This window comes from Leptidea sinapis, chromosome 7 (assembly GCF_905404315.1).
Source record: "Leptidea sinapis chromosome 7, ilLepSina1.1, whole genome shotgun sequence".
Taxonomy (NCBI): domain Eukaryota; kingdom Metazoa; phylum Arthropoda; class Insecta; order Lepidoptera; family Pieridae; genus Leptidea; species Leptidea sinapis.
The window spans coordinates 6,272,351-6,416,529 of NC_066271.1; positions in this window are offsets into that span (position 1 = coordinate 6,272,351).

Consider the following 144,179-nt stretch of genomic DNA (forward strand, 5'->3'; position numbering starts at 1 on the left):
AAAATAAGGGACGAGACAAGCATTACGTTCAGCTGATGGTAATTGATACGCTCTGCTCATAACAATGCAGCTCAGGATTCTTGAAAACCCCAAAAATTCTGAGCGGCACTACAATTGCGCTCGTCACCTTGAGACGTAAGGTGTTAAGACTCATTTGCCCAGTAATTTCACTAGCTATTATTTAAATACTGTCTAAGAATTACAAATTCATAATTTCATCTGGAGAGATCAAACCGCGGTTTGCATTTCATTAAATTTGTTCGTGAGTAATTAATGTATAATTTTTGTTTATATTCTCTACATATAAGATGTTGCTAATGAGCGGCACAGAAATGAAAATCAACTTCACATTTTATGAAGATAGACAGCTATTTATAACTGATGCGGTTAAGAGCTAATTAGCACTTATAATGAAGTCTTACCTATTTCCTTGAAGAAGAAAACTTTTAATTGGATGATTTTATTACTTTTTTCAACAGATGTTTATAATTTGAGTTGGTAATCTAAAAATATGATATTATGAAATTTCAAGGTTAATTAATGAATTTAACTTTTTCTATGGGGGAGGATTCTCTATTCATACAGGTCACCAAAATATAATAAGTGGTCACCGAGGTCTATACTCTTTTGTTACACATGAGTTATATATAATCACACAGGGGGATGCTCCTTTACACAGGATGCCGGCTAGATTATGGGTACCACAGCGTCGCCTATTTCTGCCGTGTAGCATTATTGTGTTTTGCTCTGAAGGGCGCCGTAGCTAGTGATATTACTGGGCAAAAGAGACTTAACATCTTATGTCTCAAGATGACTAGTACAACTGTAGTACAGCTCAGAATTTTTGGGTTTTTCGAGAATTCTGAGCGATACATCATTGTAATAGGCAGGGCATTACCATACCTGAACGTCCCGCTCGCCTCGGATAAGATATTAAGTTTCATTAATTTGACTAGCTACGGCGCCCTTCGGACCGAAACACAATAATACTTTCACATTACTGCTTCACGGCAGAAATAGGTACCCATAATCTAGGCGGCATCCTGTGCAAAGGAGCCTCCCACTGGTAAAATAACCATTAATCGACGAAAATTAACATTAATAAATTATATATTAACTTTTTATATTTATTTTATATTTTATGTAGTAACTCAGACTAAACAGTCAAAAATTTTTTTTCGTATTTTAAACACCATAATAAATACTGATATTCTTACGACACTGCACAGGTGTGGTCAACATAAACTCAAAATATAATAACGTAAAACATACAAACAAATTGAACTCTAAATATATAAATTCAAAATAAAACAAATAAACTTAACGCTTACTTAAAAAGTTGGTATCACCATTAATTTACTTTGGCCATTTTTTATATTTTATATGAGGCTTTCTTGTATAAATTTATTGTAGAAAAGTGAATTTGGCTTATATTTCTATCAGTTGTAAATTGAGTCAAAACTAAAAAGAAAGAAATAAAATATTTATTTGAATCAATAACATATTTAAAAATACAAAAAAATAATAATATGCAAACCATGGCTTTGAACCAAAAGGGCATCTGCTCAGCTTCTTTTTTAATGGAAAAAAACATGATGAGAAAAAGATGAGCAGGACGTTCACCTGATGGTAATTGATACGCCCTGCCCGTAACAATGCAGTGCCACTCAGGATTCTTAAAAAATCCAATAATTCTGAGCGGCACTTAAACTGCGTTTGTGACCTTGAGACATAAGATGTAAAGTCTCATTTGCGCAGCAATTACACTAGCTACGGCGAACTATAGACCGAAAAACAGTGATGCTTATATTATGCTGTATACACTTATATTGTGAAACTAGCCACAACACTGGTATTCTGCAGACGCCTATAGGTTTGTTGCTAGGCAAGTAGCTCATAGCTTAAAAATAAAATTAAATAAATTAAAATTAAACGTATCATGTCCATCAATAAACTCATTAAATGAATTAAGGTTCCTCTCATAAAACTTTGGGGACAAAAATGTAAGCGTCTATTCCAAAGATTCACGAAACCTATACAGGCAAAGTGAATGGCACTCACGCATCTTCAAATATAGTTAAATTACTAGCTGACCCGGCAAACGTTGTTTTGCCATATAAAGTATAATTCACGCGATAGTTTTATAAGTAATAAAATATTGCCTATATTATAGCCTGTACATCATTTTGTTCTATTGCCTTCCTCGATAAATGGACTACCCAACACTGAAAGAATCATTCAAATCGGACCAGTAGTACCAGAGATTAGCGCGTTCAAACAAACAAACAATCAAACACTGCAGCTTTATAATATTATATTATAATTATAGTATAGATGACAAATACTATCTTGACCCCAGTCCCCCTGAAAACGAGATCGGAAGGGTCTCAAAACGTAATAATAAAAATGTAACTTTTACGCAAATCGAATGTAAAAACTCAGTTACAATTACATGAGTTTTAATCCTTTAAAAAGTAAATTTATTGAAATAGGCGTTACTTTGCGGAAAAATGCGAATCAAAAGATTATTTTTATAGCGAGGTGTGTTGTCCCGGATGCGTCTTTAATTTTGGTGTAAAGATTTGGGTGTTTTCCAACTCTCTTTACAAACTTACATGTATCGAGTATATAAAATGTGCACGGTAATGTATACTTAGTTTTTGAAAATGAGGTTTGCAGCTTACTTTTTTTATACTATTTGCAAGCACATTAATACATACATACATTTCTGTTCGTGTGCATCTTCGCTGTTATACGAACTGTTGCGTTGCGAAGTTTAAAATTTACTTTAATAACATTTGAATGCAAAATCACCCTTCGTTTTACTTTGAATTTCATTCTTTCGTAAATCAAAATCATGCTCTTCGATTATTTTTAATGAAATAATCATCATCTCTGCATCACAAAACTGCCGTCATTAATTTACCATCTGATAACAAATGGAAAATAGCGTATTCTCACCAAAAAGACCGGTTCTGTTCGTGTAGTTTCTCTGGCTTGTTTGCAAGAACTTATGGGCACAGAGGATCACATACTAGATGAGCAGGTGGCCCCATAAATACAAATAGTTGTTTTCAATATTATAGTAATTAAACTTGAGTACATGAACTCTCTTGGAACTATATTTAGTACTACTAATTACTATGTGGTTCGCATACGTCAATCCAATTACTTATTATTGACATTGTTCATTTTTGGAAATATTTTATTGTAAATCTATTTTTGTATAATATTTATTTCAGAGTCACAATTAATTATATTTTGCTTTTAAAATATGTCAGTTCAGCTCAAAACGTCACACAATGGGGTCACTGAAAATCAGTGTTGTGTTCATTATGTATGTATGGACACAACTATAACTGAGCGGACTCCAGTTTTGGAAGACCAATGCCACATTAACTAGTTATTGCTTTTAAGTTAAGTATTAAGATTAAGCATATATTTTGTTTTCATTAACTTTATTGCGTGAACGTATCAGTTTTTCTTCAAAAATAAGTTCATTTTCATTTCATTTCAATTAGTCAATAGAATTTCAATAGAAGTTTAATAAATATTTACACATCCACAGTACAGTTAATACAATTAAGCTTTGTTTTATGCATCAGAAGTCATTCATACAAGGGCACTCACCGTAAGAGATTATTAATAAACCCCTCGTATAAATACTTAAGCACCAAACACTCCAGTCTCTCCGTTAGCAGTATGCATTCCGAGTTTATGTTGGGACTTTTAATTATTAATAGTGTAACTTTTCAAACTACTCTGTTATACTTATTTTAGAAATTCAGAAATATTTCATACGTGCTCTGTGAACGGCTGGATCACTTGGCGTTGCGTTGAGATGTCGATTAATTGTGTGCTTACGTGCGTATTTCACCTGATTCCTACCGCTGAATTCCACCTTCGCACTACACGCTACAAATTAGGATACCATCCCCAACATTTGGATGTGTGGTAGACCTCCGAAGTGTGGATTTCAAGGACCTTTCTTTCACGCACTACAAAGCTGTAGAATGAGCTTCCTAGTGCAATGTTTCCGGGACGATACGACGTATAAGTACACCTTCGTTAAAGGCCGGCATTGCTCCTGTAATCCACTGGGGTTGCAAGAGATTGTAGGTGGCGGTGATCACTTAAAACCAAGTGACACGTACGCTCGTTTGTCCTCCTTTTCCACAAATAATTAACTCTTACCACATTAAGTGAACTTAAATTACATTTAAAAGGTGCGACGTTACCACTGTTGACGTCACAATTGTCAACTTGCTGGTGACCACGAATGCGTCGAGTGTCGACTATAGCCTAGGTGTTATTCTGATGTGTAAGCTATATTATTGCAGTTTCATTAAAATCCATTCAGTAGTTTTTGCGTGAAGAAGTAACAAACATACACACACTCACAAAATTTCGCATTTATAATAATATTAGTAGGATATGTTTATTGTAAATTAAATGCTATTTATTGCAATTATAATATAGATTAAAAGTTATAAGGACCCAAAAAAATCCCGAAGGAGTTCAATCAGTAATGAAATGGCTTATCTTATAGTTGATTACTGTAAATTAGAACTGTATCGTATCGGGGTCAATTTATATGAAATAAAGAGACTATAACGGAATAGAAAATATCGTTGGAATAAATAAGAAAATAATCGTGGAATGTCAACCCTGGGAAAGCGGTGAACGTGAAATCGTATTACCATTAGAACTGACGCCTGCTGTTTCACATAACTTTATTTACGGGTCGTCTTAGATGCTACTATTATCATAAATTACGGTTTGCGATTTAGGAGAGGAGAGAAGAAAACAAAAAACTTCAAAAAACTTGATTATTAATTAAATTTGAGAGCTGACTCGGTGGTATCTTTATATGATAATATTATTTTGAACCGGGTTGTAATAATTTTAAATTTATTGGACACCAGTTCGAGAAAATAAATCAATCAAATTAAAATATCAAAATCTCTTTATTCGTCACGGAAATGACACTTATGAAAGTCAAAAATTTTTTTTTTAAATAATCTAATGAGAAGAAGTAGCAATAAACTCATTGCCACTCTCTTAAATCATGATTTACACTTCCATCGTTTTACAAATTATTTCAATTCCAATATAATATAATATATAAAGTGACGCAACAAACATATATTTGTCATTTTGTGAACGAACATTCCAATCACGCATGCTGATATAACGAAAGTTTACCCTGTGCTGCCTCGGGGCGTAAAAAGAATAGGGTAGTCCCAGGTCCAAGGGTGTCGTAAGAGGCGACTACGGGCTTTTTGAAAGTGGGAGAGTCACGCTGCTGTCTTATGACGTCAGCACAATCGGGCCAGACTCGTCCGGGTTACTTACCACACTCGCACAGAATACCGGCGTGAAGTAGCGGCCTAGTGCCGCTATGTTTCGCATAGGTTAGTGTCGAGGACCGGAGGCCATTCCCCCCCGGCCTTCCCCCCCCCCCCCCCAACAAAATATGAGAGCGGTCCTAAAAAATAAATTACCCCAGGAGGGTACCGGCTCTTGTAGAGCCGGAGAATCCCTCCCCGAGCATTCACGCTCGGGCTGCCCCTCGTATTCTGGGGAGGGCACAGTACCGCGTATGTCACAGGACAAACAGGGCAGCAACACCACGGCACCCCGCTCCACGCTTAATGTGGACTTTTGTAACATCCGGGGAATTCACTCCAACTTAAACGCCGTCCACCACCACCTTGAGACGGCGCAGCCGGCCTTGTGTTTCCTTACGGAGACGCAGATATCTCGACCTAGCGATACGTCATATTTAACGTACCCCGGGTACAAAATTGAGCATAATTTCATGCCTCATGCCGGGGTATGTGTGTACGTTAGGGAGGATATCTGCTGTCGCCGTCTCGGCAATTTTGAGGGTAGGGGCCTGTCTACTCTCTGGCTCCGCGTAGATTTAGAGGACCGCGTCCGCATCTATGCGTGTGTCTACAGGTCCCATAGTGGTAACGCAGAAACGGATCACCTCATGGGCTGCGTTCAAGCGGCATTTGATGACGTGCTTGCTCAGATCCCCTCCGCTGAAATCGTAGTCTTGGGTGATTTCAACGGCATGCCGAATGGCTTGGATCACGTACCACAGACTACGCAGGGCGATCTGTGCATAATTTTGCATTGGCGTATGGTCTGTCCCAATTGGTTGAGTCGCCGACGCGGCTCCCGGATGTGGATAGCCACATGCCGTCCTTATTAGATCTTCTGCTGACTACACATCCCGATGGTTACCAGGTCTCTGTCGACGCCCCTCTCGGAACGTCCGACCATTGCCTGGTCAGGAATGTAGTGCCTATCCGACGCCAACGTCGCAGACCACCAGCGACCCGCCGCGTTTGGCACTACAAGTCAGCAGATTGGGATAGGATACGTTCCTTTTTTGCATCCTACCCTTGGGGCAGGGTTTGTTTCCTTTCAGATGATCCTAGTGCCTGCGCCGTTGCAGTAGCCGATGTGATACTGCAGGGCATGGATATTTTTATACCAAGCTCTGTAGTACCGATCGGTGGCAGATCACAGCCCTGGTTCGATACGTCAGTTAAAGCAGCATCTGACTGCAAAAAACAGGCGTATCGAACTTGGGTTGCGGCGCTGGGCTCAAAGGATCCGAACTGCAAAGTTCTGAAGAGGAAATATAACCGTGCCTCCAGATTTTTTAAGCGGCAAATCGCCCGTGCGAAATCGAAGCATGTCGTCAAAATTGGCGAGCAGCTTTCCAGTTACCCGACCGGAACACGCAAGTTCTGGTCGTTGTCGAAAGCTGCTCTTGGTAACTTCAACCAGCCGTCCATGCCGCCGTTGCACATGAGGAATGACACCCTGGCCCATACGGCAAAAGAGAAAGCCGATCTCCTGTGCACTCTTTTTTCCTCCAACTCGACTCTTGACGACAACGGAAAAACACCGCCGACCATCCCGCGGTGTCAGAGCTCCATGCCTGAAGTACAGTTCCGACAGAAAACTGTAAGGCGAGCTCTGTTTTCGTTGGACGTCAGGAAGTCGAGCGGGCCGGATGGCATTTCTCCAATCGTGCTTAGAACGTGTGCCCCTGAGTTGACGCCGGTGCTAACGCGTTTATTCCGGCACTCTTATTCAAAAGGCGTAGTCCCTGATTCATGGAAGTCAGCCCTTGTCCATCCGATCCCAAAAAAAGGAGACAGTTCGGATCCGGCAAACTACAGGCCTATTGCTATTACCTCCCTACTCTCCAAAATTATGGAGAGCATAATTAACCGCCAGCTCTTGGTATACCTTGAGGGTCACCAGTTGATCAACGACCGGCAGTACGGCTTTCGCCATGGTCGGTCGACTGGCGATCTTCTGGTATACCTAACACACAGATGGGCGGCGGCTATTGAAAGCAAGGGGGAAGGCCTGGCAGTTGGTCTGGATATAGCGAAGGCCTTTGATCGTGTATGGCACAAGGCGCTCCTCGCAAAACTTCCATCATTTGGGCTTCCCGAGAGCTTATGCAAGTGGACCTCCAGCTTCCTCACTGGGCGCAGCATACAAGTCGTTATCGACGGTTATTGCTCGAATCCCAAGCCCGTGAACGCTGGAGTGCCCCAAGGCTGTGTGCTATCTCCCACGCTGTTTCTTCTGCATATCAATGATATGTTGGACACCGCCAACATGCATTGCTATGCAGACGACAGCACTGGTGATGCCGTATACACGGGCCATGCAGGTCTCTCTCGGGAAAACGTCGACCAGTGCCGGGTGAAACTACTCCGGTGAGAGTCCTCTCTCGAGAAGGTCGCGGAATGGGGTAAGTTGAACCTTGTCCAATTTAACCCCCAGAAGACTCAAGTTTGCGCGTTTACCACTAAAAAAACCCCATTTGCCGTATCACCGCTCTTCGAGAACACTTCCCTTAAAGCCTCGCCTAGTATCGGAATACTGGGTCTCGAAATCTCGAGCAATTGCCAATTCCGTGGCCATCTGGAGGGCAAAGCCAAACTGGCTTCAAAGAAACTGGGCGTCATAAATAGAGCACGGCAATACTTCCAGCCGGCCCACATTCTAACGCTCTACAAAGCGCAGGTCTGGCCTCACATGGAGTATTGCTGTCATCTCTGGTCTGGCGCACCCCAGTATCAGCTCGATCCATTTGACCGCGTGCAACGCAGAGCAGCTCGAATTGTCGGGGACCCAGTACTCTGTGAACGGCTGGATCACTTGGCGTTGCGTAGAGACGTCGCTTCATTGTGTGTCTTCTACCGCATTTATCACGGGGAGTGTTCCGAAGAGCTGTTCAACCTGATTCCTGCCGCCGAATTTCACCTTCGCACGACACGCCACAAGTTACGATATCATCCCCACCATCTGGATGTGTGGCGGTCCTCCACAGTGCGGTTTTCAAGGAGCTTTCTTCCTCGTACCACGAAGCTGTGGAATGAGCTTCCTTGTGCGGTGTTTCCGGGACGATACGACATGGGTACCTTCAAGAAAAGCGCGTACACCTTCCTTAAAGGCCGGCAACGCTCTTGTGATTCCTCTGGTGTTGCAGGAGAGTGTGGGCGGCGGTGATCACTTAACACCAGGTGACCCGTACGCTCGTTTGTCCTCCTATTCCATAAAAAAAAAAAAGTTTAGCTCCTTTGCACGAAATTATTTTGTCTAGACACTTTGTACATTGGAATTGTAATCATTTATCAGCGCTATGTTACAACTTAGTCGGTGTCGACTAAGCTTAATATTATGTGCGGCCATAGGTCATGGCAATTTTAACAGGCATATTTTTAATATAGGTGCCATAGACAGCCCCCTATGCAGAGGCTGCCTCACTTACAGTTCTCTTTTTTTTGTAATGTTCACGGACTACATTGCTGTGTTGGCTTCTGGCGGTCAATGTCGAAAGCTGATCCTACATATTGTTTGTTCCAAACAACTTGAAAGTATTTAATCAATAACTAAGTTTAAGAATTAAACTTTAAAAACAACTACGCTCTCACAGAGTTAGAGTTAGTAGTTTAACGAGTTGCTTAGCAAGCACTGCATTTTCCTTATCACGACTTGTGTATGTATTGTGAACACACTGCACTCTAATATTCACAAACACCTTCTTTTTTAAATATATTAATTGTATGCCAGACAAGATCAAGCGTAGGTACAAGTTGTATGTATGACTAAAGGTGATAATCTTTTGTAGTGTCTTTTATTATTGAATTTATTGTCTAGTGATTACCAATAATATTTACTTCGATATTGTCTCGTCAGTATAATCTTACTAGCTTTTTCGTCCGCATTGAATAGTTATTTTGAACAATTTTTTTTATCTTTTAGTATACTTTTCAAATAACACACTTACAAACTGCTCTATCCGTTCTTCTATGATACAGCGCATATTCCTTGTCATTGTGGACAGTCTCTTTAATAGTATTTCCCTGTGAAGTTTAATCTCCTATTTCATCCCCTCGTAGGTCAAAGTTTCAAAAATGCTCAAACAAATAAATTATTTCTTATCAAGTAACTCTTTTGAAGGATCTGTTCGGATGATTGTAGTGTTTTTTAAGTTCGCTTGTAGTTTTATATTTAGTTACCACCGCATTGACCCAAGCTTGATAGCAGTCCTGCTTTTAGCGAGAGGCCTTTTTGCAGGAGCAGTCGTACCAAAAATTTATTCGTTACAGCCCGCTGACCGACAAACTGACAGATGGATACTTAGTTAATTTTGTTTATTTTTTTTATTTTACTTGTGTTTGCTTATAGCGTGGTTGTGTTTCAACAATCTACATGATTGTTTTATGTTTATATGATAATTTGATATAAACTGAAGCAGAAATAAGATCTTTGTTCTTCGTTGTTAGTTTCGTCGTTTGTTTCATTAAAAATTAAATGTAAGGAGTTTACATTACCAAAATAAATCTCGAGAGAGAAAAGAGTTGACATAACCCAGAGAGAAATTTGGTTTACGAAACAGCTTTGACTGTATCAATGATGCTTTCAGTCAATTCTAAATTCAATAGAAAACTCTTATATTAAGTATTTGTCTCCGCTGCGCTCGAAAAAGATCCCGCACTACCTAAGAACAATAGCTTTTATATTGCTATTAGATGCTTGTGTGCGTGGCATTTTGATACTCAATGGCATCTTTCAAATTTTGTAACATACGCTTCGTGTTATTTTATATTGAAATTAATAAAATGCAATATACTTGCTGATGCTTGCTGTGATCCCAGTGTCTTTCTAATTTCTTGTAATATTATTTTTTCAAAGATTTACTACGCAACCCGTCATTTTTTCAATTATTAGCAAAGTTGAACAGAACATGTAGGCACGTCAACGTCACACATTGTTTGAGACTGCCTCGAGTACACTCACTTGAGCATAGTATTAGTTGCCACACTTTGCGACTACGCCTGCTGTATCTAGTTGGAGCGCAGCGGAGACCAATCTTTAATCTAAGAGAAAACTCTTATGCATTTAAATATTACTTTAATAATCATAATTGTTTAAACTCCAATTACACCTTGCAAATATGCAGGTAACTGTTATTGTTATCACAAGCGATAATTTACTTTAACTCCAAATCTTCAGAGAAATGTGATACTGACGGTATATAAATGAGTTTAATGCTCATTTATATTCATTGAAACATGAACTTCTTGACAGTTTCGGTTACAATAATAGCTTTCTCAATTCAATTTAAATCCCTTTACAATGAAAGAGTATTCCATTAAATACTCATATTATTGCCAATTGTATGAATATCACTATTTATTTATAGAGAATTATTATTGAAAATAAAAATATATGACGCATAAATTACAAATTTGTAAATTTTATTAATCATGTTTTATGCATTACTTACGATTCACTTAGAGTTAAATATCGTGCTTTAACGTGCTTAGATACATAGACTTGTCATAAATACTGAAAATATTGTAACTTTTACAGTGTGTTAGTTTTAAGCATAAATATAAAACAAATAAAAATATTAAGAGCTTATTTGAAGTGGTCTACATTAGCTGTAATACAGTCCTTTAAACGTTGAGGCCAGTTATCAATAGAAGCACGCACTCTTTCTATGGGAAAATTCTTCACTGCCAATCCTACGGATTGTTTTAGGGATTTCAAAATGATCATGGCGTATAGAGCATGCAGTACTCTCTAAAACTGACCATAAATCATAATCCAGCGGTTAATCCGCTGAATCGGGACTAGACGACGGCCAGTCGTTCCAAGACTTCGTAGACCCAGCTTTATAACACGACGCCGAGTATTGCTGGAGGGAACATTCTTGTTTATTGAACATAGGGTTGTTAAGGGGCTTCACTACCTTCTCAAGAATGGTGTATAGATTCATTTGTGCCGATCTTTTGATACCTTTTTCACAAAAGTATGGCTCAGTCACTCCTTCATAGCTAATACCCCACCAAACTATCACTGAAGTCAGATAGTGCCCACGATGCACTCTATCGACTGATTGGGAAGCTTCCTTAGAACTTTGAGCATAAATACGTTCATTTGTTTGTTAAAATATTGCTCAATTATAAACATTTGACATCCATAAAAAAAATCTGTGAATTTCTTTGCGTACCGCTTCAGTAGTTATTTCGATTTAACCACCCTATTTTTTTAAATTTATCAGTAGGCTGAAAGTCCTAAGTTATCTTTTAAAATACGCGACATGGTTCTAGGAGCTATATTCATTTCCTGAGATAAAATCGTTTGCTTTCGGACAGGATTTTTTCGAATTCTTCCCCTTACTGCTTCGACCACCTTTTTCATACGAACACTATGTGCAAGGCAAGAGCTTTTTCTGTCACAAAAAGGGGAGGTCTCATTGTACTCATACTAATACTGTGAAAACTATATCTTGCCTTATGCCAATCATTATTGTCCTATTGTATCCCTGTTTGGGGTGGAGCCCGCGTAACAATTATGTTCATTCTGAAAAGAGCTCAAAGATCTATCCTGAAGATAATGCTTTATAAACCTATCCAATACTCTACCAACCTACTTTACTCAGAATGCCAAGTTTTAACTTTACGGCAACTATATATTCTTCGGAGTATATTAAAAAAACATGCTACCCTACCCCTCAACGTGATTGTTCTTGGACGACGCCGCACCCAAATATGTCCCATAAGGGACATATTTGGGTGCGGCGTCATCCCCAATTTTATTATTAAAATGTAAGACGGCCTTTGCGAAACGTCAATATGATGTTCTCTCCTCTAAGCTATACAATAAGATTCATGGGAAGACTTTTATCTACACTCTAAGCAATTTAGAGGTAAAAAGAAAACCACCGCCTATCTTAAGCAAATATCATATTCAGAAACGGAAAGTCTACTGTATCCTACTCACTAAGAATTAAACACACACACACACACATTTAAATTCTATTTATTATTAATTATTTCATTGGTCATTGTCATTTGTCGAGGAATCACTGACCCCGAAGATACAGTTTTAACTAATTTCGGGGTTGGAGGTAACCCCTTTTAATATCACTGCAAAACCGTTTTACAATATTATTATTATTACAATTTACGATAAAAATATGTTAATAATTAGTATTATACAATAAATATTGTACATTTAGTAAATTTAGTTACGTGCAATGAGTGTAAGAGAAAGATGAAATAAAGTATTATTATTATAGTATTATTAGGTTTATTTTTGTACTTACATAATAGCTATTATTAAAAAAATATCTAGATGATAAAATTGTTTATTTTTAAAACTCAATCTTAAGTAAATCATATTCCTTAATACATTTCTAATTAACTTTTATTAAGTCTGAGGGCCTTTTGCTACTAAAACAAATATCAAAGTAATTTTACTTAGTTGTTTGATCTGTGAACTTTGCGGGGCAAATTTGTAGAATGTACACTCAAAGAGACGGTCCAAGGATGATTAAAGACGGGGCAATTTTCTAATTACTCATAGATAACTAAAGTTTCAATATTTCAACGGGACTCAAATAAAGTAAAATTAATTTAATTTACTATCTTGTAGTGAAGTTATTTGAATTATTTGAGAGCATTATAAACAATATTTTACTGTATATCTATAGAGTGGCAGTAATAAAATTAACACATAGTATTAATATCGAATAATCGTTTTTTAAAACGCAAGTCTTCTACTGTCTTATTAATAAATGCAATGAAAAGTTACTCCAAGTTTAAGGTTACTTCTAATTATCTTGTAAATCTGTGGTAGGGCTGCGAAGGTTTTTGAGACCGAATCTAGTATTTTTATATAATATAGTACCATTATGCGAAACTGAAGTGGCAGTGGGCAGGGCATATTGGTCGACGGACAGATGTCCGTTGGGGCAGTAATGTCCTCGAATGGCGACCATGTTCCGGTAGACGCAGTGTTGGTAGGCCCCCTACATCATCAATAAGATGGATCGACGATCTGGTCAAGAATGCCGGAATACGTTGGATGAGAGCAGCGCAAGACCGATCGTCGTGGAAAGCTTTGAGGCAGGCCTTTGTCCAGCAGTGGACATCTTCCGGCTGATGATGATGATAATATTTTTGGATTCAGCACCCAAAAAATACAGTAGACACGGAATGAATAAAAAAAATATTTCCATTAATATTATTTACTGCTTTGAGCTTTTATTGATTGCTTTTTATTTTTTATTCAACCCTTTATTGTTATCATAACTATCTTATATTAAGTTACAGTACACCATCAATAACACCAATACTGAATCTATTAATATACTTTGTTCACCACAGAAAATATGTGCTCTGTATGCTGATAAAATTATAGTATAGTATACCTGAAATAGTAGGATCCTATATTTCATAGTTACGGTAGGCAACCCTATTCTGTAGTAACAAACGTAAGATAAAGAAAAACAGTTTTAAATTTGGAATAACTTTACTTCGCGTTTATTAATGGCACGGGTAAAGTTCTTATCGTATTGTTTTTTAATGTTTATATAATATTGAATCCATACATTATTAATCTAAATAATATATCACCAGAGGCTACTTTGCACAGGATCCTATCTAGATTATGGGTACCACTACGGCGTCTATTTCTGACGTGAAGCAGTAATATGTAAACATTATTGTGTTTCGGTGTGAAGGGCGCCGTAGCTAGTGAAATTACTGGGCAAATGAGCCTTAACATCTTATGTCTCAAGGTGACGAGCGTAATTATAGAGCTGCTAGGAATTTTTGGGTTTTTCATGAATCCTGAGCGGCAGTTCATTATAATGGGCAGGGCGTATCAATTACCATCAGCTCATCGTCCTGCTCGTCTCGTCCCTTATTATCATAAATATATATATATATATATATATATATATAGTTGAGCAACATGAAGCGTGCGCGAATTTAACTAGTTTTATTATAAATGTAAAAAAAAAATATTTTCTTCAAAAAGTGGAGTTGCTAGCTAAATAACTCACTTTAAAAGCTCCTGTAAATAACAGAAACAAATGTACGATATTAACTTAGCGAACAAGTGTCATTTATAAAAGTTGAGCTCGTCAGAAATGTAAGTTGTTAAGTAAGAAAGTAAGTTAGACGCATAGTACTCATAACATACGCACTTGAGTAATGATGGTTGTTCCTTTTAGTTTTTTTGTTGTTTAGTCGCAATATTTATGTTTAAAAAATTTTTGAATGTTTAGTCTCTAAGTATTCGGAATGTTACTAATACTTTTTCAATTTTTCAAAGATGGATCTTCAAAGTCAATGTCAAATAAACTTTATTTAATTAGGCTTAAACTAAGCACTTTTGAATCGTCACTACAAATATTTCTTTTAAATTACTGAATTTATAAGATACATAATAGCTTTAAGTGTAAATGTATACACTTTTATAATAAAGTCCCAGCCACTGTTCAGGCATTATCTATAAATAAATTTAAATGTTTTATAAAAAAAATGGCTCTGTCGTAAATCCTATTACTCAACAGATCGGACAGCCTGGGACTAGATTATGATTATTTTATAGCGAAATGACTGTACAATATTGTATATTTTTATTGAAAAGAGCGCAAAAAAAGAATGCTGGGAGAGTTTCTTGCGCCGCTTTTTCTCTCTCAGAGAGCCATTTGTTTCCAAAGCGGTAGTAGTTAGTAGTATATTAGAAATGACATCAAAAAGAATTCTAAATTTTGAGAAAATAAATGCCTTTTATGCCTTTTTAATATACGTTTGTAATATACGTAACAAATAAGTTTGGAAGTTGCTGCATTCAATATATGAGTCTTGTTTAAATAATATATTATTTGATAAAAAGTAATATAAGGTTATAAAAGTATTTATTTATAAAGTAATAAAAGTATTATAATAAATTATTTCATAAAAAGTAATAGTGAATTAACTGTACAAATAAACATTATCGTCCTATCAGTGGAAGTTCTATCACCTTTACACAGGATGCCGGCTAGATTATGGGTACCACAACGGTGCCTATTTCTGCCGTGAAGTAGTTATGTATAAATATTACTGTGTTTCGGTTTAGTGAATGTCCTGCTCGCCTCGTCCCATAGTGCCATAAAAAAAGATGCATTAACCTTTAGAACTTGAATTCATTGTAAATGTAAGGATGCTTCATGAAAATGAAAGTCATGATTACTGTTATTACAATTAGTAATTGCATCCAACAAAAACAATTTATTATTAACTCTTACAAGTTGAGCTGGCACCACAAGCAGCACCCGGTCATCCTTCGTTTTTCCTTCTGCATCTTCAATTGAATCTTCAACTTCTTTCACTTCGGCCTGCATCATTGTGATTAACTATAACTCGAAAAGATATAACAATTAACGAAGACAAACGTAAACTTACTAAATAATATAATATATTTATTATGTAAGGAAACACTTTCACTGCACAGTAATGTAAAAATAGGCAAGATGCCAATTTTTGTGATTATGAATATGTTTACATATTATCTAATAAAAATATTCTTTTTTATGGAAAAGGAGGACAAACAAACGCACAGGTCAGCTGATGTTAAGTGATCACCGCTGCCCATCTCTTGGAACACCAGATGAGTCACAGGAGCGTTGCCGGCCTATAAGGAAGGTGTACGCGCTTTTTTTGAAACTGGAAACACCGCACAAGGACGCTCATTCCACAGATCCGTTGTACGTGGTAGAATGTTCCTTGAAAATCAAATAAAACGATATTTTTTGGAGGTGTTCGAAAAAAATAAGCGGTCTGGGAGCTTTCAACGAAAACGCTGACTGAGCCTTTTGAGATATAACAAATTATGTATAGTGGAAATGTGTATCTGATATATACCTCAGAAGACTGCGCAATGGCATATATCTATCTCTTAAAGATAGCATACTATATCCATTTTAATACTTTAAAACATTGGCTACTATAAGGCTGTATTATAAAAGCTGTTTACACAAATACTATATTAATATTTATCACTTTATTACTTGATATTATAAAATTATTCAGATATACGTATTTATTTAATTTTTAACGCATACGATAGCTTTGTATCAAGGTGATCAACATTATTCCCGAATACTTACATCAGTTCTTTTCTATTGACATAACAGCGTTTGTCGGGTCATCTAGTGTTTTACTAGGTTCTTATCAGTAAACTCAATGTATGGAGGCCTCGAGATACATGTAGAAAGGATATAATATAAATCATATATTATATATCCAGTTCACATTATTGCTCGCCTGGCCGCAAGCGATAAGCCAAAGCTTCGCAAAGAAAGAAAATAAACCTAGAACCTAGAACACATTGTGATCGTTTTATTCGTAAATAATATTTTTCTCCAGAGTTTTCTTAAAAACTTTAATTCTTTAACTTATTTGAGGCTCTTAATATTCCGAAATGTATTAAACGGCCATGAAATATATTTTAAATTAATCTATATATATAAAACAAAGTCGTGTTAGTTACACCGTTTATAACTCAAGAACGGCTAGACCAATTTTTCTGTTGTTATATATTTTGGATTTCTCTTAGTCCGGAATAGGATAATCAGTAATAAAATATAAAAAAAATAACGAAAAAATATTATTATATAAAAATTTATTTTCTGATACATTTTGTATAGATTGACATTTTGATGACATCTCGAGACTAGAAAGAATTCAATGAAGTTTTTTGTTAGTTTCACGCTACATGAGTAATAAAATACAACTGACAGTGCACGTCATGTTATTCAAGTTTACTGGTTGGTGTGTTTGTTCGAGTTTCTATTAGCTTATTGTGCCGATATTATCATTAACAATGTCGCGACCAAGGCGATCAAATTATTTCCGACAAAGACGTAATGCAACTAGAATTCAAAACATTGCGAATGAAAGGACTGAAGAAGAAGGAGAAATTGCAGGTTAAAAGAACCGCGTTAGTATGGATCGACTTTGTGCTGTTTTTTGTGATCGGCGCACAAGAAGAAATTTATGAAGTACTGATTTTAAATCGAGGAGCATTTCGATACGATTGCAGTACTTATTACTGTTTGAGAGTGGGAAACTACCGAATCACGACATTTTCTAGCAAACACTCTAACATACAATGTTTGTTTCCACATGACCCCATTTGGGGCAGACATTATCTGAGAACGAGGACATTCAAGGTATTTATTTATTTATATACATACACACAATACAGTAGAAGAGTAACATACCATTCTTATTCCTGTGTATTATGTATGCAAATTCTAAAAAAGTGTTTATAAATCAGTAATACGGACTTTGCTGATATTATAGATATAAGGACAGATTCACCATCGGATAGGATCATTGCAACCTCTCGAAGATGCACAGCATAAATTTTTACAATTATACTTTATGGGCAACATGGAGGAATAACTTGATCGATGTCAAGAGATCAATGCAGCAATGATAATAGAAATTCTTCAAGATCTGCAGCAACTACTTCATGAACATTTTGCATGTCGAGTTAGCCCGCAAATCTTTCCTTTCCGATCCGTCTCGCATTCGCCCTGGCCTTTAAAATCTTAAACCCAATCCTTGAAAGTTTGTAGTCTGAATCTAGAATCCATTTCCCATGTTCAATTAATTATAAGTGGCATGTTCACGGAATGGTAGACCAGTTTTTTAAAAAAGTTTATGATTATAAAAAGTCTGTTGCGGTAAATGTCGTCTATCACAAGGTGCTTCACTGAAGAGTGCAACCCAAGCACCAAAATACACAGCCAATAAAGAATCATAAACGAACCTGATTTTTTTATTTCCTTATATTTATTATTCTATTAAAATATTGAAATTAATTAAATCCAAAATCTGCTAGTTTTTTTTACCATAAGCTAAAAATCGAATACAATGGATACTGTATATAATCACTTAAAATCAATTATGTTACTCAGACTAATTACGTCTTTCTAAATGAATGAATTAAAATAAGAAAATAAAATAAACAAATATGTAATATTTATAATAATAAATAAATATATATACAATATATAAAACAATATAAACTTAATAAACAAAACAATGAAATAGGTAGGTTTTAAATTACAAAAATAACTCGCTGACTTTATTGTCATACAAGTCTTAAAGTATGTACTTAATTTATTTTTAAGAAGGTATATCAATACTATTTTGGAATATAAATATTATGGAGACATTCTTGAGTTCTTTTTGCAATGAAGTATGTTTCCACTAACAACAAGACATTGCTAGCATAAATTGAAACAAAATAAAATCGCGATTTCTTCAAATAATGGATTTATTCGGGGTCAACTGATCCCTGTTTTATTTGACCCAAAACCTTTATCTAACGGCAAATTGGAAGTAAATGTAGTTCCTTATTAACGTCTCTATCCTGGTTATATTTTCCTTTTCTTTTTATATAGCCAGTTTGCCATATTGGTAATTCATATTCAAACCTCTATTATTTTTTTCGTTGTGTATGATTTACTGAAAAAAAAACTGTCTATAGTACAATACAAATGTATGTATGTAAACTGAATATATACTATAATTAAAATATCATTAAATTGTGTTGAAAGCATAATATGAATATATTTTTAATAGTCCTAATAATTCATAAAATGTATTAACACAATTAATATAAAACATTAATATCTCAACGAATTTGGTAAAATACTATAAATTGAAATAATAGATATATCCAAATTGTATTGTGAGTTTCCAAGAACTTTATTGGGCGTAAAAGTAAGAGACACTACGAAATGCATCGTTAATTTAATTCATCACTGCTTGAAACAATACTAAGTCTCAATACACACAATTTCATTTATCCGTCTAAGGAGTTGTTATTGTTCTAACGAGATAAAAAAATTATGCAATATCTTGGCAAGAAAAACAAAGTAATAAAAAATAGCATAGTTTTTTAAACATAACATATTTTTTGATGAAAAAATAAGCCCGCTGAGTTTGTTGCGCCCGTTCTTCTCAGGACTGAGGCATTCATTTTGGAATGGGTGGTAGTTTATTTTTACTTTCAATAAGTGATGTCACATCCTATTTTGAATAAAAATATTTAAATTTGAATTTGAATTCCAAAATGATGCCAACTAAGATTAGTCGAGTTCAACCTAGATAGACCAAAGTGTTTGCTATCACTGTTAAAACGACTCTATACGATTTCTCTTCGGTAACTAATTGCCTCTATAATGTTCGGGATCAGTAAGATGAGACAACTAATAACTATATAACGCGCAAATTTGACCTCACGTGGTAGTATTCCTCATCCGTTCCGTTTTATGTTTTGGGTCACTTGATTTTTTGGCATGCTTAGAGGTATTGAGTCTCTCAGCATCATCTTTTTTATGAAAATAAGGGACAAGACGAACAGGACGTTCAGCTAATGGTAAGTGATACGCCCTAACAATTACAATGCAGTGCCGCAAGAATTCTTGAAAAACCCCAAAAATTCTGAGCGGCACTACAATTGCGCTCGTCACTCTACATCATCAGACATAAGATGTTAAGTTTCATTTGCCCAGTAATTTCACTAGCTACGGCGCCCTTTAGACCGAAACACAATAATGTTTACACATTACTGTTTCACGGCAGAAATAGGTGCCGTTGTGGTACCCATAATCTAGCCGGCTTCCTGTGCAAAGGAGTCTCCCACTAGTCGAAACTACCTCTTGACTTCTCGTACTGCAAATATGACGTATAAGAATATCTATATTTTCTTTTTGCATCAGATGAGTCATTTAATCGTTGGCTAAAAAAAAATATGTTACTTCTAATTCAATAATCATGGGCTCCATAAAAATGGACTAAAAGCTAGCATATTAAAAGTTCAAGGATAATATTGATAGCGTAAATACTAGTCAAATTTTGTTACTTAAGTTTCGTGTGATCTAAACAGCAGCTAAATTTTTTAAATTTAAACCGGAAAGGCACTTAAAAATCTCGTAATTTCTTCCACAGCGGGTTCTGTGCTCGTTCCAAGAGAAAATTAAAACAATGTGAATTGTAGTGGTATACTTAAACAGCGTGAAAAATGCAACAGCAATTTCGAAACGTACATAAAATTATTTGATGAAAACTTGGGAGTTTGCAATATGTTAAGCACATGCGATAAAAATTAAGCTACCCTCAAATAATAAGAGTTCTTCGTGACTTATTTTTACATTACACATTTGTAGGACATGATTTTGTTTTACAAAACTGTAACAAATATGGTGTCGTAATTGCAATTTGGATCTTTTATGAGGAGTGCTACGAACAGCTGTTTAACTTGATTTCTAAGGTTAAGTCGGTAAGTAGGTTATATGCAACTTGTTTATTTTTACAACCCTTCCGTCTAATGGAGACAGCTCTACTTCTACTGCTTTTGATTTATCAAAGATGTTTTGTTACAATTGGTTTAATGACACTGTATTAATCTTTCTAATAATCCAATTCCACGGTCATCTGAAGGGCAAAACCAAATTGTTTTCAAAGAAGCTGGGTGTCATTATAAGAGAACGGCAATACTTCGAGCCGGCCCACATTCTAGCTTCTAGCACTCTTCAAAGCGCAGGTCCGGCCACATATGGAATATTGCCGTCATCTCTGGTCTAGCGCACCCCAGTATCAGCTCGATGTTTTTGACCGCGTCCAACGCATAGCAGTTTGAACTGTCGGGGACACACTGCTCTCATCAGCTGGATCAATTGGCATTGCCTAGAGACGTTGATTCATTGTGGGTATTCTACAGCATTTATCGTGGGGGGTGTTCCGTAGAGCTGTTTCACCTGATTCCTGTCGCCGAATTCACAAGCCACAAACTAGGATACCATCCCCACTATCTGCATTTATGGTGGACCTCCGCAGTGCGGTTTTCAAGGAACTTTCTTCCAAGCACTACAAAGCTGTGTAATAAGCTTACTTGTGCGGTACACTTGCTTTTTGTTATGAAGAGCGCCGAAGTTAGCGAATAAAAATAAATTTATAGTAATCTTTTTACATATGCATTTTCATTAAATTACAATAAGTTTTAATATTCAGAAATAAGAAATGCCAAAACATTGACTTCTTTTAAAGCGAGCTTCCATAGACTCAATAATTATGAAACGTTTCAATAACATAAGTAGGTTGTATTATGTCTTATCTATTGCCTAACATTGTATTGCATTCTGTACCTACCAAAATCATTCTTGTTAAGTACCTACTTTAATTGTTAAAATGTTAATTTCTCATGTACGTGACAATTGGTCTTAATAAGAAAAAAGTTATTGAAACCTATTTTACAATCTTATATGTATTACTACGTTGAGATTATCAACGAATCGCCACACTAGTTGGAGACTGTATCGTGGGATCAAATAAAGTAATGATTAACATAAAACCATTTAATTTAGCAGTCATCATTTGGCATTTCTATGGAAATTTTTGAAAATACTAAGATAACGATACTTAGGATAACTTGATTAGAAAATAACCTTTTCATATTTGTTGAAAATAAATTAAATGAGTTATAGGATAATTTGTACATAATAAATAATTAAAATGAAATAATACCTTCTCTGTTAAAAATAAAACAATTTATACAGGTTGTACTCAAGTAAACGAATAAAGAAAATAGTTTTAATAATTTATTTATATTTATTTCGGTAACAAGTTAACAAATTTTGATGCGGTTTTCACAGATATGTTGCAGAAAGCTCTCCGTAGCATTTAATTGTGTTTAAAAATAAATCAGTTCAAAAACAAATAGTTGAGTTAATTGAAATAATACGCTTTAAATTGCACGGGTGAATTTACGATCTCTTGCTCGTCAATAATATCTGTATAGAATATATAAAAATATCTTCCTCCATTTACCTCTTACAGTAACGAAAAATTTAGCTGACATATCCAATGAAGTTCTATACTGTATATGGACAAATCACGTCGTATACGTCGAAACAAATAACATCATTAGGTTTGATTGCCATTTCTATACATTGCCGCATTTCTTCCAGTTGTTTTAAATATTCTTGGTCAATAAGCAGCAACGTAAAACATATATTTAGTTCAGGTTACGATTGTTGAATTTAGAACCCAATTCAGACAGTGACAGTTGACGCACGCTTATGGAGAAAAGTGTGCTTACATTATATTTAAGCACACTTATGCCGTTCCACTATCAGACTTCGAATGGTATGTCCAGCCTAGCGACACTCTATGATAAAATTGATTCACTCAGTTGTATAAAACGTGCAGTCATTGATACATTGACAGATGACGGATATAATCTCGTAAAAAATGGAGATTGACGAAATCCACTACATTTTAAGCAACTGCTTGCTTTCAAACTTAGCCGGATTATACATCGTCGCCAATCGCCATACTGTAATTCCTACTATTTCAAACTTATACCAAATCACTGCACGTTTCATACTAAACTAAAATTTCAATTTTTACTTAGGCAGTCCCGGCCTTTTATTACGTAGTATTTACATCCTCTTTTCAATCGACCTTACCAAGTGCAATATTTTTTTTTGTTTTTTTAGTCGAAAGCCACACAATCTTTAACACGTACAAGAAATACCAAATTATAGCTTTGAATTTATGTATGAAAAACTGTATGTAGTGTCGCTACATATATCTTATAAAAAATTAATGTTGGAACCAAGTAAATATTTATGGAAACAAATTTAATGTTATGGTAATGTAGGTTATGGTGTGCTGGCTCCTGTTTGCGGAATTCATTTATTAATAAAAACAATAAATAAATACAATTTTCTTGAATTTTAAATAATGCTAATAATAACGTACTTTGTTACTAATCCAAAAGTAAAATTCTTACACTTCCTTGTTAAATTGTAATAGTGTGGACAAAAACTTAACCAATTAATGCCTATTGAGAGTGTTGACGTGAACTGAGCTTACGTGTCATATGAATCAATACAAATACCAAACACCTGTCAAAACTGTCATCTATAAGTATGAACATAACGAAAATATTAAATGTCAGTATTTCTATAATGATAACGACAGTGACAGCTCTTGAACGCGATCAAATATGTTGGACGTCCAAAATTCGGCGATCAGTATTCAAACGCGTTTAGTTTATAACTGAGATTTAGGAGAAGCTTAGTCTTCCCAATTTTCTTATACGGTGCAGAACGTGGACGGACGCAAAATTGACGCACTAGAAATGTGATGCTGGCGGCGACTGCTGCGAATTCCTTGGACTGCGTTTCGGACCAATGTTTCGATATTGGAAGAACTCAACGTGAAGGAGAGATTATCGTCGACTGTGCGTGTACGAATCCTCAAGTACTTTGGGCACGTTACACGAAACTCCAAGGAACGACTCGTCGTCCAAGGACGAGTGGAAGGCAAGTGGTCACGAGGTCGGTCACCTACGCGTTGGACAGACCTGATAAAGGCTGCGACACAAACCACCATAGTCCAATATTCCCGTAACTCTGAATACGGTGGCAAGTGGAGGCGCATTGCGATTGCACTGCATTATCCACCATTGATAAGTCTTGTGTGTATCTACAGTCTCATCATGCAACCACGACCACTCTGTCTATAGCGAACGACTAACGAGAATGTTATAACTGCGTTTAATTTAGATGCTTGTGAGCGTAGCATCTTGAGACTCAATGTCATCTTTTAAATTTTGCTACATACGCTTCGTGCTTACATTGCTATTAATAAAACACAAAATACTCTCTGATGATATGTGATTCCAGTGTCTTTCTTATTTCTTGTAGTATTATTTTTACAAAGTTTTACTTCACAACCCGGCATTTTTGTTTCAATTATTAGCAAAGTTTAACAGAACATGTAGTACATAAACGTCACATATTGTTCGAGACTGGTTCAAATACGCCCGCTTGGGCGTAGTATCTAGTTATCGCACCTTGCGGTTTGCACCAAAGGTTCTACTTTTATAATACTCAAATATTTTACATTTAATTTTAGATAGATATAATATATTATGAAAAAATACGACTGTCCAGAAAACTAAACTCTAATTTCGTAATATCTGCAAAAGACCTGAACAATAATATGGACAATAAAAAGGATTTCATCAATCGACAGAAGAAATAAATCGACTTGTCAGCCACAGAGTTCTTGCTTGTTCTTGAACGTGAAAAAGATATAAAAACCCCTATTTTTTCTACGACCATTGAAATTTCATTTAATTCTCATTCATATTGAAATTGAATGCTACACATTCATAAGTTAAACTTTTCTATAATGTTATGTTTTTTTTTATTAAATTAAGGGATGAAACGAGCAGGACGTTCAGTTGATGGTAATTGCCAGGCCACTCAGGATTCTTGAAAAACACAAAAATACAATTGCGCTCGTCATCTTGAGTATGTTAAGTCTCATTTGCGCAGTAATTTCACTAGCTACGGCGTCCTTAAGGCTGAAACACAGTAATGCTTACACTTTTACTGCTTCACAGCAGAAATAGGCGCCGTTGTGGTACCCACATACTAGCCGATACATCCATAAACTAGCCGGCATCCTGTGCAAAATGATGGGATTCCCACTGGTGAATGTGTACATTCTTTATAAAAAAAAAAACTGTTTAGAGTATTAAGGCATATTGAATAATTAAATTTTTTCAACAATTATTGAAATAATTATTGAAATAATTATTGAAACATATTATAATACAATATAATAATAATTATAAAGGGAACATTTTTGTTTTTCTATAATTTTTTGATAAAACTTACCGTTTCCAAGGAAAATTACAATAAAAAATAAACTTTCGCGCTTTTTTCAGAAAATTTCCTTGAAATTAGCACTGTGGATAAAGGCCAATTGAAGGTGGTGCCATGGTGGATTGGACTGCAATAAAAGTTCTGCAGAATACCCCTTGTGAAAATGCGGTAGAAGACACAAAAGTAAACGAAATAAATTTTCAGAATAAGCTAGTCATAAATTACTATAAGTAAATCAAATCACAAAGAAAGTAAGCAGTACGATACTAGCAGGAACTCTACGAATAAAATTATTGTTTTATGGAATTGATTCCGGAAAACAATAAAATGTAAACTTATATTGTAACTTGTGTATATACCCGGTCTCTTGACGTGTTTTGTTTTGTTTTGGGTCTTTAATAAAAAAAAAATGTAAAATTTTATTGAAAATATTCTTCTAATGAATATAAGGAGTTTTTAGTAAGGTATATTTTCAATTTAGATGAGAAATTACTATTTGACGATACCTCTCTTATGTTCTTTGGGATTTTTATTATAGATATTTATGCACATACAAAAACAATTTTTCTGAAACAATGTAGTTCTATTTAATTCTAATACTATTGTAATACTAAATCCGCTAATTTTTGTTTTGAATACACACAATGCTCTGTTATATGTATAATTTAACAATCGTTAATAAATTACATGTTTTAAGTACGGGTCAGCAGCTTTCAAGGGGCCCTTTGTCCGCTGCAGCCTTCAAACCATTTTATGTTATAATGCAACTATCTGGATTTTTACTTTAAGCCGGTGAATGGACGGGAGACAGGAGACGGGCAGAGGCCCTTCTCCAGCGAGAAGATTTCTTTTATTGAGGATGCTGAAACCTGTTCCTCAAAAACTCATGATTTTAGTTAAAATATAATATTTTATTAATAAAAATAATCTTTATTTGCGAAAACTGCCACCAATTTTTTTACAAATACAATAGACATGAACAATTAACATTATATGAATAAAATAAAAAATAACAATACAAATGATAAAAAAACAATGAAAAAAGAGATATTAATGCTATAAAAACATGGAAGGATTACTTTAAAAACTTAGAATTATTATAACAAACGAGGCAGCAGTGCGATTCGCAAAAAGAAAAGTTATCAGCAAACGTTAGGATCGTGGCAGTAAGGTGTGAAAAAATTATTATAATATTTTAATATTTATCGTATCCAATATTAAACAAAATGTAATTTTTTAAATTCATTTATCCTCTTTTTCGAAATAAAAGTCTTTTTATTATTTCATTATTATTATTTAAAACAAAAACTAAGCATCAGTAGATATAAAGCACAGTGTTAAAGAAGTTAAAAGAACTACTTTGCAGCGAAAAGAATGCGCCGACAGTCGCGATTTATTCCACTTGCTAGTTGTAAGAGACACGATTTTCAAGCTTGAAGCTGTAATGTGATAATATTTCTCTCTTATCTTCACAGTATATTATCTCGCGGTACATCCTGCTGAACTGAATCTTCTATTGTGTTGATGGCAGGGGGAAGCTTAGACTACTAAGAAGACCATGTAGAGAATATATTTGTTATTAAAATGAATTGTTGTTGCTGCAAGTGTTAAAATGTGTTGAGTGTAACTTGCAATTAATATACCTTTATTTTAAGTTTTTTTTTAAAGAAACGGTGATTGAAGAGGTAAACCAGCAGTGCGTTGTTTTCATCGAATCTTGATCTATTATTAAAAATGCTGTGAGCCTTCTTGATTGTAAATTCGACACGTGTTTCGCCTCTAAACGAGGCATCTGTCTAATCTTCTGTCTCGAATATCTCGTGCCAGAATTTGGCGAGTCAACATCTCCTGAGGATGCCTCGTGTAGAGGCGAAACACGAGTCGATTTGATTGAAAACGAATCTTGGCAGAATTTACACTCAATAAGGCTCACAACATTTGAATAATTATGGATTTACGCAAAATAACGCCAAATTCAATAAAAAAATCTTGATCTCTCCAAGAAGGTTGTGTTCACAATCACACGAACCAAGCCATCGTTTCATTTACACTAAAACTAGGAGGGTAACTCGACAGTGACAGCTGTAAACACATCGAAAACATAGCGGTGAACTGTTAACCTCTATTTTTAGCAACCCCCGCACACTTTCACAATGTTGCATACATATCGCGAGTGTAAGACTTAGCTTGTCATGCACACTAAAATAATAACCTAGCCTCTTGTTATGCGTTGCCTAACAACAGCAAGAGGCCTATACGTATAAATTATCTACGCTCGTTACTAAGAACATAACAAAACAATATTATCTAAATGTTGCAAAATAAAGTCAATATGAAAAACCGTTGTAAACAGACATCACACAATAGAATGAATAATGATGTAACGACAGACAGGTAAAAAGTTAGTGACTCCCGACTGATTGGTGGAACACGACGCCATAACTCATAAGACTGTGATGACGTTTGGACGGGTGGCGTTGACAAATGACATCCTTTATTGAATAATTATTACGAACTGACAGAAATTATGTCAATATTCTGGAAAATCGTGTCGTGTACTCTGGAGTTATTAATGTTAACAAGTAAAGTTGATAGAAATATTGACACACTTTTACACAAATTATCCTGCCCCAAACTAGGCAATATACTTTCTGAAACATACATAAATACATATTAACATCCATGACACAAAAAAAAAACATCCATATCCATCATATAAATGATTACACCTACCGGGATTCGAACCCGGGACCCCTAGCATAGTAGTCAGGGTATATGACCCATATAACCATTCGGCTATATTATGGGTCGTCAATATTAAATTCTCTTGTTTCATTTACTTTATATTTTTATTTATTTGTGCATACCATTTTTTTAAAGTGAAACTTTTATTACATCGTCTCAAACTTTTTCGTCTGTGTGTTGCATGTCGCGTGACGGTCGGGGTGTATAGACTCATTTAGTTGGAGACATAGTCTACTTTTATTATTTCCAGTATCATTCCAATTTTCCAAGTATAAAATTAAGATTGATAAAGCGATTTTTATACCCTTAATGGAATATTTTCCAAAAATTTTTAGTCAAATGTTTATAATGTGAAAAAAGTTTCACTTATACCGTGGTTTCATAAAACCACAAAATCCTTTTTTTTAGAAATACCCATGTATTTGTATCTATTTTTTCAGGTCCTGGTATCCTGTTTTTAACGACTTCAAAAAAGGAGGAGGTTCTCAATTCGTCGGGTTTTGTTTTATGTTTGTTACCTCAAAACTTTCGACTGGGTGAACCGATTTTAATAATACTTTTTTAATTTGGAATCGTAACTAGAATAAGATTAATTAATTACATTGTATAAAAATACAATGACACACTAAAATGAAAATTAAAAAAACAGAACTATTTCAATTATTTTACATTTAAAAGTTTATCTCTCAGAAAAATCAATTTCCATCCATATTTTCAACGACTGTCTTACGATTTTTTTGATTAGGTCACGTGTACAGACGAAAGCTTACCATTTTGTACTCACAAATAAAATTTAAAAATATAATTTTATGAACGATGTGGGACTCGAACCCACGACCTCTGGCGTTCCATGCCATTGCTCTGCCAACAGAGCTAACCGTTCGAGTGACGTATCATCATAAAATCTTGTATGCTTTTTTCAACTCTCAGGTTGTGGCTTCATGTACAGGATCTACTTTTCAGTTGATAACCTTTTAAAATTTTATTTGTGTATTAATCATAGAAGTGAGTGTTATCACTTTAAAAACATAACAAATTTTATACCCATCCCAAGAAAAGTGCTCAAAGCCGATAAAGAAGTTTTTTGTTAATGAAATTCAAAAATTCAAACCTAGAACTCAATTAATATAGTACCTACAATTCGAACAGCTCTGCAATCATGAAAGCAAATCGCTTTGCACATAATATATCACACCGAAGTTAACTCACTATTTGTTCATCTTCTTTCCATTCAATCTTCAAACATATTGTCTTTGTTGTTCTTTGACATATACGAAGATTTTATTTAATGTACATTTGTTGGAGTAAACAAGAAAAAATTACACTAGTGCGAATATTATTAAAATATTTTTATTCAAAATAGTTTAAAATATCGCTTATTGCAAGTCAAAAACTACCACCCATTCGAGAAAGTATGCCTCAGACCTGAGAATAAGGGGCGCAAAAAACTCAGCGGGTTTCTTTTTTTTAGTAAAAATATGGATACAATTGTTATAATTTTATAAATCAAGTTTATGTTTAATATTTGTATTTAATTTATAATACTGTATTCGATGATTGTAATTGATTCATATGATTTAATTTATATTTGTAAGTTATTCGATTGGAAATGCCGTTCTGTTGGTAGTCTGTAGAGAACGAAAGGTACATAGTCGATTCTTTTTAGAAAGTGGGGGCATTCTGATCGAGCGTCTGGGCGGAGACAGTCTTTGAATATTAAGTTGTGCAATTGTTAGTAATTGTTTTAGAAGAAGCAAGAGTGATTAAAATATTTTATCTACACCCATGCTTCAAATTCTCCTTTTAAGATCCTCTGAAACAGTTAGCTTACTGCCAACCTTAAAACACCCAATATTCTGATAAACATTACATCATCCAATTGGATGATGTAATGAATTTCATAATGACACTCCTTTGTTTTTTTTTCGATCCCTTCATGCGCAAAGAGTTTCAACAGACAGCCACATTGTTATTGCTTGATGCGTGTCTATACTACGAGAACGTCGCGCGCCGTAAAAAAAAAAATGGTTATACGAATTCCCGCAATTTTTTCTTCGATATTTTTATTGTTTTGTATACAAAAAAATTGTGATTCAAGTTTAGATAGCACACCGCCAGATATTTTGCAAAATAAATAATTGTGATTCATATTATGGATGTAGATTAAGTCTTGTAAACCCACATTTGTGTTTCAATGCCCCTTATTACACAACAGTTGCATAAATAATTGTCACGAAGCAAGCAGTTTTATTATCATCACACAATGTCAATTCGTAATTTTTTTTATGTCTGCCGAGTACAGAGGAATGTGGAGTGCAATGGTGGTAGCTGAGGACATCAGACAGTGACTACTCGTAGTACCATATTTAATCCATTAACTGAAAAATACAAGAAATGGAAGATCCAAAACATGCCAACCTCAAACCGTTATATTATTTGATAACTATAAACAATAATTATTGGTTGACCTGGAGAACTCACCAACACTTAGACACGGGCAATAACTTAGTACATCTTTAACTCAGAATGCGTTGAATGTTAGGTCTAGGTATATTGCCTGCATAATTTCTAAGAGCGGATAAAAATGGATGTGATGGGTGAGGTCGAATTACTTGTACGTGTACGTCAATATTCTACGACAGAAACGGCGCACTAAAAGGGGATAAGGGTTAGTGTACCGAGCTTGTATGAAATGATGACGAATGGATTAAGACACTTGTAACAGTACACGCATTAACAAAAGGCTTTTTGAGGCATTGCTAACGTAAGAAAATGCATTTTCATATTAATAATTAAACCCTCATGTAATAAATTTAAGATTTTGTTGTGTTCGCGTTATTGTAGCTGTTTCTCAAACACGGATAAAACTACATTTTCAAAACCGAAACCTAGATAGATCGATTTCTCGCCCCTGAAACTTCATTCAGATTATATATAGATATACAAGAATTTCTCGTTTAAAGATATAAGACATATTTCAAGATGATTTATTTAATGTAACAGAAAATTTAAATAAAATGTATATACTCGTATTATCATGACAATATAATTCAATGCTCACAATAACATTCAATTTCATTGAACATTGAATCGTCTTACTCTATCACGACGTTACTGATATTTATGGACGTCTGCAGATGCCTTTCCAAATTGAAATAGGTACATTTACATTCTACAATAAATGCGAAACTTTCATATAAAGCTCAACGTTATTGTATTGGAATTCTTCCTAGGTAACGAAAATGTGCATATCGTATATTATGATAGAAGTGAGCTAAGTTGCTCATTATACAAGAGGCTGTGGGTGCAGCCCTAACCGTAGGCGAGGGCGTAAATCAGCTGACTGTCTAGTGGTCAAGTTGCTCATTATACAAGAGGCTGTGATAAAACTATAATTACCAATACTTGGGTATAGATTTAATTATAAGGTGCAGGTTATGATAAGATTCCATTAATTTTTCTGAAAAACACTTTAAAACAGAAACTGTCAGACACTTACAAAAAAACATATAAGCTTGTGTCTCTTAGCTTTGAGAGACTTACATTTAAATAACGAATTAATGAATGTCCATACAGATTTCAACAATATGTTATTTTTAAAGTGATATTCCTTTCTTTTGGAATTAATAATACAAAATTAATTCGTAACCAAAAGTTATGAACCATGCGGGACTTGAACCCACAACCTCTCGGGTTCCGTACGTGCGCCAACCGATCTTACCAACTGAGCCAACCGATCAAGTGACGCATGGATTGTAAATCTTTGTATGTCTTGTTCCACTCTCAGGTTGTGGCTCCATCTACAAGATCTACTTTCATACTCGGACGGAACCCGAGAGGTCACGGGTCCGAGTTCCGCATCATTCAAAATTTTGGTTACAAATTTAATTTGCATAAAGATTTAGGCACAAATGTGTGTATCCTTGAATGTTAAATATCATATAAATATACTCCATTATAATAATGTGATCTCAAAAACAATTCGTTGTGTAGAATAGCAACAGCTTACATTTAAGCAAAGCTTAAACATAATTGGAATAGCATAAATCATCACCTTGCAATATAGATATTGGACAATGGGTACAAGCATTTCATATTTGCTTTTGTTTTCTTTCACTGCCATAGAATATAAATTATTTTCAGTCACGGCAATTCTTAGTCTATTGTTTGAAACAATACATTTTATTTTTGTGAAATTAAAAACTGGGAACAAAAGAATTCAAATTCATATCAAAGCTGCGAGGAATATACCGATGGCCCATTCTAGAAGGTTAGACATAGCTTCGCAATGGACATGCAAAAACCCTATGCATCGTTTAAATTGAAATATTCTTGCTTTTGAAATTATTGTATTGCTTTTTTAATTAATTTCTATAAGTATTATCAAACGAAGAGAACATTTAAATTGATTTATCAACAGTATATTAAAGATTTTTCACATCACTTACCTGTAGGAGGATCCTTTGCACAGGATGCCGGCTAGATTATGGGTACCACAACGGTGCCTATATCTGCCGTGAAGCAGTAATGTTTAAGTATTATTGTGTTTTAGTCTGAAGTGCGTAAAATGAAATAACTGGATAAATGAGACCTAACATTTTATGTCCCAGGGTGATGAGCGCAATATATATTGTAGTGCTGCTCAGAATTTTTGGGTTTTTCAGAATTCTGACCAGCCCTGCAATCCAATGGGAAGGGCGTATCAATTACCATCAGCTGCACGTCCTGCTCGTCTCGTCTTTACTGTCATAAGAAACAATCATTATCTGATTATGTCTCATCATCTTACTCAAATTTAAAAATATTTTATTGATGTGAAAAAGTCACTCGATATTCATCATTCGAATTCACCTAAAAATGGTGCATGAACATACGCTCACTGTAAACGTTTGTGACATAAAATAAAAACAATCAATTTATATGTATATGACAAGTGTAAGTAAATGAATGACGCGATTAAAATTAACTGGTTTCTCCTTATTGTAAGCGCTAACATTGTACCACAAATACCACTTTGTCAGTAACATAACCAACACTCCTTTGGCCTGCATGAACTTGGCATATGAATTAGTTTAAAGTGTTCTAGTTTATTTACAACGTATCAAAATATTATATTGTAATAAGTGTATCTTAAACAAAACAATCGTTGCTGAATTGTTTGTCGTAGTATTTAACTAAATGTTGCCACAGCTTAAATGCATTCATTTTTGTTCTCTTGTTATAATAATATAATAATTATAATTTATTTCAGGCAAAACCAAGCCATATAAATTACAATTCATATAAAGAAAAATTTTTAAATGAATACTAATAATAAGTTCCAAAAAAGTTAAATTAAATGAATTACAAGTATTTATATGAAATTTGAGACTTACGGTACACAGACGTGGTCGCTAACTATGGGCCTTATGAGAAACCTAATGGTCGCTCAGAGAGCAATGTAGAGGGCTATGCTTGGAGTTTCCCTGCGAGATCGAATCAGAAATGAGGAGATCCGTAGGAGAACCAAAGTTACCGACAGAGTCCAAATGATTGCAAAACTGAAGTGGCATCGACTTAGTTCGACGGACAGATGGCCGTTGGGGGAGGTAAAGTCCTCGAATGGCGACCACGTAACGGAAGACGCAGTGCACGTACGCTGGTCTATATCACCGCAATACATTGCATGAGGGCAGCGGAGGACCGATCGTCGTGGATATCTTCGTGGGAGGCCTTTGTTCAGCAGTGGACGTCTTCCGGCTGATGATGATGATGATGTTATGAAATTTATTTAATCGATTACTCTTCTAAATCTTAATTTCAGCCGAATGTTTGTATATCGTAGTCGACAAATAAACCAGTTCTTCCTCTATTGAAGACTATGAAAGATTGGAGTGACACATTTTAATTCCCAACTCTAATAGGAACCATAGACATTATTAAAAAGTGTGGATCTTTCAAGACTTTACAGATATAATATCCTCATTTCAAATGAAAACTTTTTTCACGATTCTTGCATAACAAAATAACATAGTATTTACTCATAGTTCAAACTTACAAACAACCAAAAAAACTTAAGTGTTTGAAAATTTTCCATTTAATAATTGGTTTTTAATACGTCAATATTAATTTAATTCCTCAAATATTTTTCAAAATCATATTATCATGAAGGAACTAAACATGTTAAAAGTTATTAATTTCTAGAACTGAAAAGGCTAAGGCAAGAGTTCCAATTTGAAAATTCATTCTTGTAAATGAAAGTTTCAGAGACAACTTGAAATTTGACTTCTCAATCTGTAATTGCTTTGGGAGTTTACAAATGAAAAGACCCTGAGGCTGCTGAGATGAAATTACTGAGTTCAACGTGAATTATCAAAAACGTTCTTAGTAAAATATTTAATTGTATTTTTCAATTTTGAAAGAGTTTAAGTATACTTTGGTTAAAATATACTGGATAATAATTTGTTTACCCAAATAAAATCAGGAATGCTGAGCGATAGCAAAATAGCGGAAAAGTGTGGAATAAAACTTTTTTAATAACAGCAAGAAGAGAATAATTGAAATCGCCAACGGGAATATTCCAACTATTTTCATACAATTAATTTTGTTTGCCGATGTTTTATTGAATAATTTCAGTTCCCAGCGTACGTGCTACATAATGGTGCTATGAAGTTGATTCAAATATAATTATATCATTGTGGTTTATTTCATGACAATAAGGGACGAGATGAATAGTACGTTAAGCTGATAGTAATCGATACGCCCTGCCCATTACAATGCGGTGCCGGTCAGGATTCTTGTAAAACCCAAAAATTCTGAGTGACACTATAATTGCGCTCGTCTCCTTGAGACATAAGATGTTAAGGCTCATTTGGCCAGTAACTTCACTATCTACGGTGCCCGTCAGACCGAAACACAGTAATGTTTACACATTACTGTTTCACGGCAGAATTAGGCGCCGTTGTGGTACCCTAATCTAGCCGGAATCCTGTGCAAAGGAACCTCCCACTATTCTTAGGTAAACAGCAAATAAAGCAAAAAAAACACTACATTCATACTTAAAAAACAAACAGAAGGTGATCACGAAAATCGTGTCTCCATTCAAAATAATAACCAAAACTTTTACTGCTCATTCCAAATTAATCAAAGTGAAAATTGTGTCTATTTGTAATACTAAACTAGTTGTCACCGTCTAATCGACTTCAAAAGAAGTAGAAACTTAATATTAGTCTGTTTGGGTTATTATTTTTGTGTTACTACCTCACAACTTGGATCAATTTGGACTATTCTCATCTGAAAGGGATGATAAACAAAACGTTTTTTGAGTTATGGCATCTACAAATTAGGCACCTGTATGGAAATATAAATATATTTATTTACCATAGGGAGTGACAACAATATAACTTGATGCAACAACACTTGGTTAACGTCATGAAGCGAGATCAGTTCGTAAAGGGACTATGACATGTGGAGAAGAACTGATAAGAAACTCCCAGTGTGTCTTTTATATCATATTAAAACTTAGATGATTTAATATAATATTATACAATTTTAGGTGTCCTGCGCAGAACCAGACAAGAACCATGCATCATTATTATCCTCTACATACCTCACAACTTGGCCTGTACTTTCTCCGGGGCGTAAAAAGAATAGGGGAGTCCCAGGCCCATGGGTGTCGTAAGAGGCGACTAAGGGCTTTTTAGAAGTGGGAGAGTCACGCTGCCGTCTTATGACGTCAGCACAATCGGGCCAGACTCGTCCGGGTTAATTACCACACTCGCACAGAATACCGGCGTGAAGTAGCGGCCTAGTGCCGCTATGTTTCGCATAGGTTAGTGTCGAGGACCGGAGGCCATCCCTTCCCCCCCCCACACAAATTATGAGAGCGGTCCGTAAAAAGATATTACCCCAGGAGAGTACCAGCTCTACCAGAGCCGGAGAATCCCTCCCCGAGCACTCTCGCTCGGGCCGCCCTTCGTATTCTGAGGTGGGCACAGAACCGCGCATGACCGAGGTCAAACGAGGCAGTAACACCACGGCACCCCGCTCCACGCTCAACGTGGACTTTTGCAATATCAGGGGAATTCACTCCAATTTAATCGCCGTCCACCACCACCTTGAGACGGCGCAGCCGGCCTTGTGTTTCCTTACGGAGACGCAGATATCTCGACCTAGCGATACGTCATATTTAACGTACCCCGGGTACAAAATTGAGCACAACTTTTTGCCTCATGCCGGGGTATGTGTGTACGTTAGGGAGGATATCTGCTGTCGCCGTCTCGGCAACTTTGAGGGTAGGGACCTGTCTACTCTCTGGCTCCGCGTAGATTTAGACGACCGCGTCCGTATCTATGCGTGTGTCTACAGGTCCCATAGTGGTAACGCAGAAACCGATCATCTCATGGGCTGCGTTCAAGCTGCAATTGACGTCGTGCTTGCACAGATCCCCTCCGCTGAAATCGTGGTCTTGGGTGATTTCAACGGGCACAATGCCGAATGGCTTGGATCACGTACCACAGACTACGCAGGGCGATCTGTGCATAATTTTGCATTGGCGTATGGTCTGTCCCAATTGGTTGAGTCGCCAACGCGGCTCCCGGATGTGGATAGCCACATGCCGTCCTTATTAGATCTTCTGCTGACTACACATCCCGATGGTTACCAGGTCTTTGTCGACGCCCCTCTTGGAACGTCCGACCATTGCCTGGTCGCAGACCACCAGCGACCTGCCGCGTTTGGCACTACAAGTCAGCAGATTGGGATAGGATGCGTTCCTTTTTTGCATCCTACCCTTGGGGCAAGGTTTGTTTCTCTTCGGATGATCCTAGTGCCTGCGCCATTGCAGTAGGCGATGTGATACTGCAGGGCATGGATATTTTTATACCAAGCTCTGTAGTACCGATCGGTGGCAGATCACAGCCCTGGTTCGATGCGTCAGTTAAAGCAGCATCTGACTGCAAAAAACAGGCGTATCGAACTTGGGTTGCGGCGCTGGGCACAAAGGATCCGAACTGCAAAGTTCTTAAGAGGAAATATAACCGTGCCTCCAGATTTTTTAAGCGGCAAATCGCCCGTGCGAAGTCTAAGCACGTCGTCAAAATCGGCGAGCAGCTTTCCAGTTACCCGACCGGAACACGCAAGTTCTGGTCGTTGTCGAAAGCTGCTCTTGGTAACTTCAACCAGCCGTCCATGCCACCGTTGCACATGAGGAATGACACCCTGGCCCATACGGCAAAAGAGAAAGCCGAGCTCCTGTGCGCTCTTTTCGCCTCCAACTCGACTCTTGACGACAACGGAAAAACACCGCCGACCATCCCGCGGTGTCAGAGCTCTATGCCTGAAGTACAGTTCAGACAGAAAACTGTTAGGCGAGCTCTGTTTTCGTTGGACGTCGGGAAGTCGAGCGGGCCGGATGGCATTTCTCCAATCGTGCTTAGAACGTGTGCCCCTGAGTTGACGCCGGTGCTAACGCGTTTATTCCGGCACTCTTATTCCAAAGGCGTAGTCCCTGACTCATGGAAGTCAGCCCTTGTCCATCCGATCCAAAAAAAAGGAGACAGTTCGGATCCGGCGAACTACAGGCCTATTGCTATCACCTCCCTGCTCTCCAAAATCATGGAGAGCATAATTAGCCACCAGCTTTTAGTATACCTAGAGGGTCACCAGTTGATCAACGACCGACAGTACGGGTTTCGCCATGGACGGTCGGCAGGTGATCTTCTGGTATACCTAACAGATAGATGGGCGGCGGCTATTGAAAGCAAGGGGGAAGGCCTGGCAGTTAGCCTGGATATAGCCAAGGCCTTTGATCGTGTATGGCACAAGGCGCTCCTCTCAAAACTTCCATCATTTGGGCTTCCCGAGAGCTTGTGCAAGTGGACCTCCAGCTTCCTCACTGGGCGTAGCATACAGGTCGTTGTCGACGGATATTGCTCGAACCCGAAGCCCTTGAATGCTGGAGTGCCCCAAGGCTGTGTGCTATCTCCTACGTTGTTTCTTCTGCATATCAATGATATGTTGGACACCTCCAACATGCATTGCTATGCAGATGACAGCACTGGTGATGCCGTATACACGGGCCATGCAGGTCTCTCTCGGGAAATCGTCGACCAGTGCCGGGAGAAACTTGTGTCTTCTATCGAGTCCTCTCTCGAGAAGGTCGCGGAATGGGGTAAATTGAACCTTGTCCAATTTAACCCCCAGAAGACTCAAGTTTGCGCGTTTACCACTAAAAAAACCCCATTTGTCGTATCACCGCTCTTCGAGAACACTTCTCTTAAAGCCGCGCCTAGTATCGGAATACTGGGTCTCGAAATCTCGAGCGATTGCCAATTCCGTGGCCATCTGGAGGGCAAAGCCAAATTGGCTTCGAAGAAGCTGGGCGTCATCAATAGAGCACGGCAATACTTCAAGCCGGCCCACATTCTAGCGCTCTACAAAGCGCAGGTCCGGCCACACATGGAGTATTGCTGTCATCTCTGGTCTGGTGCACCCCAGTATCTGCTCGATCCATTTGACCGCGTGCAACGTAGAGCAGCTCGAATTGTCGGGGACTCAGTGCTCTGTGAACGGCTGGATCACTTGGCGTTGCGTAGAGACGTCGCTTCATTGTGTGTCTTCTACCGCATTTATCACGGGGAGTGTTCCGAAGAGCTGTTTAACCTGATTCCTGCCGCCGAATTTCACCATCGCACGACACGCCACAAGTTAGGATATCATCCCCACCATCTGGATGTGTGGCGGTCCTCCACAGTGCGGTTTTCAAGAAGCTTTCTCCCTCGTACTACAAAGCTGTGGAATGAGCTTCCTTGTGCGGTGTTTCGGGGACGATACGACATGGGTACCTTCAAAAAAAGCGCGTACACCTTCCTTAAAGGCCGGCAACGCTCTTGTGATTCCTCTGGTGTTGCAAGAGAATGTGGGCGGCGGTGATCACTTAACACCAGGTGACCCGTACGCTCGTTTGTCCTCCTATTCCATAAAAAAAAAAAAAAAAAAAAACATAATCTACTATACTATAGTACACCTACTTTGTTAAATAGAAAAGTATAAGTTGGTTAAGGAACTGACTGGAGTCGAAGATGTCTACAAATGGCCACTGGAAATTTTCAATGATGTGTGTGGCAGTGTGGCAACAAGATAGTTCAATCACCAAAACCAATTAAAAATCGTCATGAAGCCGATTGGAAGGTACCAGAATTCCTCGATAGAACACGTATTATAGGAGCGTTCGGTCTTCTTGAAATTGCCATGAAACACACTAAACACGTGTCTGTTTGTTCCACCTCGAGTGCCAGGAAAAACTTTGGCGAAACTTTTGCAGGGAGATAGCTTTTTGGCCTGAGGGATTCATTACTCAATAGGTAGTAGTTTTTAATTTTCGATAAGTGATTTTATATACACTATTTTGAATATCAATATTTGAATTCGAAAACATAACTTTCGCGGGTATAAATAAATATTTTAATAAAAAATTTCGTTACCACAAATAAATTGAGTAAATTTCTTTTTCTTACCGTAGTACCGTTTCGTACCGTAGTCTTCATCGAAATGTCGGTTTATAATAAGATAGAGGGTAGTTTAATATATATTCTTTATTTGAAGAAGAAATCGTGAGTTGCCAATACCGATTCAGGTTTCCGATCACGTCTCCGTACTATTGGCGAGGATATTGGAGCTACCTGTGCTCGTACTCTATGAGGCTTAAAACACGCCTCTATGTTCGATAAACCGACTGTGAAATATTCGTGAGGCTTGCTTGCACATTTCATTATGAATGATACATGCTTTAATGCTTCCTTCAGTTTTATAGTCGGCATACATTCGTGACGAAATGTGCTTCGTTCGTGTATTACAAAACTGAAACAATACTCTGTCCATTACAATGCTGCTCAGCTTTCTTGAAAAACCCAAAAATTATAATCAGCACTACAATTGCGCTCGCCACCTTGACAATTAAGTTGTTCAGTCTCTATGCTTCAACTCTGCTACAGATATTTTTATATCTAGTCTTGCCATAAATACTCAAACAAAAAAAAATCTGTTGAAAATAACATTTATTACATAAACAGTCTGTTAGTTTAATACATAAATATAAAACAATTAAAAATATAAAAAGCTTATTCGAAGTAGTCTTCATTGACCGCAATACAGTCCTTTAAACGTTAAGGTCAGTTATCAATAGAAGCACGCACTCTTTCCATGGGAAATTTCTTCAGTCCCAATCGTACTAATTGTTTTAGGGACTCCAAATTATCGTGGCGTTTAGAGCAAGCCGTACTGTCTTAAACTGACTATAAATCATAATCTATGATTAAGATCGAGATTAGACGACGGCCAGTCTTCAGCTCTGATTAAGTACGAAACGTTCGTTTCAAACCAAGACTGCGAAATCCGAGCTTTATGGACCGGCGCTGAGTCTTGCTGCTTTCCATTCTTGGTTATTGAACATGGTGTTGTTAAGGGTTTTCACTACCTTCTCAAGAATGGAATGATACGCTTGTGCTGTGGCGCCGCAGTGCCGATGTTTTGATACCTTTTTCACAAAGTATGGCTCAGTCACTTCTTCATAACTAATACACCACGGATAGTGCCCACGTTGCACTCTGTCGACTAAATGAGAAGTTTCCTTAGGGCTTTGAGCATAAATACAGGTCATTTTGTTTGTTAAAATGTTGCTTAGTGGTAAAAAATTCTCATCCGTTAACAAAATTTTTCTGTGACCTTCCTTTGCGTACCGCTTCAGTAGTTGTTTCGATTTTACCGCCCTATTCTTTTTTAAATTTGTTAAGATGTTTAGAAATGACCAGTACGTTTCATATAGGCTGCAAATCCTAAGCCGGCTTTCAAAATACTCGATGTGGTTCTAAGTGCTATCTTCATCTCCCTAAAAAAATATTTATTGCTTTGACAACCTTTTTCGTACGAACACTCGACGTGGACGGCCAGTTCTTTTTTTGTCAGGAACAGGGGAGGTCTCATTGTACCTATTAATAGCCCGGTACACAATCATATTACTAATACCAAGCGTATGGAGCATTTTAAAAATTTCATTTGGCTCCATACCTACTTTGTGTAAGGCAATTGTTAATATAAATTGTGTTCAACTTACGTTCACTGCAAATATCTATGAACTCAACAATAATCCGCGGAATTTCCCATTACTTACGAAGTAAACTGAGCATAATAGAATTTATATCACATATTTAATATCTCAGACGTGATAATAATATTATACTGTTTTTAATATTGAATATTGGGAATTTCAGATTTCATTCTATTTAACTATGAAAATATGCAGTTGAGTTTGATACATTAAAAACGTAAACGACCTTCCAAGTTTAAAAAAAAATTGTATATTACATGGGACATTTTACGGGATATGTAATGACAAAGTCATTACTCATAGTTATCCTAATTATGATTGCGATGATTTTCTGCGTGGTAAGACAGCGCGGCCAATAAAACCAAGCTCAAGATAATAATATTTGCGGAGAGATACTTAAAATTTTATAAATAAAATACATTCAATCACAGTAACCTTTATAAGTAAAAAAATAATAGAGATATGTAACTGTTATTAATTTATACATCGTATAGTATAGATGATCAACCGAATACCACTACAAGAAGGCAAGAAAGTTAGATGAATCTGGTAACTCTTGAATCAGGTTAAATTGTAAAACTATGAATAAATAATTACAATTTTCTAAATTTACTTTACCAGTGGGAACTTTACCTTTGCACAGGATGCCGACTAGATTATGGGTACCACCACCGCGCCTATTTCTGCCGTAAAGCAGTAAAGGACGAAGCTAGTGAAATTACTGGGCAAATGAGACTTAACATCTTATGTCACTAGGTGACGTGCGCAATTGTAGTGCCCGTCAGAATTTTTGGACTTTTCAAGAGTCCCGAGCGGCACTGCATTACAATGGGCATGGCGTATCGATTCCATCAACAGAACGTCCTACTCGTCTCGTCCCTTATTTTCATTAAGAAAAAAATCATATTTACTTTATTCTTACAACCAAAATTATAATTAATGTGAATCAGGAGTAGATATTTGAAATACAAAAGCGCTGACCCCAACAATGAAGTCATTCTTCACGACTTTATTAAAGTAATTGACATGATAACTGAATGATGTAATACTCGTTTTTTAAATACACAGACTCCTTCAGTAAATTACTTTTACTGCGCAAGCCGAAGCAAATTTCACGAGATTAAATAAAATTGAACATCCCAGGACAAAATGTTTAGGTTTCCTGTTTTGATTACTTAAGTTTTAGTCAGATTGTTTAATAATCATGTTGAGTGGATTGCTAATCTTATTTATCGTCCACTTGATTGGCAGAGCTTCGTGACTGTGGTGACACTCCTCCTAATGTTCTTACTTTCTTATATTTACTTAATGGCTATTTGATATTGTTAGTATTGATTTCTCACCGAGAAGAGTATGAATGATAATCTTATGTAAAGTGAGGGAAAAAAAATGTGGTATTCATACATTGCTAGAAATCATTTTAATGTTAATAATAAACTTTAATTATAATATTATACTTAATTTTTTTTCAGGTTTAATCTTTTTTTAAAACAGTAAGGGACTTGACGAGCAGTTCGGCTGATGGTAATTTATACGCCCTGCTCATTACAATGCCATGTCCGCTCAGGATTCTTGAAAAACCAAAAATTCTGAGCGGCATTACAATTGCGCTCGTCACCTTGAGACATAAGAAGTTAAGTCTCATTTGCCCAGTAATTTCACTAGCTATGGCGCCCTTCAGACCGAAACACAGTAATGCTTAAACATTACTGCTTCACGGCAGAAGGAGGCGCCGTTGTGGTACCCATAATCTAGCCGGAATCCTGTGCAAAGGAGCCTCCCACTATTCTTAGGTAAACATTAAATATAGCAAAATTAAAACATTTCATTTTCAAACGTATCATTCACACTTCCAAAAACAAACAGAAGGTGGTCACGAAAATCGTGTCTCCATTCAAAATAATAACAAACTGGTAAAAATCTCTCATTATGATAAAAAAAATGTTATTGAAAATTACAAAATTGTATAAGTACCACTCGCTAAAGTGTTAAGTTAATGCTTTAATGTATATTTTTGATATAATCAGTCACCACAGCGAAATGAGAAATAAGCAAAGGAGATGTAATTAAAATGGAAATTAGAGATGTCTCATTGCTTGTGACTCAAAGTTAATACAATTTATGTTGAGAATGATAATGGCTCATATTTTGATCAAATATATGAATTTAAACTCTAATTTGCAAACTAGGAATAATATTAAAAGTATTTATTATCCGAGTTTATTATGTAGAACTAACTAATTAAGTAAGTTAAGTTATTAATTTTTATCTACACCCATGATTTAAATCCTGTATTAGAGATTCTAAAAGAGTTAGCTTATTGCCAAAATTAAGACACCCAATGTCCTAGTAACCATTACATCATCCAAACGAGTATTTTAATGAAATTCAGTACAACATTATATCATGCGTTTTCATAATAACACTCCTTTGGATGATATTATGGTTACTAGGACTGGATTTTTTAATGTTAGCAGTAAGCTTACTGCTTCAGAATCTTTTATAGAGGATTCATATTATAGGTTTAGATAAAGTCTTGTATGCAACTGTTGATAATTAAGTATCAAAACACTCATGAGATACTATTATCACATTCGTGGTTTAATACCCCTTACACAACAGTTGCTTAAATAACTATTAAAATACATCTCGTTAAGTTTATTATCAAATCAATACAGTTATCATTAATCTTTGCAAATAATTAATTTTAATAGATTATTTAAGTTTTATTTTATAAATTTTTACATAAAGAGTGTTATTAATTATTAAATATATTTAAAAAATAAAAATTATAATAAAGAAAAAATATATAGGTATGTTAAAACTAAGGCATAATTATTGCCCTACCACTTGTAACTGTCTAATAGGTTCTATTTGTAAACAAAGAATGGCTTTATATTGAGCTTTTGGTGGTTCATTGATTTTGAAGTATGAAGCATAAATTCACTATTACGACTTTCACATTTAAAAATTTTTCGGTCATTAAATAAAATATTTTTTTTAATTTGTCCAGAAGTGACGGCTGATGGTGATGATGATGATGAAATAAAATAGTTGAGAATAAGAAATTGAAGGTAAGATTATTAATTAGCACATGTCAATATAATGTTGTTATTGAATTATAAAGAATTTTACAAGAATTAGAAAAAATTCTGAAAACTTTATAAATAATTATCTCTTAATTATACATTACTATTACAAAAATAATAAGTAATTAAAGTTAATTAAGCAAATTCACGAGGAGATTTTCAAATATTACTGACCAACCCGAAATAGTTTCATGTAACTATTCAAATTTAATGGTTCAAAAAGATTATTTAAAGATTTATAGAAAAAAATGTGAGTAATCGACTTGAGGGTAGTCGCGCCTAAGAACTTTTACTTCATGAATGGTTACTATAGTTCTGAACATTTGGCAGTATTTCCTAAAAGAAAATTAAACAGTTGTCATTGGCTCTAACCCAACTGTCTATACCTTCGATGTCCTCTTCAATAATTCCAACAACATTTTATATGACTTAAGGTACGAGTACGCGCTACGGTTCTTAAATAATGGAGAACGCAGAACTCTTGCCAAGTTGTCGACTCAGTAATGTCAGTTAAGCAATTTTGAAACTAATACGTTTTCAAATGACTATCTATGAAATAATTCAAACAATTAAGTCAAATTTACGTCAATATGATAAACCGTAAGAGCGCTTTCGCACTACGTCCGATCCGAATCCAATCTGTACCCGTGAAAATACGGTCCGGTGTAGTAGTAGAACTCGTAGATCGGATTCGGATAGGACTTAGTGCGAAAGCGCTCTGATGATTTATTTATTCATTTAAATGATATTATTTAAGTTACCTTTATGAAATAGATGTGTTTTACAGCATAAGAATGGAACACAGGACAATGTGGCGTGTGCGATAAAAATCTATGTATCATCTATCACGGGGAGTGTTTCGAAGGGCCGTTTGACCTACTTCCTCCCGACAATTTCCACCTTCATACGACACTCCACAAATAAGAATATCATCCCCACCACCTGGATATGTGGCGATCCTCCACTATGCGGTTTTAAGGAACTTCCTTCCACGTACAATCCAGCTATGGAATGAGCTCCCTTGTTCGGTGTTTCAGAAAATCTTCCAGCATTATTTTTTTGCGCTCCTTTCAATAAAATATACAATGAAATGAAATTAAATATTTATTAATTGCACATCACAAAATAAATAAATATAACAAAAATTGAGAATACATCACAAGCAATAGGCGGCCTTATCGCTTAAGAGCGATTTCTTCCAGACAACCTGTATTGAAATAGTTTTACAATATCTTACTATCATTGTCATAATCATGGGTATATAATCTTTACTATAGTAAGGAAATTTAAGTTCAATATTGAGAAATCTCTCAGATATCGGAACAGCCAACGCTGTTATGAAACTGTTATGTGAATTTACTCACCATTGTTTACAGTTTTTAATTTCACCGGTGGAGTGTATTGTTCAGTAGAACAAAAGTTTGTGGTGTCATTGTTGTTCGTAAAAGTTCATTTAAACGCTACTCTCCCAAGTCCTAGCAACTGTAGATAATATTAAATTTATACTCGGGATGGTCTTCTAAATACTTCCATACATTTATTACTAATTTAAATCCCGCAAACCGAAAATTTTCATGTAAGGACTATAATTTTTTTAGATTTAACTTGAAACATAAAAATTTTTAATTGAAGACGTAAAATAATGTCATCAATACCCACTGTGGGATTTATAGGTACGATATTTCACGCAATAGCTGGGGCAGAGGGCATCCACAGTGCATCTCCATAGCGATCGGTCCTGAGCATCTCTCTTATTTTCTCCCTCCTCACTCCTCGTCTTTCCAATTTCTTTCGCTTCGTCAATGACAATTCGCCAGGTTTGCTTTGGACGGCCACGTTCGCGTTCTCCTTGAGGGTTCGAGTCTAGGGCTTGCCTCGGTATATAGTTGGGATCCCTCCATGTGTGGCCTATCCAGCTCCATTTGCGGCGTTTTATCTGTTGGTCCATTGGAATTTCATGACAGCGTTGCCAAAGATGATCGTTCGAAATTTTGTTGGGCCATTGAATACCTGAGCATATTTCGAAGGCATCGGTTAACGACAACCTGAAGTTGATGAATGATGGGCTTGGTGACTTACACGTCTCACACCCATACATCAATACGGTCTTCACGTTGCACCGGAATATTTTGAGGTTAACTGTAGTAAATTATATTCATAGAAAAAAATTAAGCTTTATGAATCCCCAATGAATAGCCGCCCATCAACGCGTGACCTAACATAACTGTTAAGAAGCTTCTTTTGTTATGAATATAAAGTCTGCCATATGTACTGCTTCAATAATGAATTTTTTTTCATGTTTACTACTTTTACTTATATTTTTAGATATTTCTGGGCCTGTATATCAAAGATGAGCACCAAGCCTTAGATTTTGGTTTTTTTTTTGTTGCACCATGCCTAAAATTATTTGTAGAAAGATGAAGCTGTAAGTGATATAAAAAAATTGACAAAAACAAATTATTTTCTTTTTTATTTTTAGTGAATCTGAAGTACACTTAATAATAATTTGTCTAAATATATGTAGATCTACTAAATGCAATTCACCAATGAACGTAAGCGCATTAAATTGCAATGCGCTTACGCTTTTGATTACAGACACTTCCACAAAATTCTGTCACAGATCGCACCCTTACTGTATGTACTTCAGAAGTTCCATTGATCATCATATTCGATTATGAAAGTTACTTGACCATAACGACGTTACGGTAGGTGACTCAAATATCTGGATAACGTCAAAATATTCAGCCGAGTACCGATAATGTGCTCCTAAGAATTGAAGAGTAACGTTACTTTGTCATGGATGCCATAATTAGAACCTTATCAAACTCTCACCAAACTACTTTTGAAGTATATTCTTTCCAATAAAAAAGGAATTATCGAAATCAGTTTGCGCAATATTGAGTCATTCGTTTATTCGTCGCATACATACTTTAATATAAATTTAATACTTGTATAGTTTTCTCATGATACCAATGTCAGTTCTGGACCCAAATCCAATGGGATTACAAGGAAAGCACCAGCTTTCAAGTATCAAGAATCATTAATAACATAGCTTTCAAATAAATAAATAATCGGTTCACCCAGTCGAAAGTTCTGAGGTAACTAACATAAAAATAACATACCGACGAATTGAGGACCTCCTCCATTTTGAAGTCGGTTAATAATGGCAATGTTTTTCTTGCTACTTCTTCTAGTTACAGCTCAGACTTTTCCAAAGTGGCGGTAAATATAAAAAGAAAAGAAAACTTTTGACATTCATAAGTATCATTTCCTTGATCTACATGATAAAGTGATTTTGATTTGATTTGATTTTGATTTAAACTGTAATTAACAGCTTTGACAGCTGTTGAACTACCAACAGCACGATATATCGCTATAGTATCTGATAGATGAAGATAGGTACATCAGCTGTCGATAGTGATGTGTATTTGACATTTTAGAATGATACAAGTACTTAAAATTTTAATTGAAATAGAAATATAAATCAAGAAGTTTTTAATTTGTATTAATAATTTATTAATAGTAAGACTAGTTATTACTGTAGAAACTTGAATTTAAATAGACGGTCTGGCTCTAATGGATTCGTTCTTAGAAACTGCATTAAACTGATTGCTGCTGGTGTAATTTTAGTTTTCAGTAAACCCTTCACACCAGCCACGACCTGCTTCATTCAATAATTTAAGCTCCGTAGTTCAAAGCACATTTCTCAAGACGTAATAAAATCAACAACTCAGGACACATTGCTTATACTTTAGTATTTTCACATCAATTCTGAATATAAAGTTATGTTGTTGATTTTTAATTAAGAGAAGTATTAATACCAAACTTATTTATTACGTGATGTTCAGAGCTTCGGCATGCTTTGATACATCTCTTTATATTATTTCTTGCTAGTATTTAAATAATATATGATATTTAAGTTATTCTTTGTGTTGATTTTTTGGTTACTAATTGATATTAATAATATTATAATAATGTAACTCTGTGCTAAAACAATAATAATCGCGAAGATTATCATAATGATATTGAAATTTAAAGCTTATGCTGAAATAAACAGAATAGATTTAATTTATTTGTCATGGATAAATTTGAAAACTACTATACCAAAATTAAAAATACTCAAAATTACAATATCAATGAGTGACATGGACAGTATATTATTGGATTTAAATTGGAGATCCCTACAAAATTTGAAAGGCAAACTATCATAATATAAGATAAATACATGTTTACAGTATCTTTTTTATAAGAAATAAGGGACGAGACGAGCACGACGGTCAGCTGATGGTAATTGATATATCCTGCCCATTACAATGCAGTGCTACTCAGTATTCTCAAAAATCCTAAAAACTTAAGCGGCACTACAACTGCGCTTCTCACCTTGAGACATAAGATGTTGTATCATTTGCCCAGTATTTTCACTAGCCACGGCGCCCTTCAGACCGAAACACAATAATGCTTACACATTACTGTTTCTCAGCAGAAATAGGCGCCGTCTACTCTATACGCTATCTACTCATAACAGACAACATATTAAAGAGTAATTAAGGATTTTAGAAAATTTATAAGGTTTCACACAAACAATTTAAAACATAATTAAATAAAGAAAAAAATCCAATTCAATAGTGCCATTCCCTTGTTCATTAAATCTTCGCAAACGTGGTCGCATTTGACCTCGAATATTTTAATAACCTAATTAGAATAACAAATTTTATTAGCAATTCTGAAATTTAACATTAAATTTCTATGGATGTCCCAAACAAGATAGTCAAACCTTTCATGCATTGAGATTATCACAAAAAATAAAATTAGAAATCGGGGAAACACCAACGACCCCACTCGATATATGAATATTCAAGATGAAAAACGCCTTAAACTCGGTGCCATACCAGAAGAATATGCGGTTGTGGTGCACCTTGGTAACCCACAGTCTAGTTAGAAGATGCCCAGGAGATCAGCTTTCTCTTTCGTATCATGGGCCAGCGAGTCATCGTTCCTGTGCAGTGGTGGAATAGCAGGGAGGCAGAAATTTCCTTGGACAGCTTTGGCGAGATAAATTACACGTAATAATATATTCAAAATCTTCAAATCAATTAACCTAAAAATACAAAGGAGCTATAGGGTCGTTCGAGTTATATTGTTGAAAACATAATTGACATTATAGTACCTGAATTCGCAAAAGTATATAACGAATGCATAGATGAGGGTGTGTTCACTGACTTCATGAAATACGGTATAGTTATAACATTGCTTAAATGGGGCAGTTCTTTTGACCCTGCTAATTTCAGGTCCATTTCAGTGCTGCCCGTTTTTTGTAAAATTTTTGAATAAACTTTTGCTTCAGCAGCTACAAATGTATTTTGCATTGTAAATTATTGAATAATAATCAATTTGGTTTCACTAGGGGCTTATCAAAAATTACTGCAGGTACTAAACTCATTGAACACGTCTTTGAAGACTAGAATTCTTTGGAGTCTCCAAAGCATTTGACTGCGTCAAACCATAAAACTTTGCTCCTAAAACTAAAGCATTACGGAGTAAAAAATAGAGTCCAAAATCTGTTAAAATCATATTTAAGCAAAAGAGTTCAGAATGTCGATGTAAATGGCAAACGGTTTTCTCGTAAACCTGTAGGAATAGGTGTTCCGCAGGGTTCTGTTCTCTTTCCTTTCTTGTTTCTTATATATGCTAACGATTTACCGTTTGTGGTAGATGATAGCCATGAGATTGCTTTTTTTGGTGATTATACTTCATTTCTTTTTAAAGTGAAGTGACGTGATTGATGATGAGGTAAACAATGCACTCTCAAAAATAGTGCGTTAGTTAGAGACGAATTCAAATATTTTTATTCAAAATAGAATGTAAAATCACTTATTGAAAGCCAAAAAAAACTACCACCCATTCCAAAGTGAATGCCTCAGGCCTGAGAAGAATGGGCGCAACAAACTCAGCAGGCTTTTTTTTTTTCATCATAAATATGTTTTACAATTAAAGTAACATTTACAAAGTAACATTGTACAATTAAACTTATTATTTAATAGCCTGAGGGCGGTCGCTCCATTCCCAATCTGTGGTATCATTAAGAAAGTCATTTATATAATAGTAACCATTACCACACAAACGTTTTTGAACAATTCTTTTGAATAACGTAACACCTTTGTTTTGAACATTTTCTGGGATCTTGTTGTAAAAGCATATACATCGCCCCACAGAAGACTTACTAACTCGACTAAGCCGAGTAGTAGGCATCATCAGCTTATGTCTGTTCCTGGTGTTAACATTATGGTTATGACAGTTTCTGGCAAATTCACTTATGTGCCTATGAACATACATTACATTATCAAGAATATATTGAGAAGCAACAGTCAAGATGTTAATTTGAATTTTGCTCTCAATGATTCTCTAGGACCTAGGTTATAAATAGCGCGAATAGCCCTCTTCTGCAGCACAAATATTGTAATAATATCAGCAGCGTTGCCCCATAGCAATATACCATAGGACATAATACTATGGAAATAACTAAAGTATACTAGTCGCGCCGTATCTATGTCAGTTAATTGTCAAATTTTTTTAACCGCGTATGCTGCAGAACTAAGTCTGTTCGCCAATCCTTCAATATGGGGGCCCCATTGTAATTTGGAATCTAGAGTTATGCCAAGAAATATAGCAGATTCCACCGGTTCTATCACCTCTCCGTTTAACAAAACATTTGCATTTACATTTTTGACATTTGGTACGGTAAAATAAATGAATTTAGTTTTCTTGCTATTTAACAATAGGTTATTAGCGCTAAACCAGTACACGATGTCAGATAAAATATCGTTGACTTCGTATACATAGCTTGGTTTCTTTTCACTTTGAAAATCAGTGAAGTGTCGTCCGCAAACAATACTTCCTTATGTTTTTTCTCTATAAGATTAGAAAGATCATTTATATGCACAAAAAAATATAATAATAATCTGCATAAAAAAAGTAAAAACCAAAATGTTTACGTTTCATTACACCAAATACAGCGGATGTACAAACCAACGTACTTATAAATGACCAGATATTGGAACTTGTGGACACTACGGTTTTATTGGGTATCACGTTAGATAAAAAGCTTCAGTGGGCGCCAAATATTGCCCAACTAGCAGACAGACTCAGCTTTGCGGCATACAACGTTAGAAAGATTACGAATGTTACTACCTCTAGATTGGCGTACTTCAGTTATTCTCACAGCATCATGACGTACGGCTGTTCGTGCTATATATCAGCTTGGTTGGCTAGGCTCTCAAAGAAAAATTTAAAGAAATAAATATTATGACTGTTCATTGTCAGTACATTTATGAAAATTACATTTATATGTTCACAAAAATGGTAACCTTTTTGCTCTTAATAGTGGTTTTCATTATTTTAACATTAGAAATAAGGGATTGCTTGTAAATAATTCTAGTAGGCTTCATAAGATACATAATAGCTTTAAGGGTAAATGTAAAATATACTTTCATAATAAACTCCCAGCCCCTGTTTAGGCATTATCTATAAATAAATTTAAGTATTTTATAAAAAAATGGCTCTGGCGTAAATCCTCGGTACTACTCGACAGCTGAATATCTAAGTGATATGGCAGTCCTGGGACTAAATAAAGAATATTGTATAGCAATAGCAATGACAGTACAATATTGTATATTTTATTAAAAGGAGCGCAAAAAAGAATGCTGTGAGAGAGAGATTCTCTCGCTTCTTCTTCTCTCTCAGAGCGCCATTTGTTTCCGAAGTGGTCATAGTGTCTGGTATTTGAGAAATGACATCAAAAGGAAATTCTAAAGGAATCAATTTTCAGAAAATGAATGCCTTTTCATGCCTTTTAAAAATAATTTTCGCCAAACGTAGGCTATTACGATTTTATTTTTGAAGGGAAGCTTTTATATGGACGTTCGGCTTAGCGTCAGATTTAAGACCGTTACACGATATAATATGCACATATACAGAGTGGCAGCTGCCGCGCTCTCCCCAAAACGAAAACTATATTTTATTTTAAAACCGATGATTTTAGAATTCCAAGAGTATATAATACCCTAGTGCTATTTCTATTTCTTACGTAGGTTTGAAAGTAACTAATTATTATTAAGTAAAAATTTATTTTAACATTCCTACGAGATATATGATATACGAATGGTGGTTCGTTGCTGCGACGGAATTCCTTTGCGATATTATTAGTAAAATATCCGGACGACCGAGCCTTGCTCGCATTCTAAAGAATGTACAAAACTTGAACAAAATAAAATTAATACGACATCTTGATTCGAACCGGGGTCTTCTGCTTTCCGGATCACCCAATGTCCCATCTGAGCTATTATAGTCTTGTAAATAGTGGCAAAATTTACCTTTTGCATTCTAATGTTGTTGTAGCTGTTTCTCATTAAAATACGGATAAATCTACATTTTTTTAAAATTGAAACCAAGCTAGATCGATTTATCGCCCCCGAAATTCCCTTTATACAAAATTTTATGAAAATCGTTGGAGCCGTTCCTGAGATTCAGTTTATATATATTAATCTGAATCTGAAGAATGGCTTGTTTATAGATAGAAGATATGAATTATCCATCGGATACGTCCATGGTGGTTTCACCATGGTGTCACGACTCAGAAATCTATCAGCTCTATTACTCTCTTTTGCGAATGCTACAGTTTTTCAGAATGGTAAATTTATATTCTCGGATACAGAAAATACCACAAAACTTGGTTATTTATCATCTCTGCACCTAAGGGCCATGCAATAAAGTAGATTGTCATACTAAGGCTGAATCCTGAATCAGAAATTGAATAAAAAATGGGAGAATGGAATCGTCAAGCACCTATTTGCTCCCAAAGCGGTAATATTGCGAAAGTCGGAGAAATTGTCACCTCGCTAGCAACTTTATTTGTAATAGTTGTCTGCTCAAGAAATAAAACCCTAAAATTATTTTCTTTTGCCTCTTAGTTGGTTTTCGTGAAATGTTACAACTAAGGTTGTGTTTCAATATAGTTAAAAGTGCACTAATATTAAAGTAAAACTTTGTGACGTATAATATTCTGACAATATTCTTATATTATCTATTACCAAGCAGTACTAGGTATAGGTAATACCTATCATTTAAGAAGACAATATGACTTTAAATCTGAAAAATCACCGACAATATTATAATTTCAATACAACTTTTACTTAAATTTTGATAAATCAGGCATCAGAATCAGAAAACATTAACGGCCTTACAAATAAAATTGGCATAAAGTTACAACTCAGCATAAACCAAGAATACGTAAAATGTTTGCAAATAGACATTTTGCTTTCGAATGGTTTAGTCAGACGTATAACGTTTTCCGTATTTATTTGCAAGGCAGCTTGTCATTCGGTAAAATTCCGAATTATCATTGTATTAACAGTGTTGTCAACGATATTGTAAACATTTTGCATTTTCTTTGTTTATCATCAGTTATAACTTTATACCAGGTATATTTGTAAGGCCTTTCATGGTTAAGAAGCAGAATTACCTACGTCCCAATTGGTTTCAAAAAACTGCTATTGTAAAGCCGTTGACATACCATGACATGCCACAGCATGAGAATTGTGCGGGCACGCTAACGCCTTTTCATATAGAAATAATATCTAAGGCGGCAGGTGCAGCGGTAGAAACTGTCGAAAATCCATTGCGGAGGAAATATGCATGAGTCGCTGATGGATATATATTTATTCCCTTAGGAGTGGAGATGATTAGGGTTTAGGCCTAGGGTTCCATCGGCACAAAAACTCACAGCAGAGTTATTCATGCGCCGATTTGACAGTTGACCCTAGGTTCGGTACGTACCTCTGTCCGAGTTTAAGTTTGGCCATTAAGAGTGTTAACGTTGCCAGTTCATGAGCACCTTACCTGTCGTCTGCGATCGTTATAGTATTTACTATTTGTCATTATTTAAATACTTTGATCATTATTTAACCCGGCTAGCCAAATAATTTATTTTTTTGAATTGAGAACCTGCTCCTTTTTTGAAGTCGGTTAATAAAAGCATACAACATGTATCAACTTGTAATAAAATCTCTTTGGCTAAACTATTTGTATCTACCTGGTTTTATTTTTATAATTTCAAATGCAAGTATTTTAAGTCAGCTACTATTTACAAAGTTCCTGTTAACGTTAAGATATTCAAATGAGAAGCAATGAGAGGCGTATGCTACTGTCCGCCTCTGCGGAACTGCATTCATAGTCACCTTTACCCCGCATCCTCACCACACTCAACGCTGACCTGAACGCAAACCTGAACGTGTGTGACTTTTTTGCGGATGAACGGACGGGGATAGTGTCAGAATGCCTTTTTTTATGACAATAAGGGACGAGACGAGCAGGACGTTCAGCTGATGGTAATTGATGCGCCTGCCCATAACAATGCAGTGCCGCTTAGGATTCTTGAAATACCAAAAAATTTGAGCGGCACTACAAAAGCGCTCGTCACCTTGAGACATAAGATGTTAAGTCTCATTTGCCCAGTAATTTCACTAGCTACGGCGCCTTCAGACCAAACCACAGTAATGCTTACACATTACTGCTTCACGGCAGAATTAGGCGCGGTTGTGGTACCCATAATCTAGCCAGCATCCTGTGCAAAGGAGCCTCCCACTGGTCGATTCCTGAAGTACTGTGAGCGAGATGAATATCTGATGATATTAATAATGAATTGTCTTTAATAAATGTCATTGGTGTTAACCGTTTTAATAAAAGTAAGTAAATATATAGTGAGAAACATTACAGAACTGTTGTAGTAGGTATTATAGAACAGCGAAGAAAGAGAAAGGTTGTGAGGTTGACTAATTTGTACTACGCCAGAGTCAAACCAAAAAAGAACATGGTTAAAAACCACTAAAAGCCAGGACCATTTTCCACTTACAACCTATCAAATAGAACTCGAATGAAGTCGATGCAGCGAACTAGTATAAAACAAAATACCTTAAAAATATGGTAGGGAGACGTAAATGCCATGTATTCATTATTCAACAGAGGCTACATTAAAATTAGTATGCAACCGGAATAGATAGTATTTGGGAGAGATCCTGTACGTTTTCGGATGCATCAATAATCTGCTCGGTTAGCAATCCAACGGTACATGTGACGACTGTACAATATAATGACTACAAATAGTACTTCGAATTTTAAAAGGAAATTAATTTATGAAAGAACGTTGGAATTAAAAAAATTGTCATAAACCATCTAGAATAAATTTTGCATCGAATAGTGGTAGATTCATGTCGATACGATCAGTGGTTTAGGCGTTTGAGCCTCAAAGTCCATTTTCATGATATATACAGGGTGTCCCAAAGTTATGGGACATGACGGGAAAGTACCATAAATATTGAAGATAGGCTATTTTACTGAAAGAAGACTTTATGTTATTTTTAAAAGTTAGCAATTCTGCATTCATAGATTTTCTAAAAATTACTTGACTCGTCTTTCGACAACCTTTGTGATATATTTTCATCAGCATGCAACTGACTTATTATTTCTATTATAATAATATATTGTATGCTGTTTAGTATAGGCGGTTAAGTACTTTGTCGTTCTACATCGTACACAGATTTATTTGCTTATTTTAGTATCAGTTGTGCCATCCCAGCAATGTGAGCTTCGAATAAATTGAAAATCAATGAACCTCTGAATCCTATTCAAAATGCAAAGCCATTATTTGTGTACAAGCAGGACGTATGCTGCAGGAAAATATTTTATAAATATATCAGGGTAATATGATGCTCCTTTGAATAAGCTATTTGGCTTTATATACTTAGGAATTTTTCTGAAAATACTTTGGAACATATAAAGAGTGTAATCTGATATTAAATATATTTTTTTTAAATACTATCATCATAGCAATTTGAACCGCGCATGTAATAATGCCATAATATCAAATATACAAGTGCTTAGAAAGGCACACGATGCATCATCATCATCATAATTTCCGCCCGAAGACGTTCACTGCTGAACAAAGGCCACCCCCAAAGGTCTTAACGAAGATCGGTCCTGCGCTGCCCTCATCCAACCTTGACCAGATCATCGGTCCATCTTGTGGAGGGCCTACCAATACTGCGTCTTCCGGTATGTAGTCGCCATTTCAGGACTTTACTACCCCAACGGCTATCTTTCCGTCTAGCCTTGTGCCCTGCCCACTGCCACTTCAGTTTCGCCACAAACTGAGCTATGTCAGTGACTTTGGTTGTCCTACGAATCTTCTCATTTCTGATTCGATCTCGCACTTAAACTCCGAGCATAGCCATGTGCGACTATGAGCTTTCTCATAAGGCCCATAGTTAACGACCTCGTCTGCGTTCCGTATGTCATTGCTGGCAACACAAACTGGTTAACAAATCGACTTCTAGGTAGTAAGGGCATCACAAGTTGCATGCACATGTCAAGGAAAATAATATCCAAAGTAGATAGAATTATTAAGATTAATAGAATTTGTTAGCAATTTGCCGAACACCTTGTGTCATGTTTAAATCACTAGATTTAGCAAAACTACCCAAAAGTAATGAATGCAATCAAATGAGCATTGCTATTTACCAAGAGATTACCAAATTCAAGAATTTTAACTTTCTGAATGTGCAGGCACCAAATAATCAAAAGTGTGTACCTCGGTAGAGGTACATTGGAAAATGTAACCAGTGACGATGGATAAGTTCAACGGAGCAAAAAGCTCATGAAGAGGGTAGATTGATATCTGCAAGTAAGTTTTAACTACCCGCTAATTACTTCTGTCACACCAATGCCTTTACGTTTGAAACATCGGGAACCTCAATAGGCTCGAATAAGGGTTACTATTCTGGCTATTTATGCTAAAAATATCTTTAACATCCATTAGAAGGGAGAGTAAAGAATGTCTCTAATTTCCGTGTTAATTACAGCTTCTTTGCTTATTTCTCATTTCGCTGTTTGATTCAAAGAAAGCCTTGATGAGTTGCTTTAGACAATTGAAGATAGCTATTATATTTACTTTGAGAAAATTATGTTGATTTGCAATTTTTCTTTTCGTTGTAAAATGAGATCTGTTTGTTGAAAAAGGTTTTATACGTAGCATTTATATATAAAATGGGTCAGGCTGCAATCTCAGTAACGTCATAGTGGGTCCAGAAATAAACTTCAAAAATCAAAATTAAAAAGTTATGCAGGCAATATATGACAAGGTTTCTTACCTGTTCCAACGCTCGTCAATATATAAGTGTGACTCTAATAGATGTTCGGATTAGAAGCGCAATCCCCAATGGAACAAATAAGTTACTCTCCGTTATCGTATTATTGTTCGAGTATTTTCTAGAAAGTTAATAATAATGCGTAAAGACTGGTCAACGATCAATTTTGCATGTATGTTTTTTTAATGAAAATAAGGGAAGAGACGAGCACTACGTTCAGCTGTTGTTAATTGATACACCCTGCCCATTACAAGATGCGAAAACTATTAAATAGTGTAAAATGTTCACACTATTATTTAGTAATTAAGTTATTGTAACACTGTAAGTTTTCCAAATAAAATAAAATAAATAAAATAAAAAATTACAATGCAGTGCCGCTCAGGATTATTGTTAAACCCAAAAATTCTGAGCGGTACTACAACTGCGCTCGTCATCTTGATAGATAAGATGTTAAGCCTCATTTGCCCAGTAATTTCACTAGCTACGGCGCCCTTCAGACCGAAACACAGTAATGCTTACACAATCACGCTTCACGGCAAAAATAGGCGCCGAGTGTGTTGGAGTTCGTAGTGTTTCAGCTTCAATATAGGTTTCTGCAAGTGTTCAAAATTAGGAAAAGCTTGACCAGCAGATTATCAATGCCGGAATCATTAAGTTACAAAACTGTTGTGTCGTTTATTATGAACAGAAATTTCTTTTTTACACTACTGACTCCGAGCAATCATATCAACACCGATATATGACGTTATTTTAAATTGAATTATATTATATATACAAAATATCATATATTTGTATATATAATATAATAATACTAGCATGTTGGTAACGTGACCTTGAACGTGAGCGATAAGTGTTCCTAAAAAAAAATCTCTTCTAATTACCTTTATACAGCAACGTTGCGGCTTACCACCACACTTCACATATACAAAGGCTTCAGTTGACTTAACAACCATCTATTGAATTCCTTATATTCCTTTTAAAAATTTATGATTTTGTAGAGTAATGGAGAGTCCATTTTTATTTTTGGGTTAAAACTTCTTAAGGCTTACTGAGAACTTTAGCTTGGGGAATTGTTTTTAATGACAATAAGGGACGAGGCGAACAGGATTTTCAGCTGATGGTATTTGAACGCCCTAATCGAACAAAATTATTACTATTACCGTGCGGACCCTACCGAGTACTAGGCCGTAGCAATTAGAGCGTAGCGCCCACCACACCGTCCGAAGGTTAGGTCGTTCCAAATCCGACCATGTGTTTAGGCTATAAGAAAGCGTAATCAGTCAGATCAAAATTTACCAGAGTACCTTATTTATGCTCAGTTATAAAGGTTATTGTTTTGTGAATAAAGGACAATAAATAGATTATTTCGTATTACCAACCTCCCATTCGTGCAGTTTTCACATCTATCGAAAAGCCAAAATCATTCCGATCTAAGGCATACCGCGGCGCAAATAATATTATTGTTCGTTCTGTTGCATAAAATAATGCCTTTATGTGTATTTATATTATGCAGAGCACACTGTGAATAGACATGAATAATAATTTCAATGAACGAATGTAGTGCAGTTTAGAATGGCGATATATTAATGGTTACTGTGTCGTTCTTACCTCGATTCAGTGTAAATATTATTGTTTTAATTTTGCATTTCCGTACACTTGTTTACGAGGGCTAGCCAATTCATTACTTTATTTGTTTTATAAAGTTTGAACGGGCCCGCCTGTGTTCTTTGGGATATAAATTACGTTTAATATTGACGAACGTTCCTGAAATTGCAAGTATGTTTCTTCATCATGTTAATAAAACGGCAAGTTGTGTTTTTAGGATCGGACATCCTAACGGATATCGCGATGTAGTACATTTTTCCTGAGTTGTTTATGGGTTGATTTAGATTATCGCGTTACTTGATAACAGCTGCATGTATGTTTTAGCATTCTTTAGATGAGTATTAAAGCAGGTTACATGATATATTTATTTTAGTACATTTAAATCCCCATGCGAGAGACGTTGGAGCGTTGAATAATCTTAAAAAAACTCTTACTAGAGAACTATTTGAAAATAGTGTATTATATATACTATTGTGCATCTTATTTACTAAATATTTTCTATAAGCACAAATCTCTAGTTATTACTCAGCCACTGGAAGACGGCAAAGCGTCCGGGGATCACTTTTGAAGAAAATTAGGGCGAGACGAGCAGGACGTTCAGCAAATGGTAATTGATACGTGAAATTCTAAGCGGCACTACAATTACGCTCATCACCTTGAGACATAAGATGTAAAGTCGCATTTGTTCTGAAATTTGACTAGCTACGGCGCCCTCCAGTCCAAAACACAATAATGCTTACACACTATTGCTTCACGGCAGAAATAGGCGCCGTTGTGGTACCCATAAACTAGCCGGTATCCTGTGAAAAGAAGCCTCGCACTAGTGAAATCACTTATCAACAGTCAGCTTCACAAAGATACAGGCAAGTTATTTCAAATCCTAAACAGCCGTACAAATATACAAAAAACCGACAACAACAACCCAGCCAGATATATACCTAAACTCTTTAGTTACCTTTGCAACCCTCTATGAACTTTATTACACTGATTAGTCTCATCTGCAGGAAAACGCCCAAATCTGTCTCATCACCATTGTCATCAAATTAGCCTGAAGACGTCAAATTAAAAATATTTTGTTTCATAGGTAAATAATATTACACTTGTAATATGTAATTTTTTTATACAGCCCATGAGGAAGGAGGATTTCGTTAGGGAAGAACGAGCAAGAAACTCTAAGGTTGCTGTTTTTCAAAACAGATTAAGTATTATAAGTTCTTATTTTTAATTCCACTTACAAATCATTTCCATTACAATATATGCAAAGCGGTGCAACGAAAATACTCAAACGTCTAAAACTAAATGGCTTTCAAGAGTAAGTCAAAAAATAATTAAATTTATAATTAAAACCACATGAGTTATTGAGCACAGTAGATACATCAATCGACACATACCGTAATTAAATAAAGGTTTTATGCGAGCCTTTTATTGAATAATATATATAATAACTTTAATTTTACAATAATTAAATAAAAGAAATAAAATAAACATGAAGCAGACCTCCCGGTAACAAGATAACAAGTAGCGTCCGTTCACGAGCATGACGCATGGACCAGCCATTGCCTCCCTCGACCATATATTAGGAAAGGGAACGACCCGCCCTACGTCGCCCCCAGTCGCAGTGGCATCTTAGCGAGCATGACGATGCTTGTCACGAGAAATCTACCGAATAACAAAAGAATGTTCATCTACATACTACGCAATACTTACTAAATGCCTTTACTTACAATTTACCATTTTGTTTCTCTTTACATAAGTAACTCATAATTATCATTAAAAAAATAATAAGATTAATTAAAAAAATACACGTCCACTGCTGGACAAAGGTCTTCCCCGATGATCTGTCCTACGCTGCCCTCATCAAATCTATTCCGGCGATCTTGACCAGATCATCGGTCCATATAGTGGGGGATTTACGACACTAGGTCTTCGCGTACGTGTTTGCTATTCGAGAAGTTTACCGCCCTATCGGCCATCTGTCTGGGGAACTATGTGCCCTGCCCACTGCCACTTCAGTTTCACTATCTTTTAATTCAAATCTGTCTTACAGTATTATAATCAAACAATATTATAATCATCGTAAACAGCGACCGATTACTGATATCACATATCAAGCACATCGCACAAGCATTAATAATATAAAGTCTAATAAGACCTTCTTTTAAGGTCTAGGTCACATATTCAGGCCTCAATTTTATGTTTCATTAAAGCATACTTATCTAGTGTGTGTTGTTGTATCAGTAAAATTTCATAATTTCAATTCAATTTCAAATATTCTATATTACAGATAAGGTTAATTACAGACTTATTAGCTAGTATTTGTTACCAATTTAATAAATATAATAATAATTTTAACTTAAATATTTTTTAAAGGTGCCGAGACTCATTTTAAATTTATAAGAGGAAATTATTATATTAAAGTTACATAAAGTAACAAACAAAGTCAAGTAGATTTACATAATAAAAGCTTTAGTGGCAGTAATTCATTTAAAGTTATAATATAAAACGGCATAATCTCAAAAATAAAGCTTTTCTCTAACGTGATATAGGAGCAATCTTTTTTCTCCAACATAAAAAGGCCTCTGCAATAGCATAAAGTGTCCGTCACTGAGTAAAACAAACGAAACAGGCAGGAAATCAACAGCAGACGTTCTGTTGCTGTCACGTTTGACATTGACAAATAAATGCCGCCAAGATATAAAGTTTATACTATCAGGTTTTATTTGTAGAACTTGGCTCTACTACAGATCTTGTAATTAGGATTGTGTATTCAATTAGTAATAACCCTGTTACACTCCACCAATGGGAGGCTCAATCAACAAAATGTTTACTCATAAGGTTTCACTCCCGTAATTAAAAAAAACTTAAAATTTCTTTAGTACTTGTTCCCATTACATTTTCGCTGAGGAAATAAAAAGTAAAATTATTGAAGCTCTTCTGATTATGTCAGGTCTACTCAAAGATGAACAGAGCAGGACATGGAAAGCGAAAACAATAGGATAAGTAAAACCATTTGGCTCTAAAACAGCTCGTACGCTAAGAGCGGCAATTGCCCTGCGGGTGACTTCATTAATAGTGTTCGTGATGACTGATACGGCCTACCGATTTAAGGCAGGATAACCCGTGATGCCCAAGAGCACCTACCTGAACGTCACATCTACATTGATGTGGTTCATTCAGTTTTATACCTACCTAGCCGGAGTGATACGCATACTGACAATGTCATATTGTCAAGTAGCGTTCCAATTGGCGCAGAAGGAAAGGCTTGTAACCAAAAGCCCGACTCATTTTGTGTCAGGGCCAAAAGATGAACACGCTCTGTTCTGTCAGTAGATGAGATCAAAAGATCTTCAAAGGCTGACTTACAAAGAATTAGTGCGTCCCATGCTTTTTGACACCTTAAATCGTCTGGAAAATTTTGAATATTTGCAATAACTAGCCAAGCATTGTTAGCTTCGTTCAAATACGCAATCTCTGAGTTACCTGGTACATGATTTACAAATCAATAAATTATTATTAATTATCATCCCTTGCGTATTATAAGGTAATACTACGAACTTATTAATAACATATGCTAACTCGGCAAATTTTGTTTCGCCAAATAAATTAAGTACTGAATGTCATTGACTGAGTTATTTGTATTGCGAATAGATAGGTATTTCTAAGTCAAAAACATATAGGTTTCGGATAAGTTATCACTAACACACTTAAACTTATAACCTTCTCCGAAATACGCTGCATCTTAGGGTATAAGTACTATTCCGATCGGTTCAGTGGTTTTCGCAGTATGACCGACGGAAAAAACGGTTCACTATTTATTAGTATAGATTATTGTCTACTCATATGTGAGAAGTTATATTAGGGAAGAAATACAAATGAACGGAAAATATTTTTATCTTATTTTGTCACTTAAAAGCGTATTTGTATCATTAAAGTACAAATCTAGACATTTTATGGACTATTTTTGTGACACAATGGCAGGTCGCACGCGCAGTTATCATTATTGAGGTATTAAAAGTCACTGATGTGATAAATTTATAAATTGTATTAAAATTCGTATATAAATGGGCTTAACATTAAATTATTGAGAGTGAAATATATCGTTTAATATGTATTGTGTAGCATTTTAGTGTAAAAATAGAATTTAATTTAAAGAAACATAGATTATCTATTCAGCATACAAATTGTCATCAATATGTCACTTATCATCAGCATCAAGCCTGAAGACGTTCACTGTTAAACATACGCCTCTCCCAACAATATTAGCCATACAATTAAAAAAAACATTATTTTGTAAAACAAACTTGCAACGAGAGTCTACTGGTAAATTTTGTGTGTAAGAGTTCCGACTGAGCACAGTCAGTAAATACTAGTTTATAATGACTCTATTAATGTTTTGGTAAACATTAATGGCAATGTACAATGAAAGCAGTAAATATGAGTAAAAGTGACACCAATAACTTAAGATAATGACGACACATCCCTTTACCGAAATTAATACGGTTTGTTCGCGAGAGCCGGGAGCCATATTGTTTAATAGAATCCAATGCTTATAATTTGTCTTACTCTTAGAAATATTTCAATGCTATTTTTATTCTCAATGTTTGTGTAATAGTAACCGATTCAAATTCTTAATAATTAATTTACACTTGACTGATCTTTCACTCCTTCTTTTTTATTTATCCAAATAATAATTCTTTTGGAAGATTTGTATAGTTTTAGGTATCCTATCACAAGAGGCCTCGAAGAGTTGTTGAAGAGTCCTCGTCATTCCATACACATAAACATTTTAGGTGCGGAACTGATATTGTTATGGATATCAACGTTCAGCGATGTTAGCAACATAATGGTTTCTATTCGTCTTAATTTGCAAGTCTCATTTCGGTATTGAACAACTTTGATAGTTTAAGATTTCGTAAGATGCGTTTGTTGGTAAACAGGTTCAACTGCGTTAAACATGGGTTGCTGGTCAGACTGATTTTCGTAGCATGATACTGCTTTACTCAAAGGGCCCCCTATAAGATTAAAAGCTTACTTATACCGAGGCCTATTTTTCTACTGCCGTAATAAGCTCATAATTTTCCGTTTAAGGGGAACTTACTGGGTCACTGTGACATTAGTAACATCTTATGACTAAACACAACCATGGTTCTTCACAGATTTCGAGGTTTTCAAGTATCCTGTGTGGCAGTGCATTGTAGTGGACAGGACTTATCACTTATCTTCAAGTGATAAGAATAGAATAGAAACAGAATGGAATATACATAATTTTAATGGCAGCAAAAAAAAAACACACAACACCTTCATTAATTAAAATCTTTAAATACTAAATTAAATAAGATACCAAAAAATAATAAATATAAAAATTAAGATTATTTTTGCCTCGGACACCACTTTGTGGAATCAATTATCGGCTGTGGCTTTCCCGAACAGATGCGACTTAGGGACCTTCAAGAAAAAAGCATACCTTAAAGGCCGACAACGCATAAAAAAAGAATAACTGTACGGCGCGTGATTCCCTGCTAAAAGGAGCTGACTCATTATATTGTTGTGTTAGTTCAGAAGACACCAACACAACACTGGTTTTCAGCAGTCCCTCGTGACACTTTTAGTTGACAGATCGTGTATGTAGGATTCCCATTGTAATAATTTTTTTTAACAAAGGAAATGAATGAATTTCCTAAATGTATAGTGTTATAAAACATAATTATAATAATTAATACTTATAAATTGCACGTAAATAAATATAAGGTTTTATATAACTTTCTCCATTGTTTATTCATTTGCCAAACCTCAGAGTCATTGAATTATAGTTAAGCTTATAATCATACTATCGTAAACATTCCATGAAGTATTGATTGACTAGGTACACGAATTTCCCTTGAGTATCATTCGTATCCCAACGTCATGAATCCCATTTACAAATGGATACGTCTGGTTCTACACAATAGGCTCTTTTGTAACATCATTACAGTTTATTTCATCATTCGATGAACATTAATTGAAAAATAATTACAGTTACCTTACTGACAGAAGTATGCACAAAAACAGTATTGACACACGTCCATAGTTTTATTTCTTATCATCATCATATTAGCCGGGAGACGTTCACTGTTGGAAAAAGGCCTGTCCCATTGATCTCCATCACGATCGGCCCTGCTCTCATCGAACGTATTCATCTTGAATCTCAATCGTGACCAGATTAATATAGTGTGTGTATACCTTTATACACTTTCATATGCATACCCTCATCTCTCGAACTAGTATATAAGCTCTTTCAGATTATATAAGGGGCTTATTATTCTTTTCGGAATTAGCATTTGATACCCAAATCTCCAACATCGCAAATGCCCTCCTCACCTTCATTTCATATCTCATCCATACTTCTATAATTAATCCAACGTATTCTTCTTGAATGTCGATCTAGACCAAATTGTAGTGTGTGTATACCTTTATACACACACCTATGCATACACTCATCTCTCCAACTAGTATATAAGCTCTTACAGAGTGTATAAAGGGGCTTAGTATCCTTTTCAGATTTCCATTTGATTCACCAAGATTGCAAATGCTCACCCATACTTCTATAATTAATCAAATGCCTTGTAATTGATATTCTGAGAAATCTATCAGGACAGATGTTAATATATTGATCAAAATAAATAAATAAGTACAAATCACTACAATATGACCATATGTTACAAACACCTACCTGATTTATTTAGTCGATATCTAATAGGTGTCACACTAATATTATAAAATATCTTTGTACACGTCAGAGTGTTACAAGGCACCTATGATAAGCCACATTGCCAATTTCGATATGTAAATTTCCCCATAGCAATAACTTTACCGCTTTAGTAGTAAATCTATAATATTCGTGGGGCGAAGAAGAAAATTGAAACCACTTATTGAGTGGATACCTGATATCCTGAAACTTGTTTATAGTAACATATAAATTTATATTTACTTTATTAGATTTATCGAAGTTACGCTTAATTTTTTTATGAAAGAGGAGAACAAACGAGCGTGATTTTAAGTGATCACCGCCGCCCACATTATCAATTGCAACACCTGAGGAATCACAGGAGCAATGCCGACCTTTAAGAAAGTTTACGCGCTTTTTTTTAATTTCCTATGTTTTTTTATGAAAATAAGGGACGATACGAGCAGGACGTTCAGCTGATGGTAATTGATACGCCCTGCCCATTACAATACAGTGCCCCACTCAGGATTCTTGAAAAAAAAAAACAAAAATTCTGAGTGGCACTACAATTATTGCGCTCATCACCTTGAGACAAAAGATGTTAAGTCTTTTTTGCCCAGTAATTTCACTAGCTACGGCGCCCTTCAGACCGAAACACAATAATGCTTACACCTTACTGCTTCACCGGTAGAAATTGGCGCCGTTATGGTACCCATAATCTAGCCGGCATCCTGTGCAAAGGCGCCTCCCACTGGTAAACCATGTTTTTATGGTCATAGCTACAATAAAGGCACAGAAAGTATAAAAGTGTAGATCAGTAGACTGACTGAGTCGTAATATAACTTACGTTTTAATGTGTTGCGCCAGACGAACTATACAGTAATAACACATTGCACACGAACAAGTTTTACAATTTAACTTTGTTCTCATTGAGAATTGCTTCCTACTCACACAGCTCGGAGTTGCAGTTTCAAAAGTTATGCGTTTTTGTGACTTATTTACTGTACCTACACCTAGATACTCAAGTTTAGGTTTATTTAGTAACTTACATACTTCGTATTTTGTATTATGGGTATTAATGTAGCAAAAAATCATCACATCATTGGCTTTCAAAAGCCGAATAATTTACATTATAATGATAATATTATGATAACAATAAATTATAACTGTAAGTGCAACAGATGATTGTGTCAGCAAATAAGCGAATGATTAGCAGTCGAAAATTGTGGTGAATTATTTCTGCTATGTAACACCTTGATCAAATCAAAAATATTTTATTTCATAGGTAAATTACATAGATAAAATACACTTGAAATATGTTATTTTTTTATACAGTTCATTCGGAAAGCAGATTTTCTTAGAGAAGAACGAACAAGAAACTCTAAGTGTGCGTCCACACTGAATGCGCGGTGACGGGGGCCGGAGACGGGCGCGGCGAGTGGGGCGTGCGGTGGCCACAGTGGGCCGCAAGCTCTCGTAGCGGTTTGAAATATGTCAGGTGTTGCAAACTATGGGCGAGGATTTAGTATTTTTACTTGACTGTCCGATTCTGAGATGGGGGTGTTGAACATTAGAGATGGTGTACACGAAATAAATCAAAACAGAGAACAATGTGGTGATTTTTTTAATTTGTATGAAGAATTGAGGTTATACCCTAAAAATTACTGTTCTGTGGATGTTTACCAAAAATCACCACATTGTTCTCTGTTTTTATTTATTTCGTACACGAAATAAATAACTATCACTATCTCTAATGTTCAACACCCCCATCTCAGAATAGGACAGTGAAGTAAAAATACTAAATCCTCGCCCATAGTTTGCAACACCTGACATATTTCAAACTGCTACGAGAGCTCGCGGCCCACTGCGGCCACCGCACGCCTCGCTTGCCGCGCCGGCCTCGGGCCCGGCACCGCGCATTCAGTGTGGACGCACACTAAGTTTGCTCTTTTCAAAACATATTAGGTATTACAAGTTCTTATTTTCAATTTACAAATCATTTCAATTACAATATATGTAAAGTGATGCAACAAAAATACTCAAACGTCAAATACTAAATGCCTTATACCGGTAAGTTAAAAAAAAATTAAATTAATATGTAAAAATACAAGAGTTATTAAGCACCAATCCACACATCGACTCAATAACTATATAATATCCATTGTAATCATCTTCTATTTGTGGCTAACAACATAATACCTTGGTAACACTGAAAATGCTTTATTAATACTTTTATTGTTTTTCGAAGTAATCTCCGTTCCTCTCTATACATCGTCGCATTCGATTAAACCCCTGAGATAAGCAGTGGGCCCATTCTTCCTTAGGGGTCACTTCTATGGCATTTCCGTACGCTTTGCAGAAGATGCGGATTTTATCTTTAGTTCTTGGGAATAAATAAAAGTCACAGGGTGCCAGCTCAGGACTATATGGCGGATGACTCATTATCTCGACACCTGCCATAGTCAAATATTCTACAGTCCGTTTTGCAGAGTGCGCTGAAGCATTGTCGTGGTGAAAGAGGATCCTGCTTCAAGGGCGCTGTTGTCGAATTTTGTCCAAGACAACAGGCAAACAGCGATTGACATACCAGTTTGCAGTAAGTGTCCTTCCATCTTCTAGCACAACTATCGCGAAATGACCTTTCCGACCAAACAATCAGGCAATCGAGAGTACGAGACTGGTTCGAGTACACCCATTGTGGCGTAGTAAAAGTTGCCGCACTTTGGGACTATCTGCTACCCGACACAATAACCGCTGACTTTGCCGTCCTGTGTAAGTCAGCCTAACACAATTAATGTCATTATAAAAATATTATATTAATCTGCCTATGATTTTTCTGTATTATAAGATAAAATATAATTTCTGTCATGCTGTCAGTTCAGAGAACTGCAGAAACGACAGCAAATTATAATGTATTCAAGTTCATTGTAAAACTCTACGTATAAGCATTACAAAGGTTTAGGACACCGATGTATCCTTGACGAGATAAGTAGTGTGATGTCGGGAATGTAATCTACGAAGAAATACGTATTTTACCTTCAACTGTGAGAGCAAGATCTCCACTTCTCTTTCACTAGTCGTTTCAAAAGCCACTGTCTCCCCCGTGTGTCGTATACGGCGACCCTCACATAAGTTTACATTGAGCAACAACTTTCGCTCCCACACTCTACCGGTAAAGGTAATTTATTGTACACCTCATAAGGCACAAGATTGTTGGGTTTCGTGAGGAAAGTTTTGACATGAAACTAACTTCTGTGAGGCTGTTGACTTGACTGTTGATTTCTAAGTCGCCTTAAGTTTTTTCAAGTTTTCCTTTTAATATCATTGTGATTGATTCATAACATTATATTAAGCTGTTTTTACCAACTTACTACATCATTTTTTTTACGAAAATAAGGACGCGACGAGCAGGACGTTCAGCTGGTGGTAATTGATACTTAAAAAACCCAAAAATTCTGAGCGGTACTACAATTGCACTCGTTACCTTGAGACATAAAATATTAAGTCTCATTTCCCCAGTAATTTCACTAGCTACGGCGCCCTACAGCACGAAACACGTTATGTTTACACATTACTGCTTCAAGGCAGATAGGCGCCGTTGTGATACCTATACACTAGCCGCCATCCCGTGCAAAGGAGCCTCCCTCTCGTAAATTTGTTCGATAATGTTGTTGGAATTAAAAAGAAAGATACTCATGTTTCTCATTTAAATTAACCATTGAATTTTATTAATCAACATTTATTTATCATTATATTAATAAAACAATAATTAAACACAATAAATAAAGAATATATGACATAAATAGAAGCATCCAATAAACGAGCTACTTCAACATTAAAAAGCTCTCTACTTAATTGTTCGTAAAAAGTAAAAGACACGAAACACGCCGGCTATCAGCTACAGACGTACTGTCACTGTCACTCTTGACATTGACAAATAACAGCCACAGAATAGTATACAATATATCAATCAACTTATAATTGACTATTGTGAATATATTATGAAACATATTAAAAAAATATATTTAAAAAATATATTATCGAAACCTGATAGGAAAATTGTTTCTTTTCACGCTTGTACACTAAAAATTATAAACGAATATTCTTTATGTGGTAGTCAAAAAAATCAATTCCAAGTTTGCAATGAGCCACATTCGTAAATATTATATTCGTAATATAGAATAATCCCTGACCGACTGAATGTTATAGCGCCATTTTGTGAAATTGATTAGGATTTAATATAATACGTGATCACTGAAATCAAGCAAGCATGGGATCTGCTTAATGGTATGATGATGACTATTTTGTAACAGTCAAATAATTTTTTATATTGTAGTCTTGATCTAAAAGTGACAAATTGAAAAGGTGCTTTAGTGCGTGAACAAAGCTTACAAAATTTTATCAATGTTACGTCACACGAACGGTTGGCTCAGTTCGTAAGAGCGCTCGCACGGAACGCGAGAGGTCACGGGTTCGAGTCTCGCATCGTTAATAAAATTTTGTTTTCAAGTTTTATGTATGTAATTAATCCCATAAGAGAGTGTAATCACTTTAAAACATAAAAAAATGTTTAGATTTGCAAGAGCGACATCTCAAGTCAATTTGTTAATATTCAAATATTGGGGTTGAGCAGGTTACCAACTGTAAAGTGGATCCTGTAGATGAGCCACAACCTGAGAGTTGAACAAAGCGTACAAAATTTTCTCAACGATACGTGACTTGAACGGTTGGCTCAGTTGCTAAGAGCCCTCGCACGGAACGCGAGAGGTCGCGGGTTCGAGTCGCATCGTTTATAAAATGTTGTTTTTAAATTTTATTACTGTAATTAACGCTCTATAGATCTATTAGATTTTTATCTGTTTTTTTGTAGAGAATGAATCGGGGTTGATACAGTCTAACTACATAATATTACAAAGTAACATTAAACAACAAAAAAAATAAGGCAACTTGCAAATATCACTTTGATTTTTATCAGCAATGTGAGTGACATCGAATTCATATGATATATCTTTATTTGATAGAGGCCGCATGAAAGCACAATAATATAATTTCCTCCTTGGTAGATATTTCTGTCCGTTAGCGTATATTCAAATCTAGTATGTATTACGTCAGACAATGTAGACGGTAGTGCTGTATGGCTGTGAATCGTCACCAAGTACATCTCGTATCAACTCCATTTTATTCAGCATAACGCTTTTAGTTTTTTTTTATGAAAATAAGGGACGAGACGAGCAGGACCTTCAGCTGGTGGTAATTAATATGCCCTGCCTATTACAATGCAGTGCCGCTCAGGATTGTTGAAAAACCATTAAAAATCTAAGCGGCACTAAAATTGCACTTGTCTCCTTGAGGCATAAGATGTTAAGTCTCATTTGCACAGTAATTTCACTAGCTACGGCGCCCTTCTGACGGAAACACAATAATGTTTACACATTATTGTTTCACGGCAGAATTAGGCGCCGTTGTGGTACCCATAATCTAGCCGTCATCCTGTGCAAAGAAGCCTCCCACTGGTACATTACAAAGGATGGATACTTATATAATAGATGTAACACAGCAGTTACAAACTGCCATTTTAAAGGAGCCATTTAATTAGAACCGCATGATATGTAAAGAAAAGCGTAATAGTAATTTTTTACGAGACAATATGTTCTGACATGGTTGTTCGTATATACTAAGAAGATAAACGACCGTTTTATACGGTAAAATTTTTGTATATTCTATTAGATAAACTAAAATTATATTATTTAGTTAGACATAATATTTAGTATTGGAAACAACCAAGACCTTTTAGAATATATTGCTGGAATATTATAGACCATAATATTGTTTTTTATATAAAATTTTATTTGGATATGTCTAAGTTATTGGTGTGAACAATAACTAATGAGGATGACATTAATATCAATACGTTTACAGTTATAATTGTGATGATGGTCATTCAGACTTCTAAGCGACCTTTACGTATTTAGAATATTAAATATAGACTAAAATTTCAGCGAAGAGGATATTCTATGCAAGCTTGTCGGTAACTTGGCTTCGAAATGAGATTTTTTTTTCAAGATGAGAAAAATACATTTATTATTTATTACGACCCCAAACGGTCTAACCGCCTAAGGCTCGGTATCCACCAAAGCGTCTCAGTCTGTCTCAAGCTGTCTCAGGAGATGTACTCTGATAACCGATCAGATTTCGTTATTTAAACATCTCCTCTCGGCATAGCTTCGGTGCAAATGGATCAAGCGGACAGAAGAAGAGAATTTCTCATTTTCCCGCACTCGCGCGCCCCTTTCCTCGCACACTCGAACCGTTATTTGATTGACGAACCTGACTCAGACATAACTTGACTGATTTCGATCTCTCACAGCTAACATCTCCGCTATGTACAGCTTACATCTCCTCTCTGCTTTGGTGGAAAAAACCTGACAGCTTCGCGGCTAATCTCCTCTCGTCTCCTCTTAGTATTATAACTCAACTTGGATATATTTTTTTTTGAACTGACTCAATCCTAGTTATGTACTTTTTATAATAGGGGCACCAGACTACCGAAGACGTGCACTACTGGACGAAGGCCGCCCCCAAATATCTCCACGACGATCGGTCCTGCGCTGTCCTCTTTCAACGTATTCCGACCATCTTGACGTCGGTCCATCTCGTGGGCGGCCTACTAACACTGCCTCTTCCGGTACTATCGCGTCCGCACATTGACTCTGGTTTGATAGACCTATAATCTAGTACATATTTGATACACTAACGTAATGAGATGAGATGTATTATTATCTTCTAATTAAATAACGACACTTAAAACTAATCCTTGGTCAAATCATGCACGATCTAGAAGGGTTACGGATGAAGTGTTGTTTGATGTTTCATAATATATATTAGAGAAGTTTAGGCGCAAAGTTATCACCCGCCGTCGGGTGAAAGGAGTTAATTCAAATCACTTGATTAATCAACATTGACAAAATAAATTAATTTACAAGGTATACAGGTACCTTGTAACTTGATTTTTTTTAAGGAAAATAAAAGATGAGACGAGCAGGACATTCAGCTGACGGTAATTGATACGCCCTACCCATTACAATGCAGTGCCGCTCAGGATTCTTGTTAAACTCAAAAATTCTGAGCGTCACTACAATTGCGCTCGTCACCTTAGGACGTAAGATGTTAAGTCTCATTTGCTCAGTAATTTCACTAACTACGGTGCCCTTCACACCGAAACACAGCAATGTTTACACATTATTATTCCCAGCAGAAATAGGCGCCGTTGTGGTACCCATAATCTAGCCGGCTTCCTGTGCATAGGAGCCTCCCACTGGAAAATTATGATTGATATAATTTATGATGAATATACTCATAGCCATTATTTATATGATTATCTAGTTTTAGAATGTATGCACGCAGTAGTTAACGTGACAAATTAGGTAAATTAACAATATTCATCATAACAGTTATATTATATTAGATTTAGTATTTTTCGTAACACTTAGGCTTTTCCATAAACTCCTTCGCTAAAAATACTATACTCTTCTCTGCTGTGTAAAATAACCTAATACCTTGTGAAAGTAATTCAGATCCAAAAATGGCCAAAGTTAAGTGGGTATTTCTTTAAATTGTAATATTTGCACTGTTGTCCATATTCACCACAACTAGTGCCTGTTGCAAAGAGAAAATACCTCGTAGTGGCAGAGCAACCTGAAAAAGTGCTCCATATAGAGATTAGATGGAATGAAGGAATCGAGAAAGAATTTAAAATGGCAAACAAAATAAACAAAAGCCATTTCAAATAATATATAGATGGAGTCTGCAAAGTACCTGTGACATTACCCAACTGGTTTATTTGAACTTGAATTTTGAACGCAAAGATTTTTGTTGAAAGCAGGGTATACGAGTAAGTATACCAGATCTCTTAACACTGGCTTTCTGCGTAGCCGTATCTCCTGTGATTTTTTTATTTAAAATTTTATTTATTTTTCAATTCATACTTCAAGTCTTATGATAGCACAAAAGTTGATTGAGACATGAAATTTACTAATAAAACTAGCTGATACCCGCGACTTCGTCCGTGTACATACATACGTGCTTAACGTATAAGGTATCAACATGCCAAATTTTATTAAATTATGTGCGTAAGTACACAACAGTATACTACGCTATATAAGTAACTGTAGGTTTTTAACTGTCCCACGGGAACTCTTTAATTTACCGGGATAAAAATGATATAATATTATTTATTATCTGATATGTTGACGGGGGACGTAAGGGTAATAGAAAAAATCGGGACTTGTTTCTCTTCATACATCCCCCTTTCTCGATTTTGCTGATTACAGAAATTTGATCTCTATAGTTTTATTATAAGTAGATAGTTAATTTCTGAAAATAAAATATAACTAATTACTTTAACATTTACTAATTATTTAATTATATGGCATCATTTTCAATGTAAAAGTTTTCTGATGAATTTTATTTATGACACTTTTTATAATAAATAAATAAATAAAAATAGCCTTTATTGCAGCAACTACATTACATTTAAATATATTGCATAACTTAATTATTAAAAACTTTTCTTGCTGCGTGTCCCTCGACATAGGCCTCCTCTAAATTTTTCCAATTCGTTCTATCTCTGGCTAGACGAGTCCACATGCTTCCGACCAAGTTTCGGATGTCGTCCTCCCATCTTTTGGATTGCCTGCCTCTTTTTCTTTTTCCGTTTCTGGGGTACCAGTCCGTCACTTTTTTCGTCCATATTCCAGAATTGTCTCTGATCATATGGCCTGTCCATCGCCATTTTTGCTGTTTAATAATTTTGCTTACATTTTTAAATTTTATTTTTTCTTTTTATTTGACACTTTTTATACCAAACATTAAAATTTAAGTTACAATTTACAAACTTGGCTAATTAGACGGTACTCCGCCCGGGATGCGCGCTTACCATCAAAATAACGACGCAGTCCGTATACTTGTATTTTACAAATTAATTTTAACAACAAAGCTTTCTTCTATTTTAAAATTAACACAAAGACGCTCCGCTTCTTTCTTTATGTAAATAAAGTTGCTGTAAAGCAACATTTTAATTAACTTTGTAATAATTACGTCGTGAATATTTCTCATGGTTGCTTAGCGGGCAATGGAGAGGGCTATGCTCGGAGTTTCCCTACGAGATCGAATCAGAAATGAGGAGATCCGTAGGAGAACCAAGGACACTGACATAGCCCAAATGATTGCGAAACTGAAGTGGCAGTCGGCAGGGCACATAGCTCGGCGGACGGATGGACTTTGGGGCAGTAAGGTCCTCTAATGGCGACGACGTACCGGAAGGCGTAGTGTTGGTAGGACCGACGATCTGGTCAAGATTGCCGGAGTAGGTTGGATGAGGGTAGCGCAGGACCGATCGTCATGGCGAACTTTGGGGGAAGCCTTTGTCCAGCAGTGGACGTCTCTCGGCTGAAATGATGATGAATGATGAATATTTCTCATATCTTACTTTCTTCTGATATCTTCCTATTTTCAAATTCATTTAACACATTGCAATAAAATTTTAAATGAATACAAGAATATGTATACTTAAAATGTCACTTGCAAAGACAGTGACATCTGTTGAAATGAATTCGTTTTACCGAATGTTCTCTTTTTAAGAACTGACATTCAAATTCATCGCCACATGTTTTATGACTGTTTTTTAGAATCCAAAAACGTGGTAGTTAGTAATTTGCTACAGGAGCAGTATGCTGGCCATGTACCCAACTTAGGGGTTTCCACACCAAATTTAGGGGGGGAAAAAGTAGGATGGGATTTTTTTAGGGGTGTTATAGGGATTTTTATAACTTCAATTTTTTTTTTATTAAGCGAAATAAAGGTGTAATAGTATAGGTCCTGGGATAATCTAATCTGGAGAATTATATTCATTTTTATAGTGAATAAAATGAGATTATGATTTAAAAAAATCAGAATTTGCAGAAGATGATTTGTTATTTGAAGTATTAATTAAATAACTCTAAAAAATTATGTTTCTGAATGAAATTATTTATTGATTTTTTAAAATTAATGGTTCGTTTTATGATATTTTATTATTTTTATTGTATTATTTATTTACTACACATAGCAACTCATTTCATTGATCATCATCATTGTCATTACAGGAGACCTAATGCGACAGTGACAAACAAACAAGAATAATACATGCAAACAACAACCAAATTCATCTTAAATTATTCAAATAATAATAATAAAATTGCATTATATAATATATTATAAAACATATATTTCACTACAAATAAAACATTACATTATAAAATACAAATAACTTGAACATACAACTATTTACCATTACATACTACATATAACAATACCCTTGCGATTTCACTCTTTTTGTGGAGTTCTTTTAATGGCGAAGGGCTCTAGTTAATGGCGACTTTACCGACACATTTGTTTTCGCCATTGGAACGGATAGTTCTAGCGGATCGAGGCGCCTCCACACTCCAGTGCTCAGAGGAGCTGTTCGAGTTGATTCCAGCGACCGAATTCCCCAACCGTACATTACGTACAACGTACCACCCGCATCACGTTGACGTCTCGCATTTGCAAGAAATTTCTTGCCTCGCACAACCACTTTGTGGAATCAATTATTACCTGCTGCAGTTTTCCCGAACCGATACGACTTAGGGACCTTCAAGAAAAGAGCATACTCCCACCTTAAAGGCCGGTAACGCATCTCTTGGCACCTGATGTTGCGGATGTCCATTGGCGGTTGCCGCACCCGTCCCCCTCCCATGAGCCTCTTGCACGTTTATATATAGCCTCTCTTATATAAAAAAAACACGTACCGGTCCGGCACACAGAGACTCAAGCAGCACAGAACTCCCGGGTTGTGCTCCTTCCCGCGCAACAACTTCACCACATACAATTTATTAATTTGTACATTGTGTATTTATATTGCTAGAGGAGTCCCCTATTGTCTTATTAACTAGTTTAAATAATTTGGAACATATTCCAAACCAGAAACTAAACTATAAGACTGCACAATAGAAGCAGTGTTAATCAAATAATTACTTTGCCCAATAGGAGCAGAGCATACATTCATATATTTATTATGTAATTATCAAGATAATATTTTTTTAATTTCACTTTTATATTTTTAATTGTTATATCTTGTTTTAAAGATGTAGGAAGTTTATTTATTAGAAACCTTGTAATTTAGTTTATTTTTACCATATGTGATAATGTAGTGATCTGTACAGTTACATTATCGCCTATAGGTATTCTTTCATTTAAAAATCAATCCTGACAGATTTCCTAGACTATAATTTGTCACATTTTCTATATGATTCTTAATAATATAGAATAGATATAGATAATAATATATAATACTAATAAGCTTGTTTACAATTCGTGAATTTTTTACCAAACAAGGATTTTATACTTTGACTATATGAACTTATAATATTATGTTATGAAAACTTAAATTTCATTCATTCACATACTTTTGAGAATAATAAAATAAATAACAGCTTTATTAAAGTTATTTAGCAATTTTTATGTTGTTTAGTAAATGTTGTATCGTGTTATATATCTTATTAAATATTATGTTTTTAAATAGTATTACAAAAATTCAAGTATCCTAAAGATACATTTATTTTTTGTTACTATAGTGATTGGTATAATTTAATTTGTACTAAAAAATTATAACAAAGTGCAGCCCTAACAAAATACAAAAAAAAAACTTATACTAATTAATCGAAGTTGCGAGTTTCAAAAGCGATGTATAGTATACTTTTTCGGTTTCTTGAAAATATTCAAATGATTTGAGTCTTCTTTAGTGTCAATTCCGCCAATATTTGTCATTAAACAATTCGACACGTGTTTCGCCTCTACACGAGGCATCCTCGGGATATGTTGAGTCGCTAAAATCTGGCACGAGACTGAATTGTTTAAAGACAAATATTGGTGGAATTAACACTAAAGAAAACTCTATTCATTTGAATAATTATGGATTTCCGCAAAGTAACGCCTTCTTCAATAAATTTTCTTGAAAATAGTTCTACTTGTATATAATTTAAGAAAGAAATCAGTTAATCAGTATATATTATGTCGCCATACACAGTAAATCACGCTGCAGGTTGCAAAAGTTTTCCAATTTAACTCTTTTCAACATTTAGTATTAGTTAACACAGTTCGAAAATTTTAGGCCCACTTACCTACTTACAATATAAAAGGCTACAACTACTTACTAAACATTAACGCTGAATGAATAGACACGAAAATCTTTTCAGAAGCTGCTTTCAGTGATGAACGTGAATACCTTGTAAGCTTTTTATCATTTTGTTTCTTACCTCAGTTTGTCTTCTGACTTGACAGGAGGGATTAAAGATTAAATATCGCGAAAGCTTTCATCGTGGTAGGGTGCTCAACATAAATAACATCGAAAAGACAATCGTACAAAGCGACACTAAGAAAAGGAAAAGATTTATACTCCACTGATCTAAGCAACGAACGATTGTTTTAAGTTAATAAATGAATTCCGAATATACTTAGTTTAGACATAAATACTGTTACATTAAAAAATAAGCAAGGATTACATTTGGATTTAAAATCTGTCATTTTTATAAATTATGAGTGTTCATTGAGTTTTCTCATTTTGGCGCCAATACATTGTACAATATTTTGCGATATTAAAATGGAGTGGGGTGATAAAGAGAACCGAATTGCTGTGATTGCATTACACAAAGTAGGTATGGTGCCAAATGCAATTTTTAAAACTCTCCATACGCTTGGTATTAGTGAAATATTTGTGGGTGTATTACCGGGCTATTTAAAGGTACAATGAAACTCCCTCTGTTTGTGACAGAAAAAGATCTAACCGTCTAAGTTTTGTTCGTTTCGAAGAAGTTGTTAGAAGAAAACATGTCCGAAAGCAAAATATTTTATCTCGGGAGATGAAGATAGTAACTACAACAAGGTGGTAAAAACAAAACAACTACTGAAGCGTGAACAAATAAAATGACCGTATTTATGCTCAAAGCTCTAAGGAAGCTTCCCAATTAGTCGACTTAGTGCAACGAGGGCACTATCCGACTTCAGTGATGGTTTTGTGGGGTATTAGCTAAGAAGGAGAGACTGAGCCATACTTATGTGAAAAAGGTATCAAAACATCGGCACAAGTGTATCAAGGTACCATTCTTGAGAATGTAGTGAAGGCCCTTAATAACACTTTGTTCAATAACCAATAATGGTACTTCCAGTAAGACCCGGCGCGGGGTCATGAAGCCCGGTCTACGCAGTTTTGGTTGGAATCGAAGGTTTCAAGCTTCATCATAGCTGAAATCTTGTCGTCGTCTAGTCCCGATCTTAATCCGCCAGATTATGATTTATCAGAGTACGGCTTGCTCTGGACGCCATGATAATTTGGAGTCCCTAAACCAATTAGTACGATTAGCAATGAAGAATATTCCTATAGAAAGAGTGCGTGCTTCTATTGACAAGTCGCCTCAATGTTTAAAGGACTGTATTGTATCCATTGGAGACCACTTCGAATAACCTTTTTTTAAAAGTAATAAGTGTTATTTGCAATAGAAAATTTGCTTGAAAATCACCAAAAATCAAAATTAAAAAAAGCAAAACAGAAAAAAAAGAGACACTAATCTTGGTTCAAAACTAAAAATTAAACCCAAATTTGACTTAGGTAATGGTTTATCCAAAATCAATTTTTATGTACAGATTTTCCGGGGATTCTATCGATATCCAAAGATGAAATTAATATTATTTTTACAGAGATTTTTTTACAAATCAGAAAAATATTGAGAAGCAAACTATTGTAGTAAGTAATTAAACAAAAGTTGTATAATGAAGTTTAAATTTTATTGTTTGAGGAAAATTTGTTCCAATATCGTTAGCTCTCCGATCACGTCTTCATACTGTTTGTATTTGGTGAGGATATTTCTGGAGCACCTGTGATTATTATATTAGAAGTCTTGACATGGGGATCAGCTTAGCGAAACTCTCTAAGAAAAAAGCAATTCACTCGATTGTATGAAACGTGCAGTCCTTAATAGATTGACAGATGGCGGCTATAATCTTGTAAAATACGAAGATAGCCGAAATACACTACGTTATAAGCAACTTTTCGCTTTCAAACTTAATCAGATTATAATTCGTCGCCAATCACCATACTATAATTACTACCATTTCAAACCAATGTCAAATCACTGCACGTTTCATCATCATTTCAGCCGGAAGACGTCCACTGCTGGACAAAGGCCTCCCCCAAAGATCTCCACGACGATCGGTCCTGCGCTGCCCTCATCCAACCTACTCCGGCAATCTTGACCAGATCGTCGATCCATCTTGTGGGGGGCCTACCAACACTACGCCTTCCGGTACGTGGTCGCCATTCGAGGACCTTACTGCCCCAACGGCCATCTGTCCACCGAGCTGTGCCCTGCCCACTGCCACTTTAGTTTCGCAATCATTTCATACTAAACGTACGCATGTTTCATACTAAAATAAATTTCAACTTTTACTTCGGCATTCCCGCCTCTTATTACGTAGTATTTACATCCTCTTTGGTGGAGATTATTCAAATAATAGAATTACATCGAATTCGTGCGGCATTAAGTGAAACTTAGAATGTTCTTTTTAGTTAATTTTAAGTGATTATTTTTTATCGCCGTCATACCAAAATCTGGAGCTCAATATAAGGAACATGATCTAATCTGCCAAAACAATCACGCTTGTAAACTGCCGTATTTCATATTAAATCGTGCATTTGGGAGTTATAAAATGTAAACCAAAAATATAATATAAATGTTATTATAACATTAGCATTTAAAACTGCGATTTGTTGGATTGTCAGATTTTGTTACGTAACTTTTATGTTGTTATTACGTAACGTTTACCTTTAACTTTACCATCAGAAGAGCCTCAAGAATAAATTTTTCATAATTAGTATTAAATACAATCTATATTTGCTCAGTTATTTTCACGAAATATTTTAGCTAGTTGAATAACAGATTTTGAATAAAATTTAACTCACTAAACATTTCTGAATAATATTGAATTACAAAAATTCACCGATCTCAGTGCAATAGAAATTAGTGTCAGTCTCGTGCCAGAGTTTAGCGAATCAACATCTCCTGAAGATGCCTCGTGTAAAGGAGAAACAAGTCGAATTGCTTAAGAACAAATATTGGTGGAATTAATACTACAGAAAAATCAAAATACTTGGATAATTATGGATTTCCGTAAATAACGCCTACTTCAATAAATTTTCTTAAAGTGTAATTATCATCTTAAGATAATTACACTTTTTGACATTCATAAGTGTCATTTCCGTGACCTACATGATAAATTAATAAAGTGTTTTTGAATTTTGAATTTGAAGAAACCTCTCTTCCCACCTATTTCTAGTCTGAACTGAGTATGTGCTAACAATCATTGTCACTGTCATTAACCGTGTGACATTGAGTGCAATATAAGGAATGCACATTACAGATGGACGGAAGGGCATTCCTGTCTCGGCCACCGCGCCGAGTAGTCAACTTCAAGCGCCTGTGCTTACTCCGCTACGCCGCCAAGCTACGCTCAGTGCTATGCTACGTAGCTTTGCTTCGTGTGCTACAAGATATTTTACATCAAGTTCGACTGATTACCGCGAATCGTTCCAGCCCGCTGCTTGTTTTTCTGCCATTTTTTATGTAGTGAGTGAGTTGCGTGTCATCGCGGTTGAGCTGAAGGATACCGAACGGTGACAACTCACTCAGCTAACGTTGACCCGGTGCTTAGACCAGGAGGCCTGATAGAAACCGGACGACCCGATCCCATTGCATTTGGGCTTTCCCAAGGGTGACGGTTTGCGGCTATAACCAATAGGGATAGCCGCGTCCCTTCCGACCCCCAATGCTCCCTGCCCTCGGCGAGGAGGCTCTTCTACAATGGATTCGTCACAGGATCGTCATAGACTCTTTGCTAATTTCATAGAAACTCTAAAATCCCATAATTTCCCAATTGACGAGAGGCTTATCCTCTCGGCCATCCCGACCAGCGAGGTACTCGCTGCCTTCCCCGCCCGTCCGCTATTGAGCCCTTCGCTCACGATGTTGTTCCCGCGGATATGGAACTCACACACTCCGCCTCCTGAGGCTGCAAGCGGCCAGTCTAATCCTCCTCAAAGGACTCTGACAACAGAATCGTCACCAGCTCCACTATATACACCTCCCTTCACCCTTCTGGAGAACCTTTTCAACCGGTTCAATCCAGAAAGAAGCGCCAGTCCAAGCGCTCAGCAACCTCCACGGAGAACATACTCTCCGCCCCAGCCCCAGTCCCTCTAATGTCCCTTGACATTAGTTTGCCCCCGGGCTCTGTCCCCTCATCTATGAAACCGGCAACACGCTGCGTCTATCTTCATTCGAGATAAGGCAAATTGGACATATGTCGCCCAGCTCTGCGCCGGCATAAAGGTGACTTTCTTTGACGTCGGCAAGGCTTTTAACAAAGTCTGGCACGAAGGTCTAATATACAAACTCCACTCTCTAGGCCTCCCATCCCGATTAGTCCTCATAGTGGCTTCTGATCTCCACAACCGTACCTTTCGGTTCAGACACGAAGGTATCGTCTCCTCCGCTCGCATGCTCACGGCCGGGGTACCACAGGGCTCAGTGCTCTCTCCGCTTCTATACATATCGTATACCAACGATATTCCCATCCCTAGTAATGGAGATGAACTCTCTCTCTTCCGATAATACCGCTCTCTACGTCCAGTCCTGTCAGATATCTTCAGTCCTCTCCAGGCTCCAACGCTCAGCTAATGAGCTAGGTGACTGGTTTAGGAAATGAAGAAGTCATATACAATTAAAATAAGGGATCATTCCAATAATGTTCGTACGTCACTATTATATTTGGCTGTTAACATTAGAACTCTTTAATATTTTGTAAATTTCATTAATTATGGTCGTTATCTATCTAGTCACCATACGTGAAATGCTATATTAAATAAACATAATTTTATCACTGATAAGTTCCGGTTGTTATTTGTGGTTTTACAACATTATGATCATCTTTTCCACATGATACCTGTTATAAGTAACTGGTTGATTTGTTGTTGTGTTTTCAATATTATATGTAGCCATAAAATTCAAATTCAAATTCATATTCAAAAACACTTTATTCATGTAGGTCACGGACATGACATTTATGAATGTCAAAAAAACTGCTACTTTACTGCTACTTCGTAAAGGGTTGAGCTAATGAGAAGAAGTAGCAAGAAACTCATTGCCACTCTTTTAAGTCAAGATGTACATTTTAATTGTTTTACAAACCATTTCAATTACAAAATATGCAAAGTGACGCAACAAAAATACTCAAATGTCAAAAACTGAAAGGCTATCACAAGTAAGTCAAAAAAAAAAAAAAAAGGAAATTAATACTTATAAACACAAGAGTTATTGAGTATAGTAGATGCATCAATCCACACATACCGTAAATAAATAGAGGCATTATGTGAGCATTTCACAAAATAAAATATATAATAACTTTAACTTTAAAGGAAATAATAATAATAAAAAATACATCAAGTAGACCTCCTGGTAACAAGACCATTCAGCCACCACGAGTAGCACCCGTTCACGAGCATGACCAGCCATCGCCTCCCTAGAACATATTTTAGGGACGGGATCGACCCGCCTCACGTCGCCGCAACAAGAAGAAGCATTTAAGTGAACATGACGATACCTGTCACGAGAAATCTACCGAATAACAAAACAATTCAAGTTCATCTACATATTATGCAATACTTACTAAATGCCTCTACCTACAATTTTGTTTCAAATTACATCTCATGATAATTATTATTATTCTTATTAAAATTGATTAAAAACAGAAACAATATTAATATTTAAATTATATTATAACTATAATGACATTTATAAAACTAAGACAGACATGTAACAGCCCAGCAGCTCAGTAAAAATGGGAGGTATTAAGTCAATAAAAATAATTGATATAATCAATTCAAAACGAAACCAAATCAAAATCACTTTATTCATGTAGAACAAGGAAAAGATATTTATGAAGGTTTTCTTTTTTTTTTACATTTACTCCCATTTCGGAAAAGGTTGAGCTTTAATATGAAGTGTAAAGAAACTTATTGCTACTCTTTTAAATCAACAATTACAGCTATAAAACCATTTCACTTAAAATATATTATGTAAAGAGATCCTTCAAAAATAGTCAAACGTCAAATATTCAATGCCTTACATAAAAACACGAAGTAGAGCTATTCCTAGTTTAACAGTTTCTATCCTTATCTTACCTTTGTCACTACAGAATTACATGACATTGAGAAGTAATTTTAAATTGGAGTTAATTTACACTGCGTTTATTAGTAATACAGATAATGCATATCGTCAAGTTTATAAAGCATGAAATTAAGAGGACCTATGAATATGAGACAATCTCAGTTGTCAAGTACATTAAATCGAAACATTACTCTGGCAAACAAACAGACTGTAATAATTATACACTCATCTGCTTTTACAAATATTCGACATAAATTCCTGTACCGGTATAATTATTATCTACAATATCATATTTCTGAGAACCTTTGTCTGGGATAGATATAGATTTATGATTATGTTATATGATAAAAAAACTAGCTGGATTTACCTTTAATTATCTCACTGTTTGCAGTCAAGTCCTCAAATGGCAACCACGTACCGGAAGACGCAGTGTTGGTAACTCAGTAGTAAGATAGATAGATCGACACTTTATTGCACATCATACAGAATTAAAAACAAAAATTTATAAAAAAATGCGACCGCGAAAGACTGCGATGGGCGGTCTTATCGCTTGAAGCGATCTCTTCCAGACAACCCAAAAAGATACAGGATACACTATGTTATTATAAAAGGTTTTTTTTTTTATGGAATTGAAGGACAAACGCGCGTACGGGTCACCTGTTGTTAAGTGATCACCGCCGCCCACAATCTCTTGCAACACCAGAGGAATCACAGGATCGTTGCCGGCCTTTAAGGAAGGTGTACGCGCTTTTTTTGAAGTTACCCATGTCGTATCGTCCCTGAAACACCGCACAAGGAAGCTCATTCCACAGCTTTGTAGTACGTGGAAGAAAGCTCCTTGAAAACCGCACTGTGGAGGACCGCCACACATCCAGATGGTGAGGATGATATCCTAACTTGTGGCGTGTCGTGCGAAGGTGGAATTCGGCGGCAGGAATCAGGTTAAACAGCTCTTCGGAACACTCCCCGTGATAAATGCGGTAGACGACACACAATGAAGCGACGTCTCTACGCAACGCCAAGTGATCCAGCCGTTCACAGAGCACTGGGTCCCCGACAATTCGAGCTGCTCTGCGTTGCACGCGGTCAAATTGATCGAGCTGATACTGGGGTGCGCCAGACCAGAGATGACAGCAATACTCCATGTGTGCCTGGACCTGCGCTTTGTAGTGCGCTAGTATGTGGGCCGGCTTGAAGTATTGCCGTGCTCTATTAATGACGCCCAGTTTCTTTGAAGCCAATTTGGCTTTGCCTTCCAGATGACCACGAAATTGGCAATCGCTCGAGATTTTGAGACCCAGTATTCCGATACTAGGCGCGGCTTTAAGAGAAGTGTTCTCGAAGAGCGGTGATACGACAAATGGGGTTTTTTTAGTGGTAAACGCGCAAACTTGAGTCTTCTGGGGGTTAATATGGACAAGGTTCAATTTTCCCCATTCCGCGACCTTCTCAAGAGAGGACTCGATAGAAGACACAAGTTTCTCCCGGTACTGGTTGACGATTTCCCGAGAGAGACCTGCATGGCCAGTGTATACGGCATCACCAGTGCTATCGTCTGCAAAGCAATGAATGTTGGAGGTGTCCAACATATCATTGATATGCAGAAGAAACAGCGTGGGAGACAGCACACAGCCTTGGGGCACTCCAGCATTCACGGGCTTCGGGTTCGAGCAATATCCGTCGACAACGACCTGTATGCTGCGCCCAGTGAGGAAGCTGGAGGTCCATTTGCACAAGCTCTCGGGAAGCCCAAATGATGGAAGTTTGGAAAGGAGCGCCTTGTGCCATACACGATCAAAGGCCTTCGCTATATCCAGGCTAACTGCCAGGCCTTCCCGCTTGCTTTCAATAGCCGCTGCCCATCTATGTGTTAGGTATACCAGAAGATCACCTGCCGACCTACCATGGCGAAACCCGTATTGTCGGTCGTTGATCAACTGGTGACCCTCTAGATATACCAAGAGCTGACGGCTAATTATGCTCTCCATGATTTTGGAGAGCAGGGAGATAATCGCAATAGGCCTGTAGTTTGCCGGATCCGAACTGTCTCTTTTTTTTTGGATCGGATGGACAAGGGCTGACTTCCATGAGTCAGGGACTACGCCTTTAGAATAAGAGTGCCGGAATAAACGCGTTAGCACCGGCGTCAACTCAGGGGCACACGTTCTAAGCACGATTGGAGAAATACCATCCGGCCCGATCGACTTCCTGACGTCCAACGAAAACAGAGCTCGCCAAACAGTTTTCTGTCTGAACAGTACTTCAGGCATAGAGCTCTGACACCACGGGATGGTCGGCGGTGTTCTTCCGTTGTCGTCAAGAGTCGAGTTGGAGGCGAAAAGAGTGCACAAGAGATCGGCTTTCTCTTTTGCCATATGGGCCAGGGTGTCATTCCTCATGTGCAACGGCGGCATGGACGGCTGGTTGAAGTTACCAAGAGCAGCAGCTTTCGACAACGACCAGAACTTGCGTGTTCCGGTCGGGTAACTGGAAAGCTGCTCGCCGATTTTGACGACGTGTTTTGACTTTGCACGGGCGATTTGCCGCTTAAAAAATCTGGAGGCACGGTTGTATTTCCTCTTAAGAACTGTGCAGTTCGGATTTTTTTTTGCCCAGCGCCGCAACCCAAGTTCGATACGCCTGTTTTTTGCAGTCAGATGCTGCTTTAACAGACGCATCGAACCAGGGCTGTGATCTGCCACCAAGAGGGGCGTCGACAAAGACCTGGTAACCATCGGGATATGTAGTCAGCAAAAGATCCAATAAGGACGGCATGTGGCTATCCACATCCGGGAGCCGCGTTGGCGACTCAACCAATTGGGACAGACCATACGCCAATACAAAATTATGCACAGATTGCTTGGTAAAGGTCTCTTGAATTTAGCGTATGTAAACATTCCTTTATTTAATTTTAGTTAAATAATAATAACATTAATATTACATTCATTCTTATGTTTAATCAAAAAAATAAAACAAATAATAATACCTATATATTATAATAAAAATAAATAGAAAATAATATAAGTAAATAAATACAATAGCTTCAAATTGATAATATTCTCATCTCTTAAACATCTCTTGAAATGGTGTTTGGAAAGCATTAATGTGAAAGAATTTAAGTTTTGAGCACGCATAATATAGAGTGGTAAACTAGTCCACAAATTCACTGCAAATTCTCATAACATAAAATATTATGAGAATGACAGTGTAAGATGAGATTGTTGGATCTGATAGATTTAGTTAAGGTAAAACCATCTTTTAGATATGAAGGAGACAAATGTTGGAATAAAATATAGAACAGCATATGAAGGATATGCGGCATATGGTTTCGGCGAAAGTGGATTGGCAACCACTTGAACTTCATACAATAATCGGAAATGTGGTCTTATTAACGTAGACCAAATAAAAGCTTGAGTATTTCTTTGTAACTGTTCTTTCTTAAATTGTTGTACACACTCTTCCCACCAGCGACAGGATGCACATTAAATAAAATTTTATCTTTTTAACATCTAACCTTCACAATCCAATAAGTGCTCACGACGCTCGAGTAAATTCCTATTTAGAATCTTGGGTTCCCCTACCATTATATAAATTGACATTATTTTGTCAAATGCTTGTCACTCTGTCAGGTGATCCATCAGATAACTATGATATTTGCTACTAGATCCGTCCTATAATTTAAATGCCCTTACCTGCTATATAACACTATATATACATTGTGAAACGCAAATGATATCGATACTTAATAGATAAGTAGCAAGTAGCCTATTCGTAACTTTACTTAGACATTGGGAAACATCCTCTTAGCAATTCGGTTTGCTTAATTCGGTGAGAAGTAAGAATAAAAAATGGTTGCCAGATCTCCGTCAGCTGCTACTTCAGGGTTTCCAGTAACCTGTAAAAATAACAATAATATACTTACTATAATTGTTACTCATATACAGTCAACAGTCACCTGTTTTTTATTGACTGTTTACGATAATTTATGATTGTTACTTTATAAATGGTTATAGCAGACTTTGCCATGATTCATTTTATTACTTTCTTTACTAAATCTACTGTTAATTGTTCAGAAGAAGTACTGAATGTTCACTTTTAAATCATGAGTATTTTACAATAGCTGTAATATACATAATCGTTTGTAAGAAATATATGAATCATATTCCGAGCTAAAGATTGTTTTAAATTACAAATATTTCATAAATTGTAATCAAAAATAAGACAATTTATAAAATATATAATTTTTCTTCTACTGGATGCATCAAACTTCACTGAACACACTTGACTTAAAAAAGTGTGTGTGTCAGCTCCGACGCACGACTGGAGTTTACTGCTCAAGAACGATAGTCTTTGAACAAGTACTAAACAAAATCAAGTCTAATGGAGTCGGTTACAAACATGCATACAGCAGAAGCTAATAAAAGAGTATTAATTAAAAAAAAATATATAGATTTAAAAAAAATAATAATAGGTCAGGTTTAAAATTGTATATTTGGCGTGAAATGCGCTATATATACTCTCCATATTAAATTAAACATATAATCATGTACATAGCTCATATAAATTTGTATCAACTATATTGATAATTCAATTTTAAATAAATACAAAGCACACATGTTTATCTATACAATACCTGTCATATTAATGTATGAAATGTAACATATTTAGTACCCACGTGCTTATCAGATTTTCCGGCACTAGTATTTACACCACTTTCTTCCATAGTTTATAGAATTTCCACTTAACTTTATGAAAGTATAATAATAAATCAATTTCAATAATATAATAAAGCTTCAAAATACAAGAAAGTGAAAGGTGCGCGAGAAATGATGCGCACCAAAAACGTTACTATGACATTTTGATGAGCAGATTTTACTATCCATATTTTTCTCATACCGGGCGCCTTATATGGAAATCGATTCTTAAGGAGTAAACTCCAAAAACTTAACTTGTATTATTTGCAAAGTGAGTATATTAAAAATTACAAAATGCTGCCCAAAGTTACTATTACACGCGCAGGTAAAAAGCTAGTATAATATAAAGTAACGTAAAACCATTGACATACTTTTACACTAATTTACTTCACTCAATCTAGGCATATGCTAGGGGTGCAAGACAACGACATATTTAATACAATATTCTTACTTAAACATACATAAATGTTTATAAACATCCATGGCTCAGTAACAAACATCCTTAACCATCATAAAAAAATTTGCACTTACTGCGAGTCGATCCTGGAGAGCTCAGTAGGCAGGGTCACTATCCACTAGCCTGTATGGGTCAATTATGAAATATAATAAAAGAAAGGAATATAAAATACGATGCAATTTTGTTCTTAGTAGCTTGAGCACTTACTGTAGTCGTCAGAACTAATATAAGCAATATGAAGTGTAACAGGAAGTAATAACTGAAGTAGTACAGTCGAGGATACAAGTCAGCATTGGTTTATAAATCAGAATGGCCCGAGGTAACAGTCCTCATTTAAACTGAGACTCAGAGAGCTATTGTTTCTGAACATCGATGAAAGTTGCTTACTGTATTAATGTTCTAATAAAGAGAAAATATCCTCAAACTAACTAATATTATAAAATGCAAATGCGAGTTTGTTTGTTACTGAAGGATTAAACAAATAAAATGCTTGAAAATACTCAATACTTGTTTTATTAAATTACTACAGAGACAAACAGGGCGGGATTTTATAGCGGGAAAATAATGACAGAGCGTAGCGTAGTGACACTTCAGTTTTGACAGCTGGGTGACATGGTGACGTGTTCTTTATTTCAATCAATTCATTCAACAATCACGCTTTCACGCCTAAACTACTTAACCTATCATCATGGTACTTTGTACACATATTCAAATGATTTGAGTTTTCTTTAGTGTTAATTCCGCCAACATTTGTCTTTAAACAAATCGACACGTGTTTCGCCTCTACACGAGGCATCCTCAGGACGAGTTGTCTCGCCAAAATCTGGCACGAGACTCAAATTTACTATTATTTATTTTATACTCCTGAGTATAATATTTGCTAATCAATTGAGTATAGTGTTTATCAAGCTGTATTAAAATTATATAATTATAAATAAATGAAGAAAAATAAATCAAAATTTAATTAAAGATTGTTAAAGAAATTTAACAGCGTGTTTATTAATTTTATTTAATGAACAGTTTAATTATTATCCTATAAATAATGTTTTCTTTAGATCTCTTTTGTTATATTTATTTAAAAGAAGTTAAATAATTGTTATTGAGAAAGAAAATTATGAAGTCTTTTTACAATGATAATAAATAGAGAGTCTAATACTAATTATAATTATAAAGCCTTAGTTCTAGATATTGACAGGTTTTTTAAGTCTTATTTTAATGATACACTTATAACTTTATTTTATAAGTAAAACGCATAATTAGTAATATCTGAGTCTGCCAAAGATCAATGGCAAGAAGTATGCTGAACGTGAATCATCAGTTAGAGAACGGAATTCTTTAATAAAAAGATATTAGTGTAAATAAATTACTAACGTCACATACACAATACTTAAGAACAAATAGGACACACATTAATAGGAGCCGAGATATCGAGCAAAGCTGCAATAAGAGGTACCCTACAATCAAACCGGAGACGGGAGGATTATGTAAAAAAAAGTCACAGACAACTTATGATGGACAATAATTGTAATGATAAGAGGAGACTAGAAAAAGTTGAAAGAGATTGAGGATTGATTGAGATTCTAGATAATGGGTACCACAACCGCGCCTCTTTCTGCCGTGAAGCAGTAATGTGTAAACATTATTGTGTTTCAGTCTGATAGGCGCCGTACTGGGGAAATGAGACTTAACATTTTGTCTTAGGGTGACGAGCGCATTTGTAGTGCCACTCAGAATTATTTGGGTTTTTCAAGAATCCTGAGTGGCACTGCATTGTAATGGGCAAGGCGTATCAGTTACCATAAACTGAACGTCCTGCTCGTCCCATCCCATTATTATTAAAACAAAACTACTGAAGAACAAATTCACAGGGTTTATGTAACATCTATTTAGCCATAAATTATTATTATAAGGAAATCAAATTACATAGGAAGCAATAGCAAGCGGGAACTTCATGAATAAAATTATCATTTTGTGGAATTGATTCTGGAAATCAGTAATAACAATAATATTAACTTACATAATATTTTACTAAGATTCTCTATCTAAAGTGTATATGAGATTTATATATTATGTGGAGCAAAATTTACCAAAGTTATTTTAATTATTAATTTTTGAAAATAGAAAATAAGTGGAATAATGAATTTGTTACTTTTGATAATGTTACCTTGAATTATTTATACATCTAGATAGACTATCACAGCTGTGAAAATGTCAAAAAAAATGAATTTCGAACTAACCTCTATTTGAGCAATTCACGCACACAGTGCTATGCAAATAGCGACTATAAGACCTAGCTTGTCACATACACTTAACGAATATTTCTGGCCTGTTTATATCGGTTGTCTAACAGCAAAAGACTCTATCTATTAGTCCTAATGGTCATAAATGGTCGTGTGATACGTGGTCGCCATTCGAGGGACTTTACTGCCCCAACGGCCATCTGTCCGTCGAACTGTGTGCCCTGCCCACTGCCACTTCAGTTTTGCAATCAATTGGGCTATGTCGGTAACTTTGATTCTCCTACGGATCTCCACATTTCTGATTCGATCTCGCAGGGAAACTCCGAGCTTGAGCCACTCCATTGCCCTCTGAGCGACCATGAGCCTTCTCATAAGTAAACAATCATAAGAAATAAAAATTTACTACAAATTATCGTACTTTTCAGCATTATACAATTAATGCTGCAATAAGTTTAATCTCTGTAAATAGCACCCCGCTGACACAAAGTGATATAAATAGTATTGTGTTGACATTGCGTGCTGTCGAGTTACGGAGTGTACTGAGTTACGATACGGATTCTACAAATTAAATTCGAGTTGATATTTTCCTGGACTGTGTATCATTTAAATAGTTTTATGGTCTTTTGTTAACCTAAATAATTGACTACTCATTAGATGTCACCCGCAAATTGGTGACGTGAAATGTTCTCGTTGTAGACACTGCAACATACACTGCCAGCTGTTTTATAACTTCTTTTATCGGACAGTATAAAAGGTGACGTGGGATTGGTAGGTGTTATTACATTTTTGCTTTGTTGATTTTGTCGGTCATTTTAACATGTATCTTACATTTATCTGTTCATATGAATGCACAAAAAAGCATTAAGAAAGTATTGGCCTTAAGAGCTAGACTGCAAACTTGAATTCCTTTTTTTGCAAAATAAAAACAATAATATTTTAATTGGGTTGATTACTATGTCTATGCCTTACGGCCTAAAATTACAGTATTAAACACTAACACTATTGAATAGTAGTTAATAATAATTTTGATTTACGACAGTAATTTTAAATTTACGAAAATTTTTATACAGTTACTTTGATTTTCTTATAATATTATATTCCCAGTTTTTTCTTGTGTTTCACTTCCTTCTATAGTCTATGATTTTTTCTGCATATTTAAAATAATCAATACTAGTCCAAACATAAATTAGTTTGTAAATTTGACAATTATATTAATCGTGCCTTTCTTTATGTTATTTTACTTATTTTTTCTTTTAAGATTTTCGAAAACTTACAGCTAGGTACATATTTACATACACTTACATAAGTACAAGTTTTATTATTTATTAAAGGAAAGGGCTTATAATGATAACTTCTAATTTCGTCATCATCAGGTTTTACAGCACGAACTGTGAAAGTTTTAATGAATTCTGAGATGAGACGTAGCCGATGCCAGTAATTGTCCCCAAAGCTATGCAACTCAACTAAATACCTCGATCTTATTAGAAGAGAGATTTATTTAGAATTGAGATATTTTTCTAAACATAAAGAAATAATTTGTTCTGTTTTTAAAGTGGTAACCTATACTTCTGGGGGTTAACTTTTTTACACAAATAAAATTTGAAAACAAAATTTTATGAACGATGCGGGACTCAAACCCGCGAACTCTCGCGTTCCGTGCGTCGTTCAAAAGATTTTATTTTCAAATTTTATTTGTGTATTAAGAAATAAATTAACATTTATAAAATATTTTGTTATATAATAATTGAATAGTAATTTACGTAGTAGTTCATTAAAAAAATTATAATGCAACATGAGAGAGAGAAAAATTCGTGTGGATAGATTAGCAAAAGTGAAAATTTACAAACCTGCAAACAATGGCATTTTCATAAATTCCTAGTTCAAAAAGTTTTATTATATAAAATGAAATAAGCTTAGATTATGGATTGGCAATAGCTTTTTTATTACGGCAACTATGCTGCTAAGATGCTTGTGTGCATGGCATCTTGACAATCAATGGCATCTTTCAAATTTTGTAACATACGTGTTATTCTACACTGAATAAATAAAATACAAAATACTTACTGATGATTCACGATTTGACGCATGGACCAGCGATAGCATAATAAATATATAATTGTTCGCTCTTAAATACAGGAAAAATCAATCTGGGCATACATATTCATCGCAAACCCACATATTTTGCAAACATTTTTTATTACCTGCTTAACCTTTATGTAACTTTTCCACACCCCACTCAAGTAAACACAATTTAATAAAAGTTGTTTTTCTAGTTAGAAATATATTCGGCTCCTTCGATATATTTCAGTAAGTTTTAAGCTTTGCTTAAAACTTACTTAAATTAAAGCTTTACTTAAATTAACTCCATTCAAAATTGTGAAGCTCTTGTCGTTGTCCATTTATGAAAAAATTAATGCGCTTTAGATCAGTAAGTAATTAAATTTACAAGCGCGCAATACAGTTTCGAGAGATCACCGCCGCCCACATTGTCTTGCAACACCAGAGGAATCACAAGAGTGTTGCCGGCCTTTAAGGAAGGTGTACGCGCTTTTTTTTGAAGGTACCCATGTCGTATCATCCCGGAACAAACGTTCGCGACCTTCTCAAGAGAGGACTTGATAGAAGACACAAGTTTCTCCCGGAACTGGTTGACGATTTCCCGAGAGAGACCTGCATAGCAATTTATGTTGGCGGTGTCCATCATATCATTGAATTTGAATTAAATTACAGATAAAATTAAATTATGTCATATTTACAAATTAAAAGATTATTTTATTTCTATACATCATTAAAATATGATGTTTAATATATCAATAACTTGTTATAGGTAACAAATTAACAACAGTCATAGGCAACGTAAAATATTTAATTATAGCTTTTCCTAATGCGAATAAAGGAAGCAAATATTAATTATTGTATATCTCTGACTCCAACTCTCGGCCTACACTTTGTTATTGTGAGTAGTAAAATTATTAGCCAAACACACATTATTATAAAAGAAATTCGTGGTCAAATATGGTTCGGGTTGTTTACCGCATAGCCAAATCAAGATACATTTATTAAAAAATATCGCACTGTACTCTATGCTCGCTCAGTAAGTATCCGGCTATTAATATACAAATAACAAAATAAAAATATAGAATAAGAAAATGTAGTGACTTTATGAATTGTTTTCTGTTTATACCTATTTTATTTGGCCAACTCGGGGCAGTACGTACGCAGGCGGCTGTACTCAATAGAGCTCTCTTGTGCCTTAATTTGACTTGGATCTTAATTGATAAGATGTACTCTAAAGCTGAAGAGCTTAGATCAAACCGATAGCTGAAGGTTGCGATTAATTCATATCCTCTACTCATCCCAATAGCCTGGCAGAATCATAAAAAAAGATGCTTAACGAAGTCAAACGACGCCAGGTCATAGAATATTCTATAGTACAACGAGATCTAAACTCACAAAGCTAATTAGTGAATTAAATAGACTGCCGACGGCGCTCTTATTATTTCTCTTTCACTGCGATGAATAATTGTGTGCAAATTAACAGTGACAACTCATTCTGTCAGGCAAGGCTTTCTCATAGTGTCGTATTTTACTTCCATCCTTTGTGTGTTACTCAGATTATTGTAATTAAGATACACTATAATTGTAATGTTTCTAGTTTGTTACTAGTGTATTCAATTATCAATCACTAACTGTTTTGTAGATGTCTAATTCAGACAAGAAATTAATCTAACAAAATTACAAATGTAGAAATTGAGCTAATATTTACCATATAAGACTCAGTTTTGATGTCCGCGTAGAGTCAAGTAGCCAAGTAGACAAAAAAATATAAAAGTTACATCAAGATACTAGAATAATATGTGTTTAATATGTAGCTAATATTTTATATTGTGTAGCAATAGATTGCTTATAATTAGGATGATTTGAGTGAACGTATCTGAAAGCTATTGAAACAAGAAATTAACCATCTTATAAACAAAATACGGGTCAGAACTTGGTGAGGGACTTGGGTGCCGTACGGCACACTCGGCTTTGATGTATGTGAAAAATCTACTGCCGATTTGGGAAGGTTAAAATTATGGACTTACTTCTTTTGTTTTACTTTTGTTTGAAGTAAAACAAAAGTCATCGATGTCAAATCCAAAATTAGAAGACTCAAATGGAGATGGGCTGGGCACATGGTAAGAGGACATGACAAATGGAGTAAGAAAGTGACAAGATGGTATCCCAGGGAAGGGAAAAGGAAAAGAGGTAGACCCCGGAAAAGATGGGAGGACGATATCAGGGAAGTGGCAGGAATAACTTGGACTGTTCCACTCTGTAGTGGCTCAAGAAAGACACGAATGGAAACGGTTGGAGGAGGCCTTTTCCGATTGGCAAACAGATCCACAAAAAATAAAAAAAATACAAATATTAGAATAAGTTATTTTGTTTCTAATGTCTTATGTTTGAGTATTGTTAGTTATCTATGTTAGTTAAGATCTGAATAAAGGCTATATATATTATTATTAAAAGTAAGGACACTGACTTGTTAGGGTTAAATAGCAGGTAGGTTAAAGCTCATCAGGTGACATTACGAATTGCAATTTGTCACTATATAGCCTTAAAATCCACATTACATTATTCACCATCTCATTACACCACAAATTGTGCTCCTTCAAGGGTCACATACAACTTTGATGAGTAAAAATATATAGAATATTTTTACTCAAAAGAAAAAGGATGAGATGAGATTTTGTCACAATTAAATTTCTTATTCTAAATGCCTTTTGCAAGTTGTAAATTTTCAATGCTCGCTGCGCCACGTTCCATCTGAGTTTGCTGGAAGGTTATTAACGAAATGTCTGTTTCCAGTAAATTAGATTAGTGAAGTAATTACGCTCGGAGTTTCTTGTTACAATTTGCTAATTTTCATCGAGTTAAATCTATTAATATTAAGGAAACCCTAACTTCCAAAGATGAGAAATATTACTTTAGCGCAAAACTTTTTGGCTGTTGATTATTTTTTTTACATTCAACCCACTGAAAAATTACGTGCGATGAGATCTTTTCATAAAATGTAGGTTTTTTTAACTTTTTTTCACAATTTTAGTCTCGAACGCTAAAGAGATGGCCAAAAAATGTATTAAACTGAATACCAAATCCAAAATGAATACCAGTCATTTTGGGTCGACGATCATTCAGTATTTTCCTTCAGAGCTGTAGTCATCTTAAATAAAACATTTTAGATGTATTTTATAGTGGTTTTAGCGGTCTATGTCTGTGACATAGCAGGCAAATGAAACCCTACATGAGATCTTTAATCTCAGAGTGACGGTCCATAAATTAGAAATGGTTGTATTGCAACTAAACATTAAATAGCATGTAGTTGCAATAACAATGTTTTCAATTCTAGTTAATTAACTTGATAATCGCAAACACTAAACCCGAACAACAAGCAATTACTAACTTTATACGAAATAATATCCGCTCAAATACTAACTATCAATATCATTCTGTTTTGACAATGTAGTGGAGTAAGTTTTACATAATATTTTATCGGAATCATTGTAGTATATAATATATATCGACGTAGGAAAACGTATTTGCTGTAAGCCTCAAAAAATCGAAATTACGTTTTTTACATCATTTTTATCAGAAAAAAATACTGCATCGATTGATCTGGGTCTCATATTTTTACGACCAAAAAAATATCACTTACGCCGTCAATTTTTTGAACAATATTAGTGCTTTTTTGTCGTAAGTCTACTAAAAACGAGTATTTTTTATGAATTTGTTGCTTACGCCATTCTTGCAGTCAGTAAATTTTTCAAACAGAGGCTTACGCCATTTTAGCAGAATGATATTTTTTGATTGCCTACACTTACATCATTTTAGTGGTTCATCTACTAGACGGCAGAGATATTTACTACTTTTATCAGTATGAATTTTATAACTAAAAGTCAGTTACTACAAATAAACAGCATTTATTTTTCAAACAATTCAAAATAACACATTTTTGACGGAAATTAAATCGCAATTACGATAGACTTACAACGTTTTAACTAGAATAAATACTTATTAACGAATACTGTTACGCTATTGGTTGCAACCTGGCTCTCGCACGCGCGCCATGCCTACATCAAGTTACGGCCCGCATTCGGTCCACGCGCGTCATTTGAGACTGTTGTTGGTAATAAATATTTGGTTGTTTTATCGGTTTTATCATTTTAGTGTTATTTACTTGTGTGTTAATCAATCATTTCTATTAGAAGGTATGTATAACTTGTATTTTTATTTAATTATTAGTAATTTTAATACGTATTATTTTAGTATTTAATCAAAATTGATAATAATCATAGTTTAACTTGTAATATTGCTTGTTATAGAAAGTTTAATTATTAGGAATTGGTATTTGGTATAATTTAATGTATGAAAGAGAAACAAAAATACACAATGCTTTTGAAAATTTTCTTACTTAATTATATGGTCAGTCTTCATCTACAATGAAAGTTTACTGTCTAAGTAGCAGGTTCAAGGTCTAGAAAATAGGAAGAAGTACATATTGTAATTTTTCAATTAAAATATTTTTTGCAGGCGAGATGGCGAAACGAAGACAGTGGATAGATGAGCTTAAATCTAGAAATGATCACTTGGTAAAGAAAAAGCCAAAAATTCAGATTTTGAGTGAAATTGTTTACAAACCAGGTACACCAATCGAAACTTGCACACATACTGAGGGTGTGAGCGTCCCAATATTGTCATCTACACCAGATAGTAATAAAAGGTCATTTTATGAAAAACTAACTCCTACATTTCGTAGTCCAAACACTTATCTTCAAGCTACTAAAGAAATAATGAAGCAAATGACACCATGCAAAATAGACAATTGCGAATCATTTAATTACTCGCCATCACATTTTGATCTTTCATCCTATATGGTGACTCAATCATTAGATACAAATAGTGTAAATGATAATTTACCTAGCGCTGACAATGTGCCGGATTATTCAAAAGCGCATACACTGAGTGTCCTTCAAAGAACGCCAGATAATATTGACGATGTACCTGTGTGTAATGATTTATCTGATACTCACTATTACCGCGCTGTGAGTGTCCCCCGAAGCATGCCGTTTGATGCTGACACTGTACCTGTTAATACTTTACCTGATCTTAACCGCCGCCACGCTATGAGTGTCACCCGAAGCACGCCGTTTGATGCTGAAAATGTACCTGTTAATATTTTACCTGATCTTCACCGCCGCCGCGCTGTGAGCGTCCCCCGAAGCATGTCTTGTGATGCCGACCCTGTACATGTTAATACTTTACCTGATGTTCACCAACGCCGCGCCGTGAGCGTCCCCCGAAGTATACCGGTGGTTGCTAATGCTGCTAATGTTGATGTCTTACCCGATCCTCACTGCTGCGCTGTGAGTGTCCCCCGAAGCACGCCGTTTGATGCTGACACTGTACCTGTTAATACATTACCTGATCTTCCCTGCCACGCTGTGAGCATCCCCCGAAGCACGCCGTTGGATGCTGACACTGTTTTTGTTAATACTTTACCTGATCTGCAATGACACGCTGTGAGCATCCCCCGAAGCACGCCGTTGGATGCTGATACTGTATTTGTTAATACTTTACCTGATTCTCCAATACCTGGAACTAGCAACTCATATCTCCAACATCGGATCACGCCATTAAAAAACTCCTTATACAAACGATCTAACTCAATCTAAAAACAGTGTTAAAATTGAACAGTCACAACGTCGAAAATCAAAACGCAAATTAAATTTTAATAAATCTTACCTATATTTTGTAGATCACGAAGATTCCGCAGATAATATTTTAATAAACGAAGCATATCCATCTGAAGATTCTAACAGTTGGGATGAATCGGATGGTGAGTCTAGTGAAGCAGAAGAGATAACTAAAGTGAAAAAGAAGAAAAATAAGAAAAGACTGATGAAGAAAAATACAGAAAATGGATCTGAGACTATAAATATTGAAAAGAATAAAATAAAGAAACAAATTAAATTAAACAACTATAAAAATAAACTTAAGGGTGAAAGTTACGTAAACGTGAAAGGTAAAATCATAGAAGGAAAAAAAATTAAGGAAAATCCTTGTGTTGGAAAGGTATGCCAAAACAATTGTGCTAAAATCAGTGAAGAACGCCGTAGAGCTTTATTTACATATTTTTGGGAGCTTGAAAGCCAGCAAAGATGCAGAGATTGGATTGCTCAAGCGACAGTAAAAAGAAGTGTTAGACGCAGTAAGTTCGATTCGCCAGGTACTTCTAGACGCAGCGTGACATAAACTTATTACATAAATGAAGGTGAGTCGAGGAGACAAGTTTGTCAACAATTTTTAATTGCAACTCTTAACGTCTCACAAAGATTTATTCTATATACTGCCGAGAATTCTTCAGATGAAGGCTTTGCAAAACTTGACCAACGAGGCAAACACACTTCACATAATAAAACTCCTACAGAAGTTATTGAGTATGCCAAAGCTTTTATTTATTGCTTGCCTTTGTTGCCTTCTCACTATTGTAGAAAGGATAGCAAACGGTTATACTTACCCGAGGAATTTGAAAATATTACAAACTTGCACTCCATTTATGCTGAGAAGTGCAGAGAAGAAGATCAGAACCCTATGTCACTTAAAGTGTTTTCGGCATACTTTAAAAATAACATTAATATTGCATTCCACATACCCAAAAAAGACAAATGTGCCATTTGTTCTTGTAAATCATACGATATACTTACAGAAGAAGACACGGATAAGATAAACAGACACTTAAAATATTCCACCTAACTATGCAAAAGAATTTCTGGACTTAGAGCATAATAATAAGACAGTAGACCGCTTGCCAGATACTGATGAAGAGGATTGAAAATGTTTAATTTTGTGATTTTTTCTTTGTATCTTTATTTTATTGATTTCATTTTTAACCAACTTCAAAAAAGGAGGAGGTTCTCAATTCGTCGGAATCTTTTTTTTTTATATATGTTCCCCGATTACTTGATCTGCTTTTGATATATTGTCTATGTATACAACTAAAAAGTGAAAAATAAAAACACTACAAAGCATAAAATAACTTCTCTTTCGGAAGTCGAAAGGATGTTTCGAAAGTTAAAAGGGAATAAAAACCGAACCGACACCGACTTCTGAAAGTGAAGTTATTTTATGCTTTGTAGTGTTTTTTTGGAAGTCGGTTGTTTTTTTTTTGTTAAAAAGTTTTTTATTTCTTGACTAAACACCCAAGTATGTTTTTTATTAATAATTTTGTTGATTTCAACTTATACTGAGTACTAGTTTCTTTACTAAGTAAAATTCAACTTATAATTTGATTTTGTTGACTCATTAGTCATTACAATAATAAGGTTTGAGCAGTGTTTATTATAATTACGTTTTGAAAGTTTACATTAAATAAATACAGCTAACTTACTCCCTTTCATTCGTAAAACACTTTCCCACTCCATTCAGTTAAATCAATAACATCAATGCAAGATAATTCTTCACTATGGCTTACGTCTTTATAAATATACTTAAAAATACAAGTATGCCATTTACAACATTTTATAGCTCTAAACATAATATAAATATTTTGTTGCCATAGAAAATTCCCTAAGGTTACAGCGTTATATAAAGGGTGTTTTTTTTAAGCCCGATATAACACGAACAATGCTGGCCTCCAAGGCGTCAATTGTTGCTGGTTTATCAGCATAAACCAGTGACTTCACGTAGCCCCACAGGAAATAATCGACCTCCGGCCTCATTTTTGAAGAAATAAGGTCCGATGATGCCACCAGCGTGAAAACCGCACCAAACGGTGCATTTTTCTGGATGTAATGGAGTCTGTATGGTCTCTTGTGGATTGGTCTCACTCCATATGCGGCAATTTTGTTTATTAACAAACCCGTTAAGCCAAAAATGCGCCTCATCGCTGAACACAATTTTGCGATAAAACAACGGGTCAGTTGCCAACTGCTCTAGAGCCCAATCGGCGAAAGAACGACGCATATAATGGTCTCGTGGCTTCAATTCCTGCACCAGCTGGATCTTATACGGGTGTAGGCCGAGATCTTTGCGCAAAATTTTCCACGTAGTGGACGGACAGAGCCCCAATTGCTGCGACCGACGACGAATCGATAAATTTGGATCTTCTTCCACACTTTCGTTTACAGCGGCGATATTCTCTTCACTACGCACATTCCTTCGACGTGTTGGTGTTATTGCATCCTCTAGAGAGTATGTGGTACGAAATCTATCCACAGTTCGACGAATGGCTTGTTCAGATGGACGATTATGTACGCCATAAAAATGACGAAGTCATCTATAAGTTGCGCGAATCGACGACTGATTTTCAAAGTAAATTTGGATAATTTCGTAGCGTTGTTCAAGCGTGAGTCTATTCATGATGATTTGTCAGAGTATACTGAAACAAATAAAAAAAAATGTTTTATCAAAATTAAATTTTTTGTGTTACTTTTTACAATTTAAATTTCTATGTAGGTTAAAAAAACACCCTCTAGATCTGTAAAAAATAACTAGTTTGTTGTAAGCCACAAAAACACTGATAATAATTGAGTTAGAAGAATATTTTTATAGCCAACATATAACACGAGAAAAAATAAAAATATGTATTTAAAATCGTGTTGCTACGATGTATAGTTTTGAGTAACGATTTTTCTTCTAATTTCAAAAAAGTTTTTTGGCTCTGGTGAACATTTCATGTTTTGCGGCTTACAGCAAATACGTTTTCCTACGTCGATATGTTACTTGTGAGCTAAGCTACTCATTGTACTCAAGGCTGTGGGCAATAATTTAGTTATGTGTCTAGTTATGCAAGTTGCTCACGAATTTCATTCGCACTTTTCAACAAACTCGAGGAAAAATCAAACTTGTTTATTATTTTATTGTTTATTACTGGTTACTCCCACTGGTGGGAGGCTCCTTTGCACAGGATGCCGGCTAGATTATGGGTTGGTACCGTTGTGGTCAAAGGCGCCTATGTCTGCCGTGAAACAGTAATGTATAAACATTACTGTGTTGCGGTCTGAAGGCCGCCGTAGCAAGTGAAATTACTGGGCAAATGAGACTTAACATCATATGCCTCAAGGTGACGAGCGCAATTGTCGTCGCGCTCAGCACCTTTAGGTTTTTCAAGAATCTTGAGCGGCACTGCATTTTAATTGGCAAGGCGTATCAATTACCATCAGCTGAACGTCCTGCTCGTCTCGTCCCTTATTTTTATAAAAAAACATATGTATTGCATTGCATAAATCGTTCCATGAAAATATAAAAAATATGGGAAATGGTGCGCAATTTTTTTTTTTGCACGCGCCAAATGTTGGGTGATTGATTACAAAATATAGCCATACCGCCTACTTCAAAATTTTAATTTTAGTGGTAAAAATATATTTTATAATAAATTATTGCGATATATAAATAATTTGATAATAATAGTTATTTCGTCTTAATGTTTACCTTAAACTTTTAAGCTTTATTCTCAAAATGTAAATGGATTTTCAGCGGCTTAAAACCTATTTGTTGGTACAAAAAACTGAAATTCTCAGTTAAATCGACAATACTTCAAGCCGGCCCACATTCTAGCGCTGTACAAAGCACAGGTCCGGCCACACATGGAGTATTGCTGTCATCTCTGGTCTGGCGCACCCCAGTATCAGCTCCATCCATTTGACCGCGTGCAACGCAGAGCAGCTCGAATTGTCGGGGACCCAGTGCTCTGTGAACGGCTGGATCACTTGGCGTTGCGTAGAGACGTCGCTTCATTGTATGTCTTCTACCGCATTTATCACGGGGAGTGTTCCGAAGAGCTGTTTAACCTGATTCCTGCCGCCGAATTCCACCTTCGCACGACACGCCACAAGTTAGGATATCATCCCCACCATCTGGATGTGTGGCAGTCCTCCACAGTGCGGTTTTCAAGGAGCTATCCACGTACTACAAAGCTGTGGAATGAGCTTCCTTGTGCGGTGTTTCCGGGACGTTACGACATGGGTACCTTCAAAAGAAGCGCGTACACCTTCCTTAAAGGCCGGCAACGCTCCTGTGATTGCTCTGGAGTTGCAAGAGATTGTGGGTGGCGGTGATGAGATGTATAAGTATTCGTAAGTATCAATAATAGATTGGCTTTCATTAATAGTTCTAGACAGGTTAGTGTTGATGTTGAAAGGAATATAGAGAAATAGAATAATTTTAAGACATAAGACATCATTATAAGACACCACAAGCAGCGGCCGTTTACGAGCATGACATGGGACACACCAGTGGGAGGCTCCCTTACACAGCATGCCGGCTAGATTATGGGTACCACAACGGCCACTATTTCTGCGGTGAACCAGTAATGTGTACCTAATAATTACTGTGTTTAGGTCTGTAGGGCGCCGTAGCTAGTGAAATTACTGGGCAAATAAGACTTAACATCTTATGTGTCAAGGTAACGAGCTTAATTGTGGCGCCACTCAGAATATTAGGGTGTTTCAAGAATCCTGAGCAGCACTGCATTATAATAGGCAGGGCATATCAATTACCATCAGCTGAACATCCTGATCATCTCGTCCCTTATTAACATAAAAAAAACATGGATCATGTTATTACTTTACGTCGCGCTGTCGGGTATTAAGAAAAAACGTCTAGCTGTCAAAATATGCAGCTGTTTGTATAGATTTTGCAAAAGAGACGGCAAAGAACTTGTGTCACTGACATCTTCAGTTACTTTATAATTATAAGAAGCTTGTATCATAATAACACTTTTAATCAATAAACAAAAAGTATTTTCTGTCAATAAAAATAAAATCTATGAAGACTAACTCCGTACAGTCTAATACATTAATCGCTGCTGAAAAAATAACTGAGCCTCCACCTTAAGGTTATTTCTTCAATGCTAACTTCTGCAAAACGTTCCCTTTGCCCAGTACTCGCCGACGATAATACTATCCCCAAGTCGTCTTGAGTCCACATCGCACAATTTCGAGCGAAGGTAAGTCTAGCAACTCTGTGCTCGCAGAGTAAATTGGAATTAACTTTTTTATGCACCTCAACACTTCATAAATGTGCCAGTAATATTCTCAAATGATTAAAACCTCTTTTGGTATTGTATTTTCTAATGAGACGGAAAAAAATTAAACACTCCGCTTTTCTTGCACATGAGTTAATTATATGTATACTCATACTGTCTGCAAACTTAACCGAAACTTGCATAAATTGTTAAATTTCGTCTCTTGTAGCCTATTATACTCCTCAAGCGTTTTAACTTCGTAACTAGAAATTAATAATGCACAAACAAGCGACCATAATATTAAAACTAAGACTTGGGTTGACAAGTCAAGTAATTTTACGAGAATTAATTTTATGAAAATCTTTACTGAAAGTTATATGGACATGATCTCGTTTACGTATAATTTCCAAACTCATGACACGCATGTTTTAAGACTCTGGTTTAATTACTATTAAATTTAAACCTTCAGTCAATTATGTAGTAGTATCTAGTTTATTAGAAAAGACATCAATAAGAATTCTAAGCGAATCTATATTTAGAAAATAAATGCCTTTTATGCCATTTGTGAAATTTATGATTTACTATCCAGAGGTAGATGAACTTAGTTTCATGGCAACAAATTTTTATATAATCAATGGTTATTATTAAGTCATTAAAGTGAATATACTTATTATTATATTATATAATATTATATTTAAAATATATTACCACGCTATAATTTTTTTATGCCACTATAAACGAGAAAAATTTACTAGTCTTTTTTATATTTTTACAACTCAAAAGAGAAATACAGATGAACTAATGTCTATGCAACAAATTTATGTAAAAGTATTGATAAAAAAATACTTTCATTAATTGTTTAAGGTTTTTTTTATTTTTTAGAATTGCGGCCAACGTATCAGCTTAGCTATTCAACGCGGAAATGCTGCCAGTATTCTTGGTACACTTCCTCGCCAGTGATATTTTTTGCTACGAGCAATCATATCGTGAATTGCTAATATACTTATTAAATTCGTTATCTGGAATATAAAATACCTTTTTTATGTCACTATATGTTAATTCAAGGTTTGTGTGTTTGTATCGGAGCGCCTTACCTCCATTATAATAATTGAATAATTTTAATATAGTTTTAAAGCTTGTCGCTACTGAATACAAATTGCCAATATTGCTAATTATGTGAAATTAACAGTGCATTATTTTGACAGTATAATAACAAACTAGTAGTAAGAAATACAAGAGCATAGGTGATATAGGATAGGTCGTTTATTAATATTTCGATAGACTGTTTCAGTATTACCGTTTCTTGCGTACAAACGTACCGACAAGCACGACTGATCTAGTTCTTATCTATTACTAGTCGTTCCCACCCACTTCGCTGGGCTAATTTTAAAAGGAAATAAATTAAACAATAAAAAAATAAGTTGCTTTGTATATATCTATGATAAATTTCACATGGCATGGTGGTAGTTTCATGTCGATACGATCAGAGGTTTAGGCTTAAAAGTGCCTCAAACAAAGACTATTTTCATTATATATGTATATATAGAATTTACCAAATAAACTGAGTTTTTCAACAATTCCTTTGAATTGCGTAATTCATTTGTTTTGAAAATTTCAAATTATAAAACAGTGGTGTAATATGCACGTGGATCCTTGGGTTACCTAACTTGAGGTTGACCCTTACTTGTAGAAGTGCATTCTAATGTTTATTTATTGTGGTTTTACTTCGACCGTTTATTTTACTTTTGCCAGTTCGTTACTTATCAATATGTTTTTTCCCACCGATTTCATCTCTTATAAAGTTTTACTCTACTTAAAACATTTATTTGCTAATTTTAAGTTATATTGCGTTTGACAATTTGTATATTAGGTAAAATGAATCAGTAATAATTATGTCTATCAATCTATGTCAATCAGGATTCAAGTGATTCATTATAAAGAAATTGAGAGAAATTGATTTAATTTCCGTTTATAGTTAATATTAACGTTAACAGTAACGTTAACATTTCTGTTCGTAAATAATAATAATATGTTAGTTGATATTCATACAAACAATTTGTTATTTTTTTATATCTATTATTTTTAATAATTTGCTTTAAATCCTTGTCAAATTTGTAGGTCGAACTATATTTTGCATTTAAATTAATATCTTTCAATGAGAGTGGTGTATGCACCAGTAACTGGCATTTATACCAGATTATGTACCTTTAAGATCATAATTATTTTAATGTTTTGTATGTAATGCTGTTGGTGTGTCAGTAAATAAATAAACATTATTATTAATGTCAGCAATATTATAGTGATTAGTTGATGCACAATAACAAGCGTTACCAACGTCATGAACTGTCATAAAATATTCCAATTAATAATTACATTTATTTAACTACTTACAGTGTTAGTAATGTTATTGTATATAAATATCACCTCACACTCACTCAAATATAATTAGAAATAGCTTTAATAGCATATAATATTCAGATCTTAAGATAACTTGATTGGCACTTATTAGTTGGCACTACAGCAGTGCCAACTAACGGTAGCATCATCACGGTAGACGGTCGTGCCCTATATAAGCCAGAGCGCTAAGTTCGACTAGGCATTACTTATTGTGAATTCTAAAGGGTAACGCTACCCAAATTGTATTGAGTCAGTTATTATTATAAATATAAGTGGAAACTGTATAATACAGATATTACAATTTTATTAAGTGCGTTTAAATTAGCAACCCCTTCTACATTAGTTCAATTCTGGACGCGGTGTTACTAGGGCTCATTAGAACTAGATAAATAGCCACTCTCCAAATAATAATACTAGTTGAAGTATTAACAGTTATTCCGGCTACAAAATGAAATCCGATTATTATAAGAATATTTCTTGGTTCGCTGAAATTGAAGTAACGAATAATAAATTTTGATTACACTCTCGCGTTTATGATCGTGATCCGATTTCTTAATATTCCACTGTTCAAAATAACTTTGAAATATTTCTGATTCGTGTTGAAGAACCCCTAATTACAATATTTAAATATGTTTGAGTATTTTGTATTAATCGCCTAAGTTATGTCAGAGTAATATTATGAATCATAAGTAGGTTTTATATAAAAACTTTTTGTTCCGAATGTTTAAGTTTAATTTATTTGTGTTTCATGCATCTCGTGTAAATTATTTATTTTATTTATGGGACAAAATATCCCAGCGGATACTCCATAGGAAGTGTCGCTTACGCCTCTATCTCCCCAATAGAAGGTCACCTTTGATGAAGATAAAGGCACTTGCCCAAAGCCAACCTTAGGTGGTGTTTAGTGGGTAGGCACTTAGGTTTTACGTGAGTCCCATATAACCAGCACAGACTTAGGCTGTATTGGTATGCATGAGCATTCACCACCTCCCTCTCGTCGTATCCCGGAGGGCTACCCCCTTTCCCTTTGTCTGGGTGCAAAATGGAAAGAAATACAAGAAGTAATATTAGGATAGTACTGCAAATCATTACTATTAGGCAGCGTGTATTTCAAAGCTGTGTCGACGGTAATAAGTGTCCTTAAAAAAATGTAAGCATTGATTATATTATTTAATATTTTAATAAGTTTATAATACACGTAACAATGACAATTTTCCTTGTAGCATTCTGAACTTTTTCTCCATGTAATCTTCATAATGAAGACCAAAGATCTGGTTTTGCGCAGGCCACCTAAAATTGTATGTATTGTATCTTTTAGGCTAACCGATTTTGATAATAATATGATCTAAGATGGGCTGGGAGTTTTTACTCAGTTCTTCTCCTAATGTCAAAGCGTTTACTAATGGTTGTTGTAATATGTTATGTTATTTTCACTCCCTATGATAAGTCAATATAAATTGTTTATATACTATTGGAGACGCAAGCCTGTGGTGCAACGGCAACATAAATTATTATAACCTATCTATCGAGGAACTGTCCTGGATAAATAAAATCAGCTACTTCATTATTTTTAACTTTTATTTATTTTTATTCATTAGTAAATCAATCAAATAAACTTACAGTTCGATTCGTTTGATTCCCAGTTACTTTTTATTTTGTTTACGTGCTCTTTAGCAAATTTGTAGGAACGCGAACTGTGTAACTGATAAATTGACATAAAATGCACGTGACACTTTCATCCATTGGTACTGATATAGGCTAAGAGTTATTAATTTATATAAAGCTTCTTTGTCTATCAATATTTCTTTTTTACCCAATGAAAAATTACTTACTTACAGAGTACGTTGCATCGGGCGTTCATTTGATATACCTACAAATTTAATTCAAACTACATGTTGTAGCGGATGTGAATGTTTTTTATAGAAGAGGAGGCCAAACGAGCGTATGGGTCATCTAATGTTAAGTGATCACCGCCGCCGACATTCTCTTGCAACACCAGAGGAATTATAGGAGCGTTGCCGGCCTTTAAGGGTTACAGTTTATTCACCAGTAAATAGTGTAGGTCCCTGGTGTAGGTAGTGTAGGTAATAGTGTATGAGAAATTACATTGCACTGCATATTCATCTTATTGTGTTGATACCAGTGAACGCATATAAAACAGGGTTCACTGGTTGACACTGTCAAAATATAATAGTTTGTACAGTGTGACAAGGATCTTTTGGCACGTGACAGTGTCACATTTTGACAGTCGATTCATAGTTGTAGGTAAGTGTTGTCATACTAAGGATTACTATATTATGGACGATTAGCTGTAGAAAGATATTAAGATTAAATTTATATTTATAATTATACTCTTTGCATCTGATCACTCCATTACATTTCTGAAATATTTAAATTACATTGCTTATCATATTTTTTTATTTGCAGATATCGCTTGTACCTCCATTTAACCCGGTGAGCATGAGGTGAAAAAAAGTTACATATAGAATGAGGCAGGGTATGACATACCCATACTTTGATGTACCATGATATAGAACTTATTATTTATCTCTTAATTTTGTTGATCTTATTTAGTCAAATAATGAATAATTTAATGGAATTCAGTAAAATAAGTTTTGAATCATGAAATATTTTTTAATTATTAATGTGTTTTTTACACTAAGTAGTTATAGGAACTAAAATTTTGAGGTTCACAAAAATCAATCAACTATAAGAAAAATATTATATTTTGGATTGTAATTCAACATCAAAAATAAAAATATTTTTTTGTTATTAAGGATATATTTATAACTAAAAACTTTATTAGTAGTAATCTACAATCCGTTTATTAGAAGGACTCGACCAACTGCTTGGAAAGTCTTAAGAATATACAAAATATGAAGGGATCAAAGTCAGCAATATACTGGCACGTATTCTTTAAGTTTATTCTGGCTTTAAACGGCTATTATAAGTTATTTATTTATTGTTTATATATTCTGCACTATTATATTAATGATAGCTTACAAAAATAACAGATGACATAAATATATTTAACAGTCTCTTACACTATATATATTTAAGCTGAGTCAACAGTGTCCCGAACGTGTATCTTTACGGACAGTCCAACAGTACTTTGATGTTTGATATGGACATCAAAGTACTGTTGACATATGATTGGCGCATCCTAGCCAAGTTAAGAATTTATTTATAACTACTGAATATTTAACTTTTACCTTTATTTATGTTTGAAATGATTCTGGTTAACTAATGACATTGTGTAGAAAATATTGCCCTGCCCGGGCCTTAAACCCACTCCCCCCTTATTTAATAGTTTCCCTCCCTTATAAAATGTCTACTTACAGATGAAATATAACTCTTTTTGATTTCTCCGCACGTATGGTAGGAAGCATATTTGCAAGTGAGAACGACTGGCGTACACAATGGCGTAATTTTACGTCACTCGAACGGTTGTCTCAGTGGAACAGCGCTCGCACGGAACGCAAGAGTTCTCGGGTTCAAGTCGCGCATCGTTCCTTTTTTTTTTTTAATTTGTGTAATACTATGTTATCTAACCATAATCTGGTAGTCTAGCAAATGTGGTATAATAATCGATTGGTAACTGGTACACCGCTTGTGTTAACTTAACGATAATAAAATAGTTCAATTAAAAGTGCAGTATCTACATTTTGCCTTTAAAATTAGTCACAATATTATAAACAGTAATAATTTCCACATTATTTCTAATAATAATATCCAATTATGGCTTCTTGTAAAGTCCCTCTTCAATTGGAATGTCGTTAAATTCTCAGTTGTTGAAAATACAAAATTGATCATAATTAATACCGAGCGACGCTAAGCCTTGGCACTCGAAATTGCTTTTGATATAAAATGTAAATCATTTTATTATTTTTTTATATTTTAAATTACATTCTTAATAATATATCAACGACCCTTTTAATGCCAGTTGTTGTAATTTTGGTACTAAGACCTTTTTGGTAATAATATTATTTATAACGAGCCCGTTTTTAAGAGCGTTGGGGGATAGACGTGGAAAGATTGGATTCTTATTTATGTTTACAGTAGGTACAATATAAGTATTTCGCAGATATTGTATTCACTGTTTTTTTATAGATAAGAAGCATATGGGTCACCTCCACCTTTAAGGAAGGTGTACGCGCTTTTTTTGAAGGTACCCATGTTGTATCGTCCCGGAAACACAGCACAAGGAAGTTCATTCCACAGCTTTGTAGTACGTGGAAGAAAGCTCCCTGAAAACCGCACTGTGGAGGACCGCCACACATCCAGATGATAAGGATGATATCCTAATTTGTTGCGTGTCGTGCGAAGGTGGAATTCGGCGGTAAGAATCAGGTGAAACAGCTCTTCGGAACTCTCCCCGTGTTTACTACACTCCCCACAAAACTGTTCGGTCGTAGCGGTTTTTGTCGCGTAAAATTATTGTAAGCAATACGCCTTCTTGAAAATTATAAAAGATATAAAATCAACAATCTCTCATGTGTTAGATTTTATAATAATAATATTCCTGAAATGTCAAATTATTTAACATTGGCACAAAAATAATGTTATTTGTTCATTACCATTACAACTAGGTACACTCATTAAAGTCAAAGTCAAAAATACTTCATTGACATAAAATCAACAGATTGCTCGTCAACGTCAAACACTAAAAATACAATATAAATACATACTAATTTCACAAAACTTTATACATATATTATATTTTAAAAATAATGCTTGATAACCAACTCAGCCCCAATACATGCGTATTAGGAAATTGACTTGAGATGTCGCTCTTTCAAATCTAAACAGTTTGATATTGTTTAAGTAATATCCCTCAATTCTGTCATTAAATAAATAAAATTAATTTGTACCAAAACTTATGGACGACGTGGGACTCGAACCCACGGCTCTCGGGTTCCGTACGAGCGCTCTTACTAACTGAGCCAACCGTGCGAGTGATGAATATCCAATAATTGGGGTTGAGCAGTTTATCAAGTGTAAAGTAGATCCTGTAGATGGGACCACAACCTGAGAGATGAACAAGATATACCAAGATTTACTATTAATTGTTGTTAGTTGAAATAATGCATTAAAATCTACGCAGGGGTGTCGTGGTGATCCACTCGTATTGAATAAGATTCATCAGTTCACCTCTTAAGCGAAATTTAAATAGAATAAAATTTCATTTATGAAAATAAGAAGAGCTTTTGTTGTGAAAATTGAATTAAATAAAAATATTTTGTACGCGGATTATGGCGTGATAGTGCCAGAAGTGTTAAAGAGGCTTTATTTTCAAGAGCAAAACTCTTTTCGATCTATTTAACAAAGATATAAGGCGTGTTTAGCTTTCAGTAATGAACGCTGTACTTTTAAATAAAATGATTCGCATTTGTTATAACATGGATTCGCTTCATTATGATGCTGAAATCGCGTTTTAACAGATTTTAATTACAGAAAGGTTACATATTATTTTTTTTATACACATAACATGAGGTATTACATTATGTTTTATGTTCACGTACTTCGCGATGTATTTTTATGAGATACTGACATTTGGACACTGTTTCAAGTGCTGTGACGAATGCAGATGGATGAAGCTTTGAACCAACATCTATAGGCCTACCAACAAAAAACATATTTTATATTTCCTGTACTTTTTGTGCAGGAGGAGGTCAACTGGGATGACCCAGAAAGCCGAATGGTTAGTGACCCTGCCTAATAAGCTATAAGTCCCAGGTTTGAATTCCGGTAGGTGCAAACATTTATATAATGAATTTGGGTGCTTATTTCCGAGTAATGTTATTAAATTGCAATGGGGCCACCATATTGAATACTTATCCAATTTCATAAATGTTTATATAGGACGGGGCGAAAAAGTGGAGCTTATAATATTTTTTCCATTTGCTTCGGGCGGATTCACGTTTACACTTTATAGAAGTGTTGTTTTTATTGAATAATACTGCGAATATGTTACAGAATCTGTTTACAAGACAAGGGCTTCATCAATACGAACGGGAAATTATATTTTTGAAAGAGGCACGCTGAAAAAATAATCTATGTCACCTTTGTAATTATCTGGGTAAAGGCTTTAAAAGGCATTTATTTTCTCAAATTTGATTCCTTTAGAATTATTTTTGATGTCATTTCTAATATACTAGATACTTCTACCGCTTCGGAAACAAATGGCGCTCTGAGAGAGAAGAAGCGGCGCAATAAACTCTCCCAGCATTCTTTTTTTGCGCTCTTTTAAATTAAATATACTATACTGTAATATCATTGCTATTGCAATAAAATAATCATTATCTAGTCCCAGGCTTTCCGATCACTTAGATATTCAGCTGTGGAGTAGTAGGATTTGCGACACAGACATGTACCCTTAAAGCTATTATGTATCTTATGAAGGCTTCTAGAATACATAGAAATACTATTCAATTGTGATAAATAGAAGTACAGACGTTGTCATATTAAATAATATAACCATTGCCTGGGCTCGTGTAGTGATGATTCATGTGTGTTTTTGTAATTCATCTGACTCCTACATCGCGCCCCATTATCAAATGCCATAATACCATCAAATGCCTTATTACCTCAACGTACAGACAAACTTTGAACATAATTTGCTTTCACAGTGTTATCTGGTCTCAGTCTAATACGTGTATCTTCATTAAAAGCTACATAGCACTGTTTTGATCTCGTTTTAGGCAGAGGTTACTTTTTTTAAGAATAAGAATAAGATATTAAATTTAATTTTTTACAATTAAATTTAAAAAGAAAAAATAACTTACTTACCATCTGGTAATCCGTAGGCCTGTCCTTCTACAAACGTCCACCGTTTTTTTTAAATTGCCATTTTTTATTGCATTATTTTTTATTATTGCGACAATAGTGATACACACTGCTGTGTGAAAATCAGCGGCGTATGAGAAACAGCCCAATTAGAAGATGGACATACGGATGGATTGAAGTTTTAAGGCCGGCAACGCTCCTGTGATTTCTCTGGTGTTGCAAGAGATTGTGAGCGGCAGTGATCACTTAACACCAGGGGACCCGTACGCTCGTTTGTCCTCCTATTCCATAAAAAAAAAGTTTCCCGTTGGTTAACGTTTTGGTACGGAACGCTAAAATAGAACCACAATTCATTATTAAACATGAATATACTAAAATCAATTAAAAGTAAAGTACTTAAAGCAAAATATATGATTATATTATGTTCATAATTCATTATGTGTGAGCATTAACTTTTGTAATTTTTAGTTATCATGCGTAGTTATTGCTTGCGGCGGCATCGTGTGGCGGGTGGTCTACAACCCTCAAATATGTGCAAAGGGAACGATGGCTGGTCCAATCTTCAACTTGTGAAGGGGTGCTGCTTGTAATAATTATTAAATCACTGTATTTGTTGGATTCAATTACTCATTGTGACAGTAATCATGACCATCATGTTCACGAAGCATCCTTACATGAACAAAGAGTTAAGCTTTAAAGTTTGATGAATACAACATACGATAACTTATATATACAGTTAATTATTTATTACTTTTAATGAAATAATTTATATTATTTAAACATGGCTCATATATTGAATGCAGCTCCTTACAAACTAATTTGTTATGTATATAACAGCTATTGTAAAAAACTCTATTTGAATGAAACGAGTGGTCATTAAGATCCGTATATGTTCTTCTCACGAGCTCAACTTTTTACGAATATAATATTATGGTAAATTCAGTCATGATCATCATCAGCCGGAAGACGTTCACTGCTGGACAAAGGCATCCCCCAAAGATTGCCACGACCATCGGTCCTGCGCTGCCCTCATCTAACCTGTTCCGGTGATCTTGACCAGACTAAATTCAGTAATTTAAAAGAAATATTTGTAGTGACGATTGAAAAGCACTTAGTTTAAGCCTAATTGAATGAAGTTTATTTGACTTTGACTATACAATGACTTCATGAATCCACAATATGTTTTAAGTTCACAATTATTTCAAAGTTCATTAATTTATGCTTTGTATGAAACTTTCTATATTCTGTTTATTTTTCGTTATATTATGTTTCGTAGATGCCCTGTTTCTCTATGATTTATGGACGTGAAAAGGCTTGGAAAGCGATTTTCACTTTTCAAGTAATTTATTTCCCAGTAGCTAAGTGTTTTCAAACTGAAAACACTGTAAAGACCTCGAACCTATCAATACCTGTCGATGCAAAAGATTCAATTAAAAGTGACGGAAATTCTTTTATTCGCTAAATGAAGGCGTAGTCAATGAAAATCAATTAAAAAGGCGTTTTTGAACCTTCAAGTACTACGATTTCTTGATTTCTTATTCATTTTCAAGAGGTTTAATAATTTTTATATTATTTTGTTGGAGGTTATAATTGGACTGATTTCCTTTATTGTATTTTGAAAATACAATTAAGGACCGAAATATTCTGTGTTTGGCCTTTTAAACCATCTTGTATATTGTGAATCAAATATTCTTATTATTCAATGCAACAACATTTAACGGACGCGTTTATCAGTTTGAATAAGTGTCTCCTATCAGCAACAGGTCTCAGTTCGATTCAATTTGTTTAATATTTTCCATTAGTAGGAATGCTTCATCAATAATTAATTCTAACAAGGTAACAAATTCCTTTCATAAACAGTTGGATAACAGTTTTTTTTATGAAAATAAGGGACGACACGTGCAGGACGTTCAGCTGATGGTAACTGATAAGTCCTGCCCATTATAATGCAGTGCCGCTCAGGATTCTTGAAAAATGCCCAAAAATACTGAGCGGCACTACAACTGCGCTCGTCAGCTGGTGTTGTTTGCATATACACTATATTGGTAATGCAACATTAAATTAAGTTAAATATTTATATTCAAGTACATTTGTTAGTCATTGCTGAAATGGGTTTATATCTTTTAAATAGTCATTTAATTATTTTGACACTACCACCGATTCGTAAAACTGCTAACTTTGAGAAGAATCGACAACAAATTCTCTTTTAAAATCAGTATTATAATATGATACAAATATCTGTACTTTTATCTTATCATTAATAAAAATTGCATTCACATAAATTCAGGATGAAACAATTTAACACACATCATCGGAATAGTATAACCACATATAATTGTTAATTTATCATTTCAAATAATTCAAAAACAAATCCAAATATTTTTATTCAAAATAGGATGTGACATCACTTATTGAAAGTCAAAAAACTACCACCCATTCCAAAATGAATGCCTCAGACCTGAGAAGAATGGGCGCAACAAACTCAGCGGGCTTTTTTTTTCATCGAATAAATATGTTTACAAAGTAAAATTGTACAATTAAACTTATTATTTAATAGCCTGAGGGCGGTCATTCCATTCCCAATCTGTGGTATCATTAAGAAAGTCATTTATAACTATATAACATAAATATATATTATATATATAACGTTTGTGTGGTAAAACACAACAATTCAATTTAACAATTCATTCGAATAAGTTATACTTTTGTTTTGAACATTTTCTGGGATCTTGATGTATAAGCATATACATCGCCCCACAAAAGACTTACTCTGAAGATAAATATAAATATAGCATGAACCGAGGTCTACGAATTTCTAGAAACATTTTGGTCGAATTTTCCCATATTAAATTACATCTTAAATATCGTAACACAGTGTTGAAGTGGTACCAATTCATAACTCGACATCTACCGGAACTAACAGCCTCGGAGCCTTAAACGTTCCAACGCCTGACTTCTTATGATTTACGTCAATTTTATGTCTCGTTTCTCCGAGGATTTATAATAAATTTATTTTATAGCAATTTTATATACCTGAAACATGAGACTGTGACACAGAGAGTTATATTATAAATTTTTAGTCTGCGAGAATTAATGCCCACATAATAAATACTATGGAAATTATTGCGTTCGCTCTATGCTAATAAGAAATTTCTGTAAATAAAATAAAAATGATATATTGTGGTATTCTACAACTTTTCATCAGAACTTTTTGCCTCACACAGGTCCTTTGTGTAATCACAGCCGACTGTTGTATTCCCGAACAGTTATTAAGAGATCTGCAAGTCAAGAGCATACTCCCACCTTAAAAGCTGGCTACGCAGCCCTTAACTTCTGCTATATCTGATATCAATGGGCTACTGGCTTTTTATCATTTTATCAAGCCACTTGTTCTATTTGCCCCTCTTATATAAAAATGTTTATCATTATAAAGGAAAAGATATTAAAGCACTCAAATTGCCTATCATTCCAACTTACCACAAACATAAATATAACAACTACCAATGGAAGGCTCCTTTGCATTGCTGCCAGCTAGATTATGGGTACCACAACGGCACCTATTTCTGCCATGAAGCACCAATGCTTAAGCATTACTGTGTTTCGGTCTGAAGAGCGCCGTAGCTAGTGAATTTACTGTGCAAATGAGACTTGACAACTTATGTGTCAAGGTCGACCACACAACGATGACGATGTAAAGGTCCGGGCCAAGAATTACCATCAGCTGAATGTCCTGCTCGTCTCATTCCTTATTTTCATTAAAAAAACAACTTAAAGTTAATTTCCAAGGGAATTTTTTTTTTTATGGAATAGGAGGACACACGAGCGTACGGAACACCTGTTGTTAAGTGATCACCGCCGTCCACAATCTCTTGCAACACCAGAGGAATCACAGGAGCGTTGTTATAATTATTTTATGCTGTACTAACTCCGCTTATACATTTACGACTGTTTTCTATTATATTACAATGTACATTGTGTGCTTAACAGCGTACAAACGGAATAGTAACTCGCAGTACGAATGTATAATTAAATGATGTCGGCGTAGCAAGTAAGCAATTTGGATACAAATGAACATCATTGCGGGGTCATTACCATTAATAGCTACTTACTAAGCTTATTTGCACACTAGGATCAATATGAAATTACTGACTACATGGTTTGCGTTAGTATAAATTTTGCCCAATTTTACAAATTGATGTTTTTGTCACGACAGAGGCACCCCTATCAGTTTAAGACCTACATCAACTATAATTCGCTAACGATTTTATCCTATTGAAAATTCGAGTGCTGACGGTTTTCTATGGCCGAAAACTATAATCTCACGACCTAGAACAACCCCACATAAACACCACCACCTCAAACAAATGGCTTAAAATAGGAATCCAATTCCCAGAGACCGAAGGATTTATAATAACGATACAGGACCAAATAGTCAACACCAAAAACTACAGAAAATTCATAATGAAAGACCCCTCAATATCAAACGATAAATGCCGCAAATGCCACGTGCAACCACAGACCATCCAACATATTACCGGAGCATTTACAACACTCACACAAATAGATTACTCGCATAGACATAACCAAGTAGTCAACATCATTCACCAAAAGTTAGCACTCAAACACAAACACACCCTAATACAAATTTAAACCACAACCAGTTTTAGAAAACGATACATATAAACTTTTTTTTGATCGCGCGATACTTACAGACAGATCCATTCACTACAATAGACCGGATATAACGTTCAAAGACAAATTAAATTAAATAACCTACCTGATAGACATTGCTGTTCCAAACACTCATAACTTACAAAAAGCAATTTCTAAAAAAATCAACAAATATACTGAACTGAAGGATGAAGTGGCTAGAATCTGGAATCAAAATAAAGTATACGTAATTCCAATTATCCTTTCCACCACAAGTGTTATCCCAAACCATCTGTTACATAGTCTCAAACTACTAGAATTAAAGGAAACTCTTTACATCACCTTACAAAAAGCCGCCATCTTATCTATGCCGAATTGTTAGAAAGTTCTTACAATTTGACGAACACGACATTACACCCGACACATATAATTTAACACACCACACACATTACTTGGTTTCAACCCGTAAATGCAGACAAACCAGCGAAAGGCTGAGAAAAATTATAAAAAAATAATAATAAAGCAATTATTTCAGGCATTTCACCCAAAGAACTACAAAAATTTAATAAATTACATCACATGATATAACTGACTTTTTTTTAATCGAAAAGGAGGGCAAACGAGCGTACGAGTTACCTAGTATTAAGTGTTCACCGCCGCCCACATTTTCTTGCAACACCAGAGGAATCACAGGAGCATTGCCGGCCCTTCAGGAAGGTGTACGCGCTTGAAGGTACCCATGTCGTATCATCCCGGAAACAAACGTCCGCGACCTTCTCAAGAGAGGACTCGATAGAAGGCACAAGTTTCTCCCGGCGCTGGTCGACGATTTCCCGAGAGAGACTTGCATGGCCTGCATAGCAATATATGTTGGACACCTCCAACATATTAAAGAATTAAATTACAGATAAAATTAAATTGTCATATTTACAAATAAAAAGATAATAATAAATAAATTATAAATAAAATTAATATAGTCCGATGGAATTCATTAATATCAAATTAAATTAATTAATACATCATTAAAAGATTATGTTAAATATATCAACAACTTGTCGAGGTAACTAATGTCATATTAACAACAGTTATAGACAACGTTAAATATTTAATTACAGCTTTTCATAATGCATAAAGGAAGCAAATTATATTTGTAATTATTGTATATCTCTCACTACCCAACTCTCGGCCTACACTCTGTTCTTGTGAGTTGTAAAATTATCAGCCAAACACAAATTATTATATAAAAGAAATTCGCGGTCAAATATGGTTCGGCTCGTTTACCGCATAAACAAATCAAGATACATTGTTTACCGCTTAACCAAATCAAATAAACATTTATAAAAAAATGTACTGTACTGTATGCTCGCTCAGTCAGTACCCAGCTATAAATATACAAATAAAAAAAAATATAGAATATGAAAATTAAGTGAATTTTTTTACGCGTTTTCTGTTTATACCTATTTTATTTGGCCAACTCTGGGCGGTATAATGTACACAGGCGGCTGTACTCAATAGAGCTCTCTTGTGCCTTAATTTGACTTGGATCTTAATTGATAAGATGTTTTCTAAAGCTGAAGAGCTTAGATCAAACCGATAGCTACAGGTCGCGATTTATTCCGATCTTCTACTCATCCTTAAAGCCCGGCAGAATCATAACAAAAAATATGCTTAACGAACTCAAACGACGCCACGTCATTAGAATATTCAATAGTACAACGAGATCTAAACCCACAAAGCTAATTAGTGAATTAAATAGACTCCCGGCGGCGCTCTTATTATTTCTCTTTCACAGCGATGAATAATTGTGTGCAAATTAACAGTGACAACTCATTCTGTCAGGCAAGGCTTTCTCATAGTGTCGTATTTTACTTCCATCCTTTGTGTGTTACTCAGATTATTGTAATTAAGATGAACTGTAAATGTAATGTTTCTGCTATACAATAAATTTCATGAAATCTAAACGGCAAAATGACGAGCAACGTGGTACATCAAAAGATTATAACACTAAAAGTACTGCACACAATATAACCCAATTCAAACTGACAAAGACACACAAACGGATTTAATTGATATTGACACAAATAAAATGTACTACTGATAATAATTAACTATACTACTGATAGTAATTTGATGTCCTGTGTATTACTGAACACAATATGATATTAGACGATGTAAGCTTCCTAAGTATTCCTAATTTTCAACTAGCATCATTCTGCTTGAGGACAAGTAGACATGGAGGGTCGTGCATATTGATACGCAAGGGCCATAAGTTTCGCGTGATTAGTGATATAGATGAATACAGTATCTTAAATATCATAGAGTGCAGCGCAGTAGAATTAGTAGACCACAAGATTATAATTATTTGCGTTTACAGGTCACCAAAAATCACCGTAACTGCGATTGACTTATTTTTCAGTAGTCTACATAAAATACTTAATAAAATATGTTTTAAGAATAGGAAAGTTATACTATGCGGCGACTTTAACATCGACAGAATGAAAACAAATAGGACATCTGTATATTTTGAGCAGTTATTGCAATCATATAATCTCAAGCTATTATTTAAAGAGCCCACTCGTCTAAATAGCAATACATGCATAGATAACTTTGCTCATAATATACGTGGCTGCACTAGTTCGGTATATGAACTAGCCATATCTGACCATACTGCGCAGGTTGTCCAAGTTCCAACTAAGAGAAGCATTCTTCTAAGCCACTGGTACATTCATAAACGGCAATTTTCGATTGAAAATATGAATAAATATTATGACTGCCTTTCAAGAGGTGTACTGTGTGATGACCCAAATTTGGCATACAATATTTTTTTAGACTTGATATAACTATTCTTTAATTTAATAATATAATAATAATTCTTTATTTCATTTTACACTCACTGCAAATAACTTAAATTACTAAATGTACAATATTTATTACATAATACCAATTATTTACATCTTTTTATCGCTAATTGTAATTGAACATTGAAAATTGCAGTGATATTAAAAGACCTCTGACCCCGAAACTAGTTAAAACTGTATCTTCGGGGTCAGTGATTCCTCGACAAATGACAATGACAAACGAAACAAATTTAAAAAATAAAAATTAAATGTGAATGTATGTGTGTGTGTGTGTGTGTGTGTGTGTGTGTGTAATTCTTAGTGAGTAGGTTACAGTAGACTTTCCGTTTCTGAATATGATAATTGTTTAAGATAAGTGGTGGTTTTCTTTTTTACCTCAAAATTGCTTAGTGTGTAGATAAAAGTCTTCTCATGAATCTTATTGTAAAGCTTAGAGGAGAGAGCATCATATTGACGTTTTGCGAAGGCCGTTTTACATTTTATTATGGGACATATATGCGTGCGGCGTCGTTCAAGAACAGTCACGTTGAGGGGTAGGGTCGCATGTTTTCTTAATACACTCCGAAGAATATATAGTTGCCGGACCGTTAAGACTTGGCATTCTGAGTAAAGGAGGTTGGTAGAGTATCGGATAGGTTTATAAAGCATTATCTTTAGAATAGCTCTTTGAGCTCTTTCCAGACTTAACATAATAGTTACGCGGGCTCCACCCCAAACAGGGATACAATAGGTCAAAAGTGATTGGCATAAGGCAAGGTATACAGTTTTCACCGTATTGGGATCAGTCAAGTGTCGTAACGTCTTAAATATGTATATTAATTTCCGCAGCCTCACTTTTAACGCTTCTATTTGTGTATGCCATTTTAGGTTAGAGTCTATGTGGATTCCGAGGTATTTTACGCTGGAGACAATATTGAGAGAGGGGCAGTTACAGGTGGATGTTATTGGATGACAAGTATGTATAATGATATTTAAGTTTTCAGGTGGAACCGAGGAAGCAGATGTTAAGGAAAAAGGAAGAATTTGTGTTTTCCGGATATTTAGTGTGAGTAAATTAGTTGAAAGCCAATCGGCCACGATGTTAATCGCTTCTTGGGCGTGCTGTTTGGCACTACTCCAGTCATTACCATGTACAACGAGTGCGGTGACATCTGCATACGCGTATATGCTGCAGTATGATATGTTTAGTTTGCACAGATCGTTGACATACAGCTGGAAGAGTGTAGGTCCCAAGATACTGCCCTGCGGGACACCGTGGTCAATTAACTCCGTGTCACTGATACGCTTGTCTATTTTCACACTCTGTTGCCGATTCAAAAGATAACTCCGGAAAATTCCCAACGCTTGACCTCGAATTCCATAACGCTCTAACTTAGTGATTAAGGTCGGAATTGATACCGTGTCAAAGGCTTTGGAGAGATCTAAGAAGATTGCAAAACATTTTATTTTATTATCAAGTTTACTCACTACGTTACTAATAAGATTTGTGGTTGCAACTTCCGAAGATATACCCTTTCTAAACCCGAATTGATTTTTAGCTATTATGTCATATTTATTGAGAAATTTAACAAGATGGTTGTTAAGTATCCTTTCCAGGACCTTGGACAGGACTGGTAAAACCGAAATCGGCCTATAATTAGATACGTCCCCTTTAACCCCTTGTTTATAAATGGGACTGACTAAGGCTCTTTTCATTACCTCAGGAAACACACCCGTAGATATGGAAATGTTACAGATATGTGTGATTGGAGGTATCAGGACTTTTTTGGACGCTTTGATTACCAATGGTGTGATTTGGTCCCAACCCGGAGCAGAGTCGTCTCGTAGTCCACAGATTATGCGTTCAACTTCATCAGTACCAATCTCAAGGAGAACAAGGGAGTTGGATTGTGTGGAGGTTGTAAGTGACTCCATTCTTGTGGTATTGGGAACAATCTTAGCTGCTAGATTTTTAGCTAAACTCACAAAGTGCTTATTAACTGCATTAACTGCAATATGAGGATCATCGTATAAGGTAAGGAGAGGCTGTGAGGACTCTGGTTTCCGAGTTGAATTGAAATTTGTAGCAGTTTTAACCACCTTCCACATGGCTTTTGGATTTTTATGTTTTCAAAAACTAATTTTTTTGAAATTCACGTTTCAGTTTATGCAGAAGGTTACTCAGAAAATTACGGTATCTTTTATATGTTGTATCAAGAATGTGATTAGTAGGGTTTTGACGTAATTTTTTATGTAAGTTGTCTCTATTACGCATACATCGAAGTAGACCTGGAGTTATCCAGGGCTTTATGTTATGTCTTTTTCGAGATGTGACTATTAAATTTGTAAAAAGGCTCATAATGTTTCCCTATTGTAAAAATAAAAATATCCTCTACAAAACGACATAGATGGCTTTCCAGGGGTATAAGAACTTCCTCTAAATTTAAAAGGAAGCTTTTGTGGACGTCTAGATTAACTAAATGTAAATCAGATATAATTAAATTAAAGGCTTATTCCAAAAGATTAAAATCAATTATAAAACTTACACAGAGGTCTCAAAATAACTATATAATAAAAAATTCCTCTAATAAAACAAAAGCCACTTGGAATATAATAAACGGTACTTTGAACAATATCTCTAGAGATGACATAGATGCCATTAGAATTGGATCAAAAATTGTCTCTGATCCTCAAATGATAGCGCAGGCATTCACAGAAATTAACAACGATTGCAAAAAAAGTGGTTATAATGATAACCCCAAATACATCACTAGACACCATCAACCTAACTCACTTTTTTAACCCAACATGCTCCTATGACATTCTGGATGCAATAGTCATTAAAAAACACAAATAGTAACGGATACGATGGTATAAATACAACAGTAATAAAATATGTCGCTACCATAATAGCCCCAGTATTAAGTTACATTATGAATCAGTGTATCGAATATGGTATATACCCAGATAAAATGAAACTTACGATAGTAAAACCTATTTTTAAAAAAGAAGACAAACTGGATATGCAATTTTATAGGCCTATCGCCTTGATTCCAATCTTATCAAAAGTTTTTGAAAAAATTATACACAAAAACCTGTATTCGTACTTTGAAACACTTAATATTTTGACTAAGGAGCAAGTAGGCTTTAGGAAAAATAAGTCTATCAATGAAGCAATTTATAACTTTTTGAAAACGGTAATGACTAGTTTAGAAAATAAAAAACGAGTGACAGCAATATTTATGGACATGACCAGAGCTTATGACTATGTCGACTGACCAATAAATTAGAAAGGTATGGCATAAGAAACAATGCTCTTAATTTAATTAAATCATATTTATCTGGTAGACAACAATCAACAGAAATAACTAAAATAAATCTTATAACTAAAACCAAAATGAAATATTTATCAGACCCCCGGAAAACAACATTTGGCGTGCCCCAAGGCAGTATTCTAGGACCACTGCTTTTTCTTATTTATATAAATGACCTTCCTCAAACTATTAAGGATCCAATGGTCCTATTTGCAGACGATAGTACTGCCATATTTATTGACAACAATTCATTAACATATGAAAATTACATTAACAATTCGCTTAACGAACTAATAGAGTGGTTAAATTATAACAATCTAAAAATCAATCTAAATAAAACATGCATGACGAAATTTGCTTACAAAAACACACAATCTTATGGATTAAATATAAGTTATGACGGTAAAGCGATTAATGAAGAGAAATCCACAAAATTCTTGGGCATTTGTCTTGACCACAATCTGTCATGGAGAACACACATTGATTATGTCATTAAAAAACTAAATAGGTTCTCATTTGCTCTACATATGCTGAAGAAAGTAGTTGATATGATTGCGGTGTTAGCAGCATATCATGCGTATGTAGATAGCACTCTGAGATATGGGATACTATTCTGGGGTAATGCTTCAGGGATTTATGAAGTATTCAAAGCTCAAAAGAAATGTATCAGATCTGTCTGCTCACTAAAAGCAACCGAATCATGTAAACCTCACTTTATTAAATTAAATATTCTTAGCATGCCATCAATATATATTTATAAAGTAGCAGTTATGGTAAAGAATAATATCAATAAATATGAAACGCTAATTTCGAAACGAAACGACAACAAATTACGGCCTTTGAAGTCCAGAACAGAGTTGTATCGAAACAGCATCTTTTGCATGGGACCAACAATTTACAACAAATTAGCTGACAATATTAAGCGCGAAAATATATTCTACTTTAAAAACTCTCTCAAATCTTACTTAATAAAAAAAGCATACTACTCATTAAAAGATTTTCTTGACGATAAAATAGTAAATAATAAAAATTAACTTCGACTGAACTCAATATCATTGTATAGCTAATGACATTATATTATAAATTAAACTTAATAAGCCTATGAAATAATAAATATTGTATGATTGATGTTAATCTAAGTTTGCTTGGGATGTATATCTTTTTTTAGTATAGTACAATATATTATAATTGTTACAGAAATTAAAACGTGAACTATGTATTCCTCTATAAGTTTGCATGCCTTGTGGGTTAGGATAAGAGCTCTTGTTAATTATAAGCCAACAACATATTATTACCTTATCTTGCAAATAAAGATGATTTGATTTGATTTGATCTGTCACAGTTCTCATAATGGCTGCCTATTGGCCTGTAGTAGTGTAAGTGTGTGCGTGGGGCTATGTATTTACACGTTAATCGGCTTGTTTTGGTGCTACACTGTTATGTAAGGTGACACGGAGACTTTATTTTTTTACTAGTCCGTGGGTTAAGTATGAAATTGCCGATTTGTACTGAAAAATTGTTTTTTTTTTTTTTTATTTTAACATAGTTTTGTTTCATGAATATAATTACCATTATTATCGATATATTCGACAAACTCTGTGAAAGTATTTTGTACTGCCTCCTGAGAAGAACACTTTTTAACACGTAGAAAATTGTCCAAATCACGATAAAAAATGGTAATCCGTTGGAGGTGGTAATCACCGTTTCGACATAATTATTATTAATTAATATAACTCTTAAGACATATAATATAACTTTTAAGAAAGTATTCGTGTGCTATTGCCATGTTCACAATTTTATCGTTTTGTGTAAAATTATTTTATACGACAATTAATTTTTATTAAACTGACTTATAGTCACAATAATATGTAGTTATTTCCATATTGAGAGTTTTGGAAGATCATTGTTAAGAGACACTGTATCAGCCATGTAATAAAAAGTTAGAATAAATGTAAAAATAGTCCAATCACGCTATATGGGACGCTTAGCCAAATTAAAAACATACGAATTTATTAGAATAATATAAAAAAGGCCATAAACAAGTAAATTATACTTAAATAATTGTGTTTGAATATGAAAGTTATATTTTTATATTATAACATTGATACACTTTTACACAAATTATCTTGCCCCAAATTAGGCCTAGCCAGTACTATGGGTGCAAGACAACGATGTCTATATATATAAAAATGAATTGCTGTTCGTTAGTCTCGCTAAAACTCGAGAACGGCTGGACCGATTTGGAAAATTTAGATCTTGAATTATTTGTGGAAGTCCAGGGAAGGTTTAAAAGGTGAATAAATAGAAAAATGCTGCTAAATTAAATAAAAACAACAAATTTGTTTTTCCATTGATGTGTCCATACATAATTTCTATGAGAGAATTTATTGACGCACGGTTTGACAGTTCTGCTGTGAAACAATTTCATTACGACAGCAGGGTGCACATTTTACGAAGTAATTTTTCATGTTATGATATATAATTGACAAATTCATATAAAAACATTATTTTCTTTATAATGTACAGAACACGACTGTCGGGTCAGCTAGTATTTAATACAATATACATACTTAAACATATATAAATACATATTATAAACATCCATGAATCGGAAACAAACATCCATATTCATCATATAATTGTATGTACCTATCGGGATTCGAATCCGAGACCACTAGCTCAGTAGTCAGGGTCACTAACCACTGGGCTATAGGAGTTCCTGAGAATAAGAAGCAATTAGACTAGCTAATTTTTTAAGCGGTATGCAGCTTACTACTCGAAAACATCTAATGCTTTCCACACTTAAAACAACCTACAAAACATGTAAAGTAGAACTTATTCTATACAGTATTTGAATTAATATCTATAAAGCTCAAGGTTCAAGTTTGGAGTTGTGAACATAAATTATCAAAATTGTTCAAGACGAATGAACAACTTCGGTCCATACTATTGGATCAAGTCTATTTGACTCCAGTCAAACACAATTGTGTTTATTTCCAAACTTAAAATTATCAAGACGAAAATATGTAACACGATCGTTAATAAGTATTATTATATTTCTACTCTGCAGAAAATAAAACTTTCGATTTCGAACTTCCAGTTTGAATTTAATTTTGTATGATGTGTATATCATGAATGTTTTGAAATATATAGTTTACAGGTAGGTACTTAACGCTCTTTTATACATAAAAAAGTTCCGTAGGAATTTCAACCTCGATATACTCAAGTCTCTCACTTCTAATATTTACACCTTTACGTTCCGGGAAACTCTGATAGTGATGTCTACCTCAGATCGGCGTGATTTTGGCGCAAGCGAATCGTTCTGTCAATTCGTTTTAGTTATTACACCAATAGTGGTGCACGTAAAAAAATACGAATTGAATTTATAAGCAATCTATATTGCTTATAATTATTAGGATGATTTGAGTAAACGTATCTGAAAGCTATTGAAACAAGAATTTAACCATCTTATAAACAAAATACGGGTCAGAACTTGGTGAGGGACTTGGGTGCCGTACGGCACACTCGGCTTTGGTGTATGTGAAAAATCTACTGCCGATTTGGGAAGGTTAAAATTAAGGACTTACTTCTTTTGTTTTACTTTTGTTTGAAGTAAAACAAAAGTCATCGATGTCAAATCCAAAATTAGAAGACTCAAATGGAGATGGGCTGGGCACATGGTAAGAGGACATGACAAATGGAGCAAGAAAGTGACAAGATGGTATCCCAGGGAAGGGAAAAGGAAAAGAGGTAGACCCCAGAAAAGATGGGAGGACGATATCAGGGAAGTGGCAGGAGTAACTTGGAACAGAGTGGCTCAAGAAAGACACGAATGGAAACGGTTGGAGGAGGCCTTTGCCGATTGGCAAATAGATCCACAAAAAATAAAAAAAATACAAATACTAGAATAAGTTATTTTGTTTCTAATGTTTTATGTTTGAGTATTGTTAGTTATCTATGTTAGTTAAGATCTGAATAAAGGCTATATTATTATTATTAAAAGTAAGGACACTGACTCGATAGAGTAAAATAGCAGGTAGGTTAAAGCTCATCAGGTGACATTACGAATTGCAATTTGTTACTAAAATCCACATTACATTGTTCACCATCTCATTACACCACAAATTGTGCTCCTTCAAGGGTCACATACAACTTTGCTGAGTAAAAATATTCTATCTTGAAAAAGGATGAGATGAGATTTTGTCACAATTAAATTTCTTATTCTAAATGCCTTTTGCAAGTTGTAAATTTTCAATGCTCGCTGCGCCACGTTCCATCTGAGTTTGCTGGAAGGTTATTAACGAAATGTCTGTTTCCAGTAAATTAGATTAGTGAAGTAATTACACGCGGAGTTTCTTGTAACAATTTGCTAATTTTCATCGAGTTAAATCTATTAATATTAAGGAAACCCTAACTTCCAAAGATGAGAAATATTACTTTAGCGCAAAACTTTTTGGCTGTTGATTATTTTTTTTTACATTCAACCCACTGAAAAATTACGTGCGATGAGATCTTTTCATAAAATGTAGATTTTTTAACTTTTTTTCACAATTTTAGTCTCAAACGCTAAAGGGATGGCTAAAAAATGTATTAAACTGAATACCAAATCCAAAATGAATACCAGTCATTTCGGGTCGACGATCATTCAGTATTTTCCTTCAGAGCTGTAGTCATCTGAAATAAAACATTTTAGAAGTATTTTATAGAGGTTTTAGCGGTCTATGTCTGTGTCATAACAGGCAAATGAAATCCTACATGAGATCTTTAATCTCAGAGTGACGGTCCATAAATTGGAAATGGTTGTATTGCAACTAAACATTAAATAGCATGTAGTTGCAATAACAATGTTTCCAATTCTAGTTAATTAACTTGATAATCGCAAAAACTAAACCCGAACAACAAGCAATTACTAACTTTATACGAAATAATATCCGCTCAAATACTAACTATCAATATTATTCTGTTTAGACACTATAGTGGAGTTAGTATTACATAATATTTTATCGGAATCATTTTAGTATATAATATATATGATACAAGTGAGCTAAGTTACTCATTGTACTCGAGGCTGTGGGTTGCAGTAATTTAGCTATGTGTCTAGTGAGTAAGTTGCTCACGAGTTTCATTCGCACTTTTCAACAAACGCGAGGAAAAGTCAGACTTGTTTATTATTTTATTGTTTATTACCAGTCGGAGGCTCCTTTGCACAGGATGCCGGCTAGATTATGGGTTGGTACCGTTGTGGTCAACGGCGCCTATGTCTGCCGTGAAACAGTAATGTATAAACATTACTGTGTTTCGGTCTGAAGGCCGCCGTAGCTAGTGAAATTACTGGGCAAATGAGACTTAACATCTTATGCCTCAAGGTGACGAGCGCAATTGTCGTGGCGCTCAGAACCTTTAGGTTTTTCAAGAATCCTGAGTGGCACTGCATTTTTATTGGCAGGGCGTATCAATTACCATCAGCTGAACGTCCTGCCCATCTCGTCCCTTATTTAAAAAAAACATATGTATTGCATTACATAAATTGTTCCATGAAAATATAAAAAATATGGGAAATGGCGTGCAAGTTTTTCTTTGCACGCGCCAAATGTTAGGTGATTGGTTACATAATATAGCCATACAGCCTACTTCAAAATTTTAATTTTAGTCGTAAAAATATATTTTATAATTGCGATAAATAAATAATTTGATAGTTATAGTTATTTCGTCTTAATGTTTACCTTAAACTTTTAAGCTTTATTCCCAAAATGTAAATGGATTTTCAGCGGCATAAAACCTATTTGTTGGTACAAAAAACTGAAATTCCCAGTTAAATCGATAATGCTCTGTTTACTCTCACATAATTTGCAGATATTTTAGGTACTAACTGAACTTTGTAGAGATAATTATATTATGCACGTGTGTGTTACATAGACCTAAAACTGATGTAATTAGGCTGACTTTACGATCAGTGTGTTAAAAATTATTTTTAGGGCTCAATGTTATAGATGCATAAGTATACGTAAGTATCGTTAATAATATTTAATAGACTGACATTCAGCAATAGTTCTAGATAGGTTAGTGTTGATGTTGAAAGTAATATAGAGGAATAGAATAATTTTAAGACACAAGACATCATTATAAGACACTACAAGCAGCGCCCGTTTACGAGCATGACATGGGACACACCAGTGGGAGGCGGGAGCCACTCTGTAAGGGATTACACAGCATGCCGGCTAGATTATGGGTACCACAACGGCCACTATTTCTGCCGTGAAGCAATAATGTGTACCTAATAATTACTGTAGGGCGTCGAAATTACTGGGCAAATGAGACTTAACATCTTATGTGTCAAGGTAAGGAGCGTAATTGTGGCGCCACTCAAAATTTTAGGGTGTTCCAAGAATCCTGAGCAGCACTGCATTATAATAGGCAGGGCATATCAATTACCATCAGCTGAACATCTTGATCATCTCGTCCCTTATTAACATAAAAAAAAACATGGATCATGTTATTACTTTACGTCGCGCTGTCGAGTATTAAAAAAAATCGTCTAGCTGTCAAAATATACAACTGTTTGTATAATCATAGCATGAGACTAATTATAATTTTAATGTTATACACTCTTTTACAAAAGAGACGGCAAATAACCTGTTTCACTGACATCCTCAGTTACTTTATAATTATAAGTAGCTTGTATCATCATGACACTTTTAATTAATAAACAAAAAGTATTTTCTGCCAATTAAAATAAAATCTATGAAGACTAACCCCGTACAGATTAATACATTAATCGCTGCCCAAAATATAACCGTGCCTCCACCATAAGGTTATTTCTTCGAAGCAAACTTCTGCAAAACGTTCCCTTTGCCACATCGCACATTTTCGAGCGAAGGTAAGTCTAGCAATTCTGTGCTCGCAGAGTAATTTGGAATTAACTTTTTTATGCACCTCAACACTTCATAAATGTGCCAGTAATGTTCTCAAATGATTATAACCTCTTTTGGTATTGTATTTTCTAAAGGGACGGAAAAAATTAAAACCACCCGCTTTTCTTGCAAATGAGTTTATTATGCTCCTACTGTCTGCAAACTTTACTGAGACTTGCATCAATTGTTAAATTTCGTCTCTAGTAGCCTATTTTACTCCTCAAGCGTTTTAACTTCGTAACTAGAAATTAATAATGCGCAAACAAGCGACCATAATATTAAAACTCAGACTTGGGTTGACAAGTGAAGTGAATTTACGAGATTTAATTTTATGAAAATCTTTACTCAACGTTTTAGGGCATGTCTCGTTTACGTATAATTTCCAACCTCATGATTAATTACTATTGAATTTAAACCTTCAGTCAATTATGTAGTAGTATCTACTTTATTAGAAATGACATCAAAAATAATTCAAGAAGAATCAAGTTTGAGAAAATAAATGCCTTCTATGCCATTTGTTGAAAGTCATGCTTTACTCTCCAGAGGCGGATAAACTTTGTTTCATGGCAACAAATTTTAATATAATCAAAGGTTAACATTTAGTAATTACTTATTACTATATTATATATTATTATAGTTAAATTATATTACCACGCTATAATTTTTTATGCCATTTTATACGAGAAAAAATTACTAGTCTTTTTTATGTTTTTACAACTCAAAAGAGAAATATAGATGAACTTGTCTATGCAACAAGTTTATGTAAAAGTATAGATAAAAAAATACTTTCATTGATTGTTTAAGGTTTTTTAATTTTTAGAGTTGCGGCCAACGTATCAGCTTAGCCATCCAACGCGGAAATGCTGCCAGTATTCTTGGTACACTTCCTCGCAGTGATATTGTATTGCTAATCTACTTATTAGCTTCGTTATCTGGATTATAAAACACATTTTTTTAGATAACTATTTTATATTATTTCAAGGTTTTTGTGTTTGTATCGGAGAGCCATAACTTCATTAAATAATTGAATAATCTTAATATATATAAATCTCGTGTCACAATGTTTGTCCTCAATTTGTCCTAAACTAATCAACGGATTTTAATGGGGATTACTTCATGGAGTGCAGTTTAGTCCAACTTGAGAGATAGGATAGTTTTTATTTGGATTTGGGACCCATAATTATTTTTATTTTCAATATTTGTTTTGTATGGATATATTTTCTATGAGAGAATTTATTGACGCACGGTTTGACAGTTCTGCTGTGAAACAATTTCATTATAACAACCAGGAGCGTACGTTACGAAATAATTCTTGATGTTTTGAAATATTATTGACAAATTAATTATTTTATACAGAACAACGTCTGTCGGGTCAGCTAGTTTTAATATAATTTTCAAAGCTTGTCGCTACTGAGTACAAATTACCAAATGTTTTTTAACTGATATAAAAAATAATTATGTGAAATTAACATTGCATTCTTTTGAGGGTATCATAACAAACTTTAATAAGAAATACCAGCGCATCGATGATATTAGTATAGGTCATTTATTATTGTTTAGTTAGACTGTTTCAGTGATACCGTTTCTTGCGTACAAAGTACCGACACGCACGAGCGATCTGGATTTTATTTAATATCCATTTGACCGCGTGCAACGTATAGCAGCTCGAATTATCGGGGACCCAGTTCTCTGTAAACGGCTGGATCACTTGGCGTTGCGTAGAGATGTCGCTTCATTGTGTATCTTCTATAGCATTTATCACGGGGTGTGTTCCGAAGAGCTGCTTCACCTGATTCCTGCCGCCGAATTCCACCTTTGCACGATACGCCACAAGTTAGAATATCATACCCACCATCTGGATGTGTGGTGGTCCTCCACAGTGCGGTTTTCAAGGAGCTTTGTTTCACGTACTGCAAAGCAGTGGAATGAACTTCCATGTGCGGTGTTTCCGGGACGATACGACATGGTTACCTTCAAAAAAAGCGCATACGCCTTCCTTAAAGGCCGGCAACGCTCCTGTGATTCCTTTGGTGTTGCAAGAGATTGTGGGCGGCGGTGATCACTTAACACCAGGTGAACCATACCGTACGCCCGTTTGTCCCCCTATTCCATTAAAAAAATATATACCAAATAAACTAAGTTTTAAAACAATTCTTTTGAATTTCGTAATTCATTTGTTTTGAAACAGTGGTGTAGTATACACGTCCATTTTGTTATCTTGGGTTTCCTAACTCGAGATTAAACCTAACTTGTAGTGTATTAAAATTTTTCTTTATTGTACTTATACTTCGACGGTTTTTTCTTTTTGCCAGTACTTATATTATGATTTCCTACCGATTCATCTCTTATAAAGTTTTACTCTACTTAAAACTTTTATATGCTTATTTTAAGTTATATAACGTTTGACAATTTGTGTATTATGAATTAGTAAGAATTAATAATCTATGTCAATCAGGATTCAAGTGATTCGTTATAAAGAAATAATATTATAGAAATTCTAGTTGATTCAATTTTTGTATATCGTTAACATTATTATTACTTTAATTCTTGACTCAGTATTACTGCGTCTCATTAGAAATAGATAAATAGCAACCATCTCCAGATAATAATAATAGTAGAAATTGAAGTAACGAATAATAAATTTTGGTTACACTCTCGCGTTTATGATCGTGATCCGATTTCTTAATATTCCACTGTTCAAAATAACTTTGAAATATTTCTGATTCGTGTTTAATGAACCCCTTATTACAATATTTAAACATGTTTGAGTATTTTGTATTAATCGCTTAAGTTATGTCAGAGTAATATTATGAATTATAAGTAGGTTTTATATAAAAACATTTTGTTCCGAATGTTTAAGTTTAATTTATTTGTGTTTCATGCATCTCGTGTAAATAATTTATTATTTTATGGGACAAAATATCCCAGCGGATACTCCATAGGAAGTGTCGCTTGCGGCTCTCTCTCCCCAATAGAAGGTCACCTTTGATGAAGATAAAGGGCACTTGCCCAAAGCCAACCTTAGGTGGTGTTTAGTGGGTAGGCACTTAGGTTTTACGTGAGTCCCATATAACCAGCACAGACTTAGGCTGCATTGGTATGCATGAGCATTCACCACCTCCGTCTCGTCGTATCCCGGAAGGCTACCCCTTTCATTTGTCTGAGTGCAAAATGGGAAGAAATACAAGAAGTAATATTAGGATAGTACTGCAAATCATTACTATTAGGCAGCGTGTATTTCAAAGCTGTGTCGACGGTAATAAGTGTCCTTAAAAAAATGTAAGCATTGATTATATTATTTAATATTTTAATAAGTTTATAATACACGTAACAATGACAATTTTCGTTTTAGCATTCTGAACTTTTTCTCCATGTAATCTTCATAATGAAGACCAAAGATCTGGTTTTGCGCAGGCCACCTAAAATTGTATGTATTGTATCTTTTAGGCTTACCAATTTTGATAATAATATGATCTAAGATGGGCTGGGAGTTTTTACTCAGTTCTTCTCCTAATGTCAAAGCGTTTACTAATGGTTGTTGTAATATGTTATGTTATTTTCACTCCCTATGATAAGTCAATATAAATTGTTTTCTATACTATTGGAGACGCAAGCCTGTGGTGCAACGGCAACATAAATTATTATAACCTATCTATCGAGGAACTGTTCTGGATAAATAAAATCAGCTACTTCATTATTTTTAACTTTTATTTATTTTTATTCATTAGTAAATCAATCAAATAAACTTACAGTTTGATTCGTTTGATTCCCAGTTACTTTTTATTTTGACTACGTGCTCTTTAGCAGATTTGTAGGAACGCGAACTGTGTAACTGATAAATTGACATAAAATGCACGTGACACTTTCATCCATTGGTACTGATATAGCCTAAGAGCTATTAATTTATATAAAGCTTCTGTGTCTATCAATATTTCTTTTTTACTCAATGAAAGATTACTTACTTACAGAGTACGTTGCATCGGGCGTTCATTTGATATACCTACAAATTTAATTCAAACTACATGTTGTAGCGGATGTGAATGTTTTTTTTATAGAAGAGGAGGCCAAACGAGCGCACGGGTCATTTAATGTTAAGTGATCACCGCCGCCGACATTTTCTTGCAACACCAGAGGAATCACAGGAGCGTTGCCGGCCTTTAAGGGTTACAGGGTATTCACCAGTAAATAGTGTAGGTCCCAGTGTATGAGAAATTACATTGCACTGCATATTCATCTTATTGTGTTGATACCAGTGAACGCATATAAAACAGGGTTCACTGGTTGACACTATCAAAATATAATAGTATGTCCAGTGTGACAAGGATCTTTTGGCACGTGACAGTGTCACATTTTGATAGTCGATTCATAGTTGTAGGTAAGTGTTGTCATACTAAGGATTACTATATTATGGACGATTAGCTGTAGAAAGATATTAAGATTAAATTTATATTTATAATTATACTCTTTGCATCTGATCACTCCATTACAGTTCTGAAATATTTAAATTACATTGTGTATCATACTTCTTTATTTGCAGATATCGCTTGTACCTCCATTTAACCCGGTGAGCATGAGGTGAAAATAAGTTACATATAGAATGAGGCAGGGTATGACATACCCATACTTTGATGTACCATGATATAGAACTTATTGTTTATCTCTTAATTTTGTTGATCTTATTTAGTCAAATAATGAATAATTTAATGGAATTCAGTAAAATAAGTTTTTAATCATGAAATATTTTTTATTTATTAATGTTTCTTACACTAAGTAGTTATAGGAACTAAAATTTTGAGGTTCACAAAAATCAATCAACTATAAGAAAAATATTATTTTTTGGATTGTAATTCAACATCAAAAATAAAAATATTTTTTTGTTATTAAGGATATATTTATAACTAAAAACTTTATTAGTAGTAATCTACAACCCGTTTATTACAAGGACTCGACCAACTGCTTGGAAAGTCTTAACAATATACAAAATATGAAGGGATCAAAGTCAGCAATATACTGGCACGTTTTCTTTAAGTTTATTCTGGCTTTAAACGGCTATTATAATTGTTTATATATTCTGCACTATTATATTAATAATAGCTTACAAAAATAACAGATGACATAAATATATTTAACAGTCTCTTACACTATATATATTTAAACTGAGTCAACAGTGTCCCGAACGTGTATCTTTACGGACAGTCCAACAGTACTTTGATGTTTGATATGGACTTTAGCGCATCCTAGCCAAGTTAACAATTTATTTGTAACTACTGAATATTTAATTTTTACCTTTATTTATGTTTGAAATGATTCTGGTTAACTAATGACATTGTGTACAAAATATTGGCCTTCCCGGGCCTTAAACCCACTCCCTCCTTATTTAATAGTTTCACTATTTTAATAAAATGAATTGAAAATGTCTACTTACAGATGAAATATAATTCTATTTGATTTCTCCGCACGTATGGTAGGAAGCATTTTTGCAAGTGAGAACGACTGGCGTAATTTTACGTCACTCGAACGGTTGACTCAGTGGAACAGCGCTCGCACGGAACGCAAGAGTTCTCGGGTTCAAGTCGCGCATCGTTCCTTTTTTTTTTTATTTGTGTAATACTAAGTTATCTAACCATAATCTGGTAGTCTAGCAAATGTGGTATAATAATCGACTGGTAACTGGTACACCGCTTGTGCTAACTTAACGATAATAAAATAGTTCAATTAAAAGTGCAATATCTACATTTTGCCTTTAAAATTAGTCACAATATTATAAACACAAATAATTTCCACATTATTTCTAATAATAATATCCAATTATGGCTTCTTGTAAAGTCCCTCTTCAATTGGAATGTCGTTAAATTCTCAGTTGTTGAAAATACAAAATTGATCATAATTAATACCGAGCGACGCTAAGCCTTGGCACTCGAAATTGCTTTTGATATAAAATGTAAAACATTTTATTATTTTTTTATATTTTAAATTACATTCTTAAAAATATATGAACGACCCTTTTAATGCCACTTGTTGTAATTTTGGTACTTAGACCTTTTTGGTAATAATATTATTTATAACGAGCCCGTTTTTAAGAGCGTTGTGGGATAGACGTGGAAAGATTGGATTCTTATTTATGTTTACAGTAGGTACAATATAAGTATTTCGCAGATATTGTATTCGCTGTTTTTTTTTATAGATAAGGAGCATATGGGTCACCTCCACCTTTAAGGAAGGTGTACGCGCTTTTTTTGAAGGTACCCATGTTGTATCGTCCCGGAAACACAGCACAAGGAAGTTCATTCCACAGCTTTGTAGTACTACTCCCCGTGTTTACTACACTTCCCACAAAACTGTTCGGTCGTAGCGGTTTTTGTCGCGTAAAATCGCGTTGTAAGCAAATAAAGCCATACGCCTTCTTGAAAATTATAAAAGATATAAAATCAACAATCTCTCATGTGTTAGATTTTATAATAATAATATTCCTGAAATGCAAAATTATTTAACATTGGCACAAAAATAATGTTAGTTGTTCATTACCATTACAACTAGGTGCACTCATTAAAGTCAAAGTCAAAAATACTTCATTGACATAAAATCAACAGATTGCTCGTCAACGTCAAACACTAAAACTACAATATAAATACATACTAATTTCACAAAACTTTATACATATATTATATTTTAAAAATAATGCTTGATTACCAACTCAGCCACAATACTTGCGTATTAGGAAATTGGCTTGAGATGTCGCTCTTTCAAATCTAAACAGTTTGTTATTGTTTAAGTAATATCCCTCACTTCTGTCATTAAATAAATAAATTTAATTTGTACCAAAACTTATGGACGACGTGGGACTCGAACCCACGGCTCTCTGGTTCCGTACGAGCGCTCTTACTAACTGAGCCAACCGTGCGAGTGATGAATATCCAATAATTGGGGTTGAGCAGTTTATCAAGTGTAAAGTAGATCCTGTAGATGGGACCACAACCTGAGAGATGAACAAGATATACCAAGATTTATTATTAGTTGTTGTTAGTTGAAATAATGCATTAAAATCTACGCAGGGGTGTCGTGGTGATCCACTCGTATCGAATAAGATTCATCAGTTCACCTCTTAAGCGAAATTTAAATAGAATAAAATTTCATTTATGAAAATAAGAAGAGCTTTTGTTGTGACAATTGAATTAATTAAAAATATTTTGTACGCGGATTATGGCGTGATAGTGCCAGAAGTGTTAAAGAGGCTATATTTTCAAGAGCAAAACTCTTTTCGATCTATTTAACAAAGATATAAGGCGTGTTTAGCTTTCAGTAATGAACGCTGTACTTTTAAATAAAATGATTCGCATTTGTTATAACATGGATTCACTTCATTATGATGCTGAAATCGCGTTTTAACAGATTTTAATTACAGAAAGGTTACATATTGTTTTTTTTTATACACATAACATGAGGTATTACATTATGTTTTATGTTCACGTACTTCGCGATGTATTTTTATGAGATACTGACATTTGGACACTGTTTCAAGTGCTGTGACGAATGCAGATGGATGAAGCCTTGAACCAACATCTATAGGCCTACCAACAAAAAATATATTTTATATTTCCTGTACTTTTTGTGCAGGAGGAGGTCAACTGGGATGACCCAGAAAGCCGAAGGTTAGTGACCCTGCCTAATAAGCTATAAGTCCCAGGTTTGAATTCCGGTAGGTGCAAACATTTATATAATGAATTTGGATGCTTATTTCCGAGTAATGTTCTTAAATTGCAATGGGGCCACCATATTGAATATTTATCCAATTTCATAAGTGTTTATATAGGATGGGGCGAAAAAGCGGAGCTTATGATATTTTTTCCATTTGCTTCAGGCGGATTCACGTTTACACTTTATAGAAGTGTTGTTTTTATTGAATAATACTGCGAATATGTTACAGAATCTGTTTACAAGACAAGGGCTTCATCAATACGAACGGGAAATTATATTTTTGAAAGAGGCACTCTGAAACAATAATCTATGTCACCTTTGTAATTATCTGGGTAAAGGCTTTAAAAGGCATTTATTTTCTCAAATTTGATTCCTTTAGAATTATTTTTGATGTCATTTCTAATATACTAGATACTTCTACCGCTTCGGAAACAAATGGCGCTCTGAGAGAGAAGAAGCGGCGCAATAAACTCTCCCAGCATTCTTTTTTTGCGCTCTCTTAAATTAAATATACAATACTGTAATATCATTGCTATTGCAATAAAATAAACATTATCCAGTCCCAGGCTTTCCGATCACTTAGATATTCAGCTGTGGAGTAGTAGGATTTGCGACAGAGACATGTACCCTTAAAGCTATTATGTATCTTATGAAGCCTTCTAGAATACATAGAAATACTATTCAATTGTGATAAACAGAAGTACAGACGTTGCCATATTAAATAATATAACCATTGCCTGGGCTCGTGTAGTGATGATTCATGTGTGTTTTTATAATTCATCTGACTCCTACATCGCGCCCCATTATCAAATGCCATAATACCATCAAATGCCTTATTACCTCAACGTACAGACAAACTTTGAACATAATTTGCTTTCACAGTGTTATCTGGTCTCAGTCTAATACATGTATCTTCATTAAAAGCTACATAGCACTGTTTTGATCTCGTTTTAGGCAGAGGTTACTTTTTTTAAGAATAAGATATTAAATAAATTTTTTTACAATTAAATTTAAAAAGAAAAAATAACTTACTTACCATCTGGTTATCCGTAGGCCTGTCCTTCTACAAACCTCCACAGTTTTTTTTAAATTGCCATTTTCTTTTGCATTATTTTTATTGTTGCGACAATAGTGATACACACTGCTGTGTAAAAATCAGCGGCGTATGAGAAACAGCCCCATTAGAAGATGGACATACGGATGGATTGAAGTTTTAAGGCCGGCAACGCTTCTGTGATTCCTCTGGTGTTGCAAGAGATTGTGAGCGGCAGTGATCACTTAACACCAGGTGACCCGTACGCTCGTTTTCCTCCTATTCCATAAAAAAAAAGTTTCCCGTTGGTTAACGTTTTGGTACGGAACGCTAAAATAGAGCCACAATTCATTATTAAACATGAATATACTACAATCAATTAAAGGTAAAGTACTTAAAGCAAAATATATGATTATATTATGCTCATAATTCATTATTTGTGAGCATTAACTTTTGTAATTTTTAGTTATCATGCGTAGGTATTGCTTGCGGCGGCATCGTGTGGCGGGTGGTCTACAACCCTCAAATATGTGCAAAGGGAACGATGGCTGGTCCAATCGTCAACTCGTGAAGGGGTGCTGCTTGTTATAGTTACTAAATCACTGTATTTGTTGGATTCAATTACTAATTGTGACAGTTATCATGACCATCATGTTCACGAAGCATCCTTACATAAACAAAGAGTTCAAGCTTTAAAGTTTGATGCATACAACATACGATAACTTATATATACAGTTAATTATTTATTACTTTTAATGAAATTATTTATATTATTTAAACATGACTCATATATTGGATGCAGCACCTTACAAACTCATTTGTTATGTATATAACAGCTATTGTAAAAAACTCTATTTGAATGAAACGAGTGGTCATTAAGTTCCGTATATGTTCTTCTCACGAGCTCAACTTTTTACGAATATAATATTATGGTAAATTCAGTCATGATCATCATCAGCCGGAAGACGTTCACTGCTGGACAAAGGCATCCTCCAAAGATTGCCACGACCATCGGTCCTGCGCTGCCCTCATCTAACCTGTTCCGGTGATCTTGACCAGACTAAATTCAGTAATTTAAAAGAAATATTTGTAGTGACGATTGAAAAGCGCGTAGCTTAAGCCTAATTGAATGAAGTTTATTTGACTTTGACTATACAATGACTTCATGAATCCACAATATATTTTAAGTTCACAATTATTTCAAAGTTCATTAATTTATGCTTTGTATGAAACTTTCTTTATTCGTATATTATGTTTCGTAGATGCCCGGTTTCTCTATGATTTATGGACGTGAAAAGGCTTGGAAAGCGATTTTCACTTTTCAAGTAATTTATTACCCAGTAGCTAAGTGTTTTCAAACTAAAAACACTATAAAGACCTCGAACCTATCAATACCTGTCGATGCAAAAGATTCAATTAAAAGAGACGGAAATTCTTTTATTCGCTAAATGAAGGCGTAGTCAATGAAAATCAATTAAAAAGGCGTTTTTGAACCTTCATGTACTACGTTTTCTTGATTTCTTTAGTCATTTTCAAGAGGTTTAATAATTTTTATGTGATTATTTTGTTGAAAGTTATAATTGGACTGATTTCCTTTATTGTGTTTTGAAAATACAATTAAGGAACGAAATATTCTGTGTTTGGCCTTTTAAACCATCTTGTATATTGTGAATCAAATATTCTTATTATTCAATGCAACAACATTTAACGGACGCGTTTATCAGTTTGAATAAGTGTCTCCTATCAGCAACAGGTCTCGGTTCGATTCAATTTGTTTAATATTTTCCATTAGTAGGAATGTTTCATCAATAATTAATTCTAACAAGGTAACAAATTCCTTTCATAAACAGTTGGATAACAGTTTTTTTTATGAAAATAAGGGACGAGACGAGCAGGATGTTAGCTGATGGTAACTGATAAGTCCTGCCCATTATAATGCAGTGCCGCTCAGGATTCTTGAAAAATGCCCAAAAATACTGAGCGGCACTACAACTGCGCTCGTCAGCTGGTGTTGTTTGCATATACACTATATTGGTAATGCAACATTAAATTAAGTTAAATATTTATATTCAAGTACATTTGTAAGTCATTGCTGAAATGGGTTTATATCTTTTAAATAGTCATTTAATTATTTTGACACTACCACCGATTCGTAAAACTGCTAACTTTGAGAAGAATCGACAACAAATTCTCTTTTAAAATCAGTATTATAATATGGTACAAATATCTGTACTTTTATCTTATCATTAATAAAAATTATATTCACATAAATTCAGGATGAAACAATAAAACACACATCATCGGAATAGTATAACCACATATAATTGTTAATTTATCATTTTAAATAATTCAAAATCAAATTCAAATATTTTTATTCAAAATAGGATGTGACATCACTTATTGAAAGTCAAAAAACTACCACCCATTCCAAAATGAATGCCTCAGACCTGAGAAGAATGAGCGCAATAAACTCAGCGGGCTTTTTTTTCATCGAATAAATATGTTTACAAAGTAATATTGTACAATTAAACTTATTATTTAATAGCCTGAGGGCGGTCATTCCATTCCCAATCTGTGGTATCATTAAGAAAGTCATTTATGTTATAGTAACCTTTAGGTTACATAAATATATAACTATATAACATAAATATATACTATATATATATATATATATATATATATATATATATAGTATATATACGTTAGTAGTTACGTTTGTAGGGTAAACCACAACAATTCAATTTAACAATTCATTTGAATAACGTTATACTTTTGTTTTGAACATTTTCTGGGATCTTGATGTAAAAGCATATACATCGCCCCACAAAAGACTTACTCTGAAGATAAATATAAATATAGCATGAACCGAGGTCTACGAATTTCTAGAAACATTTTGGTCGAATTTTCCCATATTAAATTACATCTTAAATATCGTAACACAGTGTTGAAGTGGTACCAATTCGTAACTCGACATCTACCGGAACTAACAGCCTCGGAGCCTTAAACGTACCAACGCCTGACTTCTTATGATTTACGTCAAATTTATGTCTCGTTTCTCCGAGGATTTAAAATAAATTTATTTTATAGCAATTTTATATACCTGAAACATGACGCCGAATTCCTTTATGAGACTGTAACACAGAGAGTTATATTATAAATTTTTAGTCTGCGAGAATTAATGCCCACATAATAAATGCTATGGAAATTATTGCGTTCGCTTTATGCTAATTAGAAATTTCTGTAAATAAAATAAAAATGATATAATGTGGTATTCTACAACTTTTCATCAGAACTTTTTGCCTCACACAGGTCCTTTGTGCAATCACAGCCGACTGTTGTATTCCCGAACAGTTATTAAGAGATCTGCAAGTCAAGAGCATACTCCCACCTTAAAAGCTGGCTACGCATCCCTTAACTTCTGCTATATCTGATATCAATGGGCTACTGGCTTTTTATCATTTTATCAAGCCACTTGTTCTATTTGCCCCTCTTATATAAAAATGTTTATAAAGGAAAAGATATTAAAGCACTCAAATTGCCTATAATTCCAACTTACCACAAACAAATATAACAACTACCAGTGGAAGGCTCCTTTGCATTGCTGCCAGCTAGATTATGGGTACCACAACGGCACTATTTCTGCCATGAAGCACCAATGCTTAAGCATTACTGTGTTTCGGTCTGAAGAGCGCCGTAGCTAGTGAATTTACTGTGCAAATGAGACTTGACAACTTATGTGTCAAGGTCGACCACACAACGACGACGATGTAAAGGTCCGGGCGTAAGAATTACCATCAGCTGAATGGAATCACAGGAGCCAGAGGAATCACAGGAGCGTTGTTATAATTATTTTATGCTGTACTAACTCCGCTTATACATTTACAACTGTTTTCTATTATATTACAATGTACATTGTGTACTTAACAGTGTACAAACAGAATAGTCACTCGCAGTACGAATGTATAATTAAATGATGTCGGCGTAGCAAGTAAGCAATTTGGATACAAATGACCCTCATTGCGGAGTCATTACCATTAATAACTACTTACTAAGCTTATTTGCACACTAGGATCAATATGAAATGACTGACTACATGGTTTGCGTTAGTATAAATTTTGCCCAATTTTACAAATAGATGTTTTTGTCACGACTGAGGCATCCCTATCAGTTTAAGACCTACATCAACCATAATTCGCTAACGACTTTATCCTATTGAAACTTCGAGTGCTGACGGTTTTCTAATGCCGAAAACTACAATCCACATTCCCAGCCCATTTGAAAGAAAGAAATAAAAACATTTATTTCAACACACACACAAATAACAACTTATATAAAAATATAAAAACGTGTG